Source organism: Schistocerca cancellata, chromosome 2 (assembly GCF_023864275.1).
Source record: "Schistocerca cancellata isolate TAMUIC-IGC-003103 chromosome 2, iqSchCanc2.1, whole genome shotgun sequence".
Taxonomy (NCBI): Eukaryota; Metazoa; Arthropoda; class Insecta; order Orthoptera; family Acrididae; genus Schistocerca; species Schistocerca cancellata.
The window spans coordinates 75,091,745-75,235,923 of NC_064627.1; the positions used below are offsets into that span (position 1 = coordinate 75,091,745).

Below are 144,179 nucleotides of genomic sequence, written 5' to 3' on the forward strand. Positions count from 1 at the left end.
ATGCTCACTGCATGACAGTCTTTGTGACAGTGACCACTTCCTGGTGATCCTGTCACTTCCTTGTCGCTGCTGCATACCATGTTGGTCTTTTCGGGGAGCTTTGCTGCCACCGTCATACTCTCTGTCAGATAGCATTGATGAGTTTATGGGAGACATCTCCAGCTCGATCACACACACTGCTGGATATGCTATCCCCTTTCTATGCACCCATGCTGCCATTGGAAGTTGTGTTGGTGGACCAAAGACATTTGAACCTGATTTGATTCGTTATTAGTTGATCAACATTTGAATGTTACTCAAATACTCCATCTTCTCAGGGTCTTTGACTGTATTTGGCTAGGAGGTCTCTTCCCTTCACAATGGGAAGGTGGTATTATTTTCCCAGTCCTTAACCAGGCAGAAACCAAATATCCATCAACAGCTATTGACTGATTAGCCTCACAAACATACTCAGCCTCACAAATGCACTCAGAAAAATGCTTGAAAGAATGGTAGCCCAATGATTGTGCTGGGCTTTTGAATTGTAGGGCCTTTTACCCTCCTATCTTTGTTCTTTTGGGGAGGGACGATCCACAACTGACAGTCTGGTTAGGTTGGAACTTGGAATCCATCAGGCTGTTTCTAACTGCCAAAATCTCATTGCACTGCAGTCTCTTTTCATCTACAAAGGCATGTGACACTGGGTGTCACCATCACTCTTTTCTTACTCTCAGTGACTGACTGTTCTGAGGCCTCCTACTGATTTTTAATCATCAATTTTTAACTCACCAGTTGTTTTGAGCTAGGGTTGCTACATATCTCAACTCACCAAAGGCCTGAGAAATGGCATCCCACAGGACTCTGCGCTGAGTGTTACACTCTTTCCTGTTGCCAGCAATGGGCTAGTGACTTGTAAATTTGGTATAGCTGCCCATGTGTAGTCTCGACTGAATGATAGTTCCAAGATGCCATCCAGATGGGCTTCTCTTGGACCATTTCCCATGACTTCCAGTTCTCTCCCAATAAAAAGTTAGTTGTGTGTTTTGCTCATCAGACTGTGGTCCATCCTATGCCACCTTCATGTGGGCCATGCCAGATTAATCCCTAGTTTTATTTTATGCAGCAAGCCACCCCAATTTTGTGACTGCAAAAGTCATAAAGACACTAGCTCACAACCTGGTGGAATGCCCCCTCCTTCTGGCTGTCACATTGTTTCTCCTTGTGACGTAATAATATTGATGCGGAGAATAGTGTTAATGTTCTGCCACCTTTGGTAGCTTGTGCAAGTTTTACCTTGAATTCTTCTCAGTTATGTTCACCTTCTGATGATTTCTTGGTGACGTCAATTTGATAATGAAGGCCACTGGTTACTGTTTATGGCTCTTAGATGCAGCTGGTATGAAGACTATAAGAAAGTTCTGGATATATCCAGCAGCTACAGAATTATATCTCAAGATTCTCTCTCAAACTGTTGTATTCTAAAACATCTTGAACAATCTTACAATATTCTGTAACAGATATTGAATTTCAAAGTCATTGCATCAATACATATCTACGTATATCCATCACATCCTCTGGTGACAAAAGTGCAACTTAGTAACGAATGAACAAATCATTTGTCAGTCCTCTTTTGTTTTTAAACTATTGATGGCTCTTCTTCTCTTTGACATCCAAAACACCTCCAAGTATGATAGCATGGCACAATTAAAAGCCTACACAGCAAGTAGGTCTGCTAGGCTATCATTGTGCCTTGTAGACATTCTGTATGTTTCCCATTTCATGGATTTTACCTACAAATTATAACAACCTCAAATAGTGGGATGCTTCCACCTGCTGCTAAGGTACTTATGCTTTTAAACAATCTTCTTCTTTCTAACATTGAGGAATAGATGGAACATGTACCACCGGGTGAGCACTGGTTACATCTCTCATCCCCCCACTCAGAGAAAAGATGTTGTGTAACATATGTAATTAGACCAAACACTATTAGTGACTTTAAATTCATATCTACAGAAATTAAGCACAAACTCAAGCTTCTTTTGCATGTAACATCATTTCAGTTTTTAGTAGATATAATATACAGCATTTCACTCTTTCCTTCAGTTGATTTTATCTTGTTGGCTATTAAATATATTTATTACTTTTTAATTAGGTGTCCTTAATACAAAAGGATAGATTGTTTTCTCAAAGTATAGTTTTCATTTGTATAGGTTTGTAATTTAAATTACTGATCCTCACATACAAATAAATACAGGTTCGACATTTTAGATCATACAGTTTCTGTCTTTTACTATACATTTCCTCATAATTTAATGTGACTCATTTCACAATTGTGTAATACTTTTTCTCACATTCAATGCCTCGTAGCTCATGATGACACATTTTAAATTAGTTTAAGGAGTTACATGCTGATCTTTGACATTACAGTGTCTTTAACTACTCCGTATCTCAGGTTTGTTACTTTTCAGCATGCACGGAGACAAAGATTGAACAAATCCCGTTTTTGACTTCCTCAGAGAACACTTACTTGGGTGACAAATTGTCACCCTACTGCTTCCTATCTTTATATGAGCTGCACTTTTATTATATTCTTCAGATAAATACTAAGTACATACATATTAAAGTCTGTGATGAGACTGTCCTTTGCAAATTGTAAGACAGGCCCCACAGATTCACCTGACCTCAGGTGTAGGTTCCCTTTCCATAGTAAACTTACTCTCTCATTCTCCATACCATTCCCGTCTACGTAAAACAAATGTTCTCCATCCCAGAAGCCTTATAATAGTATGCCCAGTGTCACCTACTATTGAATCTTCTCTTGCTTAAAAATGAAATTTCTTCTCATTATACAGTGACTGTACCTGGTTACTTACAAGTTTCCTAACTCTTGGGCATCCATATCAAACTGTAAGTATCTTTGTGGTTTTGTTTTTTCCAGTGGAGGAAGAATCAGGTACAGTCACATCCCCACCTGCTTCTGACAGCATAGGAGGTAAGCAAAACTTGTACTCTCCTAGAAAAGTAGGCACAGCCTAGGTCACAGCAGCAGTTAACCCACTTTCTTATATGGTTCTTAGGTTGATGTTAACATCTCATGTCTCGCAATATTCTGAATTAAGAAGCAGCACAAGTAAGTGTATAATAAAGTAAGTTGATAAAAACCTTTGGTGAGAAACTCCTTGTGCTCTCGTAAGTGGTTATATCAATCTTAAGTCTGGACTGTGTTCACTATATTGATACTAGGAGTTATATGCCAGTCATTCTGTAACACACCACATACTACAGACACCATACAATTTTTGTGAAATCTGTCCTGCAATAGGGCGTATAGACATTGTAGCAATTTGCTTCAGACATGGGTTGCTGTTAGATGTGTATAACAGTAGTTTGACCACATACTTCCCACGTCGATCGTCTGCACTTCTCACCAAAGCATTACGTATTACTTTAAATAAAAAAAAAATTTAAAAAAATGTAATTTCTTCTACGTTATGTTTAAGGAACAACTTTCCACACCAGTTTAATGTCTGATATATTTACCTACCCTCAAATACATCAACAGCTATAACTAAGCTGTTATGTTAATACTACAGATTACAGGAGGATTCTCATTCTCAAAACCAAGTGGGAGGGCACAGTGGTTAGCACACTGGACTCACATTTGGTGGGACAACGGTTCAAACCTGCTTCCAGCCATCCTGATTTAGGTTTCCTGTGATTTCCTTAAATCAATTCAGCCAAATGCTGGTAAGGTTCCTTTGAAAAGGCATGGCTGACTTCCGTCCCTAACCTTCCCTATTCAGATGGGACTGATGACCTCACTGTTCCTCCAAAGCAACCAACCAACCAACCAACCAACCATCATTCTCCAAAGTTTGTCCAGATTCCTGTACATTTCAGTATTGTTGATATCTAATTTCTTGAGAAGTCTCTGCATCTCTGGGGCAGGATGGCAATCCATGGGTTTCCTCTCACCAAGCCACTGTGATAACTGTTCTGTGCTGAAGATGCCTATTGTCTCACGTTATGGCTCTTCGCATGCACAATAAAATAAGTGAACACACAGTATAATAATATTTAATCAGAAGTATTATTTTACATTATTATTTTCTTACTATGTAAATTATGTTTCTTAAGAGTATAATTCATCAGTATAAGAAAATAGCCAGTGATTTAAGCAGAAAATATCCAATGTTTGATCATTTAAAAATTATTCATGCAGCTAAAATTGCTTATAGTCTGCCTTGGTGCTTCTTGAAAATATTCACCTAGACTCCAGATGTTTGTTTACATGTCATGTTGCAGGAATTAAATTCCAGATTCAGATGCATCACCATAGAATTTCCTTAGAAAACCAGAATGCTTGGTAACATACAAAAACTGTTTCAGCACAGCAACTGAAGGTGGAGAAGGCATGGGCAGAGGGGGTGGGGGGGGACGGGAGGGGAGGGGGGTGGGGGAGGAGACGAATGAACTCCAAATTTTCTATTAGTTTTTCTCTTACCAGTTGTGTGCCAAAGCTCTTGGAAAGTCTAAATTAAAGGAGTAAAGGAGCTCACCCACTAAACAGAAGAAGCATTGAGCCTTTGAGCGACTCACATAAAAGAGAAAGAAAACTAACTAGTTTCCAGAAGAAATTTCTTGTCACATTAAAGTACACACTCAATCACTCACTCTCCTGTGTCCCTACATTGTGCCTACTAGAACCAAAATGATTTATTCTGCAAGTGAGCAGAATTCCAAAATTTTAAAATCCATACAACTTGGAAAGATGGCATTCTGCTTTTGTAGTTTGAATTCCCATGCTTTGCAAAGCTGACAACAGCTAGCTTCATGTACGAGGGCCGTTCCGAAAGTAACCTCCGGTTGATTTAAAAAAAAACACCAAGTTAAATAAAAATATTTTATTATATACATCTTACAACTACATCTTTGCACTATTTTTCTACATAGTCTCCATAGCGATTGAGGCACTTATCGTATCTCTTCACAAGCTTTGAAATTCCTTCTGCATAAAAATCACCCGCTTGTGCCTGGAGTCAGCCTGTGACCGCATCTTTGAGCTCTTCGTCGTCATCAGACCGCTGTGACCCGAGCCATTTCTTCAAATGCATGAAGAGGTGATAATCACTTGGCGCCAGGTCTGGGCTGTAAGGGGGATGGTTGATAACGTCCCACTTGAAGGACTCAAGAAGGGCCGTTGTTCTGCGAGCAGAGTGAGGACGGGCGTTATCGTGCAAAAAAACAATACCGGAAGTCAGCATACCACGGCGTTTGTTCTGTATAGCCCGTCGTAACTTTTTTATTGTTTCACAGTACACGTCTTGATTAATGGTCGTAACACGTTCCATGAATTCAACCAACAACACCCCTTTGGCATCCCAAAACACCGTTGCCATCAGTTTTCTGGCAGAAAAATCTTGCGAGGCTTTTCTTGGTTTGGTAGGCGAATTTGAATGTGCCCACATCTTTGATTGTTCTTTTGTGTCAGGGTTCACGTACTTAATCCAGGTTTCGTCACCGGTCACGATTCTGTTTAACAATGGTTCTCCTTCGTCCTCATAACGTGACAGAAAGTCTAATGCAGAGGCCATTCTTTGAGTTTTGTGGTGGTCGGTAAGAATTTTGGGCACCTATCGTGCACAGAACTTACGGTAACCCAATCTTGCTGTCACTATCTCGTACAAGAGTGTCTTAGAAATCTGTGGAAAACCAGTAGACAACTCCGACATTGAGAAACGTCGATTTTCACGAACTTTTGCATCAACTGTCTGAACGAGTTCGTCAGTCACCAATGATGGTCTACCACTCCTCTCTTCATCATGAACGTTTTCTCGTCCACTTTTAAATAAACGTACCCATTCACGGACAACTCCTTCACTCATAACTCTTGGTCCGTACACGGCACAAAGCTCACGATGAATAGCTGCTGCAGAATATCCTTTGGCTGTAAAAAACCTTATGACAGCACGCACTTCACATTTGGCGGGGTTTTCTATTGCAGCACACATTTCAAACTGCCACAAATACTAAACTAGCGCAGGTACGACGTTCACTCGACCACGGCTTGATGCCGACTGACCTGTTGAGTGCGTGAACGCACAGATGGCGTCGCTACTCCCCCCACAACCCGCACTGTGACCGATCGGAGGTTACTTTCTGAACCGCCCTCATATTTTTCTGTTTAGGGAAGTGTTGCAATACAATAGACATTCTGTACCATTTCCAGGCCTTCAGATGAAATTCTATAAGCTTGGCTTCCCTGTTTGTTGCTTGCCAATTTCAATCTGGAACTGGAAAATAAATTTGAATCTGTTTTCTTCAGAAAAATTGTCTTGGAGACCACTATTTTTTAGTGGTAATCATTTGAATGTGGTTTTAGCAGCATGTACAGAACTATAGGTGTTACTTTTCGGCGTATCTCATATACAAAAGATTGCTGGCCATTGTTCAATCTCACAGATTGTTGATGTATTTTTTCATCTTCGGATTATTTAAAAACTAAATTCTGTATCTTTGTGTTCAGCAGTTGGCAGTACAAGTGTGTAATCTTCCCTTTTAGTCGTGTGCCTGTTTGTGGCATGTTTTTGAATAAAGCATGTGTTAGTTAGTTAGTTAGTGGTTGGTTGGTTGCGTGTTCCATTGATCAATCGCTCGGTACAGTAGCCATTATGACGTGGAACATGTCAAGTTTACCCCCTTCCCTTAAATGGCACAAAATACATACACTATATTTATAGATTTATTTATTCCTATTCAAGAATTCATTTATGGTATAGAAGGAGTTGTCAAAGAGATATGATTTCAATATATTTCTGTAGCTATTACTGCTGTGTGTCAGACATTTTATTTCATCTGATAATTTGTCGAAAATTTTTATAGCAGCATATTTTACCCCTTTCTGTGCCAAAGATAGGTTGAGTAAAGGATAGTGTAAGTCTTTCTTTTTTCTGGTATTATAATCATAAATGTCACTGTTGTTTTTAAACTGGTCCATGTTGCTGAGAGCAAATTTCATTAATGAGTAAATGTACTGTGAGGCTATTGTAAGAATTCCCAATCTTTTAAAAAGATGCGTACAAGATGTGCCACTATGAACCCCACACATTATTTGAACCACTTTCTTTTGAGCAGTGAACACGTTTTGTCTAAATGTTGAGTTACCCCAAAATATTATTCTGTATGACATCAGAGAGTGAAAGTATGCAAAGTATGTTAACTTACTAATTTCTATATCCTCAAAATTCACAATTATTCTGATTGCAAAAGTTGCTGAACCCAGCCACTTTAGAAGATCCAAAATATGAATTTTCCAATCAAGATTTTCATCTATATGTACACCCAAAAACTTAGTATGCTCTACCCTGTCTACTGACTTCTGTTGAAAGAACTGTACTTTTTGCAGCATAAAATTGAATGTACTGTGTTTTTTCAAAGTTTAGAGCAAACCCATTTGCAGAAAACCAGTTAATGACTTTTCCAAAGACCTTATTTGTATCATTTTCAGTTGGAGTTTCTTTTAGTGGATTAATAATAATGCTTGTATCATCAGCAAAAAGTGTCAGTTCAGCTTCATATTTCAGATAGGAAGGGAGTTCAAATCACATATGTCAAGATTTGATTTGATTTGATTTGTGTTCCATAGGTCCAACTGTGTTGGATACACAAGGACGTGGAATGAGTCAGTTTTTTACAAATACAATCTCATAATCTTATAGCATATACAGAAATTTGAGTACATAATTATATAAAAATATATTAAAAACAAAGATTCCATGGCTTACCAAACGGGAAAGCGCTGGTAGATAGGCACAATAAAAAACACACACACAAAATTTCGAGCTTTTGCAACCCCCGGTTGCTTCGCCAGGAAAGAGGGAAGGAGAGGGAAAGATGAAAGGATGTGGGTTTTAAGGGAGAGGGTAAGGAGTCATTCCAATCCCAGGAGCGGAAAGACTTACCTTACGGGGAAAAAAGGACAGGTATACACCAGCGCGCACACAGACACATATCCATCCACACATATACCAAAATACATACAGAAAAGTAACTAGTTTCCAGAAGAAATTTCTTGTCACATTAAAGTACACACTCACTCACTCACTCTCCTGTGTCCCTGCATTGTGCCTACTAGAACCAAAATTATTTATTCTGCAAGTGAGCAGCATTGTATATGTGTGGATGGATATGTGTGTGTGTGCGCGCGAGTGTATACCTGTCCTTTTTTCCCCCTAAGGTAAGTCTTTCCGCTCCCGGGATTGAAATGACTCCTTACCCTCTCCCTTAAAACCCACATCCTTTCATCTTTCCCTCTCCTTCCCTCTTTCCTGACGAAGCAACTGGGGGTTGCGAAAGCTCTAAATTTTGTGTGTGTGTTTGTGTGTTTTTTATTGTGCCTATCTACCAGCGCTTTCCCGTTTGGTAAGTCATGGAATCTTTGTTTTTAATATTTTTTCCTGTGTGGAATGTTTCTTTCTATTTTATTTATATAATTATGTAAAAATTATATAAAATTATATAAAAATTTAGACAGTAAATTCTTTGGGCAGCAATACAGAAAAAGAAAATACATATTTTCTTAGAATCATTAAAACACTACAGAAAACAGATACAGAGCACACACAGATACAGAGCTCAGGTTAAATAAAATTCTTAGTGGCATTATGTCAACTTGTATTATATAATATTAAAATATTACAATTTATTTAGTTAAAAATCATCTAGACTGTAAAAAGCTTTTTCTAGCAGAAATATTTTTAGTGCTTTCTTAAACTCACTCTTGTTATGAATCTTTGTCTTTATTTCGGGAGGAAGAGCATTGAAGAGTTTTGCTCCAGTGTAGTGGACACCCTTTTGTGCCAAGCTCAAATTTCTGAGTTCACTGTGTATGTCATTCTTCCTCCGTGTGTTATGCTCATAATAATTACTGTTTGGTTGAAATATCTCTATATTTTTACAAACAAAACACATGAGAGAAAAAATATATTGGCATGTAGTTGTGTATATTTTAAGATTACGAAAACTATTTCTACCCGAGTCTCTTGGGCACAATCCACATATAACTCTTAAAGCTCACTTCTGTGCAATGAACACTTTCCTTGCTAATGGCTGGTTGCCCCAAAAAATAATTCCATACTCAATGAGAGAATGAAATAGCCATAGTACGCCACTTTTGCAATGTTAGGTTCAACACATGTAGTGACAACCCATAAAGCATAGGTAGCAGAGCTAAGCCTCTTACAGAGATCAATAATATGTGAAGACCAGTTCATTTTCTTGTCAATGTGCACTCCAAGAAATTTTGTTGTTTCCATTCTAACGATTGGTTGATTACCACATGTCACACTTATCTCTCTCTCTTTTTCTGTTTTTGTGCAGAATTGAATAAAGCTGGTCTTACTGGAATTTAATGAGAGACCATTCACCTTGAACCAATTAACCACATCTGAGAGTATGTGATTAATGAGTTCCTCAAGATTGTTGTCTGTTCTACTGCTCATAAAAGTTGTGGCATCATCAGCAAATAATGTAAATTTACACGGCAGGCTTGTACATGATGGTAGATCATTTATAAAAAACAGGAATAATAGTGGCCCAAGAATTGAACCCTGGGGCACTCCACATGTAATGGAACTCCATTCAGAATCTGAGGAAGTGTCACATACTCCACCCGAGCTATTCAAGACAACTTTTTGTTTTCTGTCTTGGAGGTACGACTGTAGCCAATTGCCTGCAACACCACTTATTACTACTAATTTTACTTTTTGCAAGAGAATCTGGTGATGAATACAGTCAAACGCTTTGGATAAATCACAGAAGACACCAAGTGCTTGCATTTTTTCATTAAGGGTTTCTAGGACTTCATTTGCAAGTGCATAGACTGCGTCTTTTGTTGAACGGCCCTTTTGAAAGCCAAATTGGCTCTTTCTGAGAACTCCATTCTTCATGAGATGATCAGTAATTCTTACATGTATTAGCTTTTCTAGAATTTTGGAGAAAGCTGTCAGCAGAGAGATAGGTCAATAGTTAGTTAGTTCAGCTTTATCGCCCTTTTTGTACAGGGGCTTCACAATGGCTTACTTAAGTCTACTGGGAACAACACCTTTCTGAAGGGAAGCATTGAAAATATGACAGAGAATGTCCCTTATCCACACACAAGAATATTTCAACAAATTGCTAGATATATTATCAACCCCTGCAGAATTCGTACTTTTTAGAGACATGATGATTTTTTGAATTTCTTATACAGTGACAGGATTAAGGTGCATTTCTGAAATTGTGTTTGAATATACTGCTTGACAAAGAGTTACAGCTTCATCAACATTGGGCTTGCAACCAATCTGTTGAGTTACTGATAGGAAGTGTTTATGAAAAATCTCAGCCACCATTTTGGGGTTATCTACTAGGATACCTTCATATCTGATATTATTTACATCTTCTTTACTTGTTGTATCTCTTCCTGTTTCTTTTTTTACAATGCTCCGAATTGTTTTTATTTTATTATTAGAATTATCTATTTTCTTCTCACAATAAAGGACTTTTGATTTCTGTATTAGTTTCTTCAAAATTTTACAGTATATTCTATAGTGTTCCCATTTTTCTACATCTTTACAGAATCTTATTGCAGCATAAGTTTCCCTTTTGGTTTTACATGACTGTTTTATACCTTTTGTAATCCAAGGCTTGCTTACAGAATTGGAAGCACTGTTTCTGACCCATTTCTTGGGAAATATTTCTTCAAAAAGAGCACAGAATTCATTTATAAAACAGTTAAATTTAGTATCAACATCATCATGGCTATATACTAAAGACCAATCCATTTGCTGCAACCTGTGATTGAAAGTTCCTTTTGCCTCTTCATTAATTACTCTTATGAATTTCCATTGAGGAAATTCTTTTTTGAACAGATTAACGTCATAAATAGTGAGAATTTGTCCATCATGGTCTGAAAGCCCACTTATAACCTGCCTGACAATATAATTCTGATGTCTATTTACATCTAAAAAAATGTTGTCTATTGTAGTTTGGCACTCGGATGTAATTCTTGTTGGGAATTTTATTACTGATGTCAGATTGTGTAAGGTCATCACAATCTCAAAGTCTATTTTATTCTTATTTTCTGTCAAAAAGTTTATATAGAAATCACCTAAAACTACAATATCCTTCACTTTTGAAAGTAACCCTGACGGAAGGAGTTCCATTGAATGCAGAAACGTTTTTATGTCACCTGAAGGAGCCCTGTAGACAGCTAACACTATTATTGGGTAGAATTTAGTTGTTATTTCTGTGGCACATGCCTCAAATTGTTGTTCCACACAATATTTCTTAATATCTATAGCTTTGTATGCTACACTATCCTTAACATAAATTGCTACGCCACCTTTATCTTTACTTTCCCTACAGTAGTATGCTACTAAAGTATAACTTACTATAGATGGCAAGGCACATTTATCAGTAACATGGTGCTCAGTTAAGCACAAAATCTGGGCATTATTTATACTGTCCTTTTCACTAATGTTAATAAGGAGTTGATCTGTTTTGTTTAAGAGGCCCCTTATATTTTGATGAAAGAAAGAGATGCCTTCCTCTTGCTTTTTCATTCTATTAGTGCTGTTACCTGACTGAGAATCCATTGGAGTCTGTCTTGAGACAGGAGAGAGGAGACACCTGACACTACCTACTGTTGTCCCTTCTTTTTCTTCAGGCCCACACATAAAAAATTGTTGAGATGAGAAGGAGGCTCAGCATTTCTTCTGTCCAACAGACTTCTATTTGTTGTTGTTGATGGTGGTGCTGTTTCTGACACTTCAAATGTTGGATCTACCACTACTGCTGTGTTTCCTTGTGAACTTGGAGTCTTCTCGTTTTTGTTATTTTCGTCTAAAATAATACTTGGCTGATGAGGAACAGTAGTTCTTTTGTTGTTGAAATCGATGTCCACTGTTCTTTCTGTTAATATTTGGTCTTTTTTTACATGTTTTGCTGCTGATGATGATGTTTCTAATTAATTTTTTTAAGCGTTTTCGTTATGGAGTCAGGCGATGGCGATGCAATTATCGTTTTGGTTTTGAATTTATTGTGGTGGGTTTTATTACCCTGGTTATCAGGCTTGTCAGATATTCTTTCCCCAAGCCATTCAGGTGAAGTCCATGTTGCGTGTGGAATCTACATCCAATACTGCTTATATCAACGCATTTCACGTTTTTAAAATGTCTGCAAATTTTTGCAAACTGACTGTTGGCACTTTCTATTTCCCTGTTAACACATGACCATCTTACAAGATCATAGTGATGCGGAATATTGACAAGTATTACGTTAGTGTGAGTGAGGTTCCTCAGACACTGTTTAAGATCACGCGTTGTTCTCACTGTTTCATTTTTGTAGACGTCGTTTGCGCCTCCCATAAGTACAACGAAGTCTTTATCATGCAGATTTTTTGCCACTGCAGATTCGGTAATTTTTTAAATTTTGCTAAGTGGGGCTCCCGGATTCACTATACCGCATGAAAATGTTTTAGTTGTTTCTTTTAGTTTACTCGCAAGTCCACGACCATGACTGTCTGAAAACACAAACAGTTTCCTGTTATTGGAGTTCACAATTTGCAAATCGTTTTGTATTGTTTTACTACACACTTCGACACTATTTTTGGTCGGCACATTTGTATTGACCTCCTTCACAGTTGTTTGCGTCAGTAAATTTTCTTCTCTTACCTTATTCCCCACAGTGCCTTTTTGCTTTTCCCATCGTTCATGTGAACTGTAAGTTGCATTTTCACTATCGGCGATCGAAAGTACTTGAAATGTGTTTTCGTGCACAAAGCTTGCATAACTTTCACAGGTTTTCTGAATTTGCACTTTGGTCTTGCTGTTTTTGCACTTTACATTTGACCACTTTTCTGTAACGGACAAACTATCTCGCGCGAGTTTTAGCGTGTTCAGTTCACTATTTTCTTGTTGTATTTTTGAAATGTCTGTTTTCAAACTGCCGATTATGAACTGTAAGCTCGTTATGCGTTCATTCAGTTTCTTGATTTCTTCTTTACAATTTTCACACGATTTCTTTTTTATGGCAAAATTTATGTTTTTCTGAAAGGATACTTGCTTAACTTTTACTGTAGCCACCATCTTGAAATGACCCATGATTGAACCCTGTGGAACACCTAATGTAATTTCACCCCAGTTGGATGAAGTGGAAAACTTATTTAAATCACTTGACTCATATAAGCAAACTGTTCTGTAGGTATGACTTAAACCACTCATATGCTATTCCATTTATACCATAGAATTGTAATTTCTGTAACATAATGTCATGGTTCACACAATCAAATCCCTTGGCCAAGTCACAGAAAATTCCTGTAGGTGACTTTTTACTATTTAAAGACTCTATTATGTGGACAGTGAAATTGTATATTGCTGTCTCAGTGGAACAACATTTTTGAAATTCGAACTGTGGTTTACTAAGTATCCCATTACTGTTGAGATGGGTAACCACTCTTGGGTACATTACTTTCTCAAAGATTTTTGAAAATGCTGTAAGCAAGGATACTGGCCGATAATTATTGACATCTGTGGTGTCCCCCTCTTTGTAGAGGCCTGACAATGGCATATTTTAACCTGTCTGGGAAAATACCTTGAGTGATGCATTACATATGTGACTCAGATCATCAGTGTTGCTCAAGTGTGTAGATGTTCGTTTTGTGAAACAATAAGTCTCAGCAGGTTATGGGTTCAGGTGTGTTTTTAGAAGTACACGTACTTAAGAATGAAGACATAACTCTGTGCCACAGGTTTTTGTTTTATTTGTGAGGTTATTGATTCCATGCAATCAATGATGGATTCCACAAGAATTATCAACATTGGACTTCTGGAAGGATAAACAAACCTTCAATAAAGCAGACAGCAATATCTTGCTTATTTTAACCTCAGATGTGTCGGAAGAAACTTCGCAGAAAATAATGCATTTGCATACAGCTTATGAAGGGTGGTCAGAACTGCAGAAAATATTTGTAGATGTTTCTGAAGACAAAATTTACAACCTTTGTTTGCAGTTCTTTAGTTACAAAAAGGCTCCTGAAGATAATATTGTAACATGTGAACTGAAAAACTTGTAGAGTGAATTGAAACAGGAAATGGCTAAGAATTCAGTAATTAATCCAGAAATGCCCAATTTGTTTTTGATTTGCAAAATATTAAGTACTTTACCAGATGACTATTCTTCATTCGGATCTAGTTGGATGCTAATGTCGAGAGATAACAGTACAACTGACTATCTTAAAATCAATTGTGTGCCTATGAGAAAACATTGAGTACAAAGGAGAATGATTTTAGTAAACAAGAAGCTCTCACTACAGATTCATCAAGGCTTTGTCTCAGCAAATCAATCAAAAGGAGAAAAAGAAGAAAAAGAAATTAATATGCAACTACTGTAAGAAACCCAACTATACAGTTAGAGTGTGCAGAAAATGGACAGCTGATAGCAAACCTCCAGAACCATATAGCACTGATACAAATATGATATATTTTGCTGTTACATCCTCTATGATGAACTCTGAATGCAGAAATGATGACTGGTACAGAGACAACAGTGCAATAAGTCACATTAAATATTATAAAAGTTGTTTCAAGACTTTTGAGCCATTTTCAACAAAACACTCAGTAACTACAGCTAATGTTGACACAATTGAAGCAGGTACATTCTTACTAGCAAAGACAATCTTTTGCAGCTTTATCATGAAAGATTTCGACACCATAATAGGCGCCATGTGAAGCCTTAGCACTGAGCTAAATATCAATCTGGAAGTGGACAGTGAAGTATGTGAAGGTCATATTTACGGCAAGGCTCACTGTTTACCATTTGGCTCCAGGAAAAGGACTTTGGAACTGGGTGAGCTTATTCACACAGACCTGTGTTGTCCATTTCCAAATCCAGTGATGGGATATCAGTATTTTGCACTTTTTTAAAGATGATTATGCAAAGTTTAGGACAGTATATAAACTTCAGATCCATAGTGTATGCACATGGAAATATTCCACAAAAGCTCTGAGCAGAGATGGTGAATACTGCAACCTACATCTTGAACTGAACAGGGCGTTCCAATATTCCAGGAATCTCCATGTGAACTGTGGTATAGCGAAAAGCCAAGGCTAAAACATTTGCAGGTGTTAAGCTACACCTGCTATGCTCATATTCCAAAACATCAGAGAAGGAAGACGGCTCTAAAAGCAGTGAAAGGAATTCTTATTGGAAATGATCACTGTGAAGGTTACAGAATTTATTGTGAAGAGGAGTGAAAACTCGTTAGATCACAAGATGTAATCTTTGAAGAGAGGCCACTGAAATCTGAGAAACTTTTTAACTTCTCCAGAGACTATTTTTAATCGTCAGGATACGACACTCAGACTGATGAACAGCCCATTATCAATAGTGACAGTGAGGAGGATGACAGATCAGTGAATATGTATGAGGGCCCTCAGGAGGAAGATTGAGAAGAAATAAATGAAGAAGCCTTACCTCGTCTGCATGATTGATCAACTCAGAGCTCCACAAAAGTTTAGTGATTATGTGATGCATCTCTGAACATTGTTCCAAGAATCAGAGACATACAATGAAGACATGAAGTCTGTTCAGGATTATTTCTGGAAGGAAGCCATGAATTGAGAAACAAAAGCTCTTCAGGAAAATAAAATGTGGTACCTTGTTGAACTCCTACCAGAGGGCCATTCCCAACAGACAGGTATAAAAAGTGTAAATAAATCTGATGGATCAATCAATAAATTCAAGGCAAGATTAGTGATAAAGGGTTACTCACAGCAGAAAGTAGTTGACTATGGCCAAACCTTTATTCCTGTAGCTATAACCTCTACCATTCGAGCACTACTCAGTGTTGTGGCAAGTGAAAGCATGAAACTTGCTTGAAGGAAAGTCTGTAAGGACTGAAGCAGGCTCCTCATTGCTGGAATGGGAAGTTCAGTAATCATCTCACTAACATTGGTTTCCAGAGGAGCAAAGCTGATCCTTGTCTTTTTATGAGACAGAAAAGCTCTAAGAAAATATTCTGTGTGCTTTATGTTGATGATGGTTTGATTGCAGCTCACGGCAAACAGGAACTTCAAGAATTTATCAGTGATTTGAGAGAAGAGTTCGAAATTACTTCATCACATACATCATTTTTCTTAAGTCTGGAAACTGATCAACAAGAAGATGGATCTGTATGTGTAAGTCAGTCTCATTATGCAGAGAAGATATTAGAGCCCTTTTCTTTAATCACTGAAAGAGAAACATTTACCCAAATGCAATAGAACTTGCAAAACTGGTTCAAAACTTTGAAATCAAGCCAGCCATATTGTGTCCATCTGACAAACCAGAAGGAGACCCTGTAGCTGAGATGATGGATATGGAAATCAGCCTGAGATAACCAAATAACCACTCATCTAAACAAAAAACTTCCATGGATAAAAGTGGGAAAAAAAACACCACTAAATGTTCTCATACATCAGCGAAACATGAACAGGTCACTGCTGGAGGAAGTGAACAAATGTGTTTTGAAGGCTCTGACATCCCTCCGACAATGAGATTCATGCTCCTGAGAAAGGATGTTATTAGTGGGGAAAGATCCAAAGATGGCTATCCTTGATATGATTCATAGCACTTTTCTTCGTCTCCTTCTCCTGCCCCCCCCCCCCCCCCCCTCTCTCTCTCTCTCTCTCTCTGTCACCAACTACAAGTATTCACTGTCATCATGTACTTGTCAAGAAAAGTTACTGTTTGTTCCCTTTGTCTGCTGCCACCACACAATCTCCCAATAAAGAGGCTTTTTCTGAACTTGTAACAAAGCACCTTTACCCATTTCCCTTATATGTGCACTGTAATGCGTGTAACATGCTATGTAGGGGACTTCATACAAGGTGAATCAAAAATTTTCAGGACTGGTGCTGCCATCTGGAAAGTAGGAGTAGTAGATCCTTGCACTGCTAGGTCAACTGGACATTCCATCTGAAAGCTGTGTGTTCATTCTCCAAGATGTTTAATGATGGTAGTTTAGCAACTGCGTAATCCAGCAATATCGGGTACTTCCACCCATAAATGCCCAGTAAGCTACATTTGTTTACGTTGAGGGTCAGCTACCAGTCATTGAACTGAGCATTGAGTCTCTGCATAACTTATTACAATTCACTACAGTTTTTTTAGCATTATTGATAAACAACAGTATCATCTGCGAACAGCCATATGGAGCTTGCGATGTTGTCCACTAGGTGGTTTATGAATATTGTAAACAGTAATTGCCCTGTAACACTCTCTCAGCGGGGGCCCAAAGCCATTTTTACATGTTAATTTTCCTCTCTGTTAAGAAAGACATGTGTTCTATTTGCAAGGAATTCTTCAGTTTCAAAGTTGGTGTGATATTCTACATATTTATAAGGGGTTAAGGGGGTTGTTTGTGTTGTTGCCCCAGATGATAATTAGACAAAATATTTGTCAAGATTTGTAAGTGGTAGGTCCTTGAGGTATGGCAATACGCGAACATGTGAAGTAAGTCGAAACAGTTTCATAAAACATGCATGCTATGCACACCCATTGTCACTGTGTCTGTCATCCTACTTAGGGTTGTATTGAAAGGCTCCATGGTGAGCTAAGAAAAAAGAAATATACGCGCCTGAGACCACTCTAGTTAATACTGCGCTCTGTGGACAGCAGCCAGTGGCTTACTCCCTGTATTGCACTGCAGCTGGACACATGTGTACTGACCAAACAAATTGTCAGCATTCCAGACAGGTCGGCTGGCAATCGCGCATTATGTACCGTACGGCTGCGTGCAACCCGTAGACCCTTACATCACTCTCCCCAGACAAAAAGAGCAACCATAGATGGCTCAAAATGACCTCCTGGGTGTTATGAATCTATTTCGCCATTTGTGACATCAGAAGACATTGCAATATGTATTTCATATGCAGACACAGTAATGTTCGGTACAGAGAAGTGTGCCTTCAGGATGACAGTTTCATACATGACAAATGCTGTTGACAAAAGACAAATTAATAAATGCAATAAAAACACAATACTGACAATCAAGTATGCATTAACATTACTGGATGAATCAAAGGACTTAATTCTATTTGCTGCTTCAATGAAGTTTAACTCATTGGAAGAAATTAAATTTTCATTTGTATCCTTAGTTAAATTATTGTCTTCAGAAAAACTTGATAAGGAATGCTTTCCATGTGTTAATATGTATGAATCATTGTAATAAACAGATAACATTCTCGTTAATGGCAAATATCCAGTTGCAGGAAATGTAGTTGGAAATACACAAGGCATATCAAATAGTTCACATGATAAATCACAATGTGTGGCATTCAAGATTAGTCCACTATTATTCAATTTGAGTGTAAAGAGTAGTTCAAGTGTTTCATAATTTTTACATGCAAATGTGACATCAAGGGTGAAGTTAAATGAGAAAATTATACCTTCAGAACATAGTTTAAGAAATGGATGATAAAGATGCGTTAAAATTCTAGGGCAGTCATCTCTTGGGGGATGATTCATAAACAATTCTTTCTCACAGCTGTACACTCTACTATATAAGAATACTGCTGATTCAGGGCAACTTAACTTATGACTATGTTTAAACATATGCAAATCATTTTCATTTAGGGACACAAAATATCTTCGATCCTTGCTGATCAGTAGATAATCATTCAGTACGTACTTTACATGAATACTTGCCTGTCTCTATTTCACAGGGTAAGTACAAATTTTATACATTTCAAAATTATGCTTTGATCTAGAAATGGGTATAAAAACAATAACAGTTATTTCATCTTCAATCACTAAAGAGCGTGTGGTGGTTAACTTATAGTAATTGTATAAATTGTAAGAGTTAACGGGGTAAATCATAGTATAGATTGCATCTAGCTTTTGCTCAATTGATAGTAGGATCTGTAGAAATTGTTCTGGATGTAGTAGTACACTGCTCAATCAATCATTTGAACTACTTTGTAAGGCTGTTCTTAAGTTAAGGGCATCAGTTCTAGTATTTGATAAACTATCAGTAATCCTTAACAAAAGAGTGTTTAAATCTAAGTGTGCACTCACAGCATTTAATCCTTGGAATAGTTCTTGGATATTTGTGTTCGTTTCATTATGAACTACATGGAAATGTGAAATAAAGTGCTTTACAATCTGTTCAGTGAAAATTGTGTGGTTAGTAATGGTTTTTTGCGTATTCCTTAATACTCTAATTTCATTAGAGAGGTTGGTTGAATCTTTACTTTCAAGAGCTAATATTTTGCCTTTAACTTCCAGTAGATCTCGACTAGTTAAAAGTACCAAATACAGTGCGAAGGGTACTCCCTCCAAAATCAAACCATGCACCTGCATTTTCACTGTGATCCAGTTATTATACTGAGATGTACCCATTTCCAAAATTATATCATTACCCTTAACAGAACGAATTAGATCAATCTGCTTCTTTACAGAATTGAACTGTTGCTGGATTTCACTCAGATTGTACTTGAGGACAAGTTTTGCATTACTTGTTGAAACTACCGTGTCTGATCGTGGTTCAAGCAAAACACCTGTACTCTGTTGTACTATTGCTACAGCATTAGTAGAATATGCTATCGTAGCAAACATTAGAATAAAAATGAACATGGTTAATTAGTTCTAAATACTAGAATTAACAGTGAACATAAAATAAATGAGTTTCTTGTGGTAACCTGTGGAATAAAAGGTTTAGTTTTACTGTGCACTCTTGCAATAGCTTCAATACTAAATTTTCACAACACATTCACATAATCACATGGCTGAAATAACTACACGCATTGCACTCTCTCACACTACACACATTTACGTAGATTGTAGGGGTGTCTGGAACAAGATTGCTCAGAACGTGGTGATGCCTCGGCCTCGAAGAGACATATTTGTCCCCGAGGCCACGCTAGTTAATACTGCGCACTGTGGATGGCGACCAGTGGCTTACTCCCTGCATCGTACTGCGGCCAGACACACATGACACGTGTACTGACCAAGCAAATTGTCAGCATTCCAGACAGGTCGGCTGGCGAGCGCATGTTACGTACTGTACGGCTGCGTGCAACCCGTAGACCCTTACATATTGGTGTTTTTTTCATTATACAAAATGCGGAACTTATATGTAGCCATTTCATTGAAACATTACAAAATTTTTGATATTTTCATGAAAATTAGTTTTGGCGGCGTTATATTGGAACAAATAATCAAAACACGTCACTGCATACAATTGATGAAGTGGACATTGTTAGATACATAATAAAAACATACAGCGTTAAGCAATACATATGCTCAGACTTTGTTACCGACAACAGTTACCACTCAATGGTCTCTGTCACCTATCTATTCATAAAATCTAACAGTCAGCTATTTATGAAATATTGTTGTTGAGATTCAGTGCAGTTGCTTTTGCCGTTTCTCACCTATTTTCATTGTTTACTATATTATAGGACATTTATCTTGTTTATTCATGACAAGACAATATTAATATTACTAACTTTTAAACTGATCACATTACTTTTCATTTTCTCAAATATTATAAGTTATTTCATGAATATCAGGCTTTATCAGTTGCCCACTTCAATTATTTAACAGTGATTGGAATATGACATTCTGAAAAATATTAGAAAATGAAAAGGTAAAGCAAAGAGTAAGAGAGAAATTATGAATATGAGATATACTTAAGTACTGAGTTATACATTAGCTTTGTGTATCATGTTCTACAGTGGTACATTATGTTGGCAGTTACATAATAAAGTATTGAACACTTTTCAAAAATAAATGAACATGGCACTAATCTGGGTGCATTCCAGATTTTCTGGACAAACAGAGGGAGTTGTGATTACAAGGTCATTGTTTGCAAAAATGTTTTTCATATGCTGGAGATTTTTGGCCTCCAGAAAGGATATAGTACATAAAAATTAAATGAGTTCCATGATCGTACAACATAATGACACCAATGATATGAGGCCACAGCTGCATGCGTCTCTTCAACAACCTGTCTCAAAAATGGAAATAACCTGTGCATTTTTCCAATCGTTTTGAATGCTTAATTTCTCCAGCAACCTATGACTCGTGGCGACAAGATGACAAGCCAGTTCCTCTGCATACTCTGTGTAGAATCATATAGGTATCCCATCAGGTCCAGTCATCTTTCCTCTGTTGAGCAGTTTTAGTTTATTTTTCTATTCTGTGGTCATCTATCTTAATATCTGTTGTTACACTATCCCTGTGATGATAGAAAGAAACAATCATACCAGGGTCTTCCTCAATGAAACAGTATGGAAAATGGACATATTTTTTTTTTTTTTTTTAATTTCTAATTTCTATCTCCCCTGATTTCGTTGCTAATGTGGTGATTAGTTGGATGAATGGTGTTGATGTCTTTTTCTTTTTTTCTCCCCTTTGTTCTGTTTTTGTTTGTCGGTAAGACTTTTACTTCACTTAAATTTATATGATGAAGATTCTTTGCTGTGGAACAACATTTTATCTCTAGATTTTTTCCATCCCTCACAATTTTGCTTTGGATATATCTGTATGAGACATATTATCCAGCACTTTTCAATTTTAATCTATACCTGGACATGGAAGTTTGTATTTATTGCTGAGGTAAAATCTGTAATCTGTACTTGTGCTTACTAAGCAGAAATTCCTTCCAATCTTTCTTAAGATTCCTATTGACAGGTGACACCCTTAGTCAGTGAGGCTGTGACAGACTTATTATACTGATCCCCTGCTTTAAGTTAACTGTATCAGAAAGTTCAGTCGTATTTCGAATCACGAGATTGAGATGTTACCCCCATCAATTGGCTCTCCAACAAACTGCTCAAGATAATTCTTAAATCAGGTGTTTCGACCAAAATGTGACTCGCTATCGATACCACCCGCTCCACTCTCTTGAGTCTCTGTAAATATAACTGGCAGGTTTGCATCTCCCCAGATTGTTGAACATGATTGTGATGATTACATGTGCACATCTCCCAAGTTTTTCACCACTAATACTCCTCAGGTGGGGAGGGGTTTACAAAAGCAACCAGCCCTCATGTTTGATCTACATTTAACACTTACATTCAGCCACATTATTGGTCACTGTACTACCATCACTAGATATTATTGTATTATTTAAAGATTGTAACACACGTGCACCACTGGTGTTATACCTTTGTGATAAACATTCTAGTTGGAGTTAAAAAGTTCATTATGATTCCCTTACGATTTCATCCAGCTTTCTGTGCTATTAGTTTTTGCACATTAATGTAATGTATAAGTGAGACTAGTTTGGAGGTCATCCTGTAGATTCTCTTGCATTTAACTGATACTATATCGTTTTCTTTCCTGACTCTGTTATGATGAATACTACATTCTTGATTAATGGAGCTGATATTCACCCCTCTCCGAACTCAGTACGTTTCTTTTTTTTTTTTTTTTTAATTGGGCCTACATAGAAGTTTCTTTGTCCTAAACAATATTATATGTGTACACCACAGATACTCTATTTCTCTAGTAGTCGGTTCATGTGTGTAATAAACATATGAGTTTTGAAAGGGATCCTAAAATTCTCAAATTTATAGCAGAGATTGAGAATACATAACCAACACTGCCACAGAATCTTCTGAGCCTCTGATTATTGCTGTGCTTCTGGGTGTTCTGCTGAGATGGTGTTTCCATTTTATGCACAATATTTTTGACCACTGGTGCAGTGATTTGTGCTGCTATGTGAAGTCACTGCCTGGACCCCAGACTGACTGTGAGCCATTGTTAATCTTGCACCGTTATTTATACCTGAGTTTGATTCCCAATGCTCACTGGACTCATTTGTTTTCAGAATCTGCATTGGTATTCCGTGAAACACAAATTCATTCAGCATTTCCCAGTTCAGATGGATGTGATGAATGACGAAATCTTAGTAAATTGATTGCCGGACCCCAACTTTTGTTCAAATTGAAACCTCCATCCATTTTATTAGGTTTTCTGACATCTTTAGTTCATTGTGTTCCTCAATTACGCTGTTCCAGAAACTTGGCATTTGCATAACTATACTGGTCTCTTTGTTTTTTATTTCATGATTATATTCAAGGTGGTGCTTGGCGATAGCTGATTTGCTTTGTTGTTTTAGTTGGTTGTGCCATGTACGTTCCTTGCATCTACCTTGACTGTTATAGCACCCTGCCCCATGTAGGGCATGCCACATTCAGATAGAATGTAGCACACACACCCTGTTTTTGAAGACATAGATTGTGATTAACATTACAGAGAAGACTTTTCATAGCTGAACGAAGCAAAACACCCTGGATGCCTTGTGTCCAGAGGAATCTACCAATCTTTATGGATATCAGGCCAGAATGAGATAGAAAAACAATTCTTGGCTTCTCTTCCTGTGTCTCAGTGTCAATGTCTTGCTCAGGCATTCTTAATTTCACTAAAACACCCATTCAATTTGATGATCTGAGTAATCATTCCTTTGGAATATGTTTCATAGGTATTGTAATCCTCCAGTGAGGCTCTCTGTGTTTAAAACTGTTAGAGCACTGTGGACTAGATCTTTAGCACAACATTTGCTTGTAAAAGATGGTGATGGCTCAATGCATGCAGATAGAAGGCCATTGTGGAAAGGTTTTGTATATAGACTGTGACCCAGACATCCGTCCATTCTTCTCTTAACTGAAACCGTGAGAAAGGTCCCTAGCCCCCTTTTCCAGTTCTGTCATCCATTTTGTATTACAGTGGATAGGTGGAACACCAGTGGCACACCTGACTAAAACACCAAACAAATCAACTGCCATCAAGGACTACTGTGAATATAAACATGAAACGAAATATCATGAGACAGCTAACAGGATGCAAACATTAAGTTTCTGGGAAAGCACATTTAAGGAAAATATCGAAATAAATATGGCAGAAAACCTAATAAACAGGAACAGAGGTTTCAATTTAAACAAGGCTTGGGGTCCAGCAATCAATTTATTAAGATCTCACTGGCCATCACATCCCCCAGGGCTGGGAAACACTGTATATAGATGCCGAGCAGTGAATGGAGTGAATTCCAAACGAATGAGTGTCCCAGGGAGGGAAATGAGGTTTAGTAGGTTTTGAATGTATTGGCAAATACAGATTACAATTGGGTGCCCTCTGGAGTTGGAGAACAGACCACCAACCAGGTAGAAGGGGGATGGCAGGTGTTGGTCAGTTGTAGAGCAAAGACAGGGAACCATTAGGAGAGAGAGGAGAGGAAAAGAAGTCAAGGTTTGGTGGAAGGTGAGACCAGAGGGAGCAGCTGTCTATTGACTGCTGCTCCAGCCGCATCTTGCAGTCGGGACGTAACGCTCTTCCCACACTCATTGTTGGTCACTTAGACATGGTGCTATGAAACTTTGTCTGTCAGCACTTTATCAGCTAACTTTATGCTGAGGTGATGACTTTACCAAACACATGGCCACAAGAGTACATGAGTACAGAAGTAAAAGGTTTAAACAGAAGAAATTGAAACTGACAATAAAATAGTCCCACTATCCTCTAGACTGGCAGCAGTCTGCACATTCCTTCCTCCTTCCATGATATAGTTTGACATGGAATCCTTGGGAGCTGGCTGCAGTGTGGTGGCAGCACTTGCCACAGCAATTGAATAGTTACAGTGCACAGGAATTAGTTTATAACACTAATAAGAGTAATGTTAGCGTAGATCCCTGGGGAGGCATTACACAGTAACAGGATCTAAGATACTAATGGGAAAGTTTACAAAATTATCTGGTCGTGATTCTATAAACTTCGTCCACATCTATACTCTAAACCACTGTGAAGTGCATGGCAAAGGATACGTCCCACTGTACCAGATATTAGGGTTTCTTCCCATTCCATTCACATATGGAGTGTGGGACAAATGATTGTTTAAATGCCCCTATGTGTGCTGTAATGATCTAATCTTGTCCTCACAATACCTATGGGAGCAATATGTAGATGGTTGTTGTATATTCCTAGAGTCACAAATTAAAGCTGGTTCTTGAAACTTTGGAAGTAGGCTTTCTTGGGATAGCTAACATCTATCTTCAAAGGTCTGTCAGTTCAATTTCTTCAGCACCTTTGTGTCACTCTCTCACAGGTCAATCAAATGTGTGACAATTCCTGCTGCCCTTTTCTTTATGTATGTTCAATATCTCCTGTTAGCCCTATTTGGCACGGGTCCCACACACTTAAGCAATATTCTAGAATGGGTCACACAAGTGTTTTGTAACCATTCCCCAGTGTTCCACCAATAAAGCAAAGTCTACCACCTATTTTACCCATGACTGAGCCTGTGTGATCATTCCATTCCATTTCATATCCCTACAAAGTGTTGCACCCAGGGAGTTGACTGATTCCAGCTGTCACTCGTCAATATTGTAGTCAAAGGGTATTATGTTTTTTCATTTTGTCAAGTGCACAGATTTCTGTTTCTGAACATTTAAAGCAAGTTGTCAGTCTTTGCACCATTTTAAAATCATATTAAGGTCTGATTGGAAATTGATGCAGCTTCTTTCAGACAGTACTTAATTACACACTGTCCAATTACATTAATGTGACCACCTGTCAAAAGCCAGAAAAGCCACCTTTTACAGTGTGAGATGTGCAGGAAGGGAGTAAATGAGATTCTGGAAGATGCTGACAGGAACGTTCAGACATGCTGACCCCAGTTCCATGGCCAGCTGTGCTAGTTTTCCCAGTTGAGGATCTGTGGTGCGAATGAGCTGATCAAGGTGGTTCCACAGTTTCTCAACTGGGTTTAGATCCGTGGAGTTTGGGGGCCAGGAGAGTATGTTAAACTCATCTTGGGACTCTTCAAACCATGCATGTACACTGTGAGCTGTGTGACATGCTGACCCCAGATGGTAGATGCCATCATGTTGAGGAAAAACAAATGGCATTTAGGTGTGGACATGGTTCCCAGGAATAGGTGCATACTTGCTTCGATCCATTGTGCCTTCAAGAATGATGAGATCACCCAGGGAATGCCACATAAACGTTCCACAGACCATAATGCTCCCTCCTTGTTACACAGTGTTTGCTTTCAGACGTTTCAGACTGTACTCATTTATGGTCATCTGTCTGATGGAGTACAAAATGTGATTCATGTGAAAGCAACACCTCTCACCATGCAGTGGAGACCAATTTGCATTATTGGTTTGCAAACTCAAGCCTTCATTGTCAATGAACAGCAATCAACATGGGTGTATGTAACAGGCGCCTGCTGCGGAGGCTTACATGCAGCAATGTTCACTGAATTGAAGAGACACTGTTGGTAGCCCCTCCATTCATCTGGGTGGTCAGTTGTTCAGCAGTTGCACATCTATTTGTCTGTATACATCTCCACAGCCGTTATTCACCACTGTCATCTACGGCCCATGATGATCCAACAACGGACGCAGGAGGAGCTGGCCACTGTTCGCGAACAGCTGAAGGTGTTGATGGCCGCGGTCAGCCGTCTTCAGGCTGCTGCCTCGGAGTGTAGCGGCAGTGGGGAGTCTGGTACGTCGCATGGTACACCCCAGGTGTTACATGCTTCACCCACTGTCCCTGCTTCACCCACTGTCCCTGCTGTCGAGACATCTTCGTGGGTACCGGGCATGGTTGGGCCACCCTCTCCCCAAGGGGAGTGGCGGGTTCAGCGGCGTTTGCGGCGCACGAGGCGGAGGGTCAATGTGGAGGCTGGCCGTGTGGCATCGCCCGCTCTGCCTGTGAGTGGACATGTGGCCGCTCCTTCAGCATGGTCCGAGCAGGCACACAGGGGGAGGGGTTTATTAGTTATTGGGAGCTCCAACATTAGGCGGATGATGGAGCCCCTTAGAGAAATAGTAGAAAGGTCGGGGAAGAAGGCCAGTGTTCACTCTGTCTGCTTGCTGGGGAGGTCTCATCCGATATGTGGAGGAGGCCCTGCTGGCGGCGATAGAGAGCACTGGGTGCACCCGACTGTAAATTTTTGCTCATGTCGGCACCAATGACTCCTGCCGTCTGGGTTCAGAGGTCATCCTCATTTTGTACAGGCGGTTGGCGGAATTGGTGAAGGCGGAAAGCCTCGCTCGCGGGGTGGAATCTGAGCTAACTATTTGTAGTATCATTCCCAGAATCGATCGCGGTCATCTGGTTTGGAGCCGAGTAGAAGGCTTAAACCAGAGGCTCAGACAATTGTGCGGAGATCTGGGGTGCAAATTTCTCAACCTCCGCTATTGTGTGGAGAAATGTAGGGTCCCCCTGAATAGGTCAGGCGTGCACTACGCGCCGGAAGCGGCTACAAGGGTAGCGGAGTACGTGTGGAGTGCACATGTGGGTTTCTTAGGTTAGAGAATTCCCTCCCTAGGCCCCACAAGACGCCTTCTGAGATGCAGCAAGGTAGGAGTAGGCAAAATGCAACAAGGAATAACAATATTAATGTGCTAATAGTAAACTGCAGGAGCGTCTATAGAAAGGTCCCAGAACTGCACTCATTAATAAACGGTCACAATGCCCATATAGTACTAGGGACAGAAAGTTGGCTGAAACCAGACGTAAACAGTAATGAAATCCTAAACTCAGATTGGAATGTATACCACAGAGACAGGCTGGACAGTGAAGGGGGAGGCATGTTTATAGTGATAAGAAGTGCAATAGTATTGAAGGAAATTGACGGAGATCCGAAATGTGAAATAATTTGGGTGATGGTCACGGTTAAAATAGGCTCAGACATGGTAATTGGATGTCTCTATAGGCCCCCTGGCTCAGCAGCTGTTGTGGCTAAGCACCTGAAGGATAATTTGGAAAATATTTCGAGTAGATTTCCCCACCATGTTATAGTTCTGGGTGGAGATTTTAATTTGCCGGATATAGACTGGGAGACTCAAACGTTCATAATGGGTGGCACAGACAAAGAATCCAGTGAAATTTTTTTAAGTGCTTTATCTGAAAACTACCTTGAGCACTTAAACAGAGAACCGACTCGTGGCAATAACATGTTAGACCTTCTGGTGACAAACAGACCCAAGCTATTTGAAACAGTTAACGCAGAACAAGGAATCAGCGATCATAAAGCGGTTACTGCATCGATGATTTCAGCCGTAAATAGAAATATTAAGAAAGTTAGGAAGATTTTTCTGTTTAGCAAAAGTGACAAAAAGCAGATTTCAGAGTACCTGAAGGCTCAACACAAAAGTTTTGTTTTAAGTACAGATAGTGTTGAGGATCAGTGGACAATGTTCAAATCCATCGTACAATATGCGTTAGATGAGTATGTGCCAAGCAAGATCATAAGAGATGGAAAAGAGCCACCGTGGTACAACAACCACGTTAGGAAACTGCTGCGGAAGCAAAGGGAACTTCACAGCAAACATAAACATAGCCAACGCCTTGCAGACAAACAAAAATTACGCAAAGCGAAATGTAATGTGAGGAGGGCCATGCGAGAGGCGTTCAATGAATTCGAAAGTAAAGTTCTATGTACTGACTTGGCAGAAAATCCTAAGAAATTTTGGTATTATGTCAAAGCGGTAGGTAGATCAAAACAAAATGTCCAGACACTCTGTGACCAAAATGGTACTGAAACAGAGGATGACAGACTAAAGGCTGAAATACTAAATGTCTTTTTCCAAAGCTGTTTCACAGAGGAAGACTGCACTGTAGTTCCTTCTCTAGATTGTCGCACAGATGACAAAATGGTAGATATCGAAATAGACAACAGAGGAATAGAGAAACAATTAAAATTGCTCAAAAGAGGAAAGGCCGCTGGACCTGATGCGATACCAGTTCGATTTTACACAGAGTACGCGAAGGAACTTGCCCCCCTTCTTGCAGCGGTGCACCTTAGGTCTCTAGAAGAGCGTAGCATTCCAAAGGATTGGAAAAGGGCACAGGTCATCCCCGTTTTCAAGAAGGGACGTCGAACAGATGTGCAGAACTATAGACCTATATCTCTAACGTCGATCAGTTGTAGAATTTTGGAACACGTATTATGTTCGAGTGTAATGACTTTTCTGGAGAATAGAAATCTACTCTGTAGGAATCAGCATGGGTTTCGAAAAAGACGGTAGTGTGAAACCCAGCTCGTGCTATTCGTCCACGAGACTCAGAGGGCCATAGACACAGGTTCACAGGTAGATGCCGTGTTTCTTGACTTCCGCAAGGCGTTCGATACAGTTCCCCACAGTCGTTTAATGAACAAAGTAAGAGCATATGGACTATCAGACCAATTGTGTGATTGGATTGAGGAGTTCCTAGATAACAGAATGCAGCATGTCATTCTCAATGGAGAGAAGTCTTCCGAAGTAAGAGTGATTTCAGGTGTGCCACAGGGGAGTGTCATAGGACCGTTGCTATTCACAATATACATAAATGACCTTGTTGATGACATCGGAAGTTCACTGAGGCTTTTTGCAGATGATGCTGTGGTGTACCGAGAGATTATAACAATGGTAAATTGTACTGAAATGCAGGAGGATCTGCAGCGAATTGACGCATGGTGCAGGGAATGGCAATTGAATCTCAATGTAGACAAGTGTAATGTGCTGCGAATACATAGAAAGATAGATCCCTTATCATTTAGCTACAAAATAGCAGGTCAGCAACTGGAAGCAGTTAATTCCATAAATTATCTGGGAGTACGCATTAGGAGTGATTTAAAATGGAATGATCATATAAAGTTGATCGTCGGTAAAGCAGATGCCAGACTGAGATTCATTGGAAGAATCCTAAGGAAATGCAATCCGAAAACAAAGGAAGTAGGTTACAGTGCTCTTGTTCACCCACTGCTTGAATACTGCTCAGCAGTGTGGGACCCGTACCAGATAGGGTTGACAGAAGAGATAGAGCAGATCCAACGGAGAGCAGCGCGCTTCGTTACAGGATCATTTAGTAATCGCGAAAGCGTTACGGAGATGATAGATAAACTCCAGTGGAAGACTCTGCAGGAGAGACGCTCAGTAGCTCGTACGGGCTTTTGTTAAAGTTTCGAGAACATATCTTCACCGAAGAGTCAAGCAGTATATTGCTCCCTCCTATGTATATCTCGTGAAGAGACCATGAAGATAAAATCAGAGAGATTAGAGCCCACACAGAAGCATACCGACAATCCTTCTTTCCACAAACAATACGAGACTGGAATAGAAGGGAGAACCAATAGAGGTACTCAAGGTACCCTCCGGCACACACTGTCAGGTGGCTTGCAGAGTATGGATGTAGATGTAGATTTAGATGTAGATGTAGATGAAGTTGACTTGGCGCTGGTTTTGGATAGCACCATTTTGCCACACGCGGTATACTTTAACCATAACGGCACCCAAATAGTTTAAAAACTTAGCTGTTTTGGAAATGCTTCCATCCTTGGCCTGAATGCCAGTGGTTATGCAATTATGGGCGTCAGATAAATTGTTCCATTTCCACATTACAACAGCTGCATTGTTTTCCGTCGACACACTTTGTATACTGCTAGTTCTACCACCTCTCATGTGTGAGTATTATTGCACATTGATTTCAAACATAGGTGGTGGTCACATTCATGTGACTGGTCCATATAGACAACTGCAAAAAAAAAAAAAAAAAAAAAAAGGGTGGGTGGGGGGGGGGGGGGGGGGAGGAGGTTGCTATTAGTATTGTCTGCAAGGTCATTAATGTACAACATGAACAGTATGAGTCCCAACACTTCTCACTCAGAGGCAAATGTTTTTCTGAAATTGAGAAATACTGCGTCAACCTGACTGACCTGTAAACAGCAGAAAATTTTGTTTTGTTTTCTTTTTGTTTTAATCAGAAGATGCAAACCCCATGAGTAGATCACTGTTACATCTAACTAACTGAAGAACATTTAACTAGAATACTCAAAACACTGTGAGTTTCCATGTAGATGATCAAGTAATATTCAAATACCTCTCTCTCTCTCTCTCTCTCTCTCTCTCTCTCTCTCTCTCTCTCTCTCTCTCTCTCTCTCCCCCCCCCTCCCTCCCTCCCTCCCCCTCTCCCTCACTCCTCACCCTTTCTCTTTAATGAATACATAAAAATGAGAGGTAAAAACATCCTTTAGCACTTTTAAAACTTTTTCAAAAGTTAATAACCTCCTTTGCTACATAATGCACAGCTAAATCCTGTGATACTCTTGTATACATGCGCACTTTGGGACTGAAGAACACAGTTTGACAGTTAATTCACTTGAAAATGATCTTTATCTTTTGCTATCGATATTTTGTACTTTCTCACAATGTACGATAGCTGTCATCATGTTGGGTAACTTACACCAATAAACTACTATTAATCTGTGTAATGCACTTAATGTGTATACAGCAATATTCTTCTAACCGTGTATAACTTTCTAACAGCTGTGAGAAAATTATATAAGTACCTTGAAATCTTTATGTTTCAAGCAGCAACACTTAATATAAAAATTACAGTGACATAAAAATTGAAAGGAGTGCAAACAATGTGTCCCCATGCAGTAGTTAATGTTTCATGAAAGGGAGTTAACATGCCAATTAATTTACCATTTCCCATGACTATGAAGTCTTAAATAATTGGTTCATGAAATAAATGGATATAGACTGAAGCGATGAGTGAAAATTTGTACCAAGGCCAGGAATCGATCCTAGGTCTCCTGCGTACTAGGCAGGTGTGTTAGCCATGAAGACACCTTGACACAGTGGTTCACGCAACTGCACAGATTACCCAATCACAGTTTCCTTCTCGATTCAAATTCTCACTGCTGTCCCAGTGTACTTTAGATTCCCCCTTACATATGAACAGAATTGCGAAGGTTCTCCATGTTCTGGAATAACACCTCAGCATCGAACGGAAGTGGGAGATCCAGCCTGACACCCAGGTACAGGTATCTATACAATGTTTAAGTACCTGTACCTGACTTTCAGGCTGGATCCCCCCCATGTTCCCTTGTTTTGTTTGTAATGAACTACAACTAATAGTTGAGTGGCAAGTGAAGTGTGATACAGTGGTTGAACTGTGGTTTGTGTAGGTCTGTATATGCTGTGCTTGTTAGAAACATATTTCATTTGCCAGACACAATTTAATTTTACCTATTAACTTACAACAATAATCATATATATGAAGAAGATTCTGTCACCAGTCTTTCTTGTCATAGGCTGTCCAATAAAGGCAACTGCAATGATGTGTTAAGAGTTAATATTTGTACATTCAGCTGACAGTGTCCATAGATTTGTTTTTTAATGTGAAAAGGCTTTCTCACTGTGACGTGATGTGTTTTCATTAGGCTCTATTACAAATGTCGTAAACTCTTACAATGTCCGATGGCAGGCAGCACATCTCAGGCAGTTGGTAAAGAAAAAGATGAGCTGGAAGAGAAAATATAGATAAAAAATTAAAATTTTCATAGGATAAATTTTTCAGCTTAAGGACAATATTGATCAAAATGATCCATGCACAAATGCAGAGGCAGACATAAATCAGTGTAAGCCTTCGGTAGGTGAAGATGTTCTTCTAACGTCACAGGATGAAGTGGACATAGTGTGCAAGCTATCTAATGAATGTGAAATTGTTCTATTCCACCCTAGTAACTGCACATCTAACACTCAAATTAGAAGTTATGTAGTTGATTCGTATCCCACAATATGCCCCCCACCCCCACCCCACCCAAAAAAAAAAAAAAAAAAAAAAACAAACCTTCTAAAAATTACAATTTTAATTTGTATAATGGTGAAATTGTTCAGAGAAGATGGTTAGCTTATTCAAAAAGTGCAAATGTTGTTTTTTTTTTGTTTCTGCTGCAAAGTCTTTTCTAACATTAAAGTATTACACATTTCAGGCGGTTATGGTAACTGGTGTCAAATTTCTGAGACATTACCTAGGCATGTTAGGTCCCAAGTGCACTTACAATTACACCAAAAGTGGGCAGAGATCTCCACAAGATTAAAATCTGTCAATGAAAAAACTCTGCAAATATGCTACGGGGTGTCTTCCTTTAAGAGGAAATTCAGACAACTGTTCACTCACAACAATGGGAACTTCTTAAAGTTGGTCAAATTATTTGGAAAATTTGGTTCAGTTGTAGGAGAATGTACAAGAACAACAACTTTCTGGAAAAACATACAAAATGAAGTAATTTACATTCTCCATCAAGAAATTAAAAACAAAATGTTGTCTTCACTGAGAGCTGTTAAATATTATACACAGATCAGCCAGAACATTATCATCACCTACCTAATTCCTTTTGTGTCCACCATTGGATAACACCGGCGCCGCATCATGGCATGGAAGCAATGACACATTGATAGGATGCTACAGGGAGGTGGCAGTACATTTGTACACATGAGTCACCTAATTCCTTAAATTCTGGTGAGGGGAGCAATGGCTTCTGATACCATGTTCATTCACATCCCAGATGTATTCTGCGGGTTCGGATCTGGTGAGTTGGGGGGCCAGGTCACCAATTGGAACTCATCACTGTGTTCCTCGAACCACTGCATCACACTCGTCGCCTTGTGACACTGCACATTATCTTGTTGAAAAACGCCGCTGCCATCTGGAAACATGGTCGTCATGGAGGGGTGTACTTGTTTCTGCAACCAGTGTATGATATTCCTTGGCCATCAATGTGCCTTGCATGAGCTCCACCAGGCCCATGGATGCCTACTGGAACTACCACCAGGCTGTCTGTCCTGCAGCACGGGTGTCAAGGAGCTGTTCCCATGGAAAGTGATGGATTCAGGCATTACAATCAGCATGATGAAGAAGGTATCGGGATTCAGCAGGCAACGCTCTACACAGTGCCAATGGTCAGTGCCAGTGATCACCTGCCCATTTCAGTTATAGTTGCCGATGTCGTGGTGTTAACAGTGGCACAAGCATGGGTTGTCAGCTGTGGAGGTTCGTTAGGAGTGTTCGGTGCACTTCACACACGTTTGTACTCTGCCCAGAATTAAAGTCTGATGTTAGTTCCACCACAGTTTGCTACCTGTCCTGTTTTACCAGTCTGCCAAGCCTACAGTATCCAACTTCTGTGATGAGGGGTGGCTGCCCAACCCTACAACATCTGGATCCGTTGTAGGTTCCGCCACATGTTGAAGACTCTCGCCACAGCACTCTTCAAACACCCAACAAGTTGTGCTGTTTCCAAAATTCACATGCCAAGCCTCTGGGCCATCACACTCCGCCCTCGGTCAAACTTGGATAGATTGCGCACCTTCCCCATCCAACACATGGACAGTGTGCTCACTGATACTATATGCACTGTGTGTGTATCTGCCTAGCAGTTGTTCCTTACCAGGTGACACTATGGTTTGGATGGGTTTATGTCAATAGTAGGTTGGTGGTCATAATGTTCTGACTGATGAATGTAGTATAATTTTGGACAGTACACCAGATATTTCTGGTGCTGAGCAAATGACAATGATAGTGTGTTTCATTAATGTAAATTCTACTGATGTTGACACTGTGATACAAATAGTAGTGAACATTATCTTGGCTTTGTACCTGTAAGAGATACATCTGGTTTGAGGCTTGCAGGTGGAGTCTTAAAACAGTTAGAGGAAATGAAAATACCCTTGGAGGACATGAGGGGCCAAAGCTCTGAGAATGGTGCTAATATGAAAGGCAAAAACACAGGAATGCAAAAGCGGATTTTAAATATAAATCCAAAGGCATTTTGTGTTCCATGCAGTAGTAATTCCTTAAATCTAGCTGTGAATGGCGCTGCAAAGGCATCAGAATATGCAGTTTCATTCTTTTGTTTGGCGAGTAAAGTTTTTGACTTATTTTCTACATCTATGCAACACTGGGCAGTTTTGAATGGTCATATATCTGCCCTGACATTGAAGCCATTGAGTACAACTAGTTGGGAAAGTGGGAAAGTAGGATTGACGCAGTCACCCCCCCCCCCCCCCCCTCCCCTTCAGTACAACATAGCGGAGTTCTGTGATCCACTCATTGAACTAAAGTGAAGACGAAAATATGGGCAGAATGGTTGCACGTGAGGCTGGCAGTTTGGCAAACCTTATAAGTGATTTTACGTTCCTTTGTTCAGTGGGGATGTGGTAAGATATGTTGCTCCATATTAATATCAAAGATAAATCAAAAGCTACTGACTTACTCAACAAGAATATTTGATAAACTGCAGGGAGGACCTCAGATTCCAAAATTACATACTGCACTCTAAGGAACGGGCAACTCAAATCGATATGAAAAACCCAACAGTAGATGGTACAACGCAGATACGAAAGAGACAAGATAAGAAACAGTTCCAGTATCAGGGAGAAGCTAAGAAAACGAAGACCCATAAGGGCATTATAAAATAGATTTTTACTTTAAACTACTGCATGTTATAATATGTGCTCTCAGTGAGAGATTTCAACAGCTTAAAAGTATCAGAGAGCTTTTTAACTTTATTAAATGACATTAGTAAAATTAAAGACATATCACCTGATGTTCTAAGTGATAAGTGTTTCAAACTGTGCGGCAGTCTTAATCGTGGACAAGCTAAGGACATCAAGTTCTCAACTTGCAAGATAAACTAAAATTGGTCTCAACATTGGTAAAGCCTGGCAGCATACCTATTGAAGTTTTGGAACTTGTACAAGTGTATGACTTTGCCTCCAAAGTTAGGTATAATGTTATGCATTTTGCTAACACAACTGGTGACAGTGGCAATTGGGGAAAGAAGTTTTTCAAAGCTTGAACTAATTGAAACCTGAGGTCAACAATGGGCCAGGAATGATTGTGTGGGCTGACAATAGTGCTGACTGAACAAGAGCTAGCTGAATGGATTTCAACAAATTTATACTGGACTTTGCTGATGTCAAAACAAGAAAAATATCTGTGTGTAAGGTAAGTGTGTAAACATATGTTTATCATTAATTTTAGTTCTGATTTATTTACATATTATGTATTTAGTGCTTTTGCAATCATCTACTTAATAAAGAATTATTGTAGGGTAGGCCAAATAAGTTGCAAAATGTCACTCACCTGTGCAAACCTGTTGTTAGAAATGCTGTTTCACATACAATAGTTTACTTACAATTTCTTACTCCATAAGATCCATAGTTCTGCTTGGAATTTATTGACTTAATTCAGAATGTTTAATACTTTTTTTTGCCAATGTATGCAAGCTGTCAGTGTTTAGTGCTGCAGTGAACAGGTGTGAATTTGTTTCTTACTCTTTGTGATGTGCTATAATGAAACCCTGTCTCTCCCATTCAACATTTACACCACAGCAAATAATCAATACAAAGTACAAATGGTTCACATTGAAAGTACTGTGAGAACTCTTATTTGCCTCTACTCCCACTTGTTACTATCCATTTGGTGCTCAAAGTGCTTCCCTCTCTGCACCACACGCTTCCCTCTTCTCAGTGAAGAAGAAAAATTGAACAATTTTTAGTTATATAATTTGAAAGTGACATAACTTAATATTTTAATATTGGAGTTACAACTCAAAATGTATGACACAGTGAACATTTCATTTCCGTTTCACCAACTCGTACCCTATACTTGGCTCTGGTCTTACAAGATGTGCATACATCAAAAAGATGTATGAGTAAGTTTGATATGTAAAACTAAGATGTCATGGATGAATGACAATGTGAAAGACATAGACTATGTTCGAAAATGCAACAAAGGAGGAAGGGTGAAATTTTTACATCGAGTAGCTCTTCACCTGCCTGCCCCTCTTCCCCTGCCTGCCCCCTCTTCCCCTGCCTGCCCCCTCTTCCCCTGCCTGCCCCCTCTTCCCCTGCCTGCCCCCTCTTCCCCTGCCTGCCCCCTCTTCCCCTGCCTGCCCCCTCTTCCCCTGCCTGCCCCCTCTTCCCCTGCCTGCCCCTCTTCCCCTGCCTGCCCCTCTTCCCCTGCCTGCCCCTCTTCCCCTCCAGCCCTCTTCCCCTGCCTGCCCCCTCTTCCCCTGCCTGCCCCCTCTTCCCCTGCCTGCCCCCTCTTCCCCTGCCTGCCCCCTCTTCCCCTGCCTGCCCCCTCTTCCCCTGCCTGCCCCCTCTTCCCCTGCCTGCCCCCTCTTCCCCTGCCTGCCCCCTCTTCCCCTGCCTGCCCCCTCTTCCCCTGCCTGCCCCCTCTTCCCCTGCCTGCCCCCTCTTCCCCTGCCTGCCCCCTCTTCCCCTGCCTGCCCCCTCTTCCCCTGCCTGCCCCCTCTTCCCCTGCCTGCCCCCTCTTCCCCTGCCTGCCCCCTCTTCCCCTGCCTGCCCCCTCTTCCCCTGCCTGCCCCCTCTTCCCCTGCCTGCCCCCTCTTCCCCTGCCTGCCCCCTCTTCCCCTGCCTGCCCCCTCTTCCCCTGCCTGCCCCCTCTTCCCCTGCCTGCCCCCTCTTCCCCTGCCTGCCCCCTCTTCCCCTGCCTGCCCCCTCTTCCCCTGCCTGCCCCCTCTTCCCCTGCCTGCCCCCTCTTCCCCTGCCTGCCCCCTCTTCCCCTGCCTGCCCCCTCTTCCCCTGCCTGCCCCCTCTTCCCCTGCCTGCCCCCTCTACCCCTGCCTGCCCCCTCTTCCCCTGCCTGCCCCCTCTTCCCCTGCCTGCCCCCTCTTCCCCTGCCTGCCCCCTCTTCCCCTGCCTGCCCCCTCTTCCCCTGCCTGCCCCCTCTTCCCCTGCCTGCCCCCTCTTCCCCTGCCTGCCCCCTCTTCCCCTGCCTGCCCCCTCTTCCCCTGCCTGCCCCCTCTTCCCCTGCCTGCCCCCTCTTCCCCTGCCTGCCCCCTCTTCCCCTGCCTGCCCCCTCTTCCCCTGCCTGCCCCCTCTTCCCCTGCCTGCCCCCTCTTCCCCTGCCTGCCCCCTCTTCCCCTGCCTGCCCCCTCTTCCCCTGCCTGCCCCCTCTTCCCCTGCCTGCCCCCTCTTCCCCTGCCTGCCCCCTCTTCCCCTGCCTGCCCCCTCTTCCCCTGCCTGCCCCCTCTTCCCCTGCCTGCCCCCTCTTCCCCTGCCTGCCCCCTCTTCCCCTGCCTGCCCCCTCTTCCCCTGCCTGCCCCCTCTTCCCCTGCCTGCCCCCTCTTCCCCTGCCTGCCCCCTCTTCCCCTGCCTGCCCCCTCTTCCCCTGCCTGCCCCCTCTTCCCCTGCCTGCCCCCTCTTCCCCTGCCTGCCCCCTCTTCCCCTGCCTGCCCCCTCTTCCCCTGCCTGCCCCCTCTTCCCCTGCCTGCCCCCTCTTCCCCTGCCTGCCCCCTCTTCCCCTGCCTGCCCCCTCTTCCCCTGCCTGCCCCCTCTTCCCCTGCCTGCCCCCTCTTCCCCTGCCTGCCCCCTCTTCCCCTGCCTGCCCCCTCTTCCCCTGCCTGCCCCCTCTTCCCCTGCCTGCCCCCTCTTCCCCTGCCTGCCCCCTCTTCCCCTGCCTGCCCCCTCTTCCCCTGCCTGCCCCCTCTTCCCCTGCCTGCCCCCTCTTCCCCTGCCTGCCCCCTCTTCCCCTGCCTGCCCCCTCTTCCCCTGCCGGCCCCCTCTACCCCCGCCCGCGCCCTCTACCCCCGCCCGCGCCCTCTACCCCCGCCCGCGCCCTCTTCCCCCGCCCGCCCCCTCTTCCCCCGCCCGCCCCCTCTTCCCCCGCCTGCCCCCTCTTCCCCCGCCCGCCCCCTCTTCCCCCGCCCGCCCCCTCTTCCCCCGCCCGCCCCCTCTTCCCCCGCCCGCCCCCTCTTCCCCCGCCCGCCCCCTCTTCCCCCGCCCGCCCCCTCTTCCCCCGCCCGCCCCCTCTTCCCCCGCCCGCCCCCTCTTCCCCCGCCCGCCCCCTCTTCCCCCGCCCGCCCCCTCTTCCCCCGCCCGCCCCCTCTTCCCCCGCCCGCCCCCTCTTCCCCCGCCCGCCCCCTCTTGCCCCGCCCGCCCCCTCTTCCCCCGCCCGCCCCCTCTTGCCCCGCCCGCCCCCTCTTGCCCCGCCCGCCCCCTCTTGCCCCGCCCGCCCCCTCTTCCCCCGCCCGCCCCCTCTTGCCCTGTTGCCCTGCCTCCACCCCCTCTTGCCCTGCCTCCTCCACTCCCTCCATGTGTGTGTGTCAGGCAATGAGCAGTGGCGAGGGCATCACATGCCCTGCTCCCTAGCAGCATTAGCATTAGGATGACCCTCTTTTTTACTTCAGCATCTCCATTGTTACATTGGTACCAGCCACATTTGTCAATTGAAAAATATTTTTATTCTCTAGATTGCTAGATTGTCTGTATAGACAATTAGGGGGGGATGGTGAATCTTTCTGAGACCAATGATATTTGATGCATGTAACTGAGGATACGCCAAACCTAGTGCCTTCCAGTACCCTATTGTTGTGCCCCATATTCATGTAGCGAGGGAGGCCCCCAGAGAGCATCTTTATAGGTCCATCAGACAAGGCAGCATGAGTGTAGAATGATAGTTGCTGGGCTGCTGCATTACTCGTTGCCCTCCAAAAATCTTCCAAGGAGAAAAGAAGTACTCTCTGTCAGGTCAGCTCCTGCAGACTTCACAGTGAATGCTGTGATCGTCCACTACTTGAGGAGCTGCAGGAACCCTCCAGTCATCTCTCACTTGAACAACAACTAGTGGCAGCTTAGGTACAGACAGCTTAGTGCCGGGCACTCCATGGGAGTTGCCTCTTCTTGGGCAGTAGGTGGGGTTTCTTGGTGTCTAATCACTGGCTGGTCCCCTATCTCAGTGTCCAACAGTGCCTGCAAGCTGTTGGCAGTTCCTATTTCTGGTCCAGGCAAGCCCCACAGTGCTAGTTTTGGGGACAATGTGTTTCTTACCACCAGTTGTCAAGCAGCGACTTCCCACTATTCTTTGGTGTGTTTTTGACACTCGCAGACTGTGTCACGTTCTTACTTATTGTTGTCCAGGCAGAGCAGCTCTCTGGTGCCATATCTCAACTCTTCCAATATGTATGAATAGTGCTGTGGCACATCAAAAACCCTCTGTGTCACTCAAATCTTTCACCTCCATGTGCATGTCCATGTCCGCAGGCCATGGCAGTGTACATGGTGAGACAAATGGATGTACCAATGGAGCAGGCTCAACCAGATGGGGATATGTCAAACACATTGCTTGATCTCGTTGCTCTGGGGGCTTCCACATCTCAGCTCACCCAGTGACAACCAAGTAACTAATTCTCTGACCCTGGACCTGCATCTTACATATTCCACAGGAGCAGATCCCATACAGAATGCTTGTTTTGCACTGCTTGCACAAGTCCTATGAAATGTTGTGTGGCTAGGGCCTCCCATCGGTAGACCTATTGCCTGGTACAAGTCTTTTGAGTTGACACCACTTTGGCGACTTGCATGTTGATGGGAATGATATTATGATGATGATGATGATGATGATGATGATGACGATAACACCCAGCCCCTGAATGGAGAAAATCTCCGGCCCAGCCAGGAACCGAACACAGTCCCCTTTGCATGGCATTCCGTCACACTGACCACTCAACTATTGAGGCAGACACATGTCCTATAATGGTCAAGCATTCGTAGTATGAAATAGTGAACCATTCCCTGCTACCCCATTTGTGCAGCTATCCACTCCCAGAATTTTTTCTGTAAAGCATATTATCTGCTTTCTCGTCTGTGCATAAAGTATCATCCTACCTAGTTATTTTACTGATTGCTAAAATTTTGTTTTTACAACCTCTATGAAATCCTTCGGAAATTCTTACACCTGGTCTTGTCAATCTGAATGATCTTAAACTGGACACAGATTTCTCATTTTGACTTACTTAAGCACATTAATAATATTGATGTCCTATTGAAATTTATGGTAGATAGTGATGAATTCTTCTCAGGTTATCAGCCACCACTCGGCTGATAACCTGATAAGAATTCATCAGTGGAATATGCCGAGAAACACTGAAATCGCATATTATGGTAGATAATCTACAGTGATGTGACAAATAACTCAAAAACCGTTATTCCAATAGCAGCCTGGCACTAATGCTGTGAATACAGTGTACTAGCCCCTCAGCTTTGCTCGCACACCTGGTTGACACATGTCTTGCAAACATCTATCTTCCCCTTCTCTGTCCACCCCTTCTTTCCACCATCTGTATGTGTAGGTGATTTACAGTGGTTAATTATTCCAATCTGTAGTGGGCAGTAACATCATGTGACCTGGATTTGTGATGCCCCATTAAGACAATGTCAGTCCATTGGAATGTAGACTGCAGCGCAAAAATTATGAACTAATGAAAGTAACATTAAAAGTTGGAAGTGGACATATGTAGGAACATTGTGCATAACAAGAAATGTAGTGCAACACAGTGCACACATTTGAAACTAATATTTATTTACAGCAAGACTTGCTTATACACACTATTCTTTGTTACATCTCCAGGCACTGTGATGTATAAGTTGTGAACTCATCCTAGAGCAAGCGATCTACAACAGCCAGCAGGAGAAGCCTGATAGCAACAAATTCACTCCACTGTATTGAACTGTCTGCCCTTGAGACTTATTTACTATAGTTGCAATTAGTACGGGAAATTGCAGTCTCCGGAAGATGAATTAGAGGCCCCTTGGAATGACCTGTATTTTAAGGTTGTTCGCCCTTCCCTTTCCTTGTTAAGGTGGCAGCCTTGATCACATTGTCTGGCATGTTACTAACATACTGCTGTATTCCACTGTAAAGTAGGATCTTCAAATAAGTTCAGAAACTCTTTTGGAACTGCACAGCTTCATCTGCATCCAATGCAGTATCAAAAGATGTTTACTCATTCTCATCACCCTCTAACATGCCTTGTAATGTACTGTTTACATTATTGACAGTGTCATTTCAGGTGCAAGAATCACCGTCTCTCACAACCATTGCATAGTGTTGAAGTTATTCTCAATATCCAGCTGGACACCATCTATGAACTCTGCAGTGGAAGATACAATAATCCAAAGATGTGATTTCAAATGTACACTGCCAGCTGCATCAGTGGCTACTATTCTTTCTCTGATTGCTTGTAACTATTCCGAGAACACTTGTGCTGTGTCATCCTGCAGAGATACTCTCGTATTTTGATTCAACAACACTTCATGCACTTGACCCAACAGAAATAAATATCTCAAACATGGGTTAATTGTGTCAGCAGGTGTAGACTTTGTGATGACATGCAGTGTTTGATGAAAGTTTGCACGCAAGAGTGCCATGATGCCACCCATTGTGTTGTTGTTGTTACCTCTTACACCCCTCAAAGCTACGTCCAGCACCTTGATGAAATTGTTGTGCGCCATGGTGTACTCATCCCACACAATTACATTACATGTCTTAACACGTGACCTCTGGCCTTGTTTTTGTTGCATGATGGATATTCTTGTTGTGCTATGTCAGGTGGTAACTTAAGCACGGAATGGGCAGTCCTTCCTTCCTCCCTCCATTAATGTTATCGCAGTGCTTGAAGTGGCGACAGAGAGAGAGAGGAAACCTCTCACCATACCCTGATTTCGGCCAGAATTAAAGTTTCTATGAAGGTTTTTCTCGTGCCTCTAGGTGCATCAAGGAAAATTATGACACCCCATTGTTATGGTATGCAACCTGTGATAATATAATGTGCTTGCTTCTGGTCCTCATTCAGTTGCAAGTTGTCGATGTTGAAGTTCATTTTAGGTATGTACTCTGCCTGCAATACAAGTTGAAGCAAATTTTGTTGCTCATGCCACAGGCGTTTGTCCTCAAGGACAATCCACACTCTGTTGAAAACATCCAACCCAAACATAATGGCCACAATTGGATTTTGCCAAGTATGGCCTCACAGCTATAGTTGGAGTGTGGCAAATACGACCTCACTCATTGCCTTCTTATATTTCTCCAAGTATGTTTGGATTACAGTGGCTGCTTCTCATTAATATTATATCGAAAAGGTTCATTATGTGCTGGGACAGGGAGACCAGTTGGACTTGGCGTCCTTCATTGGGTTACCCCAGTGCTTGTCTCTTTCAAGTAACCCCAACTTGTGATATGCCTCAATAAGTGTTGTGCACACATTGCCATTTACTGTTCGCAACTCCATGGAGGTATGTGGTCTGCAAGCCACATAAAGAAAAAGTCTGAGGAAGTAGCATTTTGTGTTTTTGGGTGCAGTGTGAACATCCTAGCCAATGCATCTCTTCCAACAGCTTAATGTCTAGGGTCACATTGGCCTACTTTTCTCATGTCAAATCTTTCCCTGATGTGTGCCACTTGTATGCTTAGGCACACCTAAATACAGCAATGTTCTCACAAATGGATCCTCCTTACATAATTAAAAGAACATTGGCTACAGTGGAGTCATTGTCTTTGTTGAAGTACACTGTTTGGTCATTTTCCAAATGCATGCTGAGATGTGTGATGGCAGGGTGCCATTTGTGAATTGGAAATCTGGTGATGTGCCAAATCGTGTCATTGCTGCTGGTGAACCTCCCCAACTGGTGTTGCATTGTTTCGTCTGCATTTTGTTCATTGTAAATGTCAAACACTGCCCAGTCTCTCCCCTTGTTGACATATCTGCATTTGTATTTAATTGACTTTAAGCTGGTACAGTACTCCACATTGATGTGTGCACACAGAATTTTCATTAATAGTGCTGTGTATGGTACAGTCCATTCGTTATCAGGTTCCAGTTGTAAGTGGCTACCAGTAAGTGTTATTGTGAACTGTATATTTTCTGGTCATTGACATCTGTATGCTGGATATCCTTCATTTCCAGTTTGCATTTTGTTGACAATTGTCCACGGACAATTCTTGATGCAGATGCCATTCCTCATACATGGGGATTGTGGACTGATATTGCTTTGTTATCAATTCGGAAAGTTCGTGATCTTGTACAGTGCCCAGCAGCTCTGAGCAAATGATGGCACTGATGTCCATATGCTGCAGTTTGTTTACTAAATGCAAGAAATTATGTGTGTGTGTTAGTCCTTGCATCTGCCACTCAGTTGTGTACATCCAACAATGCACCAGTCCAGATACACAACCCTTTTCTAATACACCAACTAGTTTCACCTGCCTCTACATGAATACTCTTGCAACTATGTTATGCAACTCACTGGGCACTTGACTATTGGTGAGTATCCTCTTGATCTGTAGCATCTGCAGATTACATATGAAAGTGATGAATAAATCCTTTTTCCCATATTTCCTCGTGTGCTCCCTGCCACCGTTGGATAAGCAGCTGGAGCAGCAAGTCGTATACTCCTAGCTCACTCATTTGTTACATAGTTTAATTCTTAATTTCTTTGCATGTTTTTGGTACTTGCATTGTTTAATTCTTAAATTTCGGGCGTATTATAGTATTTGAGAGTTGTAGCATCGCGTTTTAGTACCTGAATAGTGTAAATTCGCGTAGTCGTCTGTCTTCTGTTTTTGTTTTGAACGGCCAGTGTCAGTTGGTCACAGTCAGTGTGCTCCCTTCCGCCGTTGAATAAGCAGCTGCAGCAGCAAGTCGTATACTCCTAGCTCACTCATTTGTTACATAGTTTAATTCTTAATTTATTTGCGTGTTTTTGGTACTTGCATTGTTTAATTAATAAATTTCGGGTGTATTATAGTATTTGAGAGTTGTAGCATCGCGTTTTAGTACCTGAATAGTGTAAATTCGCGTAGTCTCCTTGCGCCGCCGATCAGTGTGTCAGCAGTGCGCATGTAGCAGCATTTACTGCATTTACTAGGCAATCTTGTATTTTAATAACCGTTTAAATTTTGTGTCGATTCGTTTGCGCTCTCTGTAGACTAGTTCAGACGTTCTTTGCACAACAGTTTTTAGCATGGATAGGGACTGCAACTGCTGTGTTTGGATGCAGGCTGAGTTGGCATCCCTTCGCTCCCAGCTTCAGGCAGTGCTGGCTTCGGTCACACAGCTTGAGGCTGTTGCCAATGGACATCACTGTGGGGGTCCGGATGGGGGTTTGTCGGGGACGGCCAGCTCGTCCCACGCATCCCCCGATCGGACTACGACTTTGGTTGCCCGGGATACTGCCCACATTGAGGCTGATCCCTCACCTGTGGTAGAGTGGGAGGTCGTCTCAAGGTGTGGCAGGGGGCGAAAGACATTCCGGAGGGCTGAACGGAAGGCCTCTCCAGTTTGTCTGGCGAACCAGTTTCAGGCTCTGTCTCAGGCTGATACTGATCTTCGGCCTGACATGGCTGCTTGTCCTGTTCCAGAGGTTGCCCCTCAGTCTGCAAGATCCGGGCGGTCGCAGAGGGTGGGCTTACTGGTAGTTGGGAGCTCCAACGTCAGGCGTGTAATGGGGCCCCTTAGGGATATGGCAGCAAGAGAGGGGAAGAAAATCAATGTGCACTCCGTGTGCATACCGAGGGGAGTCATTCCAGATGTGGAAAGGGTTCTTCCAGATGCCATGAAGGGTACAGGGTGCACCCATCTGCAGGTGGTCGCTCATGTCGGCACCAATGATGTGTGTCGCTATGGATCGGAGGAAATCCTCTCTGGCTTCCGCCAGCTATCTGATTTGGTGAAGACTGCCAGTCTCGCTAGCGGGATGAAAGCAGAGCTCACCATCTGCAGCATCGTCGACAGGACTGACTGCGGACCTTTGGTACAGAGCCGAGTGGAGGGTCTGAATCAGAGGTTGAGATGGTTCTGCGACGGTGTGGGCTGCGGATTCTTCGACTTGCTCCATAGGGTGGTGGGGTTTCGGGTTCTGCTGGATAGCTCAGGAGTCCACTACACGCAACAAGCGGCTACACGGGTAGCAGGGGTTGTGTGGCGTGGGCTGGGCGGTTTTTTAGGTTAGATGGCCTCGGGCAAGTACAGAAAGGGCAACGGGTGCGGGGCAAAGTCAGGACATGCAGGGACCAAGTAGCAATCGGTATTGTAATTGTAAACTGTTGAAGCTGTGTTGGTAAAGTACCAGAACTTCAAGCGCTGATAGAAAGCACTGAAGCTGAAATCTTTATAGGTACAGAAAGCTGGCTGAAGTTAGAGATAAATTCTGCCGAAATTTTTACAAAGGTACAGACGGTGTTTAGAAAGGATAGATTGCATGCAACCGGTGGTGGAGTGTTCGTCGCTGTTAGTAGTAGTTTATCATGTAGTGAAGTAGAAGCGGATAGTTCCTGTGAATTATTATGGGTGGAGGTTACACTCAACAACCGAGCTAGGTTAATAATTGGCTCCTTTTACCGACCTCCCAACTCAGCAGCATTAGTGGCAGAACAACTGAGAGAAAATTTGGAATACATTTCACATAAATTTTCTCAGCATGTTATAGTCTTAGGTGGCGATTTCAATTTACCAGATATAGACTGGGACACTCAGATGTTTAGGATGGGTGGTAGGGACAGAGCATTGAGTGACATTATACTGAGTGCACTATCCAAAAATTACCTCGAGCAATTAAACAGAGAACCGACTCGTGGAGATAACATCTTGGACCTACTGATAACAAACAGACCCGAACTTTTCGACTCTGTAAGCGCAGAACAGGGAATCAGTGATCATAAGGCCATTGCAGCATCCCTGAATATGGAAGTTAATAGGAATATAAAAAAAGGGAGGAAGGCTTATCTGTTTAGCAAGAGTAATAGAAGGCAGATTTCAGACTACCTAACAGATCAAAGCGAAAATTTCTGTTCCGACACTGACAATGTTGAGTGTTTATGGAAAAAGTTCAAGGCAATCGTAAAATGCGTTTTAGACAGGTACGTGCCGAGTAAAACTGTGAGGGACAGGAAAAACCCACCGTGGTACAACAACAAAGTTAGGAAACTACTGCGAAAGCAAAGAGAGCTTCACTCCAAGTTTAAACGCAGCCAAAACCTCTCAGACAAACAGAAGCTAAACGATGTCAAAGTTAGCATAAGGAGGGCTATGCGTGAAGCGTTCAGTGAATTCGGAAGTAAAATTCTATGTACCGACTTGACAGAAAATCCTAGGAAGTTCTGGTCTTACGTTAAATCAGTAAGTGGCTCGAAACAGCATATCCAGACACTCCGGGATGATGAAGGCATTGAAACAGAGGATGACACACGTAAAGCTGAAATACTAAACACCTTTTTCCAAAGCTGTTTCACAGAGGAAGACTGCACTGCAGTTCCTTCTCTAAATCCTCGCACAAACGAAAAAATGGCTGACATCGAAATAAGTGTCCAAGGAATAGAAAAGCAATTGGAATCACTCAGCAGAGGAAAGTCCACTGGACCTGGTGGGATACCAATTCGATTGTACACATAGTACACGAAAGAACTTGCCCCCTTCTAACAGCCGTGTACCGCAAGTCTCTAGAGGAACGGAAGGTTCCAAATGATTGGAAAAGAGCACAGGTAGTCCCAGTCTTCAAGAAGGGTCGTCGAGCAGATGCGCAGAACTATAGACCTATATCTCTGACGTCAATCTGTTGTAGAATTTTAGAGCATGTTTTTTGCTCGAGTACCATGTCGTTTTTGGAAACCCAGAATCTACTATGTAGGAATCAACATGGATTCCGGAAACAGCGATCGTGTGAGACCCAACTCGCTTTATTTGTTCATGAGACCCAGAAAATATTAGATACAGGCTCCCAGGTAGATGCTATTTTTCTTGACTTCCGGAAGGCGTTCGATACAGTTCCGCACTGTCGCTTGATAAACAAAATAAGAGCCTACGGAATATCAGACCAGCTGTGTGGCTGGATTGAAGAGTTTGTAGCAAACAGAACACAGCATGTTGTTATCAATGGAGAGACGTCTACAGACGTTAAGGTAACCTCTGGCGTGCCACAGGGAAGTGTTATGGGACCATTGCTTTTCACAATATATATAAATGACCTAGTAGATAGTGTCGGAAGTTCCATGCGGCTTTTCGCGGATGATGCTGTAGTATACAGAGAAGTTGCAGCATTAGAAAATTGTAGCGAAATGCAGGAAGATCTGCAGCGGATAGGCACTTGGGGCAGGGAGTGGCAACTGACCCTTAACATAGACAAATGTAATGTATTGCGAATACATAGAAAGAAGGATCCTTTATTGTATGATTATATGATAGCGGAACAAACACTGGTAGCAGTTACTTCTGTAAAATATCTGGGAGTATGCGTGCAGAACAATTTGAAGTGGAATGATCATATAAAATTAATGGTTGGTAAGGCGGGTACCAGGTTGAGATTCATTAGGAGAGTCCTTAGAAAATGTAGTCCATCAACAAAGGAGGTGGCTTACAAAACACTCGTTCGACCTATACTTGAGTATTGCTCATCAGTGTGGGATCCGTACCAGATCGGGTTGACGGGGGAGATAGAGAAAATCCAAAGAAGAGCGGCGCGTTTCGTCACAGGGTTATTTGGTAACCGTGATAGCATTACGCAGATGTTTAACAAACTCAAGTGGCAGACTCTGCAAGAGAGGCGCTCTGCATCGCGGTGTAGCTTGCTCGCCAGGTTTCGAGAGGGTGCGTTTCTGGATGAGGTATCGAATATATTGCTTCCCCCTACTTATACCTCCCAAGGAGATCACGAATGTAAAATTAGAGAGATTAGAGTGCGCACGGAGGCTTTCAGACAGTCGTTCTTCCCGCGAACCATACGCGACTGGAACAGGAAAGGGAGGTAATGACAGTGGCACGTAAAGTGCCCTCCACCACACACCGTTGGGTGGCTTGCGGAGTATAAATGTAGATGTAGATGTAGATGTAGCTGTGTATGTCATCACATCTTGGGTGTATTTGTGCATTTGTCTAGGACTGCATGTGAACATCACCAGTAGTATCACTAATGCAATGAGATTTTCTATATTCCTGTTGTCTGCAACAGCATCTCTGAGGTTCACATATTCCTCGACACACAAATTATTTGATTGACACGGATGTATGGAAATAGCTTGTTCTCGATTTTAGCGTACATATCAACCATGTATTGATGAAACAGTTGCCGACAGTTTACTTAGGGGTTGTGCTCATACTCTCAGACCATAAGTCAGTACATGGAAAACTCCATAGTAGATGCTGTCTTATTGTGGATGCACCAGTTGGTGGTATCACCTGTCTTACATTTAAATGGTACCCATCCTTACCAAGAGGGGAACAGCATGAGGTATTCTAGGCTGTCGTACAAATGAAATGTGCACCAATTCATTGTACCACCAGTGAAGTATGATGTCATGGTGGTCAGAACTTTCTGTTTGTGATAACTGCCACCACTTAACATTCATGTGGTACACTGAAGCACCATTCATATTCAGCTGGTGACCACTGATCTGCCCTTATGATGAATTTGTAATCATCCGTCGGCATATGTTCTGAACAGGTTGATGCAACTGTTGTGTTGACAGCACTTTTTGTAACATCAACACAATTTTATGCCTTGTTCCTGGAATGTAAGCACACATTGTGTCCATTTCCATTTCTTCACTGCCCATGAAGTATTGTTGAAGGAAATTTGGGTGGATGGTCACACGGTGGCATCGAGGAACTGAATTTGTGGTAACTCTGCCCCTGCACCATAAATTTTGTAGGAAATGTGGCCTGCTCAGAAACTGACGCAGTACCGAAAGATGCCATTTGAAAGCAGGCATAAGTTCCAACAATAAACACACAGTGTGTCCAATTCTCTATTGATAACAGTTTCATGCTCCAAGTAGTCTTTACATGAATATAGTAAAAGCCTTCAATTGATAAGCAGGTATGTGCACTGCATTCTCGTGTAACTGTGTCTTTCATCACTTGCAGTCACATTTCATGCTGTTATACTGCCTCTGATGTGCTGGATTCAGCTGAGCATTGTTTCATGTTTTGTAACTGGGTGTCACACCATTGGACCATCTTTGAGGCTATGCTTGTGCAAGCTGTGTTGCTCAGTGTTCCAGTCATGTGTTCTTTTCCTGGGTAATTCCCTGTCTGCTCTTATGTTTACATTCTTGGCACAGGGGCACACAATACTGATTGCTGTATGTTTCCTTTTTAAAGTTTTGCTGGTTGCACTGGTATAACGCTTCAGAAGGAAGCATGTGGCATTATCTTGTGAGTAGGTCCACAGGTGTGGTGGCATGGTGAGATGCTAGATAGGAGTAGTGGCCATGCCTCCCGTACATACCTGATGTGACATTGTCCACATCTCTGTGATGTTACCATATGCAGCTGTGGGGTGCAGTCATGTAAGTGCAGAACTTCAATTGTGGATCCAGAAAGAGGGAGCGTGGAGGGGGGGGGGGGGGAGACGTATGCAGCACGTTGGTCAAGCATCTTCTGACAGTTCACTGGAGCAATTTCAACCAAATTTGATATGCATACTGCTTGCCCACAAGAGTCACTGCTGTGGGGATTAGATCCCATAGGATGGAAGATATGGGCAATCTACAGGACAGGGGCTGGAACACACTGTTTTTCTCCTGTCTCCAATCTTATGGTATCTATGAGGTTATGACCCCCAAAGTGGCAACTCTTGTGGGGCAGGCAGTACACATACCAAATTTGGTTGAAATTGATCCAGTGGTTTGGGGAGAGATGCTGAACATACATCCTGTTACATCTTTAAACACATCTGGTGTTCATTGTTTCAGTCTACAGTGGATCTCAGTTTCAAACAGATAGCAGTAGACTGACGATAACTCGTGAACTATAACTCACAAAAGCACAAAATGGCAACTCCGTGGCCGTTTATAAATCCTGAAAACTCTTCTGTAATGAAAATAGTAGGTGCTCGTAGAATGCACTTTCAATAATAAAAACATTTTAACAACAGTGGGTCACAACTCACAAGTAACTGCTCACTGCAGTTTATACTGATCATCAAACAGATCTTGTATGCTAACACTGTCTAAGTTTGAAATTTTTGCTTCATTAGTTAACACATTGAATTTATTCTATACCTCAGTCATTTGGAATCACTTATCCTGAAAAAAAAGTAGCAAAGACATTAGAAATGCTGGGATTTAATGGTTCATTGTTGATAAGATTGAATGCTTCTTGCAGCTAATCACACAAACAGCTACTTACCAGAATCATACAGATACAAACTGTACAGTGTTTAAAGAAGTTGAGTAAAGGACAATACAGTAGTCACATCTGTAAGTTCATGCTATTCATAAGTGAATGATTCTCCAAGCTTGGCATTTAACTTGTTTAATTGAACGCAAAATAACAATGGAAATTCCTGGATGGGAAAACACATAAAATAAGGAAAATGCAGTCACTGACCTATAGCGGACTGATGCATCACACACAAATACACAAATAATGGTATTCACAGTAGCTTTTGAGCTCTTGCTCTTTCTCTGGTAAAAGTACACACATTCATACACCCAAAACACACACTCCCACTGTTGTGCTGAGGCAGATTAGTGGTTATCTGTCATTGAGAACATTGACCTCAGCAGATGGAGGTTGAGGGGTGGGGGTGACAGGAAAGGATGCAAGAATGCAAGAGGTTGGGGGGGGGGGGAGGGGGGTAGCCGTATGACTCATCAGGTGCACAGCAAGACAAAAGCAGTTCAGAGGGAAGAGATAGTGATTGGGAGGTGTGTGAGAGAGGAGAGGGCAGAGGGAAGGATGGTGGAGAGGGAGACTGGGACAGGAGAGAGAAAGGGAGAGTGGTGAAAACGGGGGAGGGGCAGAGAGAGAGGTGGGGAGGAAGAGTTGTGGGAGAAGACAGTACAGATCCTAGATGGGGAAGGAATGGTGTGGACAGAAGAGAGAAGAGAAAAAAATAAGCTGAGGCGTGGGAAAGCAAAGGATTAAGCCAGGGGAGTCCTGAGTGTGCTGCCATAAGCTGGTGCCAGCATACTAGGTGGCATAGAGGTTGTGAGAAGATTGGTAAAGGCCAAAGACAATTGCAAGAGACACACAGGAAACATGCCACCAACACCCCCTCGGCCGCATGTATTTAGTTGCCACCATGCTCCGTGTTCCAGTCTGTTATCCAGCGAGCCATCGAGTCAGAGTCGCAGTCACAGCCTCTAGCTCAGAATCAGACAGCACATAGTGATCAGAATAATGTACACTGAGAGTGCCAGATATGCTGGAGAAAGAATTCCCACGTGATTATTTCATAGAAACTTGTGCTGGAAGGGAGTATCCAAATGACCTGTGTAGTTAAACGATTGTGGTGATGTGGTGCACAGCATGTTCAGTAACTGGATGGTAAGGTTTGTCATTTGCCACAGTTTTAACGTGGCCATTCATATGTGTAGGCAGTTAATTATTTTTCATGCCCACATGGATTGTTATACAGTAATTGCAGCACAGCTGATATATAACATGGCTGCTTTCACAGATGGCCCAGTTTTTTATTGAGTAGGAGATGCTTGTGGCTAGATTGTGATAGGAGGGGGTGGTTGGGCAGATGGGATAGGTCTTTTACCTGGTTCGACTACAAGGAAATGATCCATCGAGCAGGATTGGAATAGGAATATGTAAGGATATGCTGTTGGTTGGGTGAGCGGTGGGTCACTTCGGGTGATTTTGGAAGGATTTTGGTTAGACTATCCCTCATCTCAGGCTCTCTCAGAGTAGTATTAGAGATAGTCGAAGCCCTGATGCAGGACGTTGTTGAGCTTATCAAGGCCAGGGTGATACAGAATGATCAGAGAAGTGCTGGTCAGTGGCTAGTTAACAGTAACATGTCTCCTGGTGTCAGTGGAAGAAAGAGAGAGACTGCTGTAGGGGGAGGAGGTGGGGAGGGGGGGGGGGGAGGCATGAGCTGCATAGGATATTGTCTGTCATAGTAAAGGTTCTTGCAAGATTATTGGTGTATTTTTATAACTCTTGCTTTCCACTGTTGGTGCAGTGTCCATGGATGGTGAGGCTATAAGGAGGAGACTTTTTGACTTGGAGTGCGTGACAGCTGTCAAGATGGAGGTACTGTTGGTTGGTTGTTCCTGTGCTTTGTATGAACACACGTTGAAAGAGCCATCTGAGAGGTGTTGGTCAACACACAGTACCAATGAATTGTTTATAGACATGGCTTTTAAATGTGCAGTAACTGTGGGTCAGGATGTGGTTGGCTAGAAGGCTTAGGAAAGACGTGGTGGGTATGATATCAGGAAGAAGTTTGGAAAGGTAGTGTTCCATAGCTGCAAGGCCATGGTCTTGGGGGATGTTGGATGCATAAGGATGGTACACCCACAGTGACCAATAAGGAGTGTGGTGGTAATGGCACAGGAAATGTGAAAAGGCAGTAGAGGAAGAGAGTGGCGTCTTTAATGTGGAGTGGAGGGTCACAGAAAATAGTTTGGAGCTGTTGGTCAACAAAGGCAGAGGTTCATTCTGTGGGAGCATTGTACCCAGCCATAATGGAACGATCAGTGGGGAACACCTATGGGATAGGGTTTGTGGAATTTGGGGAATAGGGAAAAGGTGGGAGTGTGGGTGTTGCTGGTATGAGCAGTTAGATGGATTCAGATGTCTGGTTTGAAGTAGAGCTAAGGCCTTGAGGAACAGGTGGATGTCCTGTTGGACTTCTGGGATGGGATCATGTCGTAAGGGTTGCATACAGAGGTATTGGAAACTTGGTGGAGACCTTGAGGCACATTGACACTATAATTTGTGACGACTGGGAGGAGACTGTCTGCAGGAAGGATGATAAGGTCTGGATTGGTTTTCAGGCTGTGGATAGCATTGTGTTCCGTAGGAGTGATGTTGAACCCAGTGGGAAAGGATTTAGGAAGGGAAGGGGAGTCCAGGTTAGAAGTGAGGAATTTTTGAAAGACAACCAGGGGATGACTGGGTGGCAGGGGAGAAGAATCATGGTTCAAGGGAGATCGGAAATGTTTTAAATGAAGTTCTGTGTAAAGTTTTTATTGCCTGTTTTTAGGGGTGTGCAGTGAAGAAGTGTTTCCCCTGTAGAGAATGAGTACAGGAAAGAAGGTCCTTTAAAAGTCCAGCAGGGCTGAAGTTGTGTTTTGGGCTAAAGGTTAACTCTTTAGAAAATACTGGGACTTCTGTAGGGGTCAGAGTTTTGTCAGAAAGGTTGGCAACAATGTTCCAAGATGCCTATTCAGAAAGTATTTGGGAATATGGAAGGTGGAGTAAGTTAGCAAGGCAAGGCCCAGAGAGCTATGAGCGGTTGAGAGAGAGATTATATCAGAATGGCAATCTCTTCTTTGTCTACATAATCCCATGCTGTCATAAGACAAGTGTATCTGTGACAGCTTCCTCAGATGGTGCTGGGAATTTTGTTCCAACTGCTGAAGGGCAAGTGTTTCTGTTGCAGTGATAGCATTAAGGAAGTTGTGATCTCAGGGTAAAAGGATTTTGTGAAAGGAGTAGAGGTTGTCAAGTATGCTCTGAGCTTGGACTGTATGATTATGAATGTACAGATTAGTGAGGGTGAGGTACTGATGGAACTGGAAAAGGTTAAGGCTCTTGCAGTAGGATGGGTGACAGCCTGAGATGTCAAATTTAGTGGTATGTCCATCAGGCTGAATACATTTCCCAGACAAGGTGTCAGAAATAGGATGTGTGCTTGGAGTTTTGCTAGAGCAAAGGTGAGTTTTCTGAATTGGCAAATGTTTAATAGCCAGGGACTCATGATTGCGTGGTCAGAGGACAAAAGAAGTGACTGAAAAAAATAGGTAAAAAATATTGATAGTAAGAAGGTGCAAATTTATGGTTGTAGTGTTATAAATAGTGGGTCTGTTTAGAGAGATATGTTAGAGGGAAGATTAGAAAATGGAAGTAGTAGACACACTCATAAATATGTATGTTTGTTATCAACTTTACACATGCAACAGTAGATAAACATGTGTGACAGTACAATGCAATCATAAATAAATACACATGATGACCTAAAACTCAAGTTAGTCAGCATGAGTTGGCAGTGGAGAAGAGGTTAAAAACACCATTGGGATTAAATATTTGAAGGCGCTGTCGCTGTGAGAGCAAGTAGTTGTAGTACAGAACTTATTAATATGGTGGCAGTTGTAACAGCAGGTGTTCAAATTGTCCAATGCAGGATGACCAGTTGTTTTTTTTGAAGGCAGGACTGTAGAGGAGAAGAAAATGTAGACATATTAAGGAATAAAGATTGCACGAATGAGTTATATATAAGAAAATTGTTTGATAGCGCAGGAAATGTATTCGGAGTTACAAATAGGAGCAGCGTCCAACTGTAGAATGAGATGACAACATTGAAAATTTTTTCTGGACTTGGACTCAAACCTAAAATTCGCACTTGTTGTGGATGGACACGTTAACTGTTTTGGCTATCTGTTGACACTTCACAGCTAGACCAAAACTTCATTGTCTGTGTGTCATTAACCTACACTTGCACACTTAGTGTAGCACTCTTACTGGGGAGACGTTTAAGTGGAAGTCGCTAGTCTGGTATCAGTGGATAAATACAGTATTGCTATGCTTGTGAAAGTGGTGGGGAGGAGGGCACCCCCACCATCCTGGATGCCTGGAAGACAGGACTGTCAATGAAACGAAGGCCATTTTGATGTCGGCCTCCACAACGAAGGGTGTCAGCCTGGGGAGTAATGAACTGGTGAAGAGAGGAGCTGGAGCTGGGGACCTGACGGCAATCCCTGCTGCTGGCATGCAGGCTTAGTGCAGAGGGAGGGGCTGGCATTGGCTATGAGAAGCAATTCAGAGAACAGGAGACTGGTGGTGCTGATCTGATGGTGTCAGATGAACAGGTGGTGCCATTTGAACAGGAGATGCCAGGTGAAAAGCCAGTGTCAGGGCCCCAGCTCACAGAGTTGGCCCATTGCCCACCCTGGGATGTAACGGGTTCTAGTGGTGCACCAGGAGCTGATCCTCAGTGGAAGCCATGAAGAAATGGTTGCTGTGCTGGCTGTGTATGATGGTGTGATCCAGTGGTGGCGTCGCCCAAAAACCGTGCTCCAGAGCGGATGTGCCAGGCACAAACTTTGACGAAACTGGCACTACTGGAGGCAATCACCTGGCAGCAAGAGTTGAGCAGCATCCACTGTTGATGATCATGCAGGAGCTTGGCGGGACTCTTACCCCTAATTGATGTCATTCTGTAGGAGCTTAGTAAAACAAAAGAACCTCTTCAAAGGGAAAATATGCTAAGTACTTGCATATTTGTGTCTTACAATTCCAGACAAGGTGTTCTGCCTCTCTGTTCGGCTGCAGGTGGAAAGGAGGTGCCATGATATGGCAAATGGCATTGTGGGTACAAAAGTCCTGAAAGATTGAGCCAAAAACTGAAGACTTTGTTCAAAACAGAAATGCAAGACCAGCCTTCGATGGATGATATCTTCAACAGGACTTCGATAGTTCTGCCTGTGCTCATAGGCAGACAGTGAATGACATAAAGAAAATGAAACAAGGGACTAAATCCTTCATTGGCTGCCTGATAACCAAGATCACTCACCACACAAAAATGCAATTTAAGAAATTGGTAGAACCTGATGAACATTTCAGTCATACACACATTGACCTCATTGGGCCTTTGCATCCTTCTAATGGCATGACTTACTGCTTGACTGGTATCAGTCACTTCATATCTTGGATGGGAGTCACACCACACGAAGACATTACAGCTGAAAAAATACCAAAGGCTTTCTATCTGCAATGGATGGCAAGATTTGGCATTCCATCACAGGTAATCACTGACCAAGGAAAACAGTTTAGATCACAGTTGTTTAATAATTTGGAAATGTACGTGAAATGAAAATTCAACAAACTATGCCATATCATCCTCATTGCAGTACCAAGGTTGAATGACTAAATAGAACCTTGAAATCTGCTATCACGGCCCATAACACTTCTAATTGGACAGAAACTATACCTACTGTTCTACTGGGGTTCCACACTGCTGTACGAGACACATCAAACCATAAAGTTGCACAGATGGTATGTGGAAAGACTATAAGACTTCGTGGTGATTTTTTTGAACACCCAACTATGAAGACTGACCCTGATTCATTTGCATCTGATTTGCAAAAGCAAATGTTATGTATGAAATCTAGTTGTTCCAAGAGACGTGCAGACATTTTCTCATGTCTTCTTGAGATGTAACAGGGTTAGGAAACCATTAGAACATATATATGATGGTCCTTTCCTTGTCATAGCAAGGCAAGAAAAATATTTCTCTATTGAGAGGAAATGCGAAAACATACATGTATCGGTGGACAGACTTAAACCAGTCTCTCTCTTACAGGGGAAAAAGGGAATCAGAAAAGGATCTTCAAAAATTTTCAAAGGACATCCAATCACGTTATTCCCCAGAGAAATCACCACCTAATGTCAGAGGATCAATTGTTTGAGCAGGTTGTCTCTGTGGATAAATAATGAACTATTACATCAGACACTGTAAAAAGTTTCTTGTAATTATGATGTAAAATTTTTTTGTCATTCTAATGTACTTTATATTTGTTTTGTTTTAATGTTGTGTTGACCTTTTGTAGGAAATTGTTTTCAGAACTGTGTATTAATTCATATCTACATTACTGGTGGGGGAGTAGTGTAGAGATCACAGTGGTTATGGGAGAAATTTTTGAACAGCTATTCATTGTAGCAACAGGAAAAATAATTGAGGGTTCACTGTTATTCACATGCTGTTTCAAGATACCCTGAATTTTTTTTTGTTTTATAAATGCTTTGTGTTATTTGTTTTGGAAAAAATTAAGTGATATTGTGTAATCAGCATTGTTTGTTGGAAGCTGTTAAATAGATATTGTTAAGCAACATTTTTGAGCTCCAGTAAATATATCATGCTACATCAATTATAATACAAGATTATTGCATTTCAGATACTAACACAAAAGAAATAAGTGATACAAAAGGAAGTTAAATAAACTATTTCATCTAAAAGCTGTATAATTAGAAAGTGCCAAAAGTACAGGAACTACTTTATTAGGAGAAGTTTCGATGTGTTTTTGGATTCCCAAAGTTTGGCATGAATTTTCAAGAAAATGACATATTCTAGTTGAAATAATTAACAGTCTGATGGTTTATTTACCGTATTTACTCGAATCTAAGCCGCACTCGAATCTAAGCCGCACCTGAAAAATGAGACTCGAAATAAAGGGAAAAAAAATTCCCAAATCTAAGCCGCACCTGAAATCTGAGACTCGAAATTCAAGGGGAGAGAAAAGTTTTAGGCCGCACCTCCAAATCGAAACAAAGTTGGTCCGTTGAAATATGAGACACAATTTAGGTCGAATGAATGACGATACAGCTACAGTAGTTTGGTTCGAGTCGAAAGCTTAGCAGTTAAGCTTTACCAGGTAGCCATTGCTATGCGTCAGGCGCTCCGTCCGTATTTATACGGATACCCTTCCTTTTTCACGTGCTTCGTCTGGTTTGTATCGATTGCTTATTTTGCTTTGATCTGATAAGTGCCGTTTTCTATGTTATAGGTGTTTACGTCAGTCACTCTAAGCTGAAAATGCATTACTATACTGTGTCATGCATTGTTTGTCGTATTCTGATGGTGTGTGTTTATGGCCTGTCGCTGCTCGCGGCATGGCTTGCTTTTGTGCGCGCTACCGCCGCCTACAATTAAAAAAAAGAGAGGAATCGTCTCATTAGCGAAACAATGGCAAGAGACTGCTATTTGTTGTTACTTACACTGCTGCTTTCTTTGATAATGATAAACAAGAACCAAATAATAGGCTGCGTATGATAGAACATGTTCTGAACGAGAGTTTGGCGAAAATTTTTCTCCGTTTGAAAATCTTTGCGGCCGCTTCTTAAGTACATCAAATTCTGCACAGAAATTAGTCATCTTAGATTTAAAAATCTAGTCAGTTGCCGTGCTTCATTTCTGACTGTATCACTATTAGGCATAAGAGTAATACGAATATAAACATGACACGATACGTATATTCTTCCGCGTTTGCTATTGTCTCACTCTAGTTTCGTAGTTTATTTGGCAGACAGGATTTAAATGAGATAGAAGCAAACACGAAAGAATACATGGCAAAATGTTTATATTCGTATTATTCTTATGGTGAAGAGAATACTGCATGTGATTCACATTTCATCAGGTTCCTATTAGCAACCATCTCTTGTCACAGGTAGGAAAAAATTCAGAACGTAGAGTTGGCCATATTGACAAAAATCCCAGTATTACCAGTCGGATTTTCGTAGTACATTGAAATTCGAAGATGAACAATATGGAATTTGTATTTACTTCGTTGGATAATGTATGAAAATGCAGTGGTCGAAACTTGGACGGAGCAAAAAAGCTCGTCTTCCAATTTTTTTTTTTTTTAATTTTATTTACTGACGCAGAGGTTTTGGCGCCAGTATTTATCTTTGTGCCTACAAAGGATACCTGTGTAGCGCTATATACGTATATTCGACGGCAGAAGTTGGTTGTGGCGGCACCTATCAACATTTTTCAGAACTTCCGCTTGCTTTGCACTCGATTCTAAGCCGCAGGCGGTTTTTCGGATTACAAAAACCGGAAAAAAAGTGCGGCTTAGATTCGAGTAAATACGGTAAGTAACAGTAAAAATTTTGTGGTTGTAGAAATGTAGGGGCTACAAAATTGAAACACTGGCATCTTTAGTTCAGATGTTTCTGGAACACGAAAATTTTGAATTCAAACAAGTATTGAACTATTAAATTTTTAGAAAAAGTAAAATGTTTGCTTGAAAGTAGAGAACGAGGGCTTTCAACTAAGCTAAGTCAATCCGAAAACAAACATTTTATAGCAGAGTGGAATGTTGACAAGCACTTGTTTTACAGGTATGGTAAATTATGAATACATCTTTACAGAAATTCTTTCCAAATGAGCTATTTACATTATCATCATCAGCAAAACTGCAGATTCAAGTGTGCATAAAAAAATTAGTGAAATATGGCATGTAATTTTGCGTAATCATAGTATTCCCATTATTCATGAGAAAGGATCATAAAAGAAAAATATTACTAGGATCAGGAGTGCTATAAGAACAAATTAGATAATCCCAGCCTGCTTTGTTCATGTCTCCTTCGTTGCTTACACACACTGCTTGCATAATCATATAAATGTGTTATGTATAGGCTGCACAGATTCTTGTCTCAAATTATATGTGAAGCACTGTATTACTAGGACAGTGAACCTATGTTGTAATAATAATCTTTGTCTTACAGGTAATGCAGCACCACAACATTCCACCATGAAGCAACTAGATGCTCCACACTCAGTTATGTGTAACGCAAGTGTACCCTCTCCCTTGAGACCCATAGAAACAAACAATGAAGACAGTCTTGCTCATGAACTAAAATGTTCTGAGCCTATTCGGAGAGATCCTCTCTCAAAATCAAGTCAGACAAGCAATGACTCCAACACTGCACTAGAACCCCAATGCTTGGGTCCATTTGAAGAATCATCATGTGTCAAGTGTCCTAAGTGCTCAGTGGTATTGACAGGGTATTATCAAATTCTCAGTCATCGTTGTGTTTGCATATACCTTTGCAGTGAGACAGTGAAAAAAAAAATTAAATGCTTCTTTTGTGTGAAGGAGTATAGTACTGTGAGATCTTTGAAAAAGCATATTAAAACATACGTTCAAAAGACATACGTAAAGTGTAGCATTTGTGGTCTACGCCTTACCAGTGAATCTTCTTTCAGAACACATGCACTGACACATACAAATCAGTGGCCATATCGCTGTGACATCTGCGGTCAGGGTTCTGTATCAGAGTATCAGTTGGAGAATCATAAAGCCACTCACGCAAAGGAGAAGTCTTGGATGTGTGATGTCTGTGGAGCCATGTTTCACAATCATGCAAGACTAAGGAGTCACAAAATGGTTCACTCAGAAAGGAAACATGAATGTGACTTGTGTTATGCAAAGTTCAGAGAACGTTATCAACTCAATGAACATAAGAGGAAGGTACACTCTGCAGTGAAAATTAAGTTTCAGTGTGAACACTGCAGTTCAGCTTTTACATCTAAACACCAATTGAAGTACCATATAGAAATGAAACATGATGATAATTTAGGTGGAGAAAGCTTCATTTGCTCTGTGTGTAACAAAGAATTCAAACATAGATTTGCTTTCAATAGGCACATGTATAAGCATAAATATCAGAATGAAAATGTAATTTACACATGTGATATGTGTAAGCGGAATTTTGCACAAAAATCCTCTCTGACTAGGCACATTTTAGAACACAATGGGAAACAATTCAGTTGTACTCACTGTGGAATGTTATTTACACAACGAAGTAGTGTAAAAAGGCATATGTTAAAATCGCATTTCAGTGACAGATGACGCTTATGTTTATGTGGGAGAGACAAAAGGAAAACAGGATTTTGTGACCTCTGTGACTGATAGGAAAATCTTGTGAACTGTTGGACCCGTTATATTGCTCTCCATAATTATTAAATACTTGATGTTTTGATCTCTCGTGTGGGATCTTCTTCAGGGTTGACAGACAAATGGACGTGTCAAAAGACAGTGTATGTTCACACACAAAAGACTGTTTCTTCCCACTTTTCCAGAGTAGTGCAGTTTTTGGATAAAAAAGTTTTGAAACTGCTAATGGTAAATACTGATAACTGATAAGGAAATAGGAAGGAGGATACATTATTATAATATAATTGTTTTCTTGTCACTGAGGTGACTTCCTGATAACATTTACTTATTCGATGGCAGGTAGCCATGAAGCCAAAATTTCTTAATGCGTGATTTTAAAAATCCTTTACAAAAATGGTGGGTCGCATCTGAACTTGCAGTATTCAGGTTCTGGAAACAGTTGTTCTGATCTGACAAACAAGGTCATAGGGAAAAATTAAGAAATCTATTATACCATAGATTAGAAAGCATAAATTTCTGATGCCCCAAATATCTGTTTTTGCCACAATATATGGTCTCCCATAGGTAGACAAAGAGGGATGTTCAGGGTTAACTTTCCAGTGTACTTTTTAGTTTGTCATTTATCACAGAAACTGAAACATCTGGTTGGGAAAATGAACACTTTCTTGAGGGATTCCGAACATTCATTATACATGTTGTGAAGGATTACAAGAATTTGTTGTAAGTAGTACACACAGTGAAGATATCCAGAAATGACATTCTGGTGAGTTTCAATGTGCCTTTTTTAAAGACATCCCAGTAATAGATGCTATGTAGTTTGTTGGAGGCAAAATTGCTATAAATATATGTGAACTGGTCAAAATCTGCATGTGGTTAAGTTGTTTTGAATATAAACAATAAATATTTGAGCATCCTGATGATAATGCTGTGTGGTCACTTTTGTTGTCAGTAGATGCTGACATTTTTTGGGTGCATTCCCAGGAACAGGCATTAACTAATGCAGAACTAAACTATGCTGGTTCCACAATGTCAGTGTTTCCGAGCTTGGGGTAATCACACCTTGAGAGGTAAAATAGAATTTTAGGGATAAAAACAGAAAGTGTTCAGTATTCACTACCTAATTAGACTCGTAAGTTTTAGATAAGCACTAATTCTAAAATTTTTAAATTTCATTGTTAACACATGATAGACATGGCAGAGATTACAGCGGATGTATTTATGACACTGTTTGAAATTTACGCACTGTCAGTGATGACAGTTAGCTGCAGCTCACCACTTTCTTAGAGCAGCATATTCATTACTGGCTCCACCGAGGTACCAGCTTGCTCATCGTTCTTCTTTTGTTAGTCAGTCATTTTCTTGCCAAATGCTAGTAAATCATCGGACACGTGAAGTGAATGCACAATGGTTGCCTCCGATTTCACTACATTGTTAGCATATTTCAAATTGTTAGATGAGAAACAAAGGAAGGTGAGCGGAAGTTTTCCTATTCCAGAGCCAACTAGTAGCTGAGAAATTGTTAATTTACAGCATTGCATTGGTAGGTGTTTGTACTCATGGAACACCTTCCATGTTGTGCGTTTGCTCTGGATTGCACGCATTGGTGAAAAGAGTTGCTCCAAATGCAACCTTCAGCCACTGCATTATACATTGCTATGCTCTGGCAATGAAAGCACTTCCTCCTAATTTGTTGAATGTACTCACTTAGGCAGCAAAGATTGTAAACTGCATCTGAGGTACTGCAACAAACACACAATTGTGGAAAGAGGTTGGAAATGAATTTGATGTTCACTTCTTCCTCACAGAAGTGTGATGGCTATCACATGGCAAGATGTTGCATACAGTGCTCAAGCTTTGACAAGAAATAGTTTTTTTTTTTTTTCTAGAAAGGGTAAAGGTGGAAAAGGAGATAGACATAACATACCAAAATAACAGATCATATATTTATTTCCAAAGTGGCATATCTTTGAGATATCATTGTAGAAATAAATATATATATAACCTCAGATTTCCTTGAAATATGGTGACTATTTTGACAGCACAAGATGACACTGCCAGTTTTCCTCACAGCTTTGAGCTTTAGCAATTCACAGTTGGAGTTCAATATTTTGCTTCTCCAAGAACTGATAGAGATGTACAATGTGAATAGAGAAAAATGGTTATTGACACATGGAATAAGTCAGCACTTATCACCAGTAAAAAATTCTATCAGCATCAACTTTCCTGAAATGGAGAATCAACAAGACTGGGATTTAAGACTGTTTTCCATTAATGAAGGAATAATTTCAGAAAGTAAAGTTCAAGCCAAAGCAGAATTTTTTGGATTTAGTAAAGACAACGCACTGAAAATAGATTTATCTCAAACAGAACTAGCAACATTTTGGTGAAAGATTAGTGATGAGTATTCTTTATTATGAGAAAAAGTTTGATTCCATTTGCCACACCTTACAGAGTTGAAAGCAGATTTGCAAATGGGGTGGCAATGAAAACAAAAGTGAGGAACCAATTGAATTCGGAAGATGATTTACAATGTGCATTGGCCGACGCCAAACTGAATCTGAAGAAGATTATGAAAAATAAACATTAGCAAAAATGTTACTGACATTCATTATTTCTTGGCTTAATATAATGCCTAGAAAAATATTTCATTTGTTGAACTTAAATGAAATATGCATTTCCATGTAGTTTTAAAAATAGGGATGTTCAAAAAAATCTAAACTTCCCTGAGGTACTGAACTCATGAGGGTATTGATCTCTATATGATCTCGTTCAAGGGTAAAGGTCCAAGAAAAATTTGGAACCAGTGCAGTATGTGATGACATATTTGTTGTATGATCACACAAAGAAGAGCTATATAAATTAAACAGTTTCCTAAATAACATTCCCCTTGGAGATAGTGAGGTTGACCTCCTGCTCCGAGATGTGTTGATCTATAGAAGACTGATCAAAGCAAGATTTCTTCAGGAAAAAATTGTTGGTTAATGGATATAATAATTTTTACATTAATAGAGCCTTCAGACGAAGTCAATAATAATAATGCAAACAAGGTGAATGAGGAACCTTCCTCAAATTCTGTTACCATTTATTACTAGAGTAATCAACTATGTAGGAAAAATCATTTGGAAGAATGGCATAAGGATCACGTTTTTTCAGTCAACACAAAATTAGACTTTTTTCCTATCTAGAATGGATGTGATTAAGATTGATTGACTCTACACTGCAGAAATTGAAGTGATATGTGGTTGTGACAAAGAATATACTGGCAAGACTGGGAATACAATAAAGTAATATGTTAAAGAGCATGACTGCCACACACATTTACGACAAAGGATATAATCTGCAGCACTGGAGCACCAAGGTGAACATGACAAGGTTATAGATTTTAATAACATGAGAGTTCTAGCTAAAAAAAGTAATACTTGTAAAAGGAAACTCTGTGTGGCGGTTGAAATGTAGAAGAAAGAGCTAATGACTGATAGAGATGATGATGGCTACAGGCCCACAAAAGAAAGTAAAAATGTAGCCATAGCATGCGAGGAACATAAATGACTATCAGGAAACACACTCAGTAATTTGATAAAGTTCCCACACTTCTTTTAGCATGTACCCAATGACACTGGTCCACCAATAGCAGTGTAAGATTTTTGCACAAATACTCCATTTCTCTGAAAAAACTTGGGAAAACAGCATTTTTATAAGAAAATACACCATTGTTTTTCAACAGTGGTGAGCCACCAAAGGACACCTAAAATGAGTGAATGAACTGTCCTTTAAAAGATCGTTGCCAAGGGATTGAAGCAGCAAGTATTTTAGTGAAGAGGAATTTAATGCAGCCTAAAAGCTTGAAAACTTTTATCTGTAAATGGAAAGCAATGACGAACAAAATGCATATGTGAATTTCTGTGTGGCTATTTTATAAGAAATTATTGACCATTATATTGTAAGTTATCTTTACTTCTTTCTTATAATTTTTTTTCACTTGAATTTTAAACCAACAGAAGACAACTATCTTGTGATTTTCTTTCTTGCTCACAGGTGTCATAAAATGTAATAATATTTCAGTCATAAAGATATTTTGAACAATGAAAATGGATGGCTTTTGCTGAGATGACAACCCTCCTTCCTTACCCCATGTCTTGACAGGATTGGCATGTTAATCAGGATTCAGCATTTTTGGTGGTAGAGGATGGTAGGATGTCTTTCCTGTTGCCAACTAGTCCCCCTCCGCAACCATGATGGAATTTGTACCCCATCTGTCAGCATTTAGTGTTATTTCATGTGAAAGTCTGTTAACTTTTTTGAACTGTTTGCAAGTCATGAAACTGAGGTAGGGCGTGGGCATGCAACAAGTCAGGTTGGGAAACCACCTAAAAATCACATCCGCGCTGCCCGGCACATTGTCCATCATCGTTAATCCATTGGGTAAATTTGATCTGAGGTGGTAAGATATCATCTAGCAGTGTAAAATTGAAACTCGACCTCTTACTCAAACATGAATAACACACGAGACAGACATGTCGATGCAACTGACCATCACACTGCTGCCAACAGAAAGTCAGACTTAACTTTTACTTCTCAAACTAAAAGGTTCATCATGCAGTTTCAATTCATAATAATCAACCTTATACACTGTACTGATCTGACTTTCAACTGATTTTATGACTCCATTGCAGTCTGTGTACTGTATCAAAACCACTGAAACTTGGCCATTAATTAATTAAGCATGTAAGTTCTAGAAATCCACATGGGGAAGTGATTTGATGTGATCAGAGACACAAAACATCATCAGAATTAACTCCCTGTTACTCACACTATCACTAAGTGTATTGTGTTGTGCAGTATCTCTCCCTGCCATTCTTGTAATGTCAGTGTTCTTGAAGAATTGTAGGAGTACCTTTACTAGGTATTTGTTAGACTCCATCTCATCTGGAGTTACTGATCCAAATAATTTGTGCCATACGGCCTCCAGTACTTCACAGTGGAAGATTAAATTTGGTGTGGTTTCATCCATCTTACTACATAGTGACCAAGGATTCTCAGCTAGTTTACCCTGCTGATTTCTTCTAGCCTCACGGGGAAATTCCTGGCATTCCGTGACAATCTTTGATCTCATTCCAGGGGCTAATAAAGATTTCAGCTAGCAGTCTGAATAAACGTAAATGTTATGATCCTTGTAGCACCTCTGCGCACATTCTAATAACAAATAACTACGCCAGGAACACTGTCGCTTGACTTTCCTCACTAGTATAGGCTGTACCCTGCATATCCTTCATCTGTTTTCGACTGGTCAGTAAACCAGACTATGTTACCTGAATGCTATTGTGGTTCATTTTTCCACTGATACCTACTTACAGTTATTATGTTGAAATGTGTATTGAAGCAGCTGGAATCTATTGTGTATTCAGCCGGCATTTCCTCAAATTATTTACATTCTATGACCAGAAGGAAGACGTCCCACTTTCTCACTCCAGAGTAGGTGATTAGATGTCTTGTCTCTTCCACAATTGCATGTAATGTCTTCGCGTACTCCCATGAGACTAAATTTGTTCTGTACCTTGAAAATCCTATTCTTAATCTGTTAAGAGTTCTCCAAGTAGTGTAGGGTTGGTGATAATTGCAGTTAATTTCTTCCATCGGGGTGAAGCCCTCTTGCTTAGAAGTACTTTCTTTCCACAGAATTATACATCTAATATCTGTTTTGATGGATAACGGTAACTTTTGCTGCAAAAACCTTTTCCCAGACTTTAAGCAATGCGCTGTGGGTGTATAATTGTACATCAGTTGTTCAGGGTTTTCAATCTGCTTCTCCCATTCAGCTTTTCCTGACACTCTGCTTGTTATTGTGTGGGCTGCAGTGCTGGCCAAGGGGCAGTTCTTCAGGGCTGGGGTTGGTGTAACTATGCAGATTGACTTGTTTTAAGTCCGTGTTATCATACCTGGTGTGGACCGGTGCTCCCCAAACTGGTACTCCATACTCTCACACAGGGAAACAGAATCCCAATGCAGTTGATCTGAGAAGTTTGGGAAATCCTCCACATGTAGACCCTGTCAGCTTTTGCAAGATGTTCTTTCTTCATATTTTTCCTTTCAAACCTATAATGTGTTTTCTAAAACATAGAGTGCAGTCCAGTGTAATTCCCAGATATTTTGAGGTGTCACAATGCTCAATTTCCAACCCTCACTACATGGTATTCAGTTTCCCTTTAGCACCTCTGTTTTTTAACATGTGTGTGTGTTTCCTGTATTCAGCTTGAAACAGTTGAGATCATAATACTCTCCCAACCTTGCAGAATTACATAGGATCTTCCACTTTGGAGCGAACCTCTGATTACATTTGTCAGTTTTCTTATCTTGTATAGCTTTTAGATAAGCATTTTAATGATTCACGGTGTCATATGCAGCACAGAGGGCTATAAAAGCTGTACCTGTCATTAACTTTTTCCTCACACCCATCATTTATGTGTTGACTAAGGTTAAAGACCTTGCCAGAGTCTGACATCCCTGGTGTAAAGCTAGCTTGCTCTGAAGTGGTCTTTCCATCCAAACTTGATGTAGTCATAGTCAGTATGATTCTCTCAAATACTTTATACAGGTGGCACAAAAGTGAGATGTTACAAATATTCTTTGGCTCTTTAGATTATTTCCCCAGCTTGAGGACAGAAACAACATGTGCTTTCTCTGCAGCCGATTTCTATATTTACAACATTCATTATATTCGTGTGGAACTGAATATCCTAGAGATTTCTTGTTTCTAATCTGTTGACCCTGATTCTGCCTCCATTGTTACCCAACGATGCAATGGGAACATGTCCAGATGGTCTCCATAGCAGAAGTGGGTGTGCTGTTAATTCCGCCTGTTACGGATAGGCAGACCAATCTTTGCAACTTCCTGAGCTCATTAGCAGCCACTTTCTATTCTACTTTATTCCACTATAATGAAGCCCTATAAGTTGTTATAGGGCTTATCACAGAGTTGTGTACCTAGTACATGCCCCTAGGACTTGGATCCCAGTTTTTTCCATGTGTCCTTCCAGCATATATGAGTGCACATTTTGCCTTGGAATTTACAACCTGTTAAGTAAGAGCGTGGTCGACACTACACACAGATGGTAAAAGATGTCGCATTAATTATTTCATAGTCCAATAGAGGCGTGGTCGACATTACACACAGATGGTAAAAGATGTCGCATTAATTATTTCATAGCCCAATAGAGGGAACTTTCATCCCTCATGCAGTGTCCATAAAGCACTAGTTTACTTTTAATCCTTGACTGAAATACACAAGAATACGCATGAGTGCAGAGGATTATCAAAGTCATCCACATTTTTACCAATTTATAGTGTGTTACCCACTTCTGTATAAATGACTTTAATTTCCCCATGTATCCAGATGCTGCAGCATGACTCATTTTCGGACCTTTGGGGTGGCTACAAACTCAGCCTCAAAACGCGACGTGTTAGCTGCACTTATGTCTCTTCCTGTGTATCTCACTTAAAAGTTCAGAGTAAATTAATGCATTATAGACATTGCGTAAAGGACACAGTTTCCCGCTATTGGACTGTGAAAGAACTAAGATGATATCTTTTACCACCTGTGTGTAATGATGACCACACTCTTACTACACAGACTGTATGTTGTTTAAGTTAGTTTCACATCCATGGTTATCCTTAAATACTTCGCTACACCATCTACTGGTAAAATGTCATCAAACAGATGAATTGTAGAGAGCATGGCCCAGATATGCTTCCTTGTGTGCAGTACAACAATAGTTTTCCTGGAACTGACCTTTAGATCCTGTTTCTTACACCAGTTTCGTGCAGTGTTCAGACTGCATTGTACCATTGTTTTAATGGTACTTGAAAATTTCGCATATATTATTATGAGTAAGTCGTATGTATCCTTGGCAAAACTCAGTACCTTTAATGAGTTCATTCACCACCAGGTTCCACAACAGTGGGATTAAGACCTCATGCAATGATCATCCATCATTGTGGCTTCTATGTTTCATCTACTCAGCCTGGTCTTAATCCAGCTACACACAGTGGTTTTAATGCCATAGTCTTCTGCAGCTCAAACTGTGGATTCAAGGATTGTATTGCTAAAAGCCCCTTCAGTATACAGGAAGAGGCAGAAAGTAATTTTCTAAAGTGGAAAGTTCTTTCTACTTTCCAAACAAGTACTCTTCAGAAGAATGGAGGACATAGTGATTGGTTTCATATCCTTGTCATTGGTGTGGTCAGTTCTTCCTGGCTTTAGATTGAAAACTACATTTAGGTGGATTAAGACTGTGTTGCACAGAAGAAAAGTGGAAGCCACCACGATGAATGAGAAAATTGTGATCTGCACAACCTAAGGATGGCTACAAGGTGGGTTTTGTCCCCACTACTGTGGAACCTAGCGGTGATTGAACTCATTGAAGAGCTAAATACAAGAGGCTACTTTTGCCAAGAATATGCAGACGACTTAGTCATAGTAATACTTGGCAAATTTGCTAGTACTATTAGAACAATGGTACAATGTGCATTGAACATTGTGCAAAACTGGTGCAGGAAACAGTGTCCAAAGGGCAGCTCAAAGAAAACTTTTGTAATACAATTTATGAGGAAGCACATGCAATGCATGTGTTGGAATCTTAAGCTTCACAATCAAACTCTAGCTGTAGAGGCAATAGTGAAGTATCTAGGGGTAACCTCTAAAGCCTCTTCATGAACCCCTGCAACAACATCAAATATCATTCCAGAATGCCGAAAAGGGTAAGTCGAGAGGCGAATCTGCTGTGGGTCCCTGGTCATACAGGAGTCATTGGCAGTGAACAAACTGGAACGGGAACTTCTGTCTAGGAAAGAAGTGACGACTCCATCTATTGCACCATAAGCTGTCACTAAGGCGCTGATTAAGTCAAAACTTTGAAACTGGGCCAGGACTATGAACCAAAAACAAAAACATGGTGTGGCAAGCTAATTATGCCATGTTTTAATAAAAGTTCTGCAATTCTGAGCTTGAACAGGAGACAGGTTAAACTCATGGTAGGACTAATGGGAACTTCAAGAAAAACCTACGTGTGATGGGTATAGAGAAATGAGCCTATAACTGTGGACTGTGTGGTGAAGAGAAGAAACCGCACCACCCCCACTCTTCCAATGGAGGTCAAAGTCCTGAAGAAATTGTGTCTAATAAGGGACTAGTAAAGGGTCTCCTGCTACTCTTCAAGGGTACTCGTTGGCTTTCTTAGAATCACATTGAGTGAAACCACAGAATAAATCCTGTTTCGGTGTGGGCAAGAGTGGACAAGACCTGTCATTGTTTTTATCTCCCTGTTCAAATCAAATCAGCCCTCCAAGCATTAGGAACAACTCCTGCACCTAGACTGACTCTAAACAGTCTGCACAGGAGTCTGACTGATCTCATTCCTGCTTGTTAAATAGAGTGAAATTCCACCTGGGCCTGGTGACTTGAGCGGCTGAAACGTTTCCACTATCCATTGGAGTTCTTTGAAGTCAACACATTCTCTGGAAGATCCGCAGATCTCCCACTGGTTACTGTAAATCAGTATTTCACTGAGACTGAATCTTTGCCTGTATCATTATCAAAGTGCATTGAGGGAAGGAAGCATGAGGAGCACATCCAGTGTCTTGTGAGCTTCCCTTTTATACATCCCATCCTCTTCCATTAGTGTACCTCCTGGATTTTTTTGGTTTTCTTGTGAGAATTTTGTGACATCTGGCCCTGACAGCTGTACATTCCACCTCCTCACACAATACCTTCCAGGATGATTGTTTGCTTGCGTAATAGCAAGACTGTACACCGTATAGCAAGATTCTCCTGATATTTTGCCCATTATCCTTCCATTCTTACAAAGTCTTCTTACCTCCTTACATTGCAATTCGAGGTTCTTGTTCAGCAATGGATTTTTGTTTGTGTATTTCCTGTTGATTCGACAGCTGTCTAAGTGTGATGTCATGACGGCAGACATTATTTTATCTGCTAAATATTTTAGATCCACTGGATTTCTTACCACAGTTGTAAATTCAGACGAGTATGAGTTTAGATCTTTCCTATATTTGTATACAAGTCCCAGTCTCTTTTCCTATGGTTCCTATAGGTCTTGGTCAGTTTAACACCCTTTAAACCCCAAACTTAATATTGGGAGTGTTAATAACCCATAAATGGCACCATAACCTGTCTGTTGATAAATGTAATTGTGTGACTAGTACTTACATTTCAGACTGTCTTTTCTCAAATATGATGTATTCCAGATTTCAAACTACACTTTCAAGAATTTGTGTCATTTATCACTATGAATACAATCCGAAGAAAACTCAATAGCATTAGCATTAGGTAACAGAAATTAATAACTTGTCCATCACCAAAATATTGCAAACAGTAAGTTTTTACATATACAGGTATATTACACTAATCTTTGATGGGCAATGTGGACTGGCTTCTGTGAGCTTGGGATCTACCAAACGTTCATTGGTCTTTGAACTGTTCCCGTAACAATTTGTAATATAAATGAGTAAATCATTAAATCCATGACCATTGTGGGTAGCATACGTATCTTCTACTATTTAGCTTCATTGTCTTGTGTTAAGGTGCAGGTCCTTGGGTTTTCAGGTTTTGAGTTTTGATTCATTATATGGTCAGTGATAAAATTCTCTGCATAGTGTAAATGCGTCTTTTTATCACTGCAGAATGAAATTGTACACATGCACTGACACTGTCAGACAATTCCCGTATGGGTACAATCAGTGTTGCCACTCTTAAGATCTCGGTTACACATCCACACATAGCATCTGCCCATGAAACACTCAAACTGTCTCTACCTTCAACAACCAAACCTCGGTTGTGGTTCAAAGTAAATTATACATCACAATGCCGACATGACTCTTTACCATATTAGTTCTTAATTAATGTTGGATGCAAATTTACTGTGTAATGTAGTGATTCCTAATATAACAGGAAGCCCATTCCTTGTTCATTGAAATAAAGTTTAAAATATGATTGATCCGATATGATGTGAGGATGGTAACTGTAGACGCACAAAACAACAAAATTGGCCGTAATATTACTGAAATAAATATCCATCAATATCCATAGATCTGAGGAATATGGATCTGGAATTGTATTTTGTAGACCATGTGTATGAAAAGTAATCAGTGTTTTCATATTGCTGATTAAATATGTCACATTAATTAAAACTTTGTTCTTTTTCAGAAGATTAGCTGAAGTATTGTGATCTACTGATTCAGTTCAGATACTTAGTCATTTTGGAATGCTGTTTATCAAAACTATCTAAAACAAATATGTGCTGTGCTTTCATGTCAAAAATATGAAAAATTTGCCAACATATAAGATAAAGGAATTACATTATAGGTGGAAGCTGAGAAATGATATTGTTACTGAGCTGTTGGGAATGGCCTTCTGATTAAGCACACACATATAAATGATTCAAATTTATTGATACAGGTCATAACTGTCTTACGAAATGATCAATACTGGTAACATTTTGTGCTGATGAAGTAAAGAAAAAAGAAAATAATCTTGAGGCAAACAACTGTACAAAAGTGAGGCATTTGCTTGAATGTTTTGACATTAAGATCTTTAATGATTTTTTTTGGGGGGGGGGGGGGGGAGTAAATCAAGAGGATATGCCATAAATTTTTAATTTTTCTTTACTTTAGCACCTGTGGATAGAAAGAGAGAGCTACCATTAACTCACTGGTAGGAACCGCATCTCCTTGTAACGCACGAACTTTTCTGCTTAGGGAATCAGTGTGTTGATGCATTTCTCTAGGCATGTGGGGAACCATATATTCGTATCTGCTCATCCTTAAAGTCCATCATGCCAACCAACTTGGGTCTTTTAAATTTAAGAGCCGTAGTATGGCAGTATAATCAGTGACTGCTGTGAAATGTCTACTATACTGGAAGCATCTAAAGTAATTCACTCCAAATACCAGGCCCATCAACTCTTCCTCAGCTGTATTATAATTAATTTCTTCTTTATTGATCTGGTGGGATGCGTAACCACCTGATTTCTTTTCACTGTCACAGATGGCATAATCACTGTCGTTGCAGGATAAAAGAACAGTTTTTTTCAAAATATGAATGAATGATAGAAGTGATTTGGTCAGAATATCTTGAATTTGATTCATCGTTGTATGGTATTCTGTGGCCCAGTTGATTGGTATTCCTTTTTTCAGTAATTTTGTTAAAGGCATCTTGCAGTGGTGTAATCTTGTACAAATTAGTGAGGCCAAGGAATGACAGCAGTTCTTTCACATCTTTGGGTGAAAGAAATTATTGACAGCTTCCATGAAACATGGATCTGTTTTTACTCCAGTGTAACTGATAATATGGTCCTGATATTTCCCCTGAAACACTAGAAAAAAGCCCTATGCCAACTTTAAACTTAAATTGTCAATTTGTAAAAACAGTAATATGCTTCTCAGCTGCTCTTGTCTATCATCCTCAAAAAGACACTCATATCATCAAGATATATTAAACACATGGTGGGTTTCAACACATACAGTAAAAAGTCTGCAAACTGCTGAAAAGTGGTGGATGCATTTCTCAAACTATACATTCTAAGAAACTCACATAGTCTAGAAGATGTGACAAATGTCATTTTAAGTCTGTCTTGAAGTGAATTTAGAATTTAATGATAGTCTGATTTCATAACTAAGGTGGTAAAATATTTGCAGTTTCCTGATCAGCCAAGTGTTTCATGAATACAAGGCTCTGGATGTGTGTTGGGGGTAATTACCAAATTCACTGCTTGCATATCAACACAAAGGCAGTAAGGTTTCTCACCATTAATGCATTTCTTGTGCACAGGAATTACAAACAGTGCTGAGGGGCTAGAGGAAAGACGTAATATTCTGGCCTTCAGCAAACTGCTGAAAAGTGGTGGATGCATTTCTCAAACTATACATTCTAAGAAACTCACATAGTCTAGAAGATGTGACAAATGTCATTTTAAGTCTGTCTTGAAGTGAATTTAGAATTTAATGATAGTCTGATTTCATAACTAAGGTGGTAAAATATTTGCAGTTTCCTGATCAGCCAAGTGTTTCATGAATACAAGGCTCTGGATGTGTGTTGGGGGTAATTACCAAATTCACTGCTTGCATATCAACACAAAGGCAGTAAGGTTTCTCACCATTAATGCATTTCTTGTGCACAGGAATTACAAACAGTGCTGAGGGGCTAGAGGAAAGACGTAATATTCTGGCCTCTAACTACTGTTGTTTGCTATTGTCCACAAACGGTTGTAAATGACAAAGGATGTAATAAGGCTTTTCAGCTATTAACCATACATTCTGTGTCAGAATTTCATACAGTGCTAAATTTGTGGCTGGTAAATACTGCTTTTTTTCAAACAGTCACATGACTTTGTGCAACACCAGGCAGAACAAGTTTCTGTTCAGATTGGATAAATGAATTTGTTGTGACTTTGCAAGACAGCCAAGCCACTATCATTGGTAGCCGAAAAGCACGCGTTAAGCTCACGCAGGCTGGCGTGAGGTCTGGAACAGGACAATGTAATTAATATGGCCAATAAGGTATGTTGCTGCTGGAATACTTAACTTTAATTCATAATTGGAGAACATCGATCTGACGGTACATGCATCACAAGATAAATAGCAATTGATAAAGGCGCCTTGCTAGGTCGTAGCAAATGACGTAGCTGAAGGCTATGCTAACTATCGTCTCGGGAAATGAGAGCGTAATTTGTTAGTGAACCGTTGCTAGCAAAGTCGACTGTACAACTGGGGCGAGTGCTAGGAAGTGTCTCTAGACCTGCCGTGTGGCGGCACTCGGTCTGCAATCACTGACAGTGGCGACACGCGGGTCCGACGTATACTAGCGGACCGCGGCCGATTTAAAGGCTACCACCTAGCAAGTGTGGTGTCTGGCGGTGACACCACAGAATTAATTTATCTTTTAACTAGATTCTGAGGGATGGCATGATTGCATACACTTTTTAGATGAGCAACAATGTTTCTTTATTTTAAACTTCTGATGCTGCTTTCTCTTGTGCACAGCCAGCATTGTTGCACATAAAACCACAACATCTCCCTCTCCAAAATTATCTAAAGAAAAGAGGATGTAAAATACATTGTTTATAGTTTTGGGTATGCAAAGACTTCTTTTTATGTGAACCTAGACGTGGTCGAAAACTTCGTTCTGTTTGAGTCTGGAAGCCTAGTACACCTCGGTAGTGGCACAGGAAATCATTCCCTAGAATGGCATCTAAATCCTGCTGTCTTTTTCTGAGCTCCTCATATGAAAATCATATTTTCGTCTACCCATCTCTGTCTCAACATGACAAGTTTCTAAAGGATTGTTAGTCTCTGCCCCCAGTTCACTAATGTGACAGCAAGGTGGCTTCAGTACCTGCTTATCCCAAGGGAGTAGAAGTAGTAAGCTCACATGAGAGTCCTTGCCTACTGCAAGCATGACAAATTTGCCTTTAATGTTGCCTACAACATTCACATTTACCACCTCCAATAACCTGCAAAAATTGGACTGACTGATTTTAATTGGAGCTTGATTTGGTGACCACATCAGCCCCCATGGCATTCCCTGACATGAACTTCATTACTTTTAAAACTTTGAAATCTTTTCTTGCCTTGGTTTTGTCTATTTTGTGATCAGTTGCAGTCAGCACTTAGGTGCTACACCTCTCTACAATAAATACAACAAGGGGTACCACAGTTATTGGGAGTATGCCCTGAGCACCTGCATCACACACAGTTTGTCTCACCTCATTTGAGACGAGGATGACACCACCTTTATATCACCCCCAGTCTGTGGGTAAATGAAATGATCGTGTGGCATTGATGGCTGGAGGCACCGTCTGAGAAAGTTTGGCCACCAGGTTGCAAGTCTTATTTCAGGTGATGCCACATTGGGTGACTTCCGTGTTGGTGATGATGTGATGATGATGATGATAACAAGAAACGCAGTCCTTGAGCACCCCACCAAGAATCGAACCCAGGTCCGCTGCATGGTACGTTGCCACTCAACTAACCAGGTGGACTAATCTGTGGGTTATCCCCATAATGAATACATGTATTACTCACTTCCTCATATAGGGCGTCATTCCTCATTTGGCCTGAGCTCAGGCTATAATATGACACAAGCATGAAATTGTGCATATCAGGTCGGCAAAATTTCAAAATCCTCTCCTGTCTGTTGTCAAAGGATGAATAACTTATTGCTGGAGAAGCTTACATCTCTTTCATCAGTATACCATTCTGTCAGCCCTATAACACATTGAAACTCCTGGCATTTTGCAAGGATTAGACTGATTCAATGTACGTTCGAGCGTCTACTAACAACTTCACATACACAACATTCAACTGAAATTTGTCGAGTCCTGAACACACATGGTCTAAATCACACACATGCTACAGAACTGCTGCCACATTTTCTGAGGCCCTTCCCAAAAGAAAGGAATGGAAGTATTGGCAAGAAAACTGTTTACTAGACTGGCCTACATTGCAGAAGAGGGGCTGACAACATGCATAGTCATCCAATGTTGCCTGAACATCTGAATGTACTTTTCAAGCAGTTGGAGGCACTTGTGTTGGCTGCAACTGCTCTTGCAGTTTTAAATTTCTAAGAGAACAGGCTGCTACTTGTTCTCCCAAAGCTTTGAGTGAGTCACTACTGCTCACTTCTGCACTACCCACCAACTGCATGCATATAGTGGGTGTGTTGTTCATCCGTGGCTACACCATTCTTGGAAAGCAGCACACAAAAGAAAAATACATTTCTCTTTTTAAAAGCTCTAGGTGTTCTGAAAGTTTTCATCAGGAGGAGAGGGAGGGAGGAGGTTAGTAGCTCCACCATGTTCCTTTAGTGGCTCTTAAATCAGATGATGACCTGACGGGTATGATCCCAAGGATGAATAGAAGACCCTCAGGCAGGGAGTAGTGGTGCTACAGCAGGCTGTAGGGAGGTGAAGCTAGATGGTGGGAGAACCACGTGGACAGGCACCAGGTGGTCGATGGGCAGCGCAGTTTGGCTATCTGTGCCACACTGGTGGCATGAACTCCAGAATATAATAGGGCTGGCTGGCATTCCATTGTAGTGTGACCACCTTGACTTTGCCTGACACGAGCGGTGAAATACACCAACCTAGCTCTGGGTAGCCAGCAAGGCCCTGGGGAGGTTGTGTTGATGGTGCACCTCAGGGCATGTCCAGGTAGTAGTGGCCCCAGCAAGTTCTGACATCTGTTTCATAGCAAAGCTCGGCACAAAAGAAATGTGACCTTTTTTGTGGACCAAAATGTAGGCTAGCCCACTGATTACAGTTTGTACAGGTGTGGAGCAGTCTCCAAAGGAGTGGGCATCCAATGGAGATAAAAGTGAGTCAAAAGGTATAACAGGTAAAACTTGGATATAAAGTCAAGTACAGATTACAGTGGAGCCACCCTGGGGTTACAGACCAAACCACTGGCCATCAGGTGTCTTATCAGTAGTGGAGCAAAATCTGAGAACCATTAGAAGGGAAAGGAGAGGGAAAGATCTCAAGCTTTGCTGAAAACTCAAGCTTTGCACACATGTAGTGTGAGGAAACTTCATCTGTCAGGATTTTTTTGGAACAGACATCATTTATGCTGAGATAATGAATTTCCCTGGCCTGTAGGTCACAGGAGCTAGTACTGGAGTGTTAGAAGTGAAAGTTTTAAGTAGAAAAAAATTTAAAATCAGCACTAAAATAGCTCTGGTATCCCCCCCCCTAGAATGGCGGCAGCATGCACTGGCAAATACACATGGAAGGCGCGCACCTCCCCCCCTTTTGAGGGGTCACCCGCACTGCCTCCGCAAGTTGGCCTGCATACTATTCGTTTGTTTCTTTTACCAGTTGACTCGGCTGAATCAAATTATCGAGTAATTGTACTTTCCTATATAGCACTCGAATCCATGTCATCATATTTTATAAGTTTCTTTCCGGCACATAGATAGCTAAAACATACCTACGAGAAAAGTCGTGGCTATTCTAGTGCTCTCAATACGTTATTCTGTCTGGCATTTGTTTGAGAAAAGTCATGAATATTCTACTGTTTTGTGACTAAAAAGACACTAATGGGAGAGATTCTTCAATACAAGCAAACGAGCATAGACGCTCATAATGATTGTGATTCTATTATGCAAGTGTTGTCTGTTTGTCCTAGATCTGACTATCCTACTTTGTACAAAATATTTGCTTGTCTACCTGTACCTTTTGCTACAGTAGAAAGAAGTTTTTCAACATTGCAGCATGCGAAAATATAGCTGAGGTCAACAATGGAGGAATTTGCTTAGCTCTGTTGAACACTCACCCTAACATTGATTGCTGTATTGATGATTTAATTAACAAATTTGCCAGGAAGAATAGGCACATAGAATTCATCATTTAAGGAAGAGAACCACAATTGTAACTTTTTACATCATAAGATGGCATGTCTTGTATATGTTTATAATAAGTTTAAATAAAACTTTCTTAAACTTTGCATGTGACTTGATTTTTTTATTGTGATAAAAGTAAAGGTAGCTCAAGATATCTTTAGTGCCCCCCTCCTTGAGGTTTTTCTGTATCTGTCACTGGCAACATGCTCAGCTGAGAGAATTTGCGTATCATGGAATGTCAGTGCAGGCTTTGAAAAACAAAAGAGCATCAAATGCTGAATTCAGAACCAAACTCAGTTATAAATAGTCGCCTGACGACAACAACAACAGTTCAGTCTGATTGGACACATGGCACCAAGTACATATAACAGGAAGACATACCACCGCATGAACATTGTCGGGTCAGTTGTTGAAATATTGTGCATAAAACAAAAACAAGAAGTTAGCAGTTCATCTGGAAGCACACCAATAATCAACCATACTGAGATAACTTGAGAGATCATGTCTCAGATTGTGGTTTAAATCATATAATTTGCGCCAAACCAGTGGCCGATGATCAGTTTTGGGACTGGAGACAGATAATGCTCTTCCAGCCCATGTGAGAGGCTAGCCGTCTTCACCATTTCAACCACTCACCTACAGAATCCTAGGATGGCATGTGAACCCATGAAGCAGATGTCATCTGTGGCAACAAGTTCCACAATTTGTAAATGGCTGCACACCCAGTGAGCTCCATAGCAGCAGGCAGAGTCTCTTGGACCCTTCGATATCAGTTCATGTGGACAGCAGCATTTTGTCCCAAGCTGCTGCCGATGACTAGCAGAACTACTCTCTGTGCTTGATTAGTCTTTCATAACAAATGAGGTGTCCTGTATTAGTTCAGTTATACTCTCAGCGCAGAAGAAGCCCTCAAATCTGTTCTTGAGGTGTAAGTGGATGTCTGTGCTGGGAGTACCCACTTTCAGCTTCATTCCAAAGATTAGGGTATATTAATAATTTTCACTTTTGGACTGTCTATACAAAGGCGATGTACTTGAGGACAATATTATGGAAATGGAAGAGAATGTAGATGAAGATGAAATGGGAGATATGATACTGTGTGAAGAGTTTGACAGAGCACTGAAAGACCTAAGTCGAAACAAGGCCACGGGAGTAGGCAACATTCCATTAGAACCACTGACGGCCTTGGGAGAGCTAGTCCTGACAAAACTCTACCATCTGGTGAGCAAGATGTATGAGACAGGCAAAATACCTACAGACTTCAAAAAGAATATAATAATTCCAATCCCAAAGAAAGCAGGTGTTGACAGATGTGAAAATTACAGAACTATCAGTTTAATAAGTCACAGCTGCAAAATAATAACACGAATTCTTTACAGACAAATGGAAAAACTGGTAGAAGCCGACCTCGGGGAAAATCAGTTTGGATTCCGTAGAAATATTGGAACACGTGAGGCAATACTGACCTTAAGACTTATCTTAGAAGCTAGATTAAGAAAAGGCAAACCTACATTTCTAGCATTTGTAGACTTAGAGAAAGCTTTTGACAATGTTGACTGGAATACTCTCTTTCAAATCCTGAAGGTGGCAGGGGTAAAATACAGGGAGCGAAAGGCTATTTACAATTTGTACAGAAACCAGATGGCAGTTATAAGAGTCGAGGGGCATGAAAGGGAAGCAGTGGTTGGGAAGGGAGTGAGACAGGGTTGTAGCCTCTCCCCAATATTATTCAATCTGTATATTGAGTAAGCAGTAAAGGAAACAAAAGAAAAATTTGGAGTAGGTATTAAAATCCATGGAGAAGAAATAAAAACTTTGAGGTTTGCCGATGACATTGTAATTCTGTCAGAGACAGCAAAGGACTTGGAAGAGCTGTTGAATGGAATGGACAGTGTCTTGAAAGGAGGATATAAGATGAACATCAACAAAAGAAAAATGAGGATAATGGAATGTAGTCGAATTAAGTTGGGCGATGCTGAGGGAATTAGATTAGGAAATGAGACACTTAAAGTAGTAAAGGAGTTTTGCTATTTGGGGAGCAAAATAACTGATGATAGTCGAAGTAGAGAAGATATAAAATGTAGACTGGCAATGGCAAGGAAAGTGTTTCTGAAGAAGAGAAATCTGTTAACATAGAGTATAGATTTAAGTGTCGGGAAGTTGTTTCTGAAAGTATTTGTATGGAGTGTAGCCATGTATGGAAGTGAAACATAGACAATAAATAGTTTGGACAGGAAGAGAATAGAAGCTTTCGAAATGTGGTGCTACAGAAGAATGCTGAAGATTAGATGGGTAGATCACATAACTAATGAGGAGGTATTGAATAGAATTGGGGAGAAGAGGAGTTTGTGGCACAATTTGACGAGAAGAAGGGACTGGTTGGTAGGAGATGTTCTGAGGCATCAAGGGATCACAAATTTAGCATTGGAGGGCAGAGTGGAGGGTAAAAATCGTAGAGGGAGACCAAGAAATGAATACACTAAGCAGATTCAGAAGGATGTAGGTTGCAGTAGGTACTGGGAGATGATGAAACTTGCACAGGATAGGGTAGCATGGAGAGCTGCATCAAACCAGTCTCAGGGTTGAAGACCACAACAACAACAACAACAACAACTACTACTACTACTACTACTACTACTACTACAACTGAATGAAACACAATTTTTGTGCCATATGCGTTTTGCATTTATTCTCTGTAAGGCAACTAAAGTGGCCTGGAATATCTACAGATTTTTACTATTTGGTTTACATTTTGGAGTAATGTACCTATCGGTTATAAGCTGTTCTGGGGGTTGGTTTTTGCTTTGATGTAGTAATATTTTAAATTTTACTTACAGGTTGCAGTGACAATTTTCTACATATTATGTTTCTGCTTGGTTTTTGGTGCTGTTCCTCTGCCACATGGGGTTTTTGTTTTCCACATTTCACAGCACTAGGAACTGAACACTTGTTTTGATGCAGTGTTTTGGTTTGTATTTCTGACCGTTGGATGTTATTGCCAGCTTTTGAGTGTAATTGAGTGTAATTTTTTAGATGTGTGTGATCCGTTTGTGTGTGTGTGTGTGTGTGTGTGTGTGTGTGTGTGTGTGTGTGTGTGAAATAGTATTTGTTTTGGTGAGCTTTCTTTTCTTCTATCAAGTGTAGTAGGGAGTCTATACTGATGTATGTGTGCACATTTATCACATGTTTGTTTTCAGCAATGGCTTTCTGAATGTGGAAGTTTTCTTGCATTTGTGTAAGGTATTTGTAATGGTGGTTTATTCTCATTATTTTCATTTCTCGTTTCATGTTTGTAGGCTGGTGGTAATGGCATTCTACATGTTTTGCAAATGTGGAATGGTTTGTTTCGTACTTGGGACACCTCATATGTTCTTTGTAACGTGTTTTAAAATTCCTGCATGTCATGCCTATGTATACTGCATCACAACTTTGATATTCAAGTTTATATATTCCTGATCCCTGGAATTTATCCCTCTTGGTAGTAGGTGTGATTGGAGGGTTTCCCCAGTATTATATGCTATTTGGAAGCCCTGTCTCTTTAGTATGTTTGCCACTCTGTGTGTTAATTTTTGTGTGTAAGTAATAGTGTACCATCTGCTTTATTCTGTGTGATGTTGTCATTGTTGGTGTTTGTTGAGTGTGTTTGTGAGTTTGTAGATTGTATCCTAGAAGTGTTCTGTTTGTTTTGTATTTGTGTTTATATTTTTTTATCGAGTCTGTGTACTACATGTGTGTATTACCCATTGTTTTACCCATTGTTCCTAGCTATTTGTTTGATTGTACTCATTTCTTTTTCATAGTTTTTCTTGCTGAGAGGGATCGTGTTTAATCTATATAATGTATTATATATGACGGTAGTATCTGTTCCCGAGAGAACAGTTACCATGGATGACCATGCAGCTTTGCTAGAAATGAAATGATAATTAAATGGACACCGTCATATATAGTTAAAATATGGATTCCCGGCCATTGACCTTCTTGTACGAACGCACACACTATGCCCGAACTCGTACGGGACTTGGTAGATTAATCTGCCACGAGTAATGAGTATGATGGGCAATCATCTATTAGGCGCACTACGAATGTAGTGGTGTGGACATGTTGGGAATGTGGATCTCACGGGGAGCGTGCAAGGCATAAGTCCCTGCAGACGCACTATCCTCTGTGCCCACGGTGGCTCAGATGGATAGAGCGTCTGCCATGTAAGCAGGAGATCCTGGGTTCGAGTCCCGGTCGGGGCACACATTTTCAACATGTCCCGAATGAAGTAGATCAATGCCTGTTTGCAGCTAGGGTGTCCATTTAATTATCATTTCATATATAATGTATGTCTTAGTGCTGCAAGCTTATGGTTGTGGGGATGATAAGATATGGAATGTATTATTGTATCTGTGGCTGTTGATTTTCTAAAGATCTTAAATGTATGTTTGCCGTTTTGTTTTGTTATTGCTATGTCAAGAAAATTTATTTGATTGTCTTTTTCTTTTTAAAGTGTGAATTTTATGTTCTGATGTGCTTTGTTGATTTCCAAGTGGAGTTTATCTATTTTTTCATTTGGCTCATCTGCCAGACAAATAATGACGTGCACATATCTCTACCAATATATGATTTTAAAACTTTCATTAGTGGTTATCTTTTTAAATATCTGATTTTCGAGATGACTGATGAAAGGTTTTGCTAATGTTCCTGATATTAGTTCTTGAACTGAAAATAGTTTTGTTCAGTTGTCAGTCTGAGCGTATTTGTTATTTCTTGGCAACACAGACCAAAACATCACATCAAAACAAGTGTTCAGTTCCTAGTGCTGTGAAATATGGAAACCAAAACCCCAAGTGCCAATTATAAGAAGAGGAACAGCACTGAAAATGCAACAGAAACACAATATGTAGAAAAAAATGTCCACGCAACCTATAACTAGAATTCAAAATGTTTCTACGTCATAGCAAAAACCAATCGCCAGAACTGTTTGTAACCAATAGGTACATTGCCCAAAATGTAAACTAAGTAGTTATAAAGTGTACATATTCCAGGCAAATGAAGATGCCTTTCAGAGAATAAATGTGAAGCACATGTTGTTGTGGTCTTCAGTCCAGAGACTGGTTTGATGCAGCTCTCCATGCTACTCTATCCTGTGCAAGCTTCTTCATCTCCCAGTACCCACTGCAACCTAACTCCTTCTGAATCTGTTTAGTGTGTTCATTTATTGGTCTCCCTCTACGATTTTTACCCTCCACGCTGCCCTCCAATACTAAATTGGTGATCCCTTGATGCCTCAGAATATTCCCTGCCAACCTATCCCTTCTTCCAGTCAAGTTGTGCGACAAATTTCTCTTCTCTCCAATTCTATTCAGTACCTCCTCATTAGTTATGTGATCTACCCATCTAATCTTCAGAATTCTTCTGTAGCGCCACATTTCGAAAGCTTCTATTCTCTTCTTGTCCAAACTATTTATTGTCCATGTTTTACTTCCATACATGGCTGCACTCCATACAAATACTTTCAGAAACAACTTCTTGTCACTTCAATCTATACTCAATGTTAACAAATTTCTCTTCTTCAGAAACACTTTCCTTGCCATTGCCAGTCTACATTTTATATCCTCTCTACTTCCACCATCATCAGTTATTTTGCTCCCCAAATAGCAAAACTCATTTACTAATTTAAGCGTCTCATTTCCTAATCTAATTCCCTCAGCATCACTCGACTTAATTTGACTACATTCCATTATCCTCATTTTGCTTTTGTTGATGTTCATCTTATATCCTCTCAAGACACTGTCCATTCCGTTCAACTGCTCTTCCAAGTCCTTTGCTGTCCCTGACAGAATTACAATGTCATCAGTGAACCTCAAAGTTTTTATTTCTTCTCCATGGATTTTAATACCTACTCCTAATTTTTCTTTTGTTTCCCTTACTGCTTGTTCAATATACAGATTGAATAACATTGGGGAGAGGCTATAACCCTGCCTCACTTCCTTCCCAACCACTGCTTCCCTTTCATGCCCCTTGACTCTTATAACTGCCATCTGGTTTCTGTACAAATTATAAATAGCCTTTAGCTCCCTGTATTTTATCCCTGCCACCTTCAGAATTCGAAAGAGTGTATTCCAGTCAACATTGTCAAAAGCTTTCTCCAAGTCTAGAGATGCTAGAAATGTAGGTTTGCCTTTTCTTAATCTAGCTTCTAAGATAAGTCATAAGGTCAGTATTGCCTCACGTGTTCCAACATTTCTATGAATTCCAAACTGATCTTCCCCGAGGTCAGCTTCTACCAGTTTTTCCATTCGTCTGTAAATAATTCGTGTTAGTATTTTGCAGCCATGGCTTATTAAACTGATAGTTCTGTAATTTTCACATCTGTCAACACCTGATTTCTTTGGGATTGGAATTATTATATTCTTCTTGAAGTCTGTAGGTATTTTGCCTGTCTCATACATCTTGCTCACTAGATGCTAGAGTTTTGTTAGGCCTGGTTCTCTCAAGGCTGTCAGTAGTTCTAACGGAATGTTGTCTACCCCCGGGGCCTTGTTTTGACTTGGGTCTTTCAGTGCTCTGTCAAACTCTTCATCTACATTCTCTTTCATTTCTATAATATTGTCCTCAAGAACATCGCCCTTGTGTAGACCCTCTGTATACTCCTTCCACCTTTCTGCTTTACCTTCTTTGCTTAGAACTGGCTTTCCATCAGAGCTCTTGATATTCATGCAAGTCTTTCTCTTTTCTCCAAAGGTCTCTTTAATTTTCCTGTAGGCAGTATATGTCTTACGCCTAGTGAGATATGCATCTAAATCCTTACATTTGTCCTCTAGCTATCCCTGCTTAGCCATTTTGCACTCCCTGTCGATCTCATTTTTGTGTCGTTTGTATTCCTTTTTGCCTGCTTCATTTACTGCATTTTTGTATTTTCTCCTTTCATCAATTAAATTCAATGAGATCCATCCTTCATGAAATCCTCCCCACGCCACCAAGAGTGTCTTTCCGCCGTCCACCTAACCTTCGTAACCTCTTAGTTCATCCCTATGAAATCCCCAAACCACCTTCCCTACCCTCTGGCTCCTACCCCTGTAACCGCCCCCGGTGTAAAACCTGTCCCATGCACCCTCCCACCACCACCTATTCCAGTCCTGTAACCCGGAAGGTGTACACGATCAAAGGCAGAGCCACGTGTGAAAGCACCCACGTGATTTACCAACTGACCTGCCTACACTGTGAAGCGTTCTATGTGGGAATGACCAGCAACAAACTGTCCATTCGCATGAATGGACACAGGCAGACAGTGTTTGTTGGTAATGAGGATCACCCTGTGGCTAAACATGCCTTGGTGCACGGCCAGCACATCTTGGCACAGTGTTACACCGTCCGGGTTATCTGGATACTTCCCACTAACACCAACCTGTCAGAACTCTGGAGATGGGAACTTGCCCTTCAGCATATCCTCTCTTCTCGCTATCCGCCAGGCCTCAATCTCCGCTAATTTCTAATTTCAATCTGCCGCCGCTCATACCTCACCTGTCTTTCAACATCATCTTTGCCTCTGTACTTCCGTCCCGACTGACATCTCTGCCCAAACTCTTTGCCTTTACAAATGTCTGCTTGTGTCTGTGTATGTGTGGATGGATATGTGTGTGTGTGCGAGTGTATACCTGTCCTTTTTTCCCCCTAAGGTAAGTCTTTCCGCTCCCGGGATTGGAATGACTCCTTACCCTCTCCCTTAAAACCCATATCCTTTTGTCTTTCCTTCTCCTTCCCTCTTTCCTGACGAGGCAACCGTTGGTTGCAAAAGCTAGAATTTTGTGTGTATGTTTGTGTTTGTTTGTGTGTCTATCGACCTGCCAGCGCTTTTGTTTGGTAAGTCTCATCATCTTTCTTTTTAAATATATTTTTCCCACATGGAATGTTTCCCTCTATTATATTCAATATCTCTTCTGTTACCCAAGGATTTCTATTAGCCCTCATCTTTTTACCTACTTGATACTCTGCTACCTTCACTATTTCGTCTCTCAAAGCTACCCATTCTTCTTCTACTGTATTTTCTTCCCCCATTCTTGTCAATTGTTCCCTAATGCTATCCCTTAAGCTCTCAAAAACCTCTGGTTCTTTCAATCGATTCAGGTCCCATCTTCTCAATTTCCCACCTTTTTGCAGTTTCTTCAGTTTTAATCTAAAGTTCATAACCAATAGATTGTGCTCAGAGTCCACATCTACCCCTGGAAATGTCTTACAATTTAAAACCTGTTCCTAAATCTCTGTCTTACCATTATATAACCTAACTGATACCTTCTAGTATCTCCAGACTTCTTCCATGAATACAGCCTTCTTTCATTTTCTTGAACCAAGTGTTAGCTATGATTAACTTATGCTCTGTGCAAAATTCTACCAGGCGGCTTCCTCTTTCATTTCTTCCCCCCAATCCATATTCAGCTACTATGTTTCCTTCTCTCCCGTTTCCTACTATCGAATTCCAGTCACCCACGACTATTAAATTTTCGTCTCCCTTCACTATCTGAATAATTTCTTTTATCTCATCATACATTTCATCTATCTCTTCATCATCTGCAGATCTTAGTAGCTTACCCGCACTCCTATTTTTTTATTCATTATTAAACCTACTCCTGCATTAACCATATTTGATTTTGTATTTATAACCCTGTAGTCACCTGACCAGAAGTCTTGTTCCTCCTGCCACCGAACTTCACTAATTCCTACTATATCTAACTTTAACCTATCCATTTCCCTTTTTAAATTTTCTAACCTACCTGCTCGATTAAGGGATCTGACATTCCATGCTCTGATTTAGAGAACGCCAGTTTTCTTTCTCCTTATAACAATGTCCTCCTGAGTAGTCCCCGCCCGGAGATCCAAATGGGGAACTATTTTACCTCTGGGATATTATACCCAAGAGGACGCCATCATTATTTAACCATAGAGTAAACCTGCATGCCCTCGGGAAAATTTACGGCTGTAGTTTCCTCTTGCTTTCAGCCGTTCGCAGTACCAGCACAACAAGGCCGTTTTGGTTTGTGTTACAAGGCCAGATCAGTCAATCATCCAGACTGTTGCCCTTGCAACTACTGAAAAGGCTGCTGCCCCTCTTCAGGAACCACATGTTTGTCTGGCCTCTCAACAGACACCCCTCCGTTGTGGTTGCACGTATGGTACGGCTATCTGTATTGCTGAGGCATGCAAGCCTCCCCACCAACGGCAAGGTCCATGGTTTATGGAGGGGGCGGGGGGGGGGGGGGGGGGGGGGGTGAAACACATACAGCACGAAAATTGTGTTTCATTCAGTTCTAGTTAGATGGTCCAAAAATAAGAATTATCAATATACTGTAATTTTACATACAACTGAGGAAGACAGGACTACAAAAGTTGAAGATGATCATTCCAAAAATTCTCAATGCCAGCAATCTTTACTACTCATTATCAGGTGAGTGTGAAATGGTGAGTTAAAAGTCTCTGCATCAGGGATCTCAGGCACCGCTGAGGGGAACAGAGGTTCTGCAACTGCCTCGACACTACTGCATCTCAAGGTACCAACCTCAAGTCTCAGCTATGGCCAATATAGTTTCCAATGGTTTTTGGGCAGTGGTCAGTTCTGCTTGCATCAGTACACAGGACACACAGTTCCTGCCATCGTCCCTGCATTCTGCTAATGACACTAACCACCCAGGCAGTCACTAGATGCAACAAAATACTGAGATGACATTGCACCTAGCTACTCTTGTTTAATAGTGTGTTGGTCTATCTTCAGAATGAAGTACACCAGCGGTTCTGCATGTCATGGGTGTCACATGTTCTTAGTAGGTTTTTGGAGATATTTAGCACCAGGTGTCTAATCGCAGCTTCTGAAATTCCTATAAATAATTGGCCAGTGATTTTTGGTTGTGGAGCTGACACCTGATAAGGTCCCTGATGTGTTCCACTGAGTTCAGATCAACATCAACATGAGCTCACTATCATGCTTCTCAGATGACTGTATCACATTTCTTGTTCTTTGAAACACATAGCTGCTATGGCAAAAGATGCCATCGCTGTTGGGGAAGACATCAAGATTGAAGCAATGCACTATTTCCACAGTAATGTTCACATAGGCACAGCCTTCATGATGCTTTTGATTACTGCCACAGGTACCATGGAAGCTGGGATGAACATCCCCCATAGCATAATACTGTTCTCTCCCCCCCCCCCCCCCACTGGCCCTCATCAATGGCACTGTGCATATTTTGAATGGCTACTTGTGTGGTTGACAGTGTATCCACTCAAAACCATTGGTGTGGAGTAACAAAAAACATGATTCATCTGAGAAGTTGACATGTTTCCATTAATCCACAGTCCAGTGTGGATTACTGTGACCCATTGCAGTTGTAATTGACTATATCATTGGGTCAATATGGAAATACAAAGGAATACATTGCACAGCCCCATGTTTGACAATGTGAGATGAAGGATGTGCTCCAAAACGCTTGTGCCACACCACAATAGTACTCCATAGTCATATCAGGCATAGATCACCACTTTTACACAGCATGCAAATCTTCGGCTTGCACATTGAGTGATGAGGCAAAGATGTCTAATACTTTCTTATGAGCGTGTAGTTTTACTATCCTTCAACCACTTTCCTCAGATGCCCAATGGCAGTAACATCTGGACAACCAACCAGCTTCTCCATTTGCAATGTGCCCATTTTGAGGTTGCTGGGCCGTAACAATCTACTATTTGTCAAAGATGCTGATGTCAGTGGATTTCCGCATTTCAGCCAATATCACCACCAGAATGATACTGTATTCATCTCTGTACTATTGAAACACTTTTTGTACTGCATCAGAAACCAGAAATACCACCATGCAACATTCAGTTTTAAGTTGAAAGTGGCCATAATAGTTTTGGTCCATCACTGTATAATAAACACTTCTCAAAACAGATGAATAGATAGATAATGTTCATTTTTCTGCAGACAGCCAAACTAAATGCTGTAATTTAAATAGATGGACAAAAAGTCTACTTACCAGGTGGCGGCATGAGAGAACTCGTATAAAGCTTAAGAAAAAGTGCAAGCTTTCAGAGTCAGTGGCTTCTTATTCTAGCAGAACAGTCAAAGGTCAGTTAGAGGGATGAAGCAAAATGATTAGCGTGGTTTAGGAATTGAGAAGAGTTCGTGAAAGTTGCCCCAAACAATGAGTGAGGGGAGACTTACCAGTTGGGGTGAGAAGGGAAAGACGAAATTGCATTTTTCGAAGCTTCATTTGCAGTCATTATTATGCTGTCATTAATTATGTTCATGAGGGAAATGCTAATCTGACATGCTACAGAATGACCTAACGACAGTGGGAGCTACTGCCTAAGGTACCAAAGTTCACAGAAAATGGAAGCTACTGTGCAACCAAGCTGATCCTGCTGCAAGTTGAACGGACACTGTGAGGGATCCGTAGAATAAAGTGCGATAACTTCTGGCCCTGGAGAACTCTCATCCTTCTTATTCTGCAGAACCTATCTGTATGTGTATTGCACAATCTTACCTCAGTGAGTAGTCATATGCTTAAGAGTAAGAGTTTGATTCATTGCCATATTTAAATACTCCTACAATAGTCCTGTCCAATGTCAAGGATCTTACATGACTCACCTCAGAATAATATCAGCTGACATTCCTTTTTATACAACATTTGTCCAAGGCAGGCTACTGCTTGAAGTATCCTGTGGAGTGATGTACGGTGCTGAAGTGTGTGTGCTACATCTGTACTGACATCAGAGCATTGGTCACTCCACCCACAACACTGCCTGAAGCACAACAATAACCTCAAACAGAAATTACAAAATACAGACGGAAACTTAGTCTAGTATATGTTCCTAATTGAAATCTTATTTAATGTTATCTAGTGTCATTTCGATACAGAAATATAGCATATTTACTCATTCATAATTAACACTGAGACTACAGAAATTTTAACAATGAAAAAACAATTCTTGAGGATCACCCAAACTACAACCCCAAAATATCTGACTCTCTACACAAAGTAGAAAAAGATTTTATATACAGGGTGATTATAATTATAGTTAAGCTTTCAAAGTGCTGGAGAAATAACACCAGTGGTCAGAATGACATCAAATTGCAACGGAATATTATTGGAGAAGGGGGAAACATATGGCAGAAGAAAAGAAATAGTATGAAAATTGATCTGTAGATGGTGCTGTATGTGTCAGAATATGTAAATGAAAACATCTGTCATGCGCACAACCCACTGAAGTTGGTATAAACACGCTGGGTACACGGCTTTTCCTCCTTTCGTGTCTGCGACGCTCGCCAAGACTGTCTTAATGCAGAATTATGCTCTGCTTGTAAAGCTGAATTATAAAAATGATGACTGTGCACATGTTGCTCTGCAGAAGTTCTGGACACTGAAGGGTTTGGAAAAAGGTGTTGGTCCGTTGGCTGCCATGGGTCTGGAGAAAATCATTCAGAAATTCGAGAAGGCGGGTTATTTTGGTGTGCAACCTGGGAGAGGGAGGAAACGAATTGATTTGATGTCATTGGTAGCAATGGCCACAGCAATGCAAGAGGAGATGAGTGGTGGTGTGCAAACATGTAGTGCACGGATAATTGCCCGAACATTGGACATACCCGTGAGAAGGATTGTAAAATCCTATGAAACATCCTTCTTTTCTATCCATTGCAAAGTACCCATGTGCATGAGTTGCTTCCTGTTGACCTGTCAGCAAGAGAGACCTTTGGTTTAGAATTTCTTGCCCGCATGGAAGTGGACAATGATTGGCCGTGGAAGATTTTGTGGACAGACTAAGCTCACTTCCATCTGACAGGATACGTCAATACACAGAATTGTTGAATATGGGCAACAAAAATACACATGCAAATCAACTAGTAACACTTGATCCTGAAAAGGTCACTGTGTGGTGCAGGTTTACGGCATCACTTATCATAGGCCCATATTTTTTCGAAGAGACGGTTGCTTCCGGTCCTGTTAATTGTACCGTCATTGGTAAGTGCTATGAGTGTCTTTTGCCCAACTACGTCATTTCAGATCTCCAACAGCGTGGATGTGATCACTTTATGCAAGATGGCACACCTCCGGACATGGCAAATCCAATTAAGCAGCTGCTGAAGTGTCATTTCGGAAATGCTAGAATTATCACTTTCCATTTCCCTACAGCCTGGTTGTCTCGATTACCTGATCTTAATCGGTGTGGCTGTCTGAAAAATGTGTTCAGTGTTCCGATTGCAAACTTAGCTGCATTGAAGGCACGCATTGCACAACACATTCTGAACGTGACCCCGGAAACACTTCAGTCAGTTAGGGAGCATGCTGTTTCTCAATTTCAACTTGTTGCAGAAAATGGTGGACAGCATATTTATGATGTTTTGCACAAGTTACATGGAAATTAATAATCCCATTTGATTTTGACTGATCCTTTTTGTTTGGTTTTTGGCCTCAGGACAATTGAAAATCAATGTGATTGATGCTTTTTATGCGGTTTTTGGCATCAGGACATTTAAAACCCGATGTGAGTGATGCTTTTTATGTGATTTTTGGCCCCTGGAGAGTTAAAAACTAATGTGAGTGATGCATTTCATGTGGTTTTTGGCCTCAGGAAAATTAAAAACCGATTTTTCCTATCCGATGTGATATGACATTGCCGTGTTGGGTGGGCTTACTAACAGTATCGCATCTGTACACCCATGCACACTGAGTAGTATAGTTTGTTTAACATCAAATGTACACATTAGGCATTGTTGGGTGATTCATTTATCATTTGTAGTTGACCACAATTAAATTATGATGCTTACAGCGCCATCTATTGCTACATTTTGTCACTATTTATTTTTCTTCCGCCTTTCATTTTCCCCGCTCTCTGATAATATTCTGTTGCAGTTTGATGTCGTTCTGACCAGTGGTTTGAAAGTTTAATTATAATCATCCTGCACATCATATTGTAATTTTATTGGAGATAAAACCTTAGTACCACACAACCCTTTTTGCTATATTGAGAAACATGGGGTTGTGTGCATAATATTTGCCATTCTGGAGGCTCTGTTGGATTTAAATCTGCCACTGTAATGAACTACTGTGAACAAAATACTGAACACATTATCATAGCCATGATGAACACAAAACTCTCTCACTCCATAGTAGTGCAAATATGCATGCCTGCCAATTCTGGAGATGAGAGAATAAATGATAAGATAAATGTCCTAAATCATATTGTTAAAGGAGACAAGAATTTGTGGTGATGAAGTGGAATTTAGTAGTAGGTAAAGAAAGGGAAGGGAAACATAGGTCTGTATGAGTGTAGCGTATTGACTGTATTTGCTCAAAAAATATGCCAGAGTGGAAATAAATTGCAACAGAGCCAGCCACAGGTGCGTGAGAGTGTTATGCATTGCAAAGCAAAACACAGCTGACAGTCATTGCAAAGAGAGCCTAGTTGGGCACGGAATAACAACAGCCGATGCTGCAATATGGTAGTGGAAGGATGGTAGCCTTTCCTCATTTTCCACCATGGAAGTGGTTAGAGTGCATGCCTTAAGCCCTAAACAAACACAGTCTGGAGCGTATAAGTACTCAGCCACTCATGTACTAAATTATTCTTGTCTCAGTATCACAGCCTACTCCATGAGCCTGTAATGCCTTGGAGCGACATCCTGGATTGCAGTACAGTGTCTGCTGTTCAACTATGGGACAGGACAGCCTGAGATAGCCACCACTAGAGAAGGTGGCTGCTCCTTGCTGGACAGAGTTCATGGGGGTAGTCAGCTGCGCTGCTGTCCTGTCATCATGGTCACGAATAGACTCTTCACTGACAGAGGCATTCGAGTGACACCATGATTGACTCCTTGTCAGTGTCTATTGTTTCTCTTGAGAGGCAACTGGATGCCTCTACCAAACTGTTCCTGATGCACTATGCCGGATGGTCAGAATAAAGAAATTAATTGAACAAATCTACTGTCATCCGAACATGTCATTTCACTCGCCGTGGGTGACAATCTGAGAGTCATCTAATGTGTGTCAGATCATTGACATCACTGCCTTAGAGCAATGTCTGAACCTACAGCCTACGGTACGGTGAGTCCAAAAGAAACTTAATTTTTTTTTTTTTTTTTTTTTTTTTTTGTCATGGAGAAGAGGTTTGATGGCATGCATTTTGTAAAGTAGATTTTATTGTGAGTAGAGAACCAGTGGATTTGTCTAGTTTTAGAGGTAATGAAGGCTATGATTGGTTAGTGTCTGTTAGATGTCCACAGTATAACCTTGATGGTCACTCAGTGCCATGTATGAAATTAGTTCCAGTAAACTTTTATACATGTAATCATTGGGGGCATATGGCTAGGCAATGCCAGGGGTCAAAATGGCTCATGATCAGATGTACAAATTAAGTTAATGCATTTTGTTTCCTTGTCTTTCAAGTGTTAGTGCTAAAAATGAGTGTTGTCATGGACAAAGCTTTGACAGAACCAAGAGGTGAAAGGTGTGTCAGAACCGGGAGCAGTATGGATATTGTTGAAAAAGGCAGCACAATTAACAGCAGATAATACGCAACTGCATTGGTAGATAGAATTCCGATCATCACAATATGGTATAGTTTTGTCAATAAAAAGTTTAATAGCTCATTTTTCAGGTAAGGCAACCAAGGGTGTGCAGGTCTTCGTGAGAGACCTTTGAAATGTGGCTCAGATGGAAGGTTGGTCTGATAAGGAATTACTGAGTGTTACAAAATTGACACTAACAGGGGAAGTAAAAAATTATGTAGGGTATACAGAAGCTATAAGGGAGCCACAACATTTGAAGAATTTAAAGAAGAGTTAATTCAGAGACTCATGAAACAAAATAGTACCAGACACTGTAGGAACAATTAGGGCTAATAACTAAGTAAAATATGGAAACTGTGGAAAAATTTGTGGATAAGATAAGGAAAATTAATGAATGTAAATACGAATTAGAACATGATGCTGCAGTCAATGAAATTATTTTGCAAGAAGCTGAGCAGAGGGAGTACAATCCTTTTTTAAGAGGGTTGCATGTGGAAATATCAAGATGTATGCAGACAGGGGGTCCGATGGATTTGTGAGCAGCAGTGTGGTTAGCTACAGAGTGTGAGAAGATTGATTTGTTGAATGGCATGCAGGGTAAACAGACACTTTTTGCAGTAATACGAAATGCTTCAGGTGTGAACAAAAGGGGTATGTAAGCAGACAGCGTTGCCAGCCTCACAGTGATGTGAACCAAGTAAGAGTAAGGAATATTTTTAGAAGTAGAGGACTAGGAAAGCATAAGGTGTTAAACAAAAATGGGAACCTCAGGTCCACCTATGGTATTTCCCAATAAGATTGTGTGTGTTACAAAATCATATGCAGAGGTGGACTGTGCAGTAAGAGAAATACTAGGAAAAAGGGTCACAGGATATTATTGGATGCAGGAATGCAGGTGTCAGTCACCAGTAGTGATCTGATGAAAAACAAGCAATGGGGCCCACAACAGTACAGGTTGTGTACAGTGGGGGGATAAAGATTTCACACCATTAGCATCGATAGACATAGACTTTTGCCTGGATACGGTTCAATTTAAACAATGTGTAGAAATTGTGCCACAAGTGAGTGAGGGCTACGACATGATTCTGCGATTAGATTTCTTATATTAGCAATGTGCCATAATTAATCTTTGGCAACCAAGGGTAAAACTTGATGAGAAAATGTTTCAGTTATATGAGCCATTGCCAGTGTAGCAATGTTGCGAGAGGAGTCTGTCATGAAAGATGAATCTATTAAACTGAGAATGACCACACTATGACTTGATTTGCATGACTGTGTACATAAGGGTTCTGGGAAATCACTTTGGGTCAGTGTTGAGTCTAGCTTGACAGTGGGAATGTTGTGTGTGGTGGAACCGTTAGAAGAAAATGAAGTATTAGATCAGGCCGGTTGCTTAGTTAAAAAGAAGTACTGTACTCATACAAGAAATGAAGGGTGAAAAGGAGGTATCTGTTTCTATAGATAATTTTAGCACAGAGGATGTAGGATCAACAAAGGGATTGTTAATTGCTAATATGGATATGATGCAGGAAGAAGACTGGGACATGAGGGATGTCAGTCACAGACAGTCGCTGGATGCCATTGAAACTGCATTGCAAGAAAAAGTGAAGCATATAGACGGAAACAATAGGGAATGGGTGAAAAATTTACTTTTGGAATTTAAGGATTTATTTTTTCCAAAAGGGATATTACGAGCTGCGCACATTATGCAGCACCACGTACCAACGGGAAACGAATCACCAGTCTACCACAAATCAAATCAAAACAAACCATACAGAATATCTAGGTACTTGCAGCCAATTTTGGAGGAATCTATTGATCAACAGCAGAAAAAAGTAATAGATCATGGGGGGCAGAAATAGTCATTATGCCAAAAAAAATCAATGGTTGGAACACGAAATTGTAGGTTTCATTGTGATTACAGATACCTAAATGCAAAAACCATAATGGACATGTACCCTTTGCCATATATTAAAGAAACCTTGGATCATTGACCGAACGAGGTGGCGCAGTGGTTAGCACACTGGACTCGCATTCGGGAGGACGACAGTTCAATTCCGTCTCCAGCCATCCTGATTTAGGTTTTCCGTGATTTCCCTAAATCGTTTCAGGCAAATGCCGGGATGGTTCCTTTGAAAGGGCACGGCCGATTTCCTTCCCAATCCTTCCCTAACCCGAGCTTGCGCTCCGTCTCTAATGACCTCGTTGTCGACGGGACGTTAAACACTAACCACCACCACTGACCACCACCTTTGATCATTTGGGGCAATTCAAATATTTTTCAACAATTGATTTGAAGAGTGATTATTGCCAGATAGACGATGCACTGCAAGATTGACTCAAAACAGCATTTTCGGCACCCTGGTGACACTACCAATTCAGAAGAATGCCATTTGGATTAAAAAATGCACCTGCAACATTTCAGAGAGTGTTGGGCAGAGTACTCAGAGGTTTAAGACCATGGCAATGCTTAGTGCATCTTGTTGACATAATTGTCTCTGGGAGTGATATGGAACAGTGTGGGCGGTGATTAAGGGAAGTATTTCTAAGGTAAAAGCAACAGAGTTAACATTGAATATGGAAAAGTGTAATTTTATGATGGAGGAAGTAGCATATCTAGGTCATATCATGAGTAAAGATGGGGGTTAAGACAGACCCAAGATTAATTAGAGCTGTACATGAATTTCCTGTACCAGAATCTACAAAGAAGTTGCAATCATTCTTGGGACTCGTGAACTATTACTGTTGCCTCATAAAATGATATGCGGATATTGCCAAACTGTTCACAAAGTTGTTAAAGAAGTATACTAAATTTATGTGGGCAGAAGAGCTTTAACTTTTGAGGAGCTAAAAGAAGCTTTAATGTCAAGGCCAATATTGGTATTTCTGTATTTTAATAGAGAATTTGTTTTATCATGTAATGCATCAGAGCATCCACTTGGCTGTGTGTTGTCACAAGAGGTAGAAGGCATAGAACATTTGGTAGGTTATGCATCAAGACAACTAAATTCTGCAGAAAGAGGAGTGGCAGATTAGTGTTTAACAACCCGTCGACAATGGGGTTGTTAGAGACAGAGCACAAGCTCAGAGTAGGCAAGGATAGAGAAGGAATGCAGCCGTGCCCTTTTGAAGGAACCATCCCAGCATTTGCTTTAAGCAATGTAGAGAAATCATGGAAAACCTCAATCAGGATGGTCGGATGCGGGTTTGAACCATCATTGTCCTGAATGCAAGTCCAGTGTGCTAACCACTGCGCTATCCTACTCAGTATTCTGCAGAAAGAAATTATTCCACACTGGAGAAAGAGATGTTAAGCCTTATTTATGGAATCACATACTTCAAATGTTATGTACATAGGAAAAAGTTCAAAGTAATAACAGATCAATCATTATTAAAACACTTGTTGTGGTTGAGGGGTCCTTCCAGTAGGTTGACATGATTTTCAGTAAGATTAAGTGAATTTGATTTTGAAGTTATCCATAAACGTGCGAAGAAGGACAAAATTGTGTACAGCATAAGTAGAAAAGTAGTAAGATTACTTACTGGGGGTACTGAGCATAAGGAATGGCCAGCTGCACGTAAAGTGGATGACGAATCTAAACAGTATTTTAAGCAATAACAGTTTCGTATGCAGGATGGATTGCTATACAGAAAAACCAAGTTGAGACTGCAGGTAGTTGTACTAGCGAAGCAAAGATTGCAGATCTACCAACAGAAGAGTAGGAGAAAGGTATTGGTGGAAAAATAGGCAGACGGACGTAAACCAGTACATGCAGAATTACATCAGTGCACACAGAGAGCGGATTTATGTTGAACAAGAGTACCATTTCCGAGGTTACCTGAAGCATCAACGCCATTCAAATTGCTGGGAATTGATGTTTTAGGTCCATTCAATAAATCACTTGCAGGGAAAAAGTACATACACACAATCTTCTTCTTCTTCTTCTTCTTCTTCTTCTTCTTCTTCTTCTTCTGCTAGCACCTTTGTCCCACATCTTTGCACAGGGTCGGCACAGTTAAATCGGATTTGGCCAGCTAGTTTTAAGGGGTGGCCAGATACCTTTCCTGCTGCCACCCCATACCCCCTGGGATGGAATTAGGGTCCCCCAACTGTCTGCGAGATGTGTAACTGGGGCAGGACGTGGGGACCAGCCCGGTATTCACCTAGGGGTATGTGGATAACCACCTAAAAACCACATCCAGGCTGGCCAGCACACTGGCTCTCATCATTAATCCGCCGGGTGGATTCAATGTGGGGGCCAGCGCGCCTACCCGAGTCTAGGAAGTAGCACATTAGTGCTCGGCTATCCTGGCAGGTCAAAAATACAGACACACAATCACAGATAATTTTTCAGGGAACGTGTAAATAGTTGTGATGCCAAACCAGCAGGCAGCAGCAGTGGCATAAGCACTTGTGAATAATTGGATACTGAAGTTTGGAGTGCCTGAAACTGATGTGTTGGCAAATGTGCCAACACCTTGTAGATAGAGGAGGCCGAAATGCACGCTATAATCTAACGCAGATGGGCGTGAGGTCTGGAACAGGATACGCAATGAATGCTATAAAGAAAAGTACGTAGCTGCTGAAATACTCAACCTTTAATCCATCATTTGTACACAGCACTCTTGATGATACAAGTGAGACTCTCTATAGCAACGGTCAATGGCGCCTTGCTAGGTCGTAGCCATGGACCCAGCCGAAGGCCACTCCAACCATCTCTCAGCAAATGAGAGAAAGGCCTCGTCAGTGCAGTCGCCAGCAAAGTCGTCGTACAACTGGGACGAGTGCTAGTACGTCTCTCTAGACCTGCCGTGTGGTGGCGCTCGGTCTGCAATTACTGACAGTGGCGGCACGTGGGTCCGACATGTACTAATGGACCGCGGCCGATTTAAAGCTACCACCTAGCAAGTGTGGTGTCTGGCGGTGACACCACAGAAACAATAGTAAAATACCAGGGAACAAAGTTAATTTCAGATCTGTTCATGGAATTGTGTAAGTTACTAAGTGTAAAGAAGGATAAGTCCTTGCCATCCACAAGCTAAAGCAAGAACTGAAAGAGTGCATGGGACAATCGGGAAGATGTTTGAATACTATGTTGACTAACATCACACCAACTGGGATGGCTATTTGAAGTATGTCGTCTCTGCCCAAAACTCAAAGCAGCATACAAACATAGGATTATCACCGTATGAAGTAGTATATGGTCGTAGAATGCCATCACCATTCAACATATTGAAATTGAAGAAAGAGAAGACTGGAGAGTCTGTTAAGGAATTATCCAAAGTGGTTGCGAAATTTGGAATAGAGTATGGAGGGCAAATAACATGAGCACAGGAGGAACAGAAAGAAGCAATGGGCCATACAGCAAGAATGCCACAGTATAAGGTTGGTCAGTGGATGATGGTATCAGCACGCTGAAGGGAAAGACAGAAAAGTTTTTTGCAAAGTATCAGAGGCCTAACAAGTGGTAGAGACTGTGTTGCTAGAAAATGTCAAGATTCATTTGCCGACAAGAAGGGCAATTGTGCATGTAATGTGGATGAAACATTCTCAGTGGAGTCCAGAAGTTATTCCAGGCATAGATGTGGACCAGGAAGGGAGAGTGAGGAGAAAGGTATCAGAATATAAACAAGAGGTTGTGAATGAAATGGTAATAAGGACACATTTTCGAATTAAGTCCAAAGAGGTGGTAATTTAATTTTTTTTGGGTTAGGTATAGATTTAATGTGCCCATAGGTGAGGTGCAGAGAAGGCAAGATGATGCAGTTCATAGCAGAAATACTGATCTTTGGCAGGGTGGAAGCATTATGGAATGAGCAGCTGGAAGGGAGAGTGCTGTTCGTCAAGCAGGAAGATGTGATCCCCAGTCATAGCTGTGTGATACAGGTGGTATTCAACACATGGAAGATGCATAATGAGGTGAGAAGATTGGAAAAAGCATTCAACAAATCCTGTCAGGGAAAAGAAAGGCATGGGATACTCAAAGGAAGTGCCAGAGTATGTGAGAGAATACACATAGCGTACAAGAAATTAAGGAGTGAGATGGTCCAGGTATTGGGGGTTATTCTACACACATGAAGATAGAAGCGGTTGGATCAGTACTGGAGGTAAACTTATGAAAACAATATTTGGCACTGCTGATGAGGATGACATTCGAAGGGTGAATGACACTGTATAAGAGGTAAAGCAGTGGGCAAAAGGGAATGAAGCAGTGAGTGATTGGCACACCACACCGATTGCAAGTTTAGAGATGGAGGTATTGAATAACACACTACTATTATGACAACTGACTGGAGAAGTAATGTGGTATGCCAGGAGTGCCAAAGAGGCAGTTACTCAGAATATTGGGGAACTACAAACTGAAAGTAGAAGTCTTAGATGGGGAAATAGTAATGACAAAATGGTTGCAGTCCATAGAAAGTAGTGTTTGGGAAGCACAGGGGAAAGTAATGGAACTACAAGAGGCCATGCAGCAGGCTGTAAGAGGTCAGATAGGGGTGAAGTTGCTGTTGCCAGAGCAGTTTTTAGAGGGTCTGAGGAAAGTACAGAAGGAACTAAACTCGAGCACAAAATCTTACCCTTTTATTTTAAGATAGCCACAGTGACGGTGAGAACAGTTGGAGCGAAAGTTTACATTTACGTCTCTGTACCAGAAGCAGGGAAACAAGCACATTACGAGTGCTACATAGTTCATGCGTATCCTCTCAAGTGGGGGATATTGAAGAAATTTGTAAGAGTAATTATGCACTGACTATTATTAATTGAGAAAGACAAGGGAAATGGTGGAAGGAAAGTTACAAAAGGCTCACCGATGGGAAATCACAGTCTGTCTGAATATGGTGATAAGAGAGGGGCAGGTTTCCTATGCAGTGAAATTGCTACTGGGACAAAAGGAGGGAAGATAATGCAATAAAGAAGTGATCAAGCTGGATTGTACTGTCAGTAGGTTGAGGCACATTGGTTGTCCTCTACCTTTGACAAAATGGTGGTAGTGGGCGGTTGTTTTGAGCAGGGGAAGCATACATCAGCAAAGAGGCTAGAATTAAACATGAGTGGTTTGTTATTAAATGGAACAGCATGCGAGATAATGGGGCCTACTTTCTGGCTGCCCCCCGTGGTTTACGGGGTAATTCCCATTGTGATTTTAGGGATAACTGACCTAAATATTTCGCAACCTCATTTGTATTGTCCAGAAGAGCCCATGGAAGTGTTACCCACTGCAAATCTAACCAGCTAGGGTCAGAATTAATACAGTCTATAATCATGCTTCTGAACCCGCAGGAGGGACGAGCTTCCCTGGAAACCTTTTTGGAGCGTGCAAATTCATATCAGGTAAATTTTTACCAGAAAGAGAGAACATTGACAATTGTCATACCAGGCAAAGGACAAGACTGAACTCTGACCTAAACGTTGTTCAGATTCCAGTGGATTCGACATCCTGGGCATAAAAGCAGCAGAAGGAAGCTGGACACTCAATGGGGTAGTATTAAGGATAATTGATTCATTTCTGCCTGTAAGTTGGGAATAGAAAGTTAGAAGTTATTTTGCAAGAAGCCTAGTAATAAGTTAGGTGTTGAGTTAAGAAGCAGGGCAAGGGTCCCTGTAGAAATGTGTAAAATTAAGTGATGGGGTTAATGAAACCAGTTGTTAAATTAATTCTTAAGAGGCAAAACTGGGCCAGAAGGGCCGGTCACCAGGAACTCTAGTGTAAGGGATAATCTAGTTTGGTCAATCCGAGGGACCAGGTCTTGATAAAAGGAAGGGCAATCAATGTAGAGTTTCGACTGTAGTCAGTTAAAAAATATGCCAGAATGGAAATGAGTTTCAACAGAGACAGCTGAATGTAGGTGAGGGTTTTGTGCATTGCAAAGCAAAACATAGTCGACAGGGGTTGTGAAGCAGATCCAGCTGGCATGGTATAGCAACAGCCGATGCTGCACTGTGATAATGGAAGGATGGAAGTCTTTCCTCACTTGCCACCTCAGAAGCATTTAGAGTATGTGCCTTAAGCTCTAAACGAACATAGTCTGGAGTGTTTAAGTACTCAGCCATTCATGTACTAAATTATTCTCATCTCAATATCACAGCATACACCACAAGCCTGTGACACTTGGAGCGACATCCTGGAATGAAGTACGGGATCCGCTGTTCAACCACGAGACAGGACAGGCTGTCCTGGGTCACGAGAGAGCCATCGCAGGAGCAGGGAGCCACCCACTCACTGGAGGGATTTCACAGCCATCATCAGCTGCACCACCTTCACTGTCATCATGGTCATGGCTGGAGATGTCCCTGACAATGGCATTCAAGTTTTTACACAGCCCCTGTCTTTGCAAACTGTCAGCAATGCTGGGCGTCTATTGATTCACTTGAGAGGCAACTGGATACCTTGCTGTTCCTGATGTACTACAGCTGAGAGCCAAAATAAAGAAATTAATTGAACAGTACTACTGTCATCCTGATGTGTCATTTTACTCTCCATGGATGACAATCAAAGAATCATCTAACAAGAGGAGTGGAGGCAGCAATAAAAGGGGAACCTGCGAGTCCCTTTTAGAATGCCCCCAAATGGTCATAAACTGTTTAAAAATTTTGTAGGACCATGGTCTGCAGTTTTCTGTCTGTTCTTTGGCTCCAGGTCAGAGTGTCATAATGTGTAATAGCACTGTAAAAAATAATGAATTTGAATTTCAGCTTTATTTACTTTTTTGTGTGCAGCTTTAACAATCAGCATGAAAAGAAACCACTTTGCCAGTGAAATTGTTCTACTTCAATTTCATATTCCTTGCCGGCCGCGGTGGCCGTGCGGTTCTGGAACTGCAGTCCAGAACCGCGAGGCTGCTATGGTCGCAGGTTCGAATCCTGCCTCGGGCATGGGTGTGTGTGCTGTCCTTAGGTTAGTTAGGTTTAAGTAGTTCTAAGTTCTAGGGGACTTATGACCTAAGATGATGTGTCCCATAGTGCTCAGAGCCATTTTTGAGCCATATTCCTTTTACCACCAATGTGCAATGTGAAGAAGGGGTTAATTCTGTTATGTATTTGCTAATGAAGTCATTGTATGCTGCTTTTACAAGATAGAAATTCTGGTCACTGCCACAATCTAATTTTTCTCATTATTGTATTTAATTTTTCTTTATCTTACTTTTTTTGAAATATCTGCAAGTGCATTAACTCTTGGAGCCCCAGCCAGAGCCATGCATTGTGGCACATGTACCCACCCGAGTACGGCTGTTGCTGACCAATCTGTCCCATTGCCACATTGTGGTTACTCAAGCTCAGGTGTAGCGGCAATGGATTGCGCAATCTGTGATGCCTCCTAAAAGTGAGCGGCTCATTCAGGTACCCGACTGAGCCCGAGTGTCAACAGGGATCGGTACAACAAGGAAACAGGCAGCACTGCAAAGGCAGGAATATCTGGCCACCGGAATTGCTTTCTGAATTGTCTGCACTCCTTTGAGAATCATGAAGGTTTGATATGGTGGGAACAGGTCATGCTTGATCCTTTACAGGGAATAATAGTGCATAATGTAAAATAATGATTATAACACAAAAAAGTATCTACTGTAACATGGAAGTAATTGAATTCAATGCAAATGGTTTAATAGCCCTAATGCTTTTATAAGGCTTTACATTTCACCTGTACCACATAAAATGAGTTTATGAAGGTTTTGTGCAAGGGATAGGCCTAGTGCACAATATTAAAGGCTTTTATAATTTTCTGTTACTCTGCAAGTTTTAATTATGGAATTATCTGGCTTAACTCTTCCTCAAAATTCATTGAGAAGGATTGGCCTGCTTTGCAGTCACAGAAGGTAAAGACAGTCTCAGATTAATTTCACTGTGAAGTTTGTTCCTGGATGTATCTTTTATATACATGTAAGCAGGAAAAGTCTTTTCGCACAGATATGTGGACAAGATGTGTAATGAATTTGTTACCACTTTCTTTGATAGCATTGGAAACTCTACCTTTAAGTTTAACCAGAAACTTATCAGTGACAAGGATTTATTTTCTGTATCTTAGCCACTGGGAGTTTCGAGTAGCTGCTCGTTTCAATTCAAACTTCATGCATACTCCAAAATTATTGTCTTTTTGAAGCGATTGTGATTCCAGTTGTTATTACTGGACAGAGTGGGGGAAATAGTCTCTGAAAATTTTCCAAATGTTCCATAATGTTATTCTTGGCATTTTCATCCAATGTAAGATGAATGTCTCCTAGGAAATCGTGAAGAGTACTGAAGCACTCAGTTTGATTGGAATTTAGACATATTTTCCAAACTGCAAGGCTTCTAATGAATGATTTGATACCACCTTGCACATTACACAGGTTTTTGTTTGTTCCATGAAGTAATAAATTTAAAATTATGATTTTTAACAGAATTTGTGTCAAATAAGCCATAGTCAGAAGCTAGACTTTGCATAGGGAAAGGTGTATTTGGTGAGAGAAAGATAAACGTCATACAATATGAGAACAGTTGTGCCATAATATAACCATTTTTCTTCCGTGTGAGTCAATAACGGCTTTTAAATACATAGGTTAGTATTACAAAAATTCACTAACTAGTAGGATAAACATTAATAAAATTGCCCATATTTGCCGCATTGTAAGGTACAGAGGTTTTTCACATGCACTTAACAACAAGTTGATGTAACAATTACAAGCAATAGTGGATGTTTAGATAACCATCTCATTGCTGATGTTAGACACCAGTTACTTTAATGTAAGACTGGAGGTGAAGTACTGTGCCGGTAAATACTGTGCGAAGTAAAAAACTGCTTGCATATGGGTCACACAGATTCCATTCAGCACTCGTAATAATGTGATGCCTGGCAGGCACATGACTTGAAGAGCAGCCGAGCGGTATTGGTGCACTGGTGGACTCTAGCCCTAGTGGGGCACCACTCAGCCTGATGGGCCTTAGTGCACCTCCACCGGCTGACCGGGCAGCAGAAGTTGAGGCTCACCCGGCAGTCAAGGCCAACACATTTCCATTGATCGATGGTAGACACCCAACGGTCCCGTGCCCACTGCAATCATAATTAATGATGTCATTGGGTCAACATGTGAACATGTAGGGGAGATCTGCTGTGGAGCTCCATGTTCAACAATGTACGATGAATGGTGTGCTCTGCAACATTTTTGCATGCGCCAAAAATTTTGCTCTTTCAGGGTATATGCCACAGATCACCATCTGTCCTACTTTACAGAGCAGACAAGCCTCTAAACCCTATAGTCAGTGACGAATTGTGGACATCCAACCTCACTGTCCTACCTCTTTCCATAGATGCTCACAACAGTAGCATATGAACATTTGAACAGCTTCGCCAGTTTTGAGATAGTCATTTACAGGCTTTGCATAATAATAATCTGCCCTTTGTCAAAGTTGCTTATCTCAATGGATTTCCCCATTTGCAGACCATATCTTCACCAGGGTGACCCCGATCCATGTCTGCTTAGCTTACTTGTGGTAAGATATCACGAGCCTGTAGTGCCACCAGCCAGCATCCAATGTTGTCATGGACAATGGTCATAATATTTTGACTTGTCAGTGCTCTTACGTTTGCCATCAGTGATCTCCTCAGCATGGACACTATAAAAAAATTGTGTGTCACGATCTCTTACAATCACATAGCACAATCTCTACTCTAGCTGTTACTTTGAACACTGTAAGTCACTGCCAAAATACACTACATTCATAGAATTACCTCAGTGTGCCACTAGATGTCTGCATCTTGCAACAGCATTGGTAATTTCATGATAAAAGCGCTGGTACTTGAAAAGAAAAATTAATAAATTTGTGGTTTCAGGCAGAAACTGCTAGTACTCAAATGATTAAAGAAAAAATGAATTCTAGAAGCATAATTTCTACTCAGTTTTCTCTACCACAAATGTGGATAACAGACATTATGAAACAGAAGTATATTCCATATAAGACAATACTGCCAAAAATGCTTTTGTATTTTACTTCAAGACACAATAAAAGTGAACATTAACATACCTCCTTTTATAATTCACATGAGAGAGAGACACAGAAAGGAAATATTTCCTTTTACATTAAGCATTATTCTACATCCTACATCAACAAAATACCCCATATACTCTGTATCCATTATTTTATAAAATGTCTTTTCCTTTTCTTCAAAGATTCAAGCTCACTACTATATTATTCTTTGTGTTGTCTGGTGTGCTTTTCACCTCTTACTATTTATATCTCTGCTGTACATTGCAAGTCCGATACTGGTATCTGTCAGCCACTGAATACACTTAGACTCTCAAGCTTCCTGCCACACTTACAGTCCTTTCCAACTAAAGATGCCAGCAGTAAATATCAAATAAATTAAAATAAAATGATTATGATTAGACTACACTGGTCCCTCACAAACCTGGCTGGTACAATTTTGCACTGAACTCGACATAATATTTGCAAACATTTCATTCAAGAATCATGAACGAAGGTTGTGTACTTGGAAGAGACCTGGAGAAGCCATTGAAAAGCTTGTAATAGATGATGAAAGGGTAGTTCTAAGAGATGAAGTAGCATAGGTAGCAGAGGAACAGGTGTGCTAAAACTCCAGTCCCAGTAGAAATCCTTGGATGACAAAAAAACATTGAATTTAATTGAAGGAATCAGAAACTATAAAAATACGGCAAATGAAGCAAGCAAAAGCGAATACAGACATTTAAAACTGCAATAGACAGGAAGTCCAGAAGGGCAAAGCAGAAATGGTTAGAGGAGAAGGTGTATAAACACACAACTATGGGAAAAATAGACAAAACTGAAGAGACCTTTGGAGAAAAAAGAAACTACTATACGAATATTAAGAGTCCAGATACTGTAGAAAGAGAAGAGGAGGTAGATGAAGATGAGATTGGATATAGGATACTTAAAGAAGAATTTTACAAGTCACTGAAAGATCTAAATTGAAAGATAACCACTGAAGTACTTCTACATCTACATGATTACTCTACTATTCGCAATAAAGTGCCTGGCAGAGGGTTTAATGAACCACCTTCAAGCTGTTTCTCTACCGTCCCACTCTCGAACAACACACAGGAAATATGAGCACTTAAATTTTTCTGCACAAGCCCTGATTTCTCTTATTTTATCATGAAGATCATTTCTCCCGATGTAGGTGAGTGCCAACAGAATGTTTTCACAATCAGAGAAGAAAACTGGTGATGGAAATTTCATGAGAAGATCCCGTTGCAACGAAAAATGCCTTTGTTTTAATGATTGCCAGTCCAATTCACGTATCATGTCTGTGGTACTATCTCCCTCACTTCGTGATAATACAAAATGAGCTGCCCTTCTTTGTACTTTTTCGATGTCATCCGACAGTCTCATCTGATGCAGATCCCACACTGCACAGCAATACTTCAGAATAGGCCGCCTTCTATGTGTTCTGCCAGTGAATCACTGTCTTTGGTTGGCTCAACCCACAACATTATCTATGTGATCATTCCAATTTAGGGTATTTGTGATTGTAATCCCTAAGTATTTAGTTAAATTTACAGCCTTCAGATTTGTGTGACTTATCATGTAATAGAAATTTAGCGGATTTCTTTTAGTACTCATGTGAATAACTTCACACTTTTCTTTATTCAGGGTCAATTGACACCTTTCAAACCATACAGATATCTTATCTAAATGATTTTGCAATTCATTTTGGTCACCTGATGAATTTACAAAACGGTAAATTACAGCATCATCTGCAAACAAACTAAGACGGCTACTGAGATTTTCTCCTGTGTTGTTAATATAAATCAGGAACAATAGAGGGCCTATAACACTTCCTTGGGGAACAATGGATATTATTTCTGTTTTACTTGATGACTTTCCATCTATTACTACAAACTGTGAGCTTTCTGACAGGAAATCACAAATCCGGTCACACAACTGAGGCGATATTCCATAGGCACGCAGTATGGTTAGAAGATGCTTGCGAGGAATGGTGTCAAAAGCCTTCTGGAAATCTAAAAATATGGAATCAATTTGACATCCCCTGTCAATAGCACTCATTAATTCACAAGTATAAAGAGCTAGTTGTGTTTCGCAAGAAAGATATTTTCTGAATCTGTGCTGACTACACGTCAATAAATCGTTTCCTTCGAGGTACTTCGTAATATTTGAATGCAGTATATGTTCCAAAACCCTATTGCAAATTCAACGGATTACTCCTATGGATTACCTCACATTCCCTCAGAATTATTTAGTACAGTGCAAATAACAAATAATAATGGTTACCTTTGTATTGGAAGAATATAAGCCTATTTAAACTGAGCATTATCAAACAATTGCAACTTCAGATTGGCATATCAACTACATATGGAAAAGATAAATTGCTATGTACCGTAAAGAAGACCCATTATGTTGCAGACAGGCACAATTAGAGCACACTTACACATCAGCTTTCAGCCACAGCCTTCATCAGAAAAAAAGCCTTTATGCCCTTCCCCCTTGTGCCCAGCCCCCACACCAAACCCCTTCCCCATCTCGGCAGCCTCCTGACGTGTGCCTGTTGGCAGTCCAGTCCCTACTCATTCCACCAGACAGCAATCTTCTCTCTCCCCACCCCCCACCCATACACTGCTATCCCTGCCCCTTCTCTGCACCCTCCAAACGGCATCTTCCATTCTATGAGACAATTACATTCTAAGCCAAGCTGCTGGAGATGGCAGTCATGTGTATGAGCTCTGCTTGCTTGTATGAAGGAATGTGTGTGTGTTTCTTTTTGTGACAAAGGCTATGGCTGAAAGTTAGTGTGTATGTGTCTTTCAGTTGAGCCTGTCTGCAACTTAATTTGTCATCTTTACAGTCAGTAGCAATGTATCTTTATGTTACATTTTTAAAATGTGTATTAGAACATCTGAAAAAAAAAAAAATGAATTTTCAGTACTTGAATCTTGGTAATAGGAGGAGTGACTAATAAGACAGGTTTGTAAATTTCTGTTGAATTTTCAGATGTCCCCTAAGTTGTGCGTTGTATGCAGACCTGTTAAAGATCTTAGTATCAAAATACAATACTGCATTCTGAAAAGCAGACAAGGATACAGTTTGTGCAAAAATTATCTTTGCTCTTGATCTGCGGGTGTGTAAATTACTGTGCCTGCAGAACTTATTTTTAACACTGTCTAAAAAACACCATCGCGCAGTAAATAAACTGTTAAGCAGATATCTTTAGGTACATGGTTGTGTGCAATATACAATGTTAACATTTCTCGCTTCTGCTGAATAAATATGTTATTTACATTACCTTAAAAATTAGTCTGTAACATAACAGATCCATAACCTGTGGAAAATAATCTGTCATTGAGTACAGTGAAAGATACTGCTGCATACTTAAACTTGTTGGGGACTATGCAATGAGTCATTGACTGAGTACAGAGATAGCACAATGGAATTCCTATTAAGTCAGATTAGATTCTAATTCTGTACCAGAAATTCTGTTATAGGAAGAGGAATTAATGGTTGTCTATGATGATATTTTCACTCTGCAGTGGAGTGTGCGCTGATATGAAACTTCCTGGCAGATTAAAACTGTGTGCCCGACCGAGACTCGAACTCGGGACCTTTGCCTTTCGTGGGCAAGTGCTCTACCATCTGAGCTACCGAAGCACAACTCACGCCCAGTCCTCGCAGCTTTCCTTCTGCCAGTATCTCGTCTCCTACCTTCGAAACTTTACAGAAGCTCTCCTAGCAGAACTAGCACTCCTGAAAGAAAGGATACTGCGGAGACATGGTTTAGCCAATGTGGAATGTTGGCTAAGCCATGTCTCCGCAGTATCCTTTCTTTCAGGAGTGCTAGTTCTGCAGGTTCACAGGAGAGCTTCTGTAAAGTTTGGAAGGTAGGAGACGAGATACTGGCAGAAGGAAAGCTGTGAGGACCGGGCGTGAGTTGTGCTTCGGTAGCTCAGATGGTAGAGCACTTGCCCACAAAAGGCAAAGGTCCCGAGTTCGAGTCTCGGTCGGGCACACAGTTTTAATCTGCCAGGAAGTTTCGTTGTCTATGATGTTTATAATTTTGTCAATAGTTTTAGGCTTAAAACCAATGTCTTTAAGTTGTGTAAAGTTTCTTTTAGATAAAATGTAGCCTATATTCCTGAATCAGCTGGTTTATTTTGAGGTAAGTTGTTATACTGTATTCTTTTGTTTATTAACTGAGTAGAATGATTTATTGTTAACGTTTTATAGTTTTTGCCAGCCCGACCATTTGTTATTGCTTGTTCATTGCAGTCAGTGAAAGTACTCTAGTACAACAGTGTTTCCATTAGCCGTGGCTCCCTGTCTGTCTTCACTTGTTGAGAAATTTTCTGTGTGAAATAATCCATAGTCTGTCAACAAGCCCAGCTGATCCCATTTAGTACTGTCTGACAGAAAATAAGCATTCAGGTCTCCACTAACAAGTTTCTAATTGGTTTTGCGTGATGTGTTGCTGACTGTTTCTGATAGATTATTGAAACTGAATGTGTTTCTCTCTGAGGACATGTACCTGTTCATTGACTGTGCTAGCAGCTTAAGTATTTACGTAGCCATTATTATTGGATATAATCTCAACAGCTGTTCAATGTAATCATCACTGAAATCTTATTGCCTGAAAGGTCACTTTTCATTTGTAATGAGGCTCACGAGGAAAAAAAAGGTCATTCACTTAAAAGAGTGCACTGTTAGCTTTGGACAGGTGTGTAAGATGTAGAACTGGTAGCAGTCAGTCATGTGTCCCTCCACTGCTGACCTAAGTCATGGAAGTGAAGTGGTGTGCATCTGCCAGTCAATTCTATGTAATCAACACATTAAGATGGGTCAACATAATGATGTTACAAAAGGCAGGAAGGAATGTCCCACATGGATGTGTCAGTAACGATCAGTTTTGTAACTCATCAACAATTACCACTATCAGTGAATGAATGTCCATCTAAACCAGTTTCCAAGTGAATGTTGCAAAGGGAAGTGCCTGCAATGGACATTTGTAGTTCAGTATCTGGGGACAACCATTAGCTCAAAAAGTGATATTTTTAATGGATTGCAATGAGTGATGAACAATAAGGAGCAAGCAGTTTGTGATGTGATGTAGAGTGATTATGTTTCTCCTATCACAGGGGAGGACAGCCTGTGAAAGAACTGCACCAATTTAGTGTGGCACAACCCTTCGATCTTATTAACTTCACTGATGAAACTGGTCAAGCTACCTTGGTGCAAAACTGCTTTGCGTCCCTGGTCCTGATTTTCATGTGAATTTTCATTCTTCCTGTAATTATTGATACTGGAGATCTGTTATTAAATAGTGTGTACAACAGTGTATAACTAATAATATTAGGGAAAGGATAGATTGCTGTTTCTGAGCTGTGGAGATGGGAGGTATCCTTCCAAAACATTCTTCGCTCCCGAAATTATTCCAGTAGCCTACTGTCCCCACACCCTTCACCCAACAATTTCTGTTCCCTCTATGCTATCACCACCTCCCAATTTGTGTCCCATCATCCTCATTGTGTGCTGCCCTCTACCAATGCACCCACCTGTCCTTCCCCTTACCTGTTTCTCTCCTTTTCCACTCCCCCTCAACCACCACCATTCTGCCCTGCAACCTCCCAACACTGCATCTGGCAGGATTCACAAGCCTCCATCTAGTCCCTGCATGTTCCACGAGATAATGCATTTCTCTCCCCACACTTATACCCTGTTATCCCTCTCCCTTTCATATCCCACACCAAATTACACATCAGTGTGACAGTTGCATTATGGTCTGAGCTGCTGGAGATGGCAATCGTGTGCTTGAGGTGTGCTTGCTTGTGTGACTGTGTGTTTTTTTATTTCCTGGAGAAGGCTTTGGTTGAAAGCTAAATATGTAACAGTCTTTGCATTCTGCCTGTCTGCAACTCAACTTGTCACCTTTACAGTGAATAGCAATCTATCCATTTCCTAATTTTGTTAATATCCCAACCTGGAGTTTCCATTGTTTGACACTGTATAAGTAGCTTTTCATTTCTCTTCACATTTATTTGTATTAAGTTTGTTTTTGATGATCTGATTCTTACAATAAATGAGTATCTGAATCTCAATACTTAATATCTGGAGCAAATTGTTTATAAATCAAAGAATGTAGTACTGTAGGGACCAACCAAGTGAGGCAGTGGAGCTGTTAAGACACTCCTGTCATTTTTAGAAGGACAGAGTGTGCTCTATCTGGACATCCAAATTTAGGTTTCCTATGGTTTTCCTAAATCTTTCCATGCAAATTATATCCTCATAGAAGTACACTAATACACACATCAAAAAAAATTTTAGCATTACCTTGGTTCCAAGAGTTCCGAAACCTGTACAGAAAATTGGAATAGAGATCAACATAAACATAATTTCTGCCCTTTTTATTACTCATGAAAACCACACATTGCATGTTGTACCACCATACAGCAAGACCTTTAGAGGTGGTGATCCAGATTGCTGTACCCAGCGGTACCTCTAATACCCAGTAGTGTGTCCTCTTGCATTGATGCATGCCTGCATTTGTCGTGGCATACTATTCACAAGTTTATCAAGGCACTGTTGGTCCACCTCCAAACATGTCTCCGGTGATTGTCTGGTTGAAGGCATATGCGACACTCATCGGTGAAGAGAATGTGATGCCGATCCTAAGAAGTCCATTCGGCATGTTGTTGGGCCCATCTGTAATGCGCTGCATGGTGTCGTGGTTGCAAAGATGGATCTCGCCATGGACGTCGGGAGTGAAGTTGTGCATCATGCAGCCCATTGCACATAGTTTGAGTCATAACACAATGTCCTGTGGCTGCACGAAAAGCATTATTCAACATGGTGGCATTTCTGTCAAGGTTCCTCCAGGCCATAATCCGTAGGTAGTGGTCATTCACTGCAGTAGTAGCCCTTGGGTGGCCTGAGCAAGGCATGTCATTGACAGTTTCTGTCTCTCTGTACCATCACCTTGTCTGAACAAAATTGCTTTGGTTCACTCTGAGACACCTGGACACTTCCCTTGTTGAGAGCCCTTCCTGGCACATAGTAACAATGCAGACATGATTGAACTGCGGTATTGACTGTCTAGGAGAGGTTGAACTACAGACAACACAAGTCGGGTACTGCCTTCCTGGTGGAATGACTGCAAATGATTGGCTGTCGGAACCCTTCCGTCTAATAGGCACTGCTCATGCATGGTTGTTTATACCTTTGGGCAAGTTTAGTGACATCTGTGAACAGTCAAAGGGACTGTGTCTGTGATACAATATCCACTTTCAATGTCTGTCTTCAGTAGTTCTGGAACTGGGGAGATGCAAAACTTTTTTTGATGTGTGTGTTCACATTTGTGAGCTATGTATTTTCATTGTATGAGTGTCATTCAATAATTAAAGAGACAAATTGGTCTGGCGAAAAATCTTTTAGTAGGGCAAGTTTGGTACTTTTATGGCTTTAAGTCGGCATCACTGGGGTGAGCCCTGATCAGCTACTTGCACTCGAGAGGACGACAGTTCAATCCCACTTGTGGCCATCCTGATTTAGGTTTTCTGTGATTTCCGTAAATCACTCCAGGCAAATGCCGGGATGGTTCCTTTGAAAAGGCACGTCCGACTTCCTTCCCCATCCTTCCCTAATCCGATGAGACCGATGACCTCGCTGTCTGGTCTCCTCCCCAACAACAACCCAACCTGATCAGCTGATGTATCTACATTGTTTTGTTTATAACCTCAAAAATACATTTCAAGATGGTGAGTCCACTTGAAATATCCCCATTAGTTGAACAACAGTTTGTTATTAATTTTTTGCTTGGTGAAGGTGAGAAACCAGTGAATATATACTGTAGAATGTCTTAAGTTTGTGCTGAGGGTGGTATGAATCGTGCAATTTTTTACAAATGGGTAGAGCAGTTCAAAAGTGTTCACTACTTAGTGATTGATGAACACCATTCTGGCTGACCAGTTGCAGTTTCAACTCCCTCACTTGAAAGTCGAATTTATGACATTATTCATACTGACCGCTGTGTGATTGTGGAAATGATATTTGATAACGTTCAAGTTAATACTGGTACAGTTCATAACATTATCTGTAACAAGCTGAAGAACCACAAAACATGTGCAAGATGGGTCCCAAAGGATTTGATGTGGCTACAAAAGGAAACAAGGTTGAGAGTGTGCACAGAGCTAAAGGAACATTATGAAAGAGAAAGTGAGCACTTCCTCAACAAAATTTTAACTTGTGATGAAACTTGGGTTCAAAAAGACAAAGCATGGAGTGGAAGTACGCCAACTGACATGTTAAGAAAAAATTTGAAACCCAATCATCAGCAGGGAAAGTCATGTTGATGGTGTTTTGGGATGCTAAAGGTCCAGTTTTTTGTGATTATTTCAAAGAGCAGCATACAATGAACAGCTAATACTACTTGGATTTGCTTTTAAACTAGGTGAAGCCAGCCATGAGTGAGAGGCATTGTGGATCTCACAGGAGAGGTGTGATTCTCCAACAAGACAATGTACGTCCTCATATTGCTCAATTAACCCATGAAACTATCAACAAATTTGGCTGGGAAGTATTGCGTCATCCCCTGTACTGTCATGATTTAGTACCTAGTGATTTCCTTTTGTTTGGTGCACTGAAGGAGGCCTTATGTGGGAAGAGGTTCCAGGATAATGAGGACATGAAAAAGTATGTGAGAAATTTGTTCAAACATCAAGATAAAGAGTTATTTGCAGCCAGAATAAAAAAGCTTATAGCCCATTGGAACAAGTGCATAAATGTTCAAGAGGATTATGTTGAACAGTAAAAATAGTATTGTTTTGTAAAAATAAACGCTTTTTTCTCCAGACCAATTTGTCTCTTATTAATTTAATTAATTTTATTATTTAATTTAATTTAATTATTGAATGACCCTCGTATTAAGATGACAAATCTCATTTAATTGCAAGATGATCCCTCTTTGAATAAATAAATAAAAAGAAATGAATCTTTTCTTCATCTTCCTCTTCATCTTCTTCTTCTCCTCATGCCATTACAACCCTGCATGTGTCTTAGCTTGTTCACCAAGTTGCCTCCATTCTTCCCGCTCCAGGGCAGTTCTCCGCCATCCTCTAACTCTGAGAGACTTTATATCTTCTCCCACATTGTTTGTCCACCACTATTGTAGCCTTCCTTTCTGTATTCCTTTCTGTTCACTTTCATTCAAAAACCGTTTTACTTGTTCATCCAGTATCCATCCTAAAGCAATGTCCACTTCAGGCTATTCTCATACTTTTAATTGTTCTTACAATGTCAGCTTCATTTACGAGTCAGTCCAGCTCAGTGTTCGTACTGTATATCCAGAAATAATTGTTACGCTGAACTGCCCCGTAGTTCTTGTGCAGAACCCTGAATTCAAATATCCCTAGCTGCTGCTCATCACTACTTGTTAGTGTCTGTGTTTCACATCCACAGGTTAGAACTGACCTGATAATGACCTTGTAAATTCAGTTTCAGCTGTCTATTTATATTTAATAAACGAGAGACCAACAATTTCTTAAAAGTGTGGAAGCATCTTAGGATGTGCTGTTTTATTTCAGTTGAGATGAAATTTGTCCTATTAATATTAGATCTCAGATAGTCAAATCTCTGCACATGCCCAAAGTTGAAACCAGCCCCTGACAGTTAATCTAAATTATTATTTTCTTTCTGCTCTGTCCATCTTCATCACCAGATCATGGTGTTGGCTGAGCATCTTCTTAATTCGGCCCACTTCTGGTTTCCAAGCCTTGTTGAGATTATAACCACAGTCCTCATTGATAAGATTATCCCTGGTACATATTTCAATGGCTTCTCTAACAACACTGGCCCAGTATTTGGAAGTCTGTGCTAAAATTCTAGTATGGCTGTATTCTATCACATGATAATAAAAGAAAAATAATACTGGTATAAGAACAGATCACATAATCCCATCTTGCTTTGTTCATTGCCTCTTTCATTGCTTCTACATGTTTTTGCATAATCATATAAAAGTGTTACGTAAGACTGCACAAGTCTTGTCTCCATTTATGTATAAACCAATGTCTTAATAGGACAGTGGACTTGGGTTGTAATAATAATCTTTGTCTTACAGGTAATGCAGAACCACAACATTCCACCCTGAAGCAACCAAATGCTCCATACTCAGTTATGTATAATGCAAGTGTACACCCATCCTTGAGACCAGCAGAAACAAACAATGAAGCCAACCTTGCTCGAGGACCAGAATATTATGAGTCTATGCAGGTAGATCCTCACTTAAAGCCAAGTCAGATAAATAGTGACTCCAACTCTGAACAAGAGCCACAATGCTTGGGTCCTTTTGTAGAATTGTCAAGCATCAAGTGTCCTAAATGCTTTGTGGTACTGACAGAGTATTATCAACTTATCAGTCATTCTTGTATTGATGAACACATTTGGAGTGAGGCAAGTAAAACAAAACTTAAATGCTGCTTTTGTGAGAAGGAGTATAGTACTGTGTCTGCTTTGAAAAGACATATTAAAACATATGTTCGAAAGACATATGTGAAGTGTAGCATTTGTGGACTGCGCCTTACCAATGAATTTTCTTTCAAAACACATGCACTAACACATACAAATCAGTGGCCATATCGCTGTGATATCTGTGGTCAAGGGTCCGTATCAGAATATCACTTGGGACTCCATAAAACGATTCATACAAATGAAAAGCCTTGGATGTGTGATGTCTGTGGAGCTATGTTTCCAAATCAAGCAAGATTAAATGGTCACAAAATATTTCACTCGGAAAAGAGATATGAATGTGACTTGTGTTTTGCAAAGTTTAGAGGACATTATCAAGTTAAAGAACATAAGAAGAAGGTGCACTCTGCCAGGAAAAAGAATTTTAAGTGTGAACACTGCAGCTCAGCTTTTACATCTAAATATTTTATGAAGTTGCACAAAGAAATGAAACATGATGATAATTCAGGTGGAGAAAGCTTCTTTTGTTCTGTATGTAACAGAGAATTTAAACATAGATTTGCTTTCAATAGACACATGTATAAGCATAAACTTCGGAATGAAAATGTAATATACACATGTGACATGTGTAAGAGGAATTTTGCAACAAAATCCTCTCTGACTAGGCACATTTTAGAACACAGTGGAAAACAGTTCAGTTGTACTCATTGTGGAATGTTATTTACACAACAAAGTAGTGTAAAAAGGCATATGCTTAAACTGCATTGCAGCGATGGATGATACTTTGATATGTTTGATTATGTGGAAAAGACAAAGAAAAAGCATACAAGTCTACAAGATTTTGTGGCCATTGTCACTGTTAAAATCTTATGAGTAGTTGGATGCACTATACTCCTCTTCAAAATTCTTAAATACTCAACTTTTTCATCCCTCTTGTTGATGTCCCCAGATGGCAGAACATGTCAAAAGGCAGTGTCATGTTCACTTATAAAAGGCTGTTTTCTTGCACTTCTTCAAAGAATTCGTGTTATTGGATACAAAAATCTTAAGGCTGCTAATGATGAGCAGTCGTCATTGGGCAAATACTGATACAGATAAGGAAAGGAGGAGGGGGCAGAGATGTTTAAAAAAATTAAATTGTTTTCATCCAACCAAACTAGCTTGCTGGTAATATTTACTTCCTTGATGACAGGTAGCCATGAAGCCAGAATTCCTTTATACCTGTTGTTGTAAACGCTCTATAAAAATGCCTGATGGACATTTGAGCTCACGATACACAGGCTTTGGAAACAGTTTATGAACAAGCAAGGTCATAAGAAAATTGAAAAATGTGTTATGACTAGACTTGTTAGTAAGCACTCTTATCAAGTTCCTAATGCCCTGAATATGTGTCACTCCCAAAATATTTGGGTTACCAAAGGTAGACAAAGAAGGGTGTCCACTGAGAACTATTGTGAACAGGATTAACTCTCCAACGTGTTTCTAGCAGGTCAGTTATCAGAGAAGTAAATCATCTTGTCAGAAAAAAATGAACACTTTTGTGAGGGATTATGAACATTTTTTATTAATATTGCGAAGGATTCCAACCATTTGTTATAAACAGTATGCATAGTTAAGGTATCCACAACTGTCATCTTGCTGAGCTTCGATGTGAAAGCCCTTTCTTCTAACATTCCAGCAGCAGATACTGTGGAGTTCACTGGAGGCAAAATTGCTGTGGATATATGTGATCTGGTCAAAATCTGCAAGCAATTCAGCTTATTTTAAACATAAATGAGAGTTTTGTTAACACTGTCACGATGTTGCTCACTTTTGTTGTCATTAGCAGCTGGCATTTCCATACAACATTCTGAGGATTAGCCATAAACAAGATGAATGAAGAAGCTTCCTCACATTCTGTAAAGTTACAAGTTGTTAGTAGAGTAATCAACCGGTTAGGGACAATCCTCTATAAGAATGGCATAAGGGTTAGTTTTTCAGTCAGTACAAAATAAAAGATTTTCTCATATTTAGAATGTATAACAGTAATTACTCCAACATCACAGGAGTAGAGGAAATGATATGTGATTGCGTTACAGAATATATAGGCGAAACTGGGTAGATATTTAAGTAACATGTTAAAGAGCATGAATGCCCCGCACATTTACAACAAAGGTTAAAGTCTGCAGTACAGGAGCACCGAGACAAGTGTGGCACCAAGACGAGTGTGACAGAGATATAGATTTTAATAACATAAGAGTTATAGCTAAAGAAAGTAATACATGTAAAAGGAAACTCTGAGTGGCAGTTGAAACCTAGAAGAATGAGTGAATTATTGATAGAGATGATGGCTACAGGCTTGTGGCCGTTGTGGCTATCTGCTACCAAGGAAGTAAATACGTAGGCTATGCTGTGCGAGGAAAATAAACAACAGTCAGGACAAATACTCAGTAACATTTTTATAAAAATCCCCAGCTCCTATTAGTATTCACCTGGGCACCAATGGCAGCAGAAGATTTTTCGCCAATTACTCCACTTTTCCGAAAAAGTGTGGGAAAACAGCCTTTTTTATAAGTGAACATACCATTGTTTTTCAAGTGTTGAACATTCAGGGTACACCAGAACCTCCTGTAAAAGATCCCTGAAGAGGGATTGAAACATAAAGTATTTTAGCGAAGAAGAATGTGATGCGGTGTAACAGCACAAAAATTTTTACTGTAAATGGGAAGCAGCCATGAACAGAAATCATCATGCATACACAAATTTCTGTGTAGCAATTTTATAAGAAATTATTGTCCATTATAATGTAAGTGTTCTTTTCTTCTTTCAAATGATGTCATTGGAATTTTGAACCAACACAAGAAAACTATATTGTGATGTTCTTTGTTGTATATATGTGCCATAAAATGTAATATAATTTCGATCATAAAGATAGTTTAAACAATGAAAATGGATGGCTTTTTTCAAATATTATCTCTTCTTCCTTATTTTGCTGGTCTCATCCCATTTCTTGACAGGGTTGACATGTTAATCGTGATTTGACATTTTTGGAGATGAGAGTAGTCAGATACCCTTCCTGTTGCCACATGGTCCTCCTCCCCTCCCATGATGGAATTTTTGTACCCCATCTATCAGTGTTTAGTGTTATTCCATGTGAAAGTGTGTAAACATTTTTGAACTGTTTGTGAGTCTTGTAACTGAGGTAACACATGTACTAGCCTGGTATTCACCTAATTGGGTTGGGAAACCACCTAAAAACCACATCCAGGCTGTCCAACATACTGTCCCTCCTCATTAATCCACTGGGTGAATTTGATCTGAGGTGTTAAGATATTATCTAGCTATATAAAATTGAAAATTGGCCTATTATTCAAACTTGAATGAAGGTACCAGACAGACATTGTTGGTGCAGCTGACCATCATATTGTCACCAACAGAAATTCTGACTTAACTTTCAGTTCAAAGACTATAAGGTAACCATGCAATTTGAGTTCATAATGATCAGCCTTGCACATTATACTGATCTGATTTTTCAAGTGATCCAATGACACCACTGCAGTCTGTGCCATTGTATCAGAACCACTGAAACCTGGTCATTAATTGAGCAAGCTTGCAAGTACCAGAGGTCCACGTGGGGAATTGATTTTATTTGATCAGGGAGACAAAACAACATCAAATTTAGCTCCCTGTTGCTCACACCAACACAAGGTTACTGTGTTGTGCAGTATCTTTTCCTGCCATTCTTGTAATGTCAGTCAGTAACCTTGAAGAATTATAGGAGTCCCTTTACTAGATCTTTGTTAGACACAATCTCATCAGGAATTACACACCCAAATATTTTTTTTAAGTGGCAGCAGGAGAACACACACACAAAAAGATTTAACTTATGCAAGCTTTCGGAGCCAGTGGATCCTTCTTCCAGCAGAAGAGTTGAAGGGGAATGAAGAGGGTGAAGGAAAAGGACTGGAGAGGTTAATGGAAAGAGGTACCTTAACTAAGCGTCTCCCTGAAGACTGACCGGATGGGATGAGAGGGAAGATTGATTGTTGGGGACTGCACCGGACGAGATTTGAAAACCTGAGAGCTTAAAAGTGGAGAACGAGGTAAAATGCAAGACATAGGTTACTGCTAAAGTATCGTGCACAAATTAATAAGAGTGAAAAGCTAAGTGCATTGTATGTAACAGAGGTGGGAGGGGGGATGGTGAGAAATAGACAGGTTAGAAAATGAAAGATGTAGAAAACTAAAATAGAGTGAAGAAAGGAATAGTTACTATGAAGAAATGCTGAGATGGAAGAGATTAACATAAATTAAGGCCAGGTGGGTGGCAAGAACCAAATACGTATGAATCCAATCGCATTATATCGTCCAAAACTGATTATTTTCATTGTTACATTAACCCATGTGGCCATCAATTCTTCTTATGTAACCTTCTTGTCATTATTTGTTGTTGTTTGTCTTATTCAAACTGTTGTCTGTTTTCTGCCTTATGTGCTAGTAGTTTGATCATTTATTTTCTGTACCACACAGATTAATGAACACTTCGCCCCTACATCTTTTATAGTACTGATTTCCATCCACATATATGGGCCCATTGTTATTTGCAAATTTCCATATAACAATTCCACTGTTATTTACGAATTTCCAGAATGAGACTTTCACTCTGCAGCTAAGTGTGCTCTGATATGAAAATTCCTGGCAGATTAAAACTGTGTGCCAGACCGAGACTTGAACTCCAGACCTTTACCTGGGTGGCTCAGATGGTAGAGCACTTGCCTGCTAAAGGCAAAGGTCCAGCACACAGTTTTAATCTGCCAGATACTTTCATTTACAAATTTGCCTGTAACAATTTGCGTAAAGTTCACTACACTGCACGGCCTTCTCCCAATTGTTTCTTGCCTATTTATTTGCAAATTTGACAGCTATTTTCTTTCTCGCCCTTCCCTTATCTTGTTTATATGCAATACTTTCACTTTTTTGTGTGTTTGTTTTTTGTCAAACCACTGTGATCGACTGTTACTGCCACCTCCTCCTTAATTTATTTGCCTAGCAAGTCAGTTTACATAAATCCTATGATTTTGTCCTTCTGGTTGCCCAGTTTTTAAAATTTTGTCTCCTTTCATGACTTTCGCTATAGATTTTATCTTTTTCAATCATTCTTTCATATTGTAAGACCACTCTTCTGGTGAGAAATTCACACCCACTCATTGCCTCTTGTTAACTATTGTATGTTTTCATGATTTTCATACAAAATTTTCTGATTTTTCCGAATTTTTTCCTTGCTTTTTTCCATTTTTCTATCTTTTTCCACCCTCTGCCTCTCGTTTTTGCATCTCCCACAGTTTCTAACACTCCAAACTGTACTCTGTTGCCATGATGACTTCCAACAGATTATACATACGTTCTTTTTGAAAACATGCTTTTGCACTATCATAGTTAAAGTCCCACATTCTGTTTCTTGAAAGTGCTAGTCGCTTGGAGTTACTTCCAAAGGCCTAACACTGAAAGTCCCTGTTTCTGGATGTAATACTACTCTGCACCAGGGTCCTTTACAGTTTCAAATACTGCAATCTCTTGCACTTACCCAACTAATCTGTGACCTATATGCCTCATCTCTCACTTTCCACTCCACCAGACTTCTCTCCTTATACAAAATTCTGCCGTTATCTGCCCTTCATGTTTTCTTTGATGGTATCATTCACCAAACCAACTTCAGACTGCAACAAAATGCCAGATTTCACCTCAAAAATCTATCCCACCTGCTCCTAAACTGCCTGAACAGTGGTGTTTCCCTTCCTGTCCCTCCGCAGCTCCCCAAGCAGCCACACCATCGACCACCACACCTCTTCCACAAACTGAACTTGGCCAAATTTCTTAACATCCCACAGCCTTCACCACTGTCTGTCAGACCAATAATAACTCATAATCAAAAGAACATAAAGAGTAAAGTTGGATACTTTCCAAACATCCCTTGTATATGATTGTATCCTCTTTGTTACTGAATGTGTTTTAAACAGATTTTGGGACCAACAACAAAATAAACATGTCTGTAGCCACAACACAAGAAACATCAATAATACCCATGTCTCAGTCAAGAACAGTATTATACCTGAAAAGTGCTTCATAGATATCAGTTAAATTATCAACAAAACATCTTTCATGAATTTAATCTGTTATCATGGATAATTTCTACCGTTTAGGTTGTGGTGTCTGTTACTTTAATTCATGAACTGAAATTTGTCTCTTTCTCTTTCCCCTCCTCCCTGCCCCCAATTTTGGCTTTCCCTATATTCAGTACATGACTTAAGTGTGTAACAGTTCAGAAAGAACCAATAAATCATGATTATGATTGTCCTCAGATGCATACAGACTGTATTATCTTATGTCTTGAGATGGATACATCTCTCTGTTGTTAATAATAGTAATAATAATAAACAACAATGACAACAATTTTATGTTTTTATTTAAACACAATAAGAAAGTAGTATCATGGAAAATACCAGTAGCAGGGGGAAAAAAATCATGGCTAAAGCACTCACAAATTGATGTAGAACATTAGATGAACTCTTGTGTATACTCCCAAAAAACATAAGAAAATTAGAAAGAAAACAAAAAAAGAAAGTTAAGTTCACAGTACACAAGTGAGAAACATTGTTCGAGTATTTGACAATTGCAAGGAGGCTGCTGTCAGACAGAGCACATGAAAAAGGCACACGTATACTGAACCACTTGTGGAGCGTCAGTTCTACTGTGCAGATCCCCAGATAATATTCCACTCCAAATGATTTGGGACTGCATACTGGTCTCAAAGTTACTCCCAACTCTTTGTGATTTGTGTACTTCTTCCACCTCTTGCCTATAAACTCCACAATCTCGAACCCAACCTCTTCACCTTTCAGAAGGAAAAAAAACCTTGTTATGTTTTTATTTAATATTACTGACTTTTTGCTGGACACAAGACAGCTATTACAATTGCTTGGCAAGGTGAGTGATGATATTTAAATTTTAAGTGTACAGCTGTTTTGCTCATATGAAAAATTACAAATATCAGTATTTAATATGACAGATTTATGTGCACTTCTTCCAGGTAACATACCATTAAATAGTTATCTTAAGGTTGTCCTCGCTTATTAGTGTTTCAGTATATGTTGTCAAGAGAATTTTCATATTTTGAGGTTTTTTTTATGCCAAGCCCATTTAGAAATCCCAAAATGATATGGTATGCACCCCCCTGATCTGGATGTCCACTGTATGTGGGAGAGTCTTATCATTCCAATCTATAGAGGTCTGCAGGGAAACATGCATGTTTCAGCCTTACTCCAAGAACTCAATAATTGATATGCTGGGAAGATTCCTCAGGTTATTGAAAAGAGCTTTTTTTCATGCAATATTTGCCACTGCTACTCAAATGCTTTTATGCATCATTTTGAATTGCGCAGAAAGTCAGAAGAATATGGAAGCTGTGTAAAAAGTGGGTCCCCATTGTTGATGCAGTCTTTTGCAAAAGCATCTGCTGCTTAATTTGTGTCAAATACCTGAGTGCCTATTTAACCACATTAGATGAATAGTTCAATTTCTTTGTTGGCTTTCATTATTAATTCCACCACATCATAAATACAGGTGTTATCAGATTTCCACTTTCAGTGCTCTGATAGCTCTGAAGCTTTTCTTCTGTTGGTTAGAATTAGTGTTTTGTTCCCTTTTTCAGGTCCAAACATTGGTGCTTCTTTAATTGCCGTTACATCTGCAGTATAAAATGTTACTTAAGTGTGGTAATGAAAACTCTTTTGCTATCTGCAGTGCAAGGCAACTTCCTCATGTTTTTTGAATCTGTCAGAAAATCAGAAAAGATATGCAGAAAATCTGGCCATTCACTTTTTGAGTAATTTATTACATCACTGTTAATGCTAAGGTTTTGACCTATTCTGAATGCTAAGTAAAAGAGTTCAGGTGACAGACTGTTGCTCCATATTCTTTACTGCTGTGTCAGAGAAAACATGAATCTGAGACACTGGAAGCCTTCGTTGGTGTTTGTTTTCTTTCTTCTGGTTATCCTCTTTCTGCCGAACACTTAGTGTTAACCATGGCAGGATGATTAATTATTACTGATCTCTGAAGCAGAAACCTTTTAGCTAGTAGTTCTCTGTGGATGTCAATTGGCATTTATTTCACTCCTATGAGAAAGGCATTAGTTAGTGACAAACGTTATTGCTCATAGGCACCTCCTAACAGTTTGAAACTGAATTATAGTTAGTTTTTACAGTACATATTGTTGGCCATTTTCTAATAGAAAACTTCTGTAGTCCATTACAGAGCATATTAGTCTATAGTATAAGATGATGTAGAAGTCTAGTTGGGTTTTCCACCCACAAGATTTACACCAGGTAAGACATTCAGAGTTCTAGTTTTGTAACAATAAGATTAACATGTTTGGTCCTGGATAGTCTGTTGTCGACAAGAATTTGCAATACCTTTGCTGATGTTCATCCATTAAATCTAAAAGGTCCCAGACTTATCATATGCATTGGGTACATGCAGGATTTTTGAGTGAAGAAAACCACAGAATATTTTAAAGGCGATAGATTGAGGCCATTCCTCAGGGACCATTCACATATGCATATGCTGCTGAAGGGTCTTTATTGGGCTTTAATGCAGGTACTATTATTTGTATGGTCTATTCATGAGGAATCTTGCTTTCTGCTCATATTGAATTACAGACCTGCAAAAGTATTCTTTTGCTATCAGTAAGTTGAATATCATAGGGTAATTTATTTAATTAATTCCAGAAGCCGTATCAATAAAATATTTAAGCACCATTTCTGATTCCAGGGCACATGGTTATGGAAATAATTCAGTAGATGCCTGCAGTTCTTTGGGAATGCTATCTTCAAACTCTAATGTTTCTCTTTCTGCTGATGGAGATGCAGTAATGTCTGCAAAGTCTTCAATTGTTTATGGATTTTGGTGGTAGGGGTTTATGGCTGATTTATCTAATCACTGTCCAGACTGCAGAGAGAGGGATATTTCTTGCAATCCTTGAACAGTATTTTTTCCAGGAAGATTTCTCTTGGAGTTTAAGTAATCGCTTACCTGTGGAATCAACTTTCTTATAGTTGCAAAAATTTTTCCACATGCAGTAGAACATGTACAGTGTAAATGATAGTTTACATTGAGAGAGTAAGCATGAACACTCAAGAGTTCCTCACGGCACAGACCGAAATTTCGAATTTCTTGTCACCTTCTAAGGGATAGAAGGTGATGTGGTTGCACTGGTAATAGCTACTACAGCATCCTTCTGACACATCAAATGTAGCACGTTCTATCTCTAAGAGCCTTTGGCAACTAGACCAATTTGCTTTCATTACATTCTGTTTCTATTTTGGTTCATGTATAACATAAATTGATGACAACTAATATTTCAGTTGGAATGTCATTGGAGCCTTCCCCCACAAATTAAATCAATAAATGACCTGGCAAATTTCAATAAACTGCTAAGGCATATTTGACTTGTCACTACTTCTATAGCCTCCACAAGTTCCTTCAGAAAGTCCACTAACGATTTGTGTCTTTGCCTTAGTGATGTATCATATAAATGTTACTAGAACTTTAATGATTTACCATGTAAATGTTACTGTAATATAAATATTAATCTACCAGTACAGTATATGCTCTTTCTGCTTTAAAATATCTACTCTTTATTTTTGTACAATATTTGCTCTGTATATTGTAACTCAGTGATCATTTAATGTAGAAATAATGACATTAATGCAAATTTAATATTATAGTTTGAATATAATAGAGGGAAACATTCCACGTGGGAAAAATATATCTAAAAAGAAAGATGATGAGACTTACCAAACAAAAGCGCTGGCAGGTCGATAGACACACAAACAAACACAAACATACAAACAAAATTCAAGCTTTCGCAACCAATGTTTGCCTCATCAGGAAAGAGGGAAGGAGAAGGAAAGACGAAAGGATTTGTGTTTTAAGGGAGAGGGTAAGGAGTCATTCCAATCCCGGGAGCGGGAAGACTTACCTTAGGGTGAAAAAAGGACAGGTATACACTCGCGCGCACACACACACACACATATCCATCCGCATATACACAGACACAAGCAGAGAAGGTACCCACTAAATCCTCCTCCTGTCTAGACACTCACTTGTCTAACTTGGCCATTCTGTATCTTCATAATAACAAGGTTCATCTCTGACCTTGCAACAAAAGTAGAACTGCTTGGTCACATCATTCGGTATATTGTGACTGTAGAGTGAAGGTAGCCTTTCCAACATACAGCTGAACACAGATGAACAGAAAACACATCCTTTAGCAAACACTGAAGAACTGAAAACAAAGGTGCCATGGTATGCAAATGTAAGTAAAGCCTCTGCTCTAGTTAACCCAGAATGAAGACATCAAGCCTTTGATGTTAACTCCACAGGCTGTAAAGCAGTTACCTGGTGAGACAATTGCAAAGATAAATACACAACAAGCAAACGCAAAAAAAAAATACTGAATACAACTCTCAAGGTAGCTCAGCAGATGTCATATTACAATAATTTGGAACTCTCTGTGGAACCAGATACAGGTCATGCTGCTGTGCTAATGAAAAGTACTCCAAAACTGATGTCAAAATGATCGTAACATATCTTGTGGCCATATCTTGTGATCTGATTCAGTCTGAATCACAGAGACAGCATCAATATATTTGAAATCTAGACCAGTCATTTACATGTTTGCTCAACAAATTTTAAAAGCAGCAAATAATGAAATAATTCCAGATGGTGTTTTCTGCGACTTGTCTAAGGCATTTGATTGTGTGAATCACAATATTCTCCTAGATAAATTGACATTTTATTGATGGCATAACCAACCAGTGAATTATGTCATATATAACCAAAAGAATGGAGAAAGTTGCACTTAGTAATTCAATCAATGTAATCTGGGGATAGATCATGTAAGGGGTTCCTCAAGGCTCAATCTTAGGTCCACTGTTGTACCTCATATATGTAAATGATCTTCCACCTAATATAATACAAGGAGAATTAGATCTTTTTACAGATGTTGAAATCAATCCAAGGATACAAACAGAAACAGAAACTTAAAAGTATCATTGGATAATAACAATAACAAAAGTACACTCCTGGAAATGGAAAAAAGAACACATTGACACCGGTGTGTCAGACCCACCATACTTGCTCCGGACACTGCGAGAGGGCTGTACAAGCAATGATCACACGCACGGCACAGCGGACACACCAGAAACCGCGGTGTTGGCCGTCGAATGGCGCTAGCTGCGCAGCATTTGTGCACCGCCGCCGTCAGTGTCAGCCAGTTTGCCGTGGCATACGGAGCTCCATCGCAGTCTTTAACACTGGTAGCATGCCGCGACAGCGTGGACGTGAACCGTATGTGCAGTTGACGGACTTTGAGCGAGGACGTATAGTGGGCATGCGGGAGGCCGGGTGGACGTACCGCCGAATTGCTCAACACGTGGGGCGTGAGGTCTCCACAGTACATCGATGTTGTCGCCAGTGGTCGGCGGAAGGTGCACGTGCCCGTCGACCTGGGACCGGACCGCAGCGACGCACGGATGCACGCCAAGACCGTAGGATCCTACGCAGTGCCGTAGGGGACCGCACCGCCACTTCCCAGCAAATTAGGGACACTGTTGCTCCTGGGGTATCGGCGAGGACCATTCGCAACCGTCTCCATGAAGCTGGGCTACGGTCCCGCACACCGTTAGGCCGTCTTCCGCTCACGCCCCAACATCGTGCAGCCCGCCTCCAGTGGTGTCGCGACAGGCGTGAATGGAGGGACGAATGGAGACGTGTCGTCTTCAGCGATGAGAGTCGCTTCTGCCTTGGTGCCAATGATGGTCGTATGCGTGTTTGGAGCCGTGCAGGTGAGCGCCACAATCAGGACTGCATACGACCGAGGCACACAGGGCCAACACCCGGCATCATGGTGTGGGGAGCGATCTCCTACACTGGCCGTACACCACTGGTGATCGTCGAGGGGACACTGAATAGTGCATGGTACATCCAAACCGTCATCGAACCCATCGTTCTACCATTCCTAGACCGGCAAGGGAACTTGCTGTTCCAACAGGACAATGCATGTCCGCATGTATCCCGTGCCACCCAACGTGCTCTAGAAGGTGTAAGTCAACTACCCTGGCCAGCAAGATCTCCGGATCTGTCCCCCATTGAGCATGTTTGGGACTGGATGAAGCGTCGTCTCACGCGGTCTGCACGTCCAGCACGAACGCTGGTCCAACTGAGGCGCCAGGTGGAAATGGCATGGCAAGCCGTTCCACAGGATTACATCCAGCATCTCTACGACCGTCTCCATGGGAGAATAGCAGCCTGCATTGCTGCGAAAGGTGGATATACACTGTTCTAGTGCCGACATTGTGCATGCTCTGTTGCCTGTGTCTATGTGCCTGTGGTTCTGTCAGTGTGATCATGTGATGTATCTGACCCCAGGAATGTGTCAAGAAAGTTTCCCCTTCCTGGGACAATGAATTCACGGTGTTCTTATTTCAATTTCCAGGAGTGTATAATTGACTTGTTTTCAGCGAATGGTCTCATCCTCAATTTTATAAAGATACAACATATTCAATCCTGCAATCTTGGGGTACTACACCAGTTATACTTCTAACACATGGTAAGTAAATAATAAATAGGGTGGAAATCAGAATTCTTAGGTGTTAAAACTGATGAGAATTTAAATTGGAAAAAGTACATTCGGAACTCCTAAAACAACTTAGTTCACCCACATTTGCACTTGGAATCAGTGCAAATCTTGGGGAGAGACAAATCCGTAAGTTCACATATTTCTGCATATTTTCATTCAGTAATGTCATATGGAATAATGTTTGGGATAATTCATCTTTAAGGAAAAAAAAGTCTTCATTGTCCAAAAATGTGCTGTAAGAATAATGTGGTGGACACCCTTAATCATCTTGTAGACATCCCCAAGAGTTGGGCATTCTGACTACCGCTTCACGGTTTATTTATTCTCTCTCAAAATTTGTTGTAAATAATCCACTGCAGTTCAAAAAGAACAATGATCTATGGTACATAATTACAACACCAAAAGGAAAAATGACATTCATTACTCCACATTAAAGTTGTCTTTAGCACAAAAAGGGGTCCATAGACTGAGCTGCTGGAGATGGCAGCCACATGTGCATGAGGTGTGCTGGCTTGTGTGCATGAAAGTGGGTGTGTTTTCTTTTCTGACTTCTATCTGTAGATGATGTCATTACGTGTACATATATTCAGTATTTATATCTGAAATACAGAACATAAAAATGGAAAAAATCAGGATAAACATAAGAAATTCATGAAACATAATGATAATAGAAATGGATGGAGCAATATATAAAATAAGGGAAAGGCAACCATTCATTTGTAGCAGACCGATGCCTGAAGCACAAAAACATGTAACGGGAAACAACATCCATATTTGCTTTTTTTTGCACTTTTCTAACAAAAGTACACCCCCCCCCCCCCCCCACACACACACAGAGAGAGAGAGAGAGAGAGAGAGAGAGAGAGAGAGAGAGACCCAAACAAATGCTCAGCATGGTTATAGGATTGCTCTTTTGGTTGTCTATGTGGTTCTATTCATGAATGTGTGTACTTCTGTTATAAAAAGGGCAAGAGACATATGCACACTAATTGTAGCTATGTAAGTCAAGAACTTAATTCTATGGATAGTTGTACATGTGTTTGTTTTAGTCACATTTACCCATAGGCACACAGTGTTTGCCTTTAGTTGTTATGATATTTCTGTAGATATTCTGGCATACTGTAGGGACATGTCATAGTCATGTTACATTTTAGTTTGTGTTTGAATGCTGACAATACTTTTAAGCTCCCTATATCATTTAGGAGGTTATTGTAAAAGATACAGCCTGGTTCCAAGCTTTCTCTTCTGTTAATGTCAGACTTTTAATTCTCATACAGTAATAATTCCTGTTTCTGGTATTATGTGTGTGCATATCTTAAAAAAAAATGGAGCAATGTTCCTTCACATACACAATACTCATACAAGACCATGGCACATCTTTAGTAATGTGTCATAATGTGTCACTATTCAACATGCAAGATTTCTTCTTCATTAGAAATATGTTTGAGCTACATTTCAAATCTATATTATCTGTGTGATTTTTCCAAGACAAATATTTATACAATACACCACCCAAGAAATTCTAACTGATTGTCTCATGTAGGCCTGTGTTCCCAGCTTTAAGTCAGAGACTTTCAGTATGAACATTTATGCTGGCATGGACCTACATCTACGTTGTTTTTTACCTATTTATGTGTGAGTTTTTACTACTAAAATAGTGGGTTGAAATTTTTTTACATTCAGACCAAGGCTTTTCTCTAATTCATTCTCAGTGCCACTACAAGCTAGAAGACATGTGTCATTAGCATATATGATGACATTTGCACCCTCTGGTGTGCACATATCATTTATGTAAAGAATAAAAAGCTCTCAACCCAGTACTGATCCTTCAGGCACACGATATTTAAACTGGTTGAAACTGTTGTAACTGGGACTCACAACACAACCAAGAATATTAGCACAACTTTATTAGACTGTGGAATGTACACCAATCACAATAACATACACTGAACACAATAAAATAAGCCAAATGTACGCAAATGTAATAACACAATAACTGAACGCAGGTATAGTGCACTAGGGTTTAAATGGGCACTCGCCTATGGCATGTTCTATCAGAAGTTCACAATATTGCTCTTTCGCGGCTCACTCTTGAGGATGACAACACACTGCTAATGCACACCACTTTCCAGTGTGCATGCATTACTTCATCCCTCTTCCCTTGGGGAACAGATCAGATTCATGAGATGTCCATGGCATCTTCCTCCATGAGGCTCTGATGGAAATGATGTGCTGATAGTGGGGTGTGTGGTCAGAAGTACATGGGGTGCAGGCAGTGTCACTGCCCACCTTCTCTTGCCAGCCCATGCTGTAGTATGGGTGATGTTGGCAAAGAGTTCCATGTCCACATCAGGTCCAGGGCCTGGTGCTGGTGGTGCTGTGACTGTAGTTGGCAGATGAGGCAATGTTGACACCTCCAGTGTGGATGGCGGCTGCATCAGTACTTACAGTGGTATTGGAGAAGCTGTGACAGGTTCATCCCCCAGTGACAGGGGACCCCTCGTATGTCATGGCAGGGACCCAGCCGCATCAGGTGATCCGTCAAGTGAAGCAGACTGTCATGGCAACATTGGTGTCCCGGTTGGGGTTGCCCAATCATCCACACTCAGGTGCAGCTGGTCGTAATGCTGTGCATAGAGGCCCTCCTCTGTACAGGCATCGTATAGATGGCAGCTGCGGCATCAGGAGATAATGGCAGGAATCCATTTTTGACAGTGAGCAAACCCGCATGCCCAGACAGCCACCCCAGGCTGGAAACAGGATGAAAACTGAACGGGTTGGCATCCCCACAGGAGATGCTGGAGCATCCATGGTTGATGCCAGTGGAGCAGTTCAGCGGGGCTGTTGTTGCCGAATGGCATGAGCTGATACAAAGACAGAAATTGATCTATGGCAAATGTCAGATGGGGATCGAGTCACGCACTTTTTCATTTGCAGTTTGAATGTTCTAACTAACCTTTTGGCCTTACCATTGGACAGTGGGTTTGCAGTTTGAATGTTCTAACTAACTTTTTGGCCTCACGGTTTGCCTGCGGGTGGAAGGGGAGGGTGAAAATGTGGTGAATCCTGCGGGCGTTACAGAAGGAAGCAAACTCCTGTGGCAAAAACGGAGGGCCATTATCAGAGACCAATGTTACCAGAAGTCCTTCAATGTTAAAATTTTTTTGACAGCACTACCACAGTGCCAGAGGTCAAAGTTGACAGGCAATGAGCAACATATGGGAACCAAGAGAATGCATCAATTACTGTTAGTCAGATGCATTAAGAAAAGGGCCAGCAAAATCAATGTGGATATGGTCCCAGGCCTGCAAAGGTTAGCCGCAGAGGCAACATTGCTTGTGGGGCAGCTTGCTGCAATGCGCATTGAGAACATGCCATAAGCAAATAAGTGAGTTGCCATCAAAACCAGGCCAAAAACATGATGGTGGGCTAACGCTAGGGACAGACATTGTGAACTGTTCGAGAAACCATTGAAAAACCCTCGGGTCATTGGCCACACCAAATGGTAACTGCAAGTGTTGATACAAGTGAAAAGGTTAATGACCAAGAGCCATTGAGGGTCAGCTCTACAGGAAGCTTCAAATAAGCATCAGAGAGGTCAATCTAGAAAAAATACTTACCACCAATGAGCTAAGCAAAAGATTCGTCAGGGTGTGGTAAGGGATACATGTCAACGATATACTGGGTCTTGACAGAATCTTTGAAATCACACCATGTGGGGTAGCTGTGCGGTCTAGGGTGCCTTGTCATGGTTCGCACGGCTTCCCCCTTTGGAGGTTTGAGTCCTCCCTCGGGCATGGGTGTATGTGTTGTCCTTAGCATAAGTTAGTTTAAGTCACATTAATTATTGTGTAAGCCTAGGGATTGATGACCTCAGCAGTTTGGTCCCATAGAACCTTACCACAAATTTCAATTTTTTGAAACACCACAAAAGCATAGTTATGCCGACAGCTTCTTCACATTGACTAAGCGGGTAGCCCATTTGTTGGATGTAATCAGCTGGATGATCCTGGAGGCAGTGAAGTAGTCCAGCTCCCACTTGACTTGGTCATGGAGTGCCTTTGGCACCGGGTGAGCCCATAGGAAATGGGATCTGGCCAAAGGTTTCATGGTGCTGTCAGCTTCGAAATTATTGGCACAACCAAAACCCACAGAAAACAGGGCAGAAAATTCAGAGTGTAAAGAGTCAAGTTGTGAATACAGCACTTGATCAGAGATGAGATTATCTTCATGGGAAATAGTAAACCCAAAAAAGTTAAAGGCATCCAAACCAAACAAATTTTTGGTGCACGCGTTGTACACCACTAGAAAAGTCACTGACAAACCACAGATTTATATGTGACCGGGGCCTAGAAACTACTTAATATTGGAATGCTTTGTTTATTGTTGGTGGCATTGGTGCTAAAGAGGGAGAACGTAAGTCCATGGGCATTTGCAAATTGAGTAATGACATGGCAGCACCAATGTCAACTTGCATGTGCAAAATCTTCTGATAAACCTTGACATCAATAAAAAAATTATAGGGTGCAACAGAGAGTGTTGATACACAACTGAAATCCATTTAAGTGTCTGTAATAAGCTGTTGGGATTTTGTGTTACAAGCAGGAGCAATGTGGTCCGTTTTGTTGCACTGGCAGCAAACAGCCCACTGCTTAGGACAATCTGTTCTATCATGAGTGACAAAACATGACAGACAAGAGGGAAGCAAGGAGCACTTGCATTATTGTTCTTTACTGGGGTTGCTGTGCTGTTACCATGGCTGTGACTGACTGCCGGAGTGAGCTGGGTCGGCTGCTGAGAAGTTTTCCTCATAAACGGACTGCTGCCACCATATCATCCTCCTGTGAAATGTCCAACAAAAAGCAGGGGAAAGTGGAGTAAACTTCTGCAACCCCACTCCATGATTCAGTTTGAGTGCCCACAGCCCTCAAAACAATTGTACAATATTCAGAATGTCAGAGAGAGATGTGTTTTCACATTGAAGGGCCTGCTCACAGACCTCACGATCAGGGGCCAACTGAATGATTGCATCATGAATCATTTTGTTGGCATACATCTCCTAGTGTACATCAGTGACAAAGTGGCAATGACAATAATAGGCGCTGAAACTACACATTGTTTGAAGTTAAATTTACAGAAATTACAATTAAAACTTATGTCATTAAAGTAACTGAATACATTGAAAAATTCGTTCCTTTTAACAGTTTCTTCTACTACAAGGTTTAGGCCAAATTATTTGTTTAAATGATGTAATTAACATATACAGTTATGTAAACAATACTTTTGACAAAACTGTTAATTACTTTGGAATTAATTAGGGGCTGGCTTTGCTAACATGTTTTCGAATAGAGCCAAATAGATCCTTTAAGAATACAATTAGTTGTTCCTCCAAATGCTTATAATTTGTACAGAATTTATATTTGTTTATAAGTCAACAACAGAATTTAAGTTATGAAACAATTACTGATTTCACCCTATAAGAAAAGATACTAACTAGGAATAGTCAAAATAAATTAGAAAATTAATTACACACCTAAAACTAAGCACAAAATTAGATCTGGTGTTATATTCTTTAAAACTGAGGGCCAACCTTTCTCTTTTATACAAATGCAGATTATAGTCGTGTCAGTTAATGGTAATTAGCTAAAAGTGAAAAAAACAAATTTAAGGAAGCAGATGGCAAAACAAGAGGGGAAGTAAAAATATCCTAGCTTGCTTCATCACAGAGTGCTCAAAACCAAATCTCATCTGTGTTAATTGTAAAGGGAATCATAACTCAGTGCGTAAGATGTGCCCAGAGTATGAGAAGCAAACTTCTGCCGAGCTTGGCATTCGATACAACTGAAGCCAATAATCTAGTAACTCACAAACGATATGCGGAAGTTGTGATGGCTCAGCAGTTGATAAAAGATGAGTAAGCTTACACCAGTCTTCTTCAACCATATCACAGGGTCACAACAAAACCTCCAGTACCTTCTACTGAATCAAGATTCCCTGACATTCACTGTGAAAACAAACTGTCTGAGTCACACTGCAGCAACTCCACACTGCCCATAAGTCATAAGGAAATAAACACAGGCAATGTAGTATAGTAGCTTATCGATACTGCAGGAGCCTGCTCCTTGAAGATTTCCTTGGATGCCGCTAGCAGCACTTTGAACATCGCCACCAATGAAGACCACCACTGCAGTATTGTAAGTGGTGATCACCTGGGCACCAGTCTGCTAGCTCAAAACAACCTAGTGGTCTTGAACATTACACTGTGTTTCTGATAGATCTACCACCAAACATTAAGTGTACTTAGATGCATATACATGTCTGGCCACTGCATATAGCTAGCTTTGGCTGCCACAAGTTATCAAGAATGTAGCATTTTCTCACTCACGGGTTAAGTACAATATATTTATTTAAACTGCATTTTTGTCAAATAATCTTTTGCTTGCCAGTCCAGATTCCTACAGTGACAGATACTGTGGCTGCATTCCATCAATTTATTGTTAGCAGCGAGGACGTAACATTTGATTGCTCAGAACATAATATTTCTGATGCACAATGTAACAGGCAGTATTTGATCTTCAAATGTTCGAAGCAAGATACAAATTGTTAAAAAAATTGTCACTGGACTTACAAGACAGACCAAATTACCAGACATGTACTCAACAGACACATTAGATATATAATAGGAAATTACTAGTTTTTTTTATTTTAATAGCTATTTTACCTTAATAAAGAGAGGAGGAAAAACTTCTTTAATGAAAATTATACAGTGGAACTTTTGCTCAGCTATCTGAAACAAGAGCATTTTAGAGCATGACCTTCTCTACATATCAACAAACTATACAGGAAGTAATCAGGAAACTGCATCCAGCATAACACAGCTCGTATGGCAGCTATTAATCTAGCAGGTTGCAATGCAATCCCCCAGTAGAAAACTTAATTTTCTTCTGGTAAACTACGTGTTTTTTGGAGAGACAATGAATGTTCCAAAGCCATGGCTAAAAGTAAATTAGTATTAAATAAATATCGTATGGAACAGATACTGCATAGATTCCTGGAGTTCAAAAGAACAGATGTAAACACCAGAAGATTCTTGAAGAAAAAGGAAAAGGTGGCTTGGAGCAACTACTGTAATGGAATGAATAAGAACTCTAACATATCACAACTGTGGAAGGCAATTCACTCTCTAAAACATATTCATACAGTTGGATCTTCACTGGTGGTCTCTATGGTATGAAGCTTTGTGTAAAAATTAGCTCCTCCATCTTGTTCTGAAGCCCTCATGGCTATTCTACAGGAAACAGATCTCAATCTCCCTCTATTAGCTCCATTCTCCAGACATGAGCTGGAGAGCTCCTCCATCTTGTTCTGAAGCCCTCACGGCTATTCTACAGGAAACAGATCTCAATCTCCCTCTATTAGCTCCATTCTCCAGACATGAGCTGGAAAAATTCTGCAAATACTGCTCCAGGAATTGGTTATTTTCATTATGGAATGATGATAAATCTTCCAATGGAGGTATTAGATCTTCTTCTTTGGATATTCAATGAAATATGGGAAAGAGGGGAGCTTATGGAGGAATGGACTATGCATATGACTATGCCTACATTGAACCCTGGTAAACATCCCAAAAATCACACCTCTTACAGACCAATTGCCTTGTCTTCTTGAGTGGGGAAACTCTTGAAAGACTTTGGATTACTCTTCTTGATCCCAGTTTGGCTTCATCAAGCATAGAAAAATGGTGGACAACTTGACAATGTTGTGCAGTGACATTATGTCTAATTTTAACAAAAAGTTGTTTTTAATATCATTATTCCTAGACATGTCCTCAGCTTATGATTATGTCCAGGTCTCCATTCTGTTGGAAAAGTTGAAATGAATTGGTCTTCCTATCAGTTGGATATATGGCATTAATACTTTCCTCAAGAAGAGATCAATCTATGTAAAATATCAAAACCACTTTTTGGGACCTATGATTCTTTTCAGAGGCTTAACCCAGGAAGCTATCGTTACCCCTTTGTTTTAAATTCTTTACTCTGGGGACTTAGTAAACATTATTCCTCCTAATGTTTATTTTCTGCATTATGCAGATGATATATGCCTACATTCATCTGTATCTGTGGAGGATTCTGCAGTCAGCAGTGTGACAGAGGCAGTTTTAAAACTGGATGATTGGTTACACACTAATGGCCTTGAAATCTCTTCTTCAGAGTCCTCAGTTATCACACTTTCAAGATGCCAAGGCAACTATAATTAAATTCATGCAAGGAGCTACAAATTTCATGTTAAACCTTCAGCCAAATTTTTGGGAATGTGGTTTGATTCCAGATTCATTTGGATTCCACGCATCAAGTCTATTATTGATACTTGCCTTCCAGTCATGAACATCAACAGCTCTTCAACTAGAGTATAGTTCTGTTAACCTTATATTGAGATTTAATTAGTAGTAGGATTGTGTATGGTTGCAAAGTATATGGGAATGGTAGTGTCAAGTATCTCCATAAGCTAGAGTTGTTTGAATATAGCTGCATCCGGACTTGTTTAGGAGCAATGAGTTCAACTCCTACCAATACGCAGTTAGTAGAAGCACTGGAAATGCCTTTACTTCTTAAGTGCCAATGGCTTGCTAACAAGTATATAATGGAAATGTTGGTGCATGTGTTTCACTCAGTAATCAATAAACATCATAAGCTACACCTCTATTTGGAACTAAGAGTCTTATACCATCCACTGTCCACGAATCACAGCAGAAGATAAGGCTGGGTGTGCTACCTTTGTCCTCAAATGGCTCACTATGAACAGTACAAGCTTCTGCCAACAGCTTCTTTTTATACAGCAGAAACAGTAGCAATCACAAAGGCTATAAAGTTCTCAGTAACCCAGAATTACATAAGGATCCTAATTATCTCAGACTCGAAGAATATAGAGAATGGAAACTGGGGCAAGCACAGTAGCAAATTGGCCATAGACATAGCCCACAAAATAACACTATGCTATTGATATGACTACTATATTTTTCTCCTGCGGATTAAAGCTCATAAGAGTATTTTATACAATCAATCTGTGGACCAGCTGACAAAGGAAGCCGCAATCTCTGGAATCTTCTTAAATATTCAGTTACCTTTTGCATCACACAAAAAAGAAATCAGATCCTAGTGGGAAGAGGACTGGCAAGTATTATAAATGGATACAACCCCATTCACCAAGTTTACCTTGGTTTCACAATGTGCCCATACACAGAAGAGCAATCTCTACAATTACAAGAATAAGACTCAATTAAGGAAGCTTTCCTGCTCATTTACTCCACCTTCATCTTAGAACATCAGACACCTGTGACTGTAACAATTCGGATATGGAGGGTATTAATCATCTGATCCTTGCTTGCCAAAACTATGATCAACAATTCCTCTTTGAGCTGGGACATCTTTGGAATCAATTCCCCTTAAATATTATTAGCATAGACCATATATAACATAGATCACACATGTCCCTATCTCTGCTGTGTTAGGTATTGAAACCAACATCTAAGTCACATGTCTAGGGGCAGAAAGCCGAGTTCCTGTCATTAGGTGCTGACAGTTACATTTTTTCTCATTTATAGCTGAAATAAAGCTCTGATTTTGACACTTCAGTGAACAGTAGTACTACAGCTGCACCTGTAGTAGTGCAATTAACCTAGTTTCTCCAAAATTCCTGATAATAAAGCAGTGTTTTGCACTGTGAATACTTGCAGTTCACTGCTTCCATAGTAGTGGGAGGCAAAAAACAATTTCACATGCAGCATTAGTTTTCTAATGATTCCACAAGGATATGCATGAAATGTTTTTGTAAGAAAGAAATTCGTTTAGGTGCATAATGTCAGGTATTTGCACCAAATAACCATGTATATTTTCTGAATTTAGCATAATCCAGTACAGATACCAAAACAATATCCAGGTAGGAAGCATCATATACTGATTATGCTTGTGTAGTGAACTACAAATTAACAATATGTAGTCTCAAAATCTTAGTCATGTATCAAGTGTTACATCCAAGGACCAACATCCATCCTAACTTTCAACTCATAGAAGTACTTCAAGGATTTTGAAACAGTTCCCTTTCACAACTGAGATTTTCATTCATTTGTGAAATGTGTAGGGTCAAAGAAGACTTCTCTGGACATATATGAAGGCCATTAATTATGCTGCTAATACAAAGCACAAGAGTTGATCTCCAACAAAATTATGCTATAGATGGAGAACAATCAGAGATGTGCAATGAGACAAGATCTACAGTAACAACACGCAATGTGCCAATCTCTATACTGAATAGTTATATTCATACCTACAGCAACTAATTAATTAAAGAAAAAGAAAGTTGCTACTCTGAAAAAAGCAGCTGCATCCACAGTTACACTAAATACTTGCTGTTTGCCTCCCACTGGTAGCTTAATACTAACTTGATTACAACTGAATTTTGCAAACAAAATAGTTATTTATACCTGCAAAAACTGAGTCTTGCTTGCAGTGCATTACTATTTGCTATATAGCTTTACAACACACGTTCGTACCTACTATGTAACCAATAAAACTTTTTAATTATTGACTCTAGACTTCAAATAACAAAAAGAGTAGCTGATAGTTTTCTTTTGAATTAGTAGAAATTCTCAATTTCTTGCTTGATGTTAGATGGGAGGTTGCTGAATACCATACCTTTGCAGCAGAATCCATTACTCCTCTCAGAACACTGGACAAGACTGCTAAGTTCACATAATACTGATTACGATTGCCTTGTGTTGTGTTAAGTACATCATAGTTCAGCTGGAACTCTTTTTTTGTCAGTAAGAAAAACCGTTAAGGAGTACAGGTATTGGGGAGTAAGAATTCCAAGAGCCTTAATAGCATTCTGCACAATGTGTGGTTATCTGCTTTACACAATAATCTTGCTGCACACTTCTGGTGAATAGACACTATTTACTACACAGGCAAAACACTTTATTTATGTAAAATGTCTTGCCCCCAGAGGATTCATTTACAGCTGAGTAAAAATATGCCATCACTAATGTCCAAAACACACACACACACACACACACACACACACACACACACACACACACACGCGCACATACAATGCTGGAATTTGTTTGTAGTAAGTAGTCGTTTTTTGTTCACGAGTTGTGATGTTTTGTAGGGTTTTGATGTGCTGTGGATTTGGTTTTATTTGTCGCAGTTGTAGGTGTTTGTTTTTTGGTATCGTCAGCTGTGGTTGTCCTATATACGTGAAGAGAAGTGTCTGATTCCAGTTTTTGTCGTCGTAGCTGTATCTTTGGTATTAGCAGCTGTTATTGACCTATATAGGTCAAGAGAAATGTTTGATTCCAATGTGTGTCGTATCTGTATGTGTTTTGGTATCGTCTATTGTAATTGACCTATATAGGTCAAGGGATATGTTCGATTCCAATTTGTGTAGTCGTAGCTGTGTTTTGGTATCGTTGTGGTTAACCTATATAGGTCAAATGGAAAGTGTCAGATTCCAATTTTTGTTGTTTTAGGTGTTGGTATTGTGTTATCGATAGTTGCAGTCCGATTCTAATTTCTGTAGTTGTAGGTTTTTATGTTGTGGTATCGACAATTGTGGTTAAGCTATGTACGTGAAGGGAAGTGACCGATTCCCGTGGAATTTGTGGGTGTAGAGGAATATGGAATTTTGTGTTGTTTTTCTACATTTTTTGTTGTCTTTTTTGTGTGGTTTGGGATTGTGATGTGCTTTTTTATATGTTTATATTTAGCTTGTCCCCACTCTAAAAACCACCAATTTCCCACACTTGTCCCATTAGATTATATTTTTGGAGGGAGATGTTATTGTCGTATTTATATGTGTTTCCGTGTTTGTCGTCATTTTTATGTATTGACGCCATAATGGAGACGCTGAGATTGGTCATTTCTGCCATACTGATGACGTCATGGATGAAAGCAGACAGGTGGAATTGGAGTCTCTTATAATCCAAGAGTCACAGTGGCACGGTCATAAAATACGAACGCTTATTTTGCGTAAAAACCGGACCTTATCGTTATAAAAGGATTCCATTTGTTACAAAAGCATAACTGAGAATTTCACACGTTTTGTTGAGGAATGGTGAGAAAAGTAATGTTTCATGCCAAACTGATATTTTGCGTTCCACTCCTGTAGAAGTTTTGTACTTAACATCTCACAGAAACAGGTATTCACCAAAGAACTGTAACTTTGTTCATTGTAAACAGAACCACTGGTATTACTGAATAATTTTTCTTTTTAAGTTCTAAATTCAATCATTCTACACACCAGTCATTACTGGACACTAAGGTACCTGTCTCTGTGGTCCGAGTGTAAATGTTTCTGTATTAAGCCATCAGAACACTAGCTTAAAGAGAAGAAATGGAAGATGATGAATTTTCATTATCTTTTTGTTAGAATGTCTTTTCTGTAGACCTATGCAGACTCATTGAGGAAGCTGTATGTATCTAAAAAATAAGTGGTGTAAAATTTTCACTTATCCACTGCCAAAGTGAAGCATCCATACCTAGAGTTGAATTAGTAGCTGAAGCTTTACCTATCATTTGTTTGTATAGGGCTCCTGCAGGCAATAAGTTGATCATATCAATAAGTTTGTAATCATTCCTTCACATGTTGAAAAAAATATGTAAACATCTAATTATGTGCATGGATTTTGATATTAACTTCATAGAAGAATTTAAAAAATGACTTATCTAACCTACTCATAACATTTAAAATCTACAGTATATGTAGAAATGTGAATAACTGCAGTATTAGTGTCAACCATTGACAAAATGTTTACAAATATGCCATGCAAATACAATACACAGACTTTAAATGCAGATTTTTTGGATCACAAGACACACATAATCCCACAGGAATCAGCTTTCAAATCAGTCTATATCAGTTTTTAGGAGCTATAATGAACAAAATATACATCCCTTTCTATGCTTCCTACCTTGGTAAACATGAGAAGAAGTTGACTCCGTCAGAACTACAAATGAAAATTTTGATGTTTTTGTTAACAACTGCTATTAACTTTGAACTGTTTTTCCCTCCCAGATGAAAGAAAATAATGTGACAAAATAAAACATTGTTTGCACTAAGCATATTGATATCGCACCATAGTTTATGGAAATAGTGGTCCAAATAAACTGAATTCTTTGATTATCTAAATGAAGTTATGGCCTCAGTACATCATAAACAGCATGTATCTGCCATAATTTTACACTTTGCATAGACTGGCGATGTTTATAAACCAAAAACTGCTACTCTCAGAATTAAAACATATGTGTAAGGGGGTCAGGACACACATGGATAAGGGGACTGATGACCCTAGCAGTTTGGTCCTCTTTAAATATACCAAACCAACCAACACACATGGATACAATCATACCTGCAAAACAGATAAGTAATGGAACTTAAATACAAAGAGGGGGAGAATATGTGTACAGAGAAGCAGAATTTTAAATTTATTATAAATCACTTAGTCACCATCCCCATCTCAAATATGCATAAAATTTGCAAATGATACATACATTCTGTTAAGAGGTGAGACTGTAGATGAATTGGAGAATAAAATCAAAGAATGTGCCACACATCTCCCAGAAATGGTCTTATAATTAATGCAGAAAAGATGCTAACTATGCATTTACATACTGCATAAATTATATACCCTTTAAGTCCTGGTGTAATGCTACCTATAAACAATTACAAACTGTAAAGAGTGCTTAATTTCGTAGAATATGGGTCCCAGAGAACCTAAAGTGGGTCAAGGCTGTAAGTGTCATCAATAAAAAATTAAGTACAATCTAGAATGAGATTTTCACTCTGCAGCAGAGTGTGCGCTGATATGAAACTTACTGGCAGATTAGAACTGTGTGCCAGACTGAGACTCGAACTCGGGACCTTTGCCTTATGCGGGCAATGCTTTAACCAACTGAGCTACCCTAGCACGACTCACGCCCTGTCCTCACAGCTTTACTTCTGCCAGTACCTCGCCTCCTACTTTCCAAACTTCACAGAAGTTCTCCTGCGAAACTTGCAAGACTAGCACTCCTGGAAGAAAGGATATTGCGGAGACATGGCTTAGCCACAGCCTGGGGGGTGTTTCCAGAATGAGATTTAAGTAAAATCTGCTACTGTATGAAAATTCATCCTGCTGCATGACTCAGAAAATGATTTAAAAATTGCACTTGTGGTACCACGGTTGTCCAAGTTGTACAATAGTAATCTACACTTTCTGAATTTGTGTTCCAGATTGCAGCATACACCAGTATCTCAAATACCGAGAAATAAGTTCCCTTGCATTGATGCATGTCTGTATTCATAGTGGCATCATATCATCACGGCACTGTTGGTCCAAATTGTCCCACTCCCTCCAGTACTAAACTGGCGATCCCTTGATGCCTCTGAATGTGTCCTATCAACCGATCCCTTTAGTCAAGTAAGGCAACAATTTTCTTCTTTCCCCAGTTCTATTCAGTATCTCCTAATTGGTTACCGTACATGTACTATGAATCTAATCTTGAGCATTCTTCTGTAGCACCACATTTCGAAAGTTACAGTTCTCTTTTTGTCTGAACTGTTATGAGGTTATAATCCAGACAAATGCCTTCCAAAAATATTTCCAAACACCTAAATTTATATTCAGAGTCTACAAATTTCTCTTCTCCAGAAATTCTTTTCTTGCCATTGCCAGTCCACATTTTATATCCTGTCAACTTTGATTATCGTAAGTTATTTTGCTTCACAAATAACGAAACTCTAGTACTTTTAGTGTCTGATTTCCTAATGCAATTCCATCGGCATTGCCTGATTTAATTTGACTACATGTCATTACCTTCACTTACTACATTACATTGAAATCCTAGAATTACAAGGAGTTTTAAAAATTGGCTCTAAACATATATCTTTCACATACATTTAATACAGTATTGTTGAATAAATACAATCTTAAGCTGCATAGCAGAGAGAGAAACTAGCTGCTTCTACAGTCTGGATGAGTTCCTCCATAAATTGTAAGTACCTTTTAATATTCAAATGTCTCTTTTTTTATTTAATAGCTGAAGTTGGTGTGGCCATCAAGATATCTACCTTATAAAAGTCATTTGAATACTCATCAGAAACATACAACTTA

At 40.5% G+C, this 144,179-nt stretch overlaps 2 protein-coding genes and 1 non-coding gene across 3 annotated transcripts; all 3 read left to right on the forward strand.

Moving 5' to 3' along the window:
- The first annotated feature begins 3,092 nt into the window (after window positions 1-3,092).
- LOC126161349 (gastrula zinc finger protein XlCGF8.2DB-like) lies at window positions 3,093-119,244 on the forward strand. Its single transcript, XM_049917116.1, has 2 exons — window positions 3,093-3,168; window positions 116,003-119,244. The coding sequence occupies exon 2, from the start codon at window positions 116,059-116,061 to the stop codon at window positions 117,127-117,129; it is 1,071 nt and encodes a 356-aa protein (XP_049773073.1). The 5' UTR covers window positions 3,093-3,168; window positions 116,003-116,058; the 3' UTR covers window positions 117,130-119,244.
- LOC126150962 (uncharacterized) lies at window positions 36,565-38,919 on the forward strand. The gene has a single exon (XM_049915910.1). It carries the CDS (start codon window positions 36,565-36,567, stop codon window positions 38,917-38,919), a length of 2,355 nt encoding a protein of 784 aa, XP_049771867.1.
- Trnat-ugu (transfer RNA threonine (anticodon UGU)) lies at window positions 82,561-82,635 on the forward strand. Its single transcript has one exon. It is a non-coding gene; the product is annotated as a tRNA-Thr (tRNA).
- Window positions 119,245-144,179: the final 24,935 nt, after the last annotated feature.

Bases quoted from the DNA above. Each gene is read 5' to 3' on its own strand.
- LOC126161349 (XM_049917116.1), top strand. From the start codon at position 116,059: ATGTATAATGCAAGTGTACACCCATCCTTGAGACCAGCAGAAACAAAC.
- LOC126150962 (XM_049915910.1), top strand. From the start codon at position 36,565: ATGCAACAAAGGAGGAAGGGTGAAATTTTTACATCGAGTAGCTCTTCA.